General features: G+C 39.3%; 9 protein-coding genes, 1 long non-coding RNA gene, 1 other non-coding gene and 1 pseudogene across 14 annotated transcripts; 8 read left to right on the top strand and 4 right to left on the bottom strand.

Annotated features, from left to right (window-relative positions):
- Window positions 1-9,502: 9,502 nt before the first annotated feature.
- Window positions 9,503-12,907, bottom strand: LOC103420529 ((+)-neomenthol dehydrogenase-like). The gene is made up of 4 exons (XM_008358588.4): window positions 12,473-12,907; window positions 11,311-11,569; window positions 11,001-11,195; window positions 9,503-10,291 (listed from the first exon to the last, which is right to left on the bottom strand). The coding sequence occupies exons 1-4, from the start codon at window positions 12,571-12,573 to the stop codon at window positions 9,896-9,898; spliced, it is 951 nt and encodes a 316-aa protein (XP_008356810.1). The 5' UTR covers window positions 12,574-12,907; the 3' UTR covers window positions 9,503-9,895.
- An 18,010-nt stretch (window positions 12,908-30,917) lies between these two features.
- LOC114823083 (uncharacterized) lies at window positions 30,918-32,459 on the top strand. The gene is made up of 3 exons (XR_011582348.1): window positions 30,918-31,059; window positions 31,175-31,466; window positions 31,597-32,459. It is a non-coding gene; the product is annotated as an uncharacterized lncRNA (long non-coding RNA).
- Window positions 32,460-33,469: 1,010 nt separating this feature from the next.
- LOC103438661 (uncharacterized) lies at window positions 33,470-36,140 on the top strand. Of its 2 annotated transcripts, none has more exons than XM_008377199.4 (4): window positions 33,470-33,609; window positions 34,154-35,006; window positions 35,354-35,503; window positions 35,612-36,140. In XM_008377199.4, exons 2-4 carry the CDS (start codon window positions 34,158-34,160, stop codon window positions 35,831-35,833), a joined length of 1,221 nt encoding a protein of 406 aa, XP_008375421.1. In that variant the 5' UTR covers window positions 33,470-33,609; window positions 34,154-34,157; the 3' UTR covers window positions 35,834-36,140. The 2 variants fall into 2 exon arrangements, with proteins under 2 accessions (XP_008375421.1, XP_008375422.1); XM_008377200.4 differs by having other exon boundaries at window positions 33,473-33,609; window positions 34,151-35,006.
- Window positions 36,141-52,147: 16,007 nt separating this feature from the next.
- On the top strand, window positions 52,148-54,939 carry LOC103438663 (uncharacterized). Its single transcript, XM_008377204.4, has 5 exons — window positions 52,148-52,370; window positions 52,685-53,532; window positions 53,671-53,823; window positions 54,213-54,491; window positions 54,577-54,939. Exons 2-4 carry the CDS (start codon window positions 52,690-52,692, stop codon window positions 54,447-54,449), a joined length of 1,233 nt encoding a protein of 410 aa, XP_008375426.1. The 5' UTR covers window positions 52,148-52,370; window positions 52,685-52,689; the 3' UTR covers window positions 54,450-54,491; window positions 54,577-54,939.
- Window positions 54,940-55,541: 602 nt separating this feature from the next.
- On the top strand, window positions 55,542-58,370 carry LOC103438662 (calcium-dependent mitochondrial ATP-magnesium/phosphate carrier protein 2). 2 transcript variants are annotated; one of them, XM_008377201.4, is made up of 4 exons: window positions 55,542-56,467; window positions 56,808-57,596; window positions 57,720-57,810; window positions 57,959-58,370. In XM_008377201.4, exons 1-4 carry the CDS (start codon window positions 56,002-56,004, stop codon window positions 58,146-58,148), a joined length of 1,536 nt encoding a protein of 511 aa, XP_008375423.1. In that variant the 5' UTR covers window positions 55,542-56,001; the 3' UTR covers window positions 58,149-58,370. The 2 variants fall into 2 exon arrangements, with proteins under 2 accessions (XP_008375423.1, XP_008375425.1); XM_008377203.4 differs by having other exon boundaries at window positions 55,584-56,467; window positions 56,794-57,596.
- Window positions 58,371-63,943: 5,573 nt separating this feature from the next.
- On the top strand, window positions 63,944-64,025 carry TRNAS-AGA (transfer RNA serine (anticodon AGA)). The gene has a single exon. It is a non-coding gene; the product is annotated as a tRNA-Ser (tRNA).
- Window positions 64,016-65,926, top strand: LOC103438664 (pentatricopeptide repeat-containing protein At5g61800). Its single transcript, XM_008377205.4, has one exon. The coding sequence runs from the start codon at window positions 64,129-64,131 to the stop codon at window positions 65,719-65,721; it is 1,593 nt and encodes a 530-aa protein (XP_008375427.1). The 5' UTR covers window positions 64,016-64,128; the 3' UTR covers window positions 65,722-65,926.
- A 1,192-nt stretch (window positions 65,927-67,118) lies between these two features.
- LOC103438665 (uncharacterized) lies at window positions 67,119-68,046 on the top strand. The gene is made up of 2 exons (XM_008377206.4): window positions 67,119-67,245; window positions 67,333-68,046. The coding sequence occupies exons 1-2, from the start codon at window positions 67,228-67,230 to the stop codon at window positions 67,765-67,767; spliced, it is 453 nt and encodes a 150-aa protein (XP_008375428.2). The 5' UTR covers window positions 67,119-67,227; the 3' UTR covers window positions 67,768-68,046.
- A 7,518-nt stretch (window positions 68,047-75,564) lies between these two features.
- LOC103438755 (pentatricopeptide repeat-containing protein At1g08070, chloroplastic-like) lies at window positions 75,565-76,944 on the bottom strand. Its single transcript, XM_008377300.4, has one exon. The coding sequence runs from the start codon at window positions 76,942-76,944 to the stop codon at window positions 75,565-75,567; it is 1,380 nt and encodes a 459-aa protein (XP_008375522.3).
- A 1,010-nt stretch (window positions 76,945-77,954) lies between these two features.
- On the top strand, window positions 77,955-81,349 carry LOC103438666 (calnexin homolog). Its single transcript, XM_029098044.2, has 6 exons — window positions 77,955-78,349; window positions 78,448-78,517; window positions 79,384-80,513; window positions 80,622-80,693; window positions 80,780-80,893; window positions 80,984-81,349. The coding sequence occupies exons 1-6, from the start codon at window positions 78,155-78,157 to the stop codon at window positions 81,137-81,139; spliced, it is 1,737 nt and encodes a 578-aa protein (XP_028953877.1). The 5' UTR covers window positions 77,955-78,154; the 3' UTR covers window positions 81,140-81,349.
- Window positions 81,350-84,206: 2,857 nt separating this feature from the next.
- Window positions 84,207-91,159, bottom strand: LOC103438667 (ribonuclease TUDOR 2). 2 transcript variants are annotated; one of them, XM_008377208.4, is made up of 17 exons: window positions 90,664-91,159; window positions 90,013-90,198; window positions 89,735-89,809; window positions 89,520-89,633; window positions 89,323-89,433; window positions 88,983-89,189; window positions 88,651-88,869; window positions 88,469-88,576; window positions 88,091-88,261; window positions 87,796-87,993; window positions 87,332-87,697; window positions 86,999-87,229; window positions 86,738-86,923; window positions 86,581-86,661; window positions 85,919-86,113; window positions 84,956-85,333; window positions 84,207-84,695 (listed from the first exon to the last, which is right to left on the bottom strand). In XM_008377208.4, the coding sequence occupies exons 2-17, from the start codon at window positions 90,166-90,168 to the stop codon at window positions 84,504-84,506; spliced, it is 2,988 nt and encodes a 995-aa protein (XP_008375430.1). In that variant the 5' UTR covers window positions 90,169-90,198; window positions 90,664-91,159; the 3' UTR covers window positions 84,207-84,503. The 2 variants fall into 2 exon arrangements, with proteins under 2 accessions (XP_008375430.1, XP_070680113.1); XM_070824012.1 differs by having other exon boundaries at window positions 90,013-90,481; window positions 90,664-90,842.
- Window positions 91,160-93,454: 2,295 nt separating this feature from the next.
- LOC103438756 (uncharacterized) lies at window positions 93,455-106,479 on the bottom strand (annotated as a pseudogene).
- Window positions 106,480-120,793: the final 14,314 nt, after the last annotated feature.

Below are 120,793 nucleotides of genomic sequence, written 5' to 3'. Positions count from 1 at the left end.
ATGCCTCCTATTCTTTGGACCTAACAACTTTCATAACAAATATATATGAAGAAGGAGTTTTGGGCTACCACTTAGAATGGAAATGCCTCAACCGGAGACTTGGGGGACTCCTACCATATGCTACTGCACCTTGATACTCGGAAGTCTCATGACCACTCAGTGACTTGGATTTTTCAAGTCTCCAAACGAGAAGTTTTCCTCACTTGGGAAATTAAGGGAGCACTACCTCAACCTATATGCTTCACTCACAAAGCTTCAACATACAAGTTTCAACAAAAGGAAAAATTCAAAGAACTTAGTGAAGAAGGCCTTGGTGTATTTAACACAATACATTGAAATGAAGCAAAGCTTGTTTATTGATATCTCCGATAAGTTACAAATATGTACATATACATGAATCAAAATAAACAAACAAGAGGGAGCCTTCACAAAGGTTGCTCATGAGAAGTCTCAGCAGTCGGCAGAGCCCCAGAAAGATGAGGCACCAGAGAGTGATTATTTGGAGCCTCAGTATTAGGCAAAACCCCAGAAGGAGGAGGCACCGAAGGTTGATCATTTGGAGCTTCATTACGCGGTACAGCCCCAGAAGACAAAGGCAATAAATGCCTTTGGAACAAACCCATAAACCTTTGATGATCAAGTAAAATCTGACCATCAGATTCCTGCAGCTGGTCGAGCTTCCTCTTCATGTTTGTAGTATAGTCATGTGCGAGCCTGTGCAACTGTTTATTCTCATGCTTGAGCCCTCTAATCTCCTGTTTGAGACTTATCACTTCAGCCGCCAATGATTCAACTTGACGGGTTCGAGCAAATAGGCGTTGGGCCATATTAGACACTAAACCTGCACACTGAACACTGAGAGCCAGAGAATCCTTAACTGCCAACTCATCAGACCGTTTGGAAAGTAGTATGTTATCTTTGAGAGTGAGAAGGTTCCTGGCCACCACCGCAGAGGTCATATCATTCTTCATCACAGAGTCCCCAACGGTAAGAGAACCAGTAGGAGATAAGAATGATGGGCGCCATATGTTGTCTTGAGAAGGCATTGCTGCCTCTTCACCAAAGTTCAAGTCAAAACGACGGTCGGATAGGCCAGACATTCTCAGAAATGATGAAGGAGAAATGAGGTGTAATAAATCTCTGAAGTAAGGGGAGAATTCCTACAAGCAATAACTCTCTGAATGTACTTCTTACACACAATTGGTGCCCCTATAAAAGAAAGGGCAACATGGTCGTTGGTTCAAAAATCGAAGAGGCACCACTCTTCGGATTTCGAAGAGGCACAGCTCCTCGGGTACCGCAGATAACTTTGCCAAAGATCTCTGACAAAGCTTAGACACATAAATTTTGAAGATCCAGCTACCCTACTATTACCCACAAGGGTAAAGGAACAGCACCACTGCTTGATAACTAGAAAGTCCCAATGTGTGTCAACCTCCGTGCTCCATGGCAAGGCAGACTAGCAAAAATGCCCAACCTTTACTCACATTCGAGAAAACACTCCCAACAAAATTGCTAGCTCAAAAATTGAAGAGGAACCACTCTCCGAATCTTGAGAGCCAGACTTCCAACATGATTACTTTCTCAAAAATCGAAAAGACATTGCTCTCCGAATCTCGAGAGTAAGACTCCCAACATGATTGCTTTCTCAAAAATCGAAGAGGCACCGTTATCTGAATCCCGAGAGCCAGATCCCCGACAGGATTGCTTGTTCGAAAACCGAAAAGGCACCACTCACCGAACTTCGAGAGTCAGATTTCCGTGGATAAAGCTTGTCTACAATCTTCACACGCAACATCAGCTTTCCAGATACTACAGACCACTTTTTCAAAGGACTCTGACAAAGTTAAAATATGTGAAGCTTGCAGCTCCCACTACATTGCTATGACCAAGAAGGGTAAAGGAATAGCATTATTACTTGCTAAAAAATCGAAGAGACACCGCCCTCCAAATCTCGAGAGCTAGACTCCCAACAGGATTACTTTCTTAAAAATCGAAGGGGCACTGCTCTCCGAATCTCAAGAGCCAGACTCCCAACAGGATTGCTTTCTCAAAAATCGAAGAGGTACCGCTCTCTGAATCTCGAGAGCCAGATCCCCGACAAGATTGCTTGTTCGAAAATCGAAGAGGCATCGTTATCCGAACTTCGAGAGCCAGATTTCCTTGGATAAAGCTTGTCTGCAATCTTCACACGCAACATTAACTTTCCAGATACAACATACCACTTTTTCAAAGTGCTCTGTCAAAGTTAAAACACGTGAAGCTTGCAGCTCCCATTATATTGCTACGACCAAGAAGGGTAAAGGAATTGCATTACTACTTGTTGTTAGGGAGACTCCTATATATGTCGACCTCCATCCTCCACGGACAGGCAGACCTGCAAAAATACTCAACCATTCCTCATATCTGAGAGGGCACTCCCAACGAAGTCTCTCAAAATACTCAGCTTCTTTTCCTCCCGATAATACCTCTGCAAACAAGCCACACCAGAGCAAAAGTATCTCATATCATCAGGGTTAAAAGCAAGAGTATCCCATATCATGCTTTTTCCCTGTCTTTTCCTTTGCCCTTGTCCTTACCTGTAAGACAAGGAGAAAGAGAACAATCAGTCAGCACTTGGAATCAAGCTTCCAGTCAGGAACTGACTGCCTGGAACCCCTTGCCTGATTACTTACCTGGCATTGCTCTCGGGTACTCATCTTCAACATTTTATGCTTCCAGAGAAGATACCACATCTGCCTGAGGAACAGATATGGTAAGTGAGAATGATACAAGGAAGCATGTGGAGACAAGCGTAACAGAACACGTGCCGATACATCCACTACTTTGTCAACAACAAAAGTATCTCATATCATCAGGGTCGAACGTACTCTAGATTTGATGGACTTGTTTTGACCCTCAAATTCTTGAGTCGGCCTTATACTCTAGAGGAAACCAGAAAACCCTCCAGCCCAATTAAAAAATAAGCCTTTGAAAAGTTACTTCTTCAAAAGCAAAAGTATCTCATATCATATCTTCTCCATTTGCTTCTCCTTATCCTTGGTGCTATTTACGACACAAGGAGAATGAGAACAATCAACCGGAAGCCGAAGTCGAACCTCCGATCCAGGTTGCTTGCTCGGAAGTCTGATTGCTTACCTTATCTGTTACCTCTTTCGGCAAATCTCCTAGCTCGGCGACTTGGGGGACTCCTACTATAGGATTTTGTATAGCACTTGACCAAGCCTGAAATTACAAGTAAGCTTCAAGTGAAATTGATACATTACCTTGTGCATCTTCATCGGTTAAAGATACCAACCCTGGATGGAGGAAAAGTACTTCCAGAGAAGATGCCACATCTACGTATGAAACAGATAAGGCAAGTGAAAATGATACCATACTTCGGTACTTAGAAGTTTCATGATTACTCAATGGCTTGGATCTTGCAAGTTCCCAACCGAGGAGCTTCCCTCACTCGGGAACTTAGGGGAGCACTGTTTGTCCCATACTTGACCAATCCCGAAACTAATGAGCACCGGTCAACGTTATACCGTTAAGGACCCATAAGAGTTTCCCTCAAACCAGGAGGCCAATCACAGCGCGACACGTGTCGACATCAGAAGCCAATCATAGCGTGTCAACATCAGAAGCCTATCACAACACGGCACGTGTCAATGTCAGAATGAAACTAGAAACTCTATTCTATAAATAGAGATCATTTTCTCACAATATTTCCTAATATCATTTGTACTAAATCATTCACTAGTACTCACTAAAGGAGAGCTTGAACCTATGTACTTGTGTAAACCCTTCACAATTAATGAGAACTCCTCTACTCCGTGGACGTAGCCAATCTGGGTGAACCACGTACATCTTGTGTTTGCTTCCATGTCCCTATCCATTTACATACTTATCCACACTAGTGACCGGAGCAATCTAGCGAAGGTCACAAACTTAACACTTTCTGTTGTACCAAAGTCTCCGCTGACTTTGTGCATCAACATAACTAATTATCATAAAGTTTGGCTAAAATTTTTATCTTTAGATTAGACGCATGTTTTGAAACATTTTTTTAAAATGATTACTCTTATACATTATTGAAAAGAGTTCTGTTGGTTTGTTTTTAAATTAGACGCATGTTTTGGGACTACGTTTGAAATAGTTAAAACTTTTGAACGTTAGATTGAAAATATTTAATAACATTGCTTATAACTAAAAATGTTTACAACAAAAGTAGTCCAAACTTGTTCTTATTGTTCTAACTCAAGTGCACCATTTTATTGTAATTCAATATTTGTTGAGGTAACACGAAAGGATTTTATTGAAAGATTTAAACATTCATCCAATCATCAAGCAGAGCATCACGGATTAAATTTGGAGACTCCTCGAACCAACAAGAATCAAATGGCATGTTTATTTTCATCATATGGAAACAAGAATTCTATTTTTTTTTTTTTAGAACAATGAACATTATTGTTCTAAACCAAATATGTAGTTTTTCTTTTGTGGTATTGTTGACCCTAAAAACTACCAAGCCTACGTGGCGCGCAGGCCGAGTAATCTATGAGCTAACTACGTCCTTCGGTTGTGTGCAGGGCGTGTCAACTCGTCGGCCGAGCTCGGCCGAAGAGTAAAATATGTTGATGTCGCGTTGGGTGCGTTGCTGACTTCTGAATCTTGCGACTGCGGCCGAGGAAGGAACACTCTCGGCCTTCGAGTTCTAGAGCCTGAAGATAAAGCTGCTAGTTCTGCGAAGTTCAATATCAAATTCGGCTCTCAGGGTGCCGAATATAGTAAGTAACCTGGTAACACCCCACTTTGCCGAGAAGGCTAATGAGATGACCTCGACCAATAAGGATTCAGAAATCCTTCTCGACCGAGACTTAGATAGATAATCAATCGCCCTTGACGCAATGCTGTTTATGCTAACTGAAAATGCTGCGAGATCGGCTAATTCTATGGCGACGGTGCTGTTTATGCCAACTGAAGCTGATTCTACGGCGACAGTGTTGTTTATGCCAACTGAAGATATCACCGGTTGCCTTCACAAAGTTGTTGAGAGAGTTTACGCAGGGCAGTTTTGTGTGTTGAATTGGAGGTCCCTGATGCGTTGCTCATGTTTCTGTATTTATAGCATATTTTTACCTATGCACGGCCTAATAAGTAAGTAGAGTTCATCTGCAACTCAAACTAATACAACTGATCTGTGCCATAGGCTAAGGCCTATCCCCCATTATTAGGCTTGGTATCACATCACCATAAATAAACAAGTTTATTTCCATAAAATAAACAAGTTTATATCCATGCAATCACTTCACCAATCAAATCCATCATGTATATCTCCCCTGATGAAGATCACATGCATGCATGATGATTCCTTCATAAGCTTAAACTCTCAAAAACAATTGATAAAATTCATCATCATATCCCAAAAAAAACCCCACGTGCTTCAACCCTATCCATGAATTCAACGTCCATTTGAACTGCAACACCCACTCCTTTATATCAAAAACAGGACCCTGGTTTTAATAATAATTAGCCACGTAGGAGACTACATACACTTGGAGTCTGATATGGTAAGCCAATTCAAATGTCTCCGTGCAATCCTTTGAAGACAAATCAAATCATCTTTTTTAAAACAACCAACTGGATGTATCAAAAATTAGGTTTTAACTATCCTAGTTAATATTAAGAGATAATATTATGATTAAAATAATATTACTTCTCAATAATAACTAAAAATCATTTCAACTACTTTATCATCTAACGATTTAATATCTGCTTATTCAACGGCCTCGATTGCTCAGGCAGATAATGTAAAATCGGGTCGAAACAGGTATACGATAACACAACCATATATCGTAATGGCATGTTTATTTTCGTCATATGGCAACATATATTTTTAGTTTAAGACATACAGAAGAAAGTTAGAAATTGGGGAAATGAATGAGAATGAGATTTAATTCCATGTAGAAATAAAATAGTAAGATTGATAAATTAGCGCTAAACACAAAGTAGAAATAAAATAGTAAGATAAATTTTATTGCCCATTAGGTCGACTTTACATAAGTACTCTATGTAACAATTTTGGTAACAAAACATTTTATTAAGAAACATTGAAAATTCAAAAGGTTATTTGAACCACATCTATGCACCACATGTTTATAAAAGATTAAGAGCTAGTTTGGAAGTGCTTTTAAAATGATTGAAATCACTTTTAAAGAAGATTTTAGGTTCGAAAAACACTTAAAGCTTTCTTACAAGAAACACTAGTTATGTGTTTTTTGTTGGAAGCACTTCAAGTGATTTTCCACGATTCACTTGTATTTTACTAAGGATTGGTTCCAAAAATATTTCCATCAAAAATACTTTCAACCATTTTAAAAGTACTTTCAAACGAACCTTGAATATCACCAACATAAAATAAACGGGCAAAAACATCAAGATTGCTAACAAATTGTTGCCAAACTATTTTTTCTTTTAGGAAAAACATAAAAACAGTTATTGAAATAGAAATTTCACAATCCAATAGATAGTTTTTCAATTAAAAAAAAAGAAAAAAAATGAGAACTAAAAAACACCAGTTCCAATCCAAGAGAAATAAAGGCCTCACTGAGACTTAGATCTTAAATTCCCAGAAAGTAATACCTATGGAACGTTAAATAGAGTAGCCAATGAGCCAATCGCCATAGCTTTGTCTTGTGCTTATCAGCCCCATAATCGTTGGTGAGGTTGATACCCATTAAATTGCAGAGAATTCTGGTTTGGAAGGTAAAGGTGTTGATGATCCTGTGGTGGAAGGATTGTTGGGAATGGTTCCTCTTTAAACAATCCGTCAGAACCTGTAAGTTAAAACATAGTTAGGGAACTCAAAAAATGGTGATCATATGAGATTCAAGATAAAAAATTTAAATGCATATATGTCTACTTACCCATGGCATTTGTGTTGGAAAAGAGGTTGTACCCATCACAGCTGTAATATCCATTATGGTTAGAATTTAAGTAAGATTGATGATTAGGGTTTTGAGGAGGATAAACTATGTAAGATTGATGGTTAGGGTTTTGAGGAGGATAAACTAGGTAAGATTGATGATTAGGGTTTTGAGGATGAGGATTATCATATGAGTTTTTAGGAGGATACTCGTTGGGGTTTTGAAGAGCAAGATCTACTCCATCATAATCAAGCCCATTGTCTTCTGTTGCAACTTCATCATTTGGTTGTTTCTAAACTTGATTAACATGAGCACTTGATTGGTTTGAAGCTTTAAATTTCTTAGCCTTGTTAGCCTTCATATATACCCTACACAAAACCCAGTCGTCAAGTTGCAAGAGAGAAAATATTAAGTCAAAATTAAGTGTTGGGAGGAACACAAAACTCTTTTGAGTGGTCTTCTCGACACTTCAAAAATGTCACCCTGCACTTCTTTCTATGTAAATTATCTCTTGTATTTCGGGTGCATGATGAATTTAGGGTGACAAACAACTCTTTCTATTTTTGTTGAAGAAATAGTAGTAAAAATCGATCGATCTGTATTTCATACCCTCATGTTATTTCTGTCTGCCTTCCTGGGAGGAGCTTTGACGTTAAACTCATGCATCAGCCAATTAGTCTTCTTAACCCTGGGAGACTTGCCCTCGTAGAAAACTAGTGATGTCTTAAAACCAACTTCAACATTTTTAGACTTGACATCTTTTTTAACCCCAGTAGCTTTCCAATATCCATTCCTGCTGCTCGATCTGGACGTGTCCCTTTTCGATACGTTTTATCACTTGGTGTAAAAAAGTACCGATGTTATCTTCTTCCCCATCAAGCTTGTATTTTGCTGCGCATGATCAACAAAATTGAACAAGCTTACAAATCGTAAAAACAATAGAACTCTATGGAATTACATGCCTAATTTCAACAAAAAAATAATTAATAGAGAAAAGGTTATTGTGTCTATCAAATCCAATATGTGCAAAATCAATGATATTAATTAAACTCTATAATATTGAACCCTAAATTCAAGATATTGTAACAAATAGCAAGCACTGTGCGGTACCATGCTGTTTTGTTCCTACTTTCGAATAAAAAACAGTAGTTTGGATTTCATCAAGCCCTGCTCTCGATTGTATATTTCACAAGGCCACTAGGCGAGCCTAGTGTTGTGTTTCCATGCCCACTCGACCACTCGACCACTGTTCTTTCTCTCATTCTTTGATACAATACAAACAACGGCGGGAAGAAATTCGAACGTAAAATTTTGGTGCAAGAATAAATGATGTTAATCACTTGAGCTACAAACGTTATCAACCATGATTCTCTCTCTCGAAATTTCTTCTAGGGTTTCTACAATAGTACAATGAGATATTGCTTTGCTATATTTCTTCTAGGGTTTCTACATAGTACAAATATATATATATATATATATATGTAATTTTTTCAAGAGTCTCCTAACCCTAGAACCGGCCATGATAACATTCTTCTCAAACAGTCTCATCTGATTCTACATACTCCAAGAAGCAAAAACGCATAAAAAACACATGCAGATACAAATAATTGCATGTAATATAGGTTAATCCGGAAATTCTGACTGCATCCACACACATACAATATATGATACTGTAAAACAAACACAAATACATTAATTTAAACTGAAAACGAAATAGTTATCAAGGATTAAAACAGACTTGTAGTGTATAATTAGGGCCGAATTTGTACAGTTCAACTTCATTAATAATATTCGGAGGCAGCGGTAGATTCGCAATTTTCCTCCTCAAGTAGTAACCCACAAGTTCTTCATCCAAGGGTTTGAGCCGGCACCCCGGTGGGATTAGTTGAAGAAAGAATCGTAACTGCCACTGTGTCCGCCGTGGAGATCACTGCCCTTCTTAATCACAAAAACAGCTCTGCCACTTCTTATACTTTGATTATTCTCCATTGGTAGTTTGAGACTTGAAAGAAATCATACATGGTGAATTAAACCGGGAAAGAATGACGGACAGTGAACGATCATAAGTGAGGTACAATGCGGAATGGATGTCTATTATTTGTGTGAGGTACAATGCCGTATGGATGTATATTATTTTTACATGACAGCATTCAAAACTACTTTAATCTACAGAAGAAGAGGTTCAGAAATTGATGCAAGCGGGTAATCTCACTGCCTAACCAATATGCACAATCTAGTATGGAGTATATGGACTTTGACATGATGAGAATCTAGGTATCGTCATGCATGTCATTCTTTTATGTCGTGATTCATGAAATCCTGGTGCATAACGAGAATGGTGAGCGAAATTGCACTCAAAGGAAGTAAACACAAAAAATAAGAGATCTCCGACAAAAGGGTTGCAACTTAGCTAACGTTGTGCTAAGCTTCTTTGCTGGATAGGCATACAATCTTTTTATTTCTGGTACTTAAATAACACAGAAATGCTTCACTCGCACCATCAAAATTAAAGTGCTCTTGTAAGCAAGGATTTAGAAACATAGTAGAGCACAAATGTGTTATTTCCCAACATGATACCAAAAATTCTTCAATGACACTACGAAAATCACTTGCATTGATGGGTAAATGAAAGAAACATTTGGCATAACAGTCACCGCCCAACTGAATCTAGTCTTAATCCCAGTAACTAAACAAGATTGGGAACAAAAAGTGCTTTAAAAATCTCAGCTTAGAGATGATACAGAAGCACGTGGCGTACCCTTGTTGACATCAAATTCGTTGTAAAATCCATCCTATCCGCCTACATCCCTACCGTATGTTGCCAGCTCTCTTCTTCAAGTATTCGCTCAAGGCATATTGCAGTTGCAGTTCAGAAACGTCGATTACAATAGAATTTGCACCGTCATTATAGCTTTAGTGGATACGAAGTCCGTAACGAAGCAATTTAACTGTTGCGCAAACTGTCAGTCTTTAGACAGACTACCTTAGAAGCTTATCTCACGTCTTTCAGCGAAAAACTTCCCCGTTATTGCCAGGTCTGGAAGCAAGGCAAGCCAAACTGCAGTGTCAGCTCCTTCTTCGGCTGATATATTCCCAGCATAACCTGTCATAGCAGTCTTCACCCAACCTGGGCAGTAGCAGTTGATATAAATTTTCTGGCCTTCTGGTCTGTCAGAGAGCATCTTCGCCACCAGCCTGGTGTAAGTGTTGACTGCAAGTTTTGATACTGAGTAGTCGGTGAACGTTTTAGGCCACCCACCTGATTCCCAAGTGCCATCTTGTACTTGTTGTAGAAAACTGGACACTGTTTGATCAATCAGTTCCTCAGTGACTCTGTCCAAATTGCTAAATTTCTCTCTCAAAATCACATCATCAATTTTCTGTCAGGTAAAAATGATTAGATCGACAAAAAGCAAAGCTGTGCATGTGCATATGGTTGGGAAAGATTAACAAGTTTTGATACATTCTCAAAAGATAGCAACGAATGATATCATGCAATGGAGGTTCATATCATATTAATGATTTTCCCTCTGGGAGAAATCAGAGTCGGATAAGAAAACCCTACGACAGCCTGATGGCTAGCAAGCTCTCAGAAATGCTTCATGATCTAGCAGCTAGACAGTTACTTTACTGACCTGTCCTGTCACCAAACCCACCTCATATCATGCACCCACGGTTTCTCAACAGTGTTCCTCCAACCCGGTAGCATAACCTGGGTGAACCATAAGCCCTCCTAGAAATTTGATCATTGGGACAAATTATAAGGGCAGGTCCTCAAACTTTTGGTCAAAAGGGCTCCTGACACTCTGCTAGCACTCAGACAAGCACAAACCCTCTTCTTAACTTCTATAACCTATATGGGTTATTTTGAAATCCATCAACTTTCGGCCTTTCAGAAAACACAACTGGTCAGTTATTTCTTCTTAAGCATGCAAGCAAAGATCTCACTAACTTAAAAAAAAATGATTTAGTTATCCCTGAGCACAACTTTCTCCAATTCCCCCACTCGAGACATTCATGGACATATATAAAAAAGGATGAATTTTTACGAATACAAAAGAAAAGAAGAAAAGAAACAAATTCACTTACATTCCGCCTGCCATTTATTCTACCCAATCTTGAGCTCACATTAACAATACGAGCTCCAGCAGCTGAAGGTTTCATCAAGGGGATCATTGCTTGAATCATGTTTTTGGTGCCATAATAATTTGTAGTAATAACCTGAGAGGCATACTCGACAGTATTATCAGAACCCTGATTGAAATTAACAGCTGCATTGTTTATCTGCAAAATCGAAAGGGGGTGAAATAATTGCACAAAATTAGAACCCATGCGGCAAATGGCAAAGTATAGCTGGGAATTGAATGAAACAAATAATATCCAAAATCTGATCACTCACCAGAATATCCAACCCACCGTAGTTTTCTTTCAACCAGTCACAAAACTCAATGATGGACGCCATGTCTAGCACATCGAGCTGATGGCAAAACACATTGAGACCACCTTCTTGGAAGACCTTAGCTGCTTCAAGCCCCACACTGTGGTCTCTGGATGTGAGTATAACAGTAACTCCATGTGCCGCAAGCTGCTTCGAAAGCTCAAACCCAATCCCCCTGTTACCCCCAGTCACCACCGCAACAGTCTCTGCTGACCACCACCTATATAAACATACATGCATTCCCAAATGCAAAAATCACAACTGGGTTTTCGTTTCGTTGTGCTTAACTCATGAGTGTGAAAACAAAGATGATGACAGCTAAAGTCTATGATAAGATCATGCATTCCAAAATTCACAAAATCACAACAGATAACTCGTAACAGCTAGAGTCTATGATAAGATCATGCATTCCCAAATAACAATCACAACTGGGTTTTTTCTCTCTTTACTGTGTTTAATTCATGAATATGAAGAAATTGCAAAACTAAAAAAACATCATAACATCTGGAGTTTATGATAAGATCATGCATTCCCAATGCACAAATAACAACTGGGTTTTTTTCCGGTTTCTAGCGTTTAATTCATGAGAGTGAAAAAGTTGCAAAACTAACAAAGATTATAACATCTAGAGTCTATGATAAGATCATGCATTCCCAAATGCACAAATTACTACAGGGGTTTTCCGTCTTCTTGCGTATATTTCATGAGCATGAAAAACCTGCATAACTAACAAAGATTATAACAGCTAGAGTCTTGTTAACATCATGTACTCCCAAATGCACAAATCACAACTGGGTTTTCTTACTTTTTTGTGTTCAATTCACCAATGAAGAAATTGAAAACTTGCAAAGATCATAACATCCAAACATCCAATGCACAAATCTCAACTGGGGTTTTTTTTTTTTTTTTTTGTTCAATTCACAAACATAAAGAAATTGCAAAACTTGCAAAGATCATAACATCCAATGTACGAATCACAACAACTAGGTCTTTTGTTCTGTTCTGTTTCCAATTCACAAACACGAAGAAATTGCAAACTAACAAGATAATACAACAGCTAGAGTGATCATCCCAAAAATGGAAATCTGAGCAAAACTAACAAGCGAGTGAGAGAAAAACCAACCGCTGGTGATCGGAATAAGGAATGGTTCTGAGGAGGGAGATTTCTTGGCGTCTCTTTTCTCTTCTTTCTTTGGCTCTTTCAGTTTTTTCAGATTTTCCCATGTCTGCTCTGCGTCTTGAGGAGAGAGAGAGCTTTGGTTAATTTAGCGACGTTGGAAGTTGGAACAGTTTTATCACAGCCGCCGTGGCCCTAGGAGCGACAGGGCTCCGTCACTTGACACGTTGTTGGTTTCGGTCAAGTGCCTGGCCCGATGTTTCTACCTCAAAACTCCGCCCTAATTTCGGATCCTCTCTCTCCTCCTAACCATTGCTTCCTCTGCAATCTGCAGTGGACTTCATGAACTTGCTCTGTGCTGGCCCGACCCAATGGCTTGCAGCCGGATTGGGCTGGTTTGAGGTTTGAAGTTTGGGAATTTAAACTAATTTATTTCCTAAAAAGGCCCGTGGATGTTGAATTGTGTGGAAAAAGGCCTATGGATGTCGATTTTAGCGTGATAGCCTGTGAAATGGGAGGATGTGTGATTTGGGCAAAAAGGCCCGAGGATGTGTGATTAGGCAAAGTGGTCCCGTAGATGATGAATTGGGCAAAATGACCCATGAAATGTGAAGGAATGATTACATGGGCACAAAGACCCAGTGTTTCCGGGAGAAAAGCTTCATGTGTGGGCTGCGAGAATGAGTTATCAAAGTGATAAATACGTGTGACATGTATATTGGCCAGGTATATTACAATTCCTTCCAGACTGCTAGTTATTGGTTTGGATGGAAAGAAAGTCCTAGGAAAAATATTTGTTTGGTCAATGATGATTATGTGATGGTTTGAAATTTTATTATTTATGAAAGTTATGGTGATTTATTGAATTGGAATGCAATCATAAACTGAGATTATGATTTGCCCATTAGAAATGGAATGGTGGAAAGACCATGAAGATTTCTTCATTGATCATTGGAGGACATGAATAAAATTATGGAATGAGACTTTGAGTTCGTTCAATATAAAGGATTTTACAGCTATGTTTTTTGTTTGATGAAAAGAATTTAAGGACAAAGTTTGTAATTACAAATTTGATTGGTTTGGTTGCCATAGTCATGAGTTGGTCATTGTTGGATTTGATATCGCGAACAAAACTGATGAAATGCACATATTCTCATGGCTATGTGATTAATAAGGTTTAATTTCATTGACCATTAGAGTCGTGGTACATAAATTTATCTCCTTTGGTTGATGGAATGTGAATAGTGCTCTAGAAGTGTGAGTCACTAATTTATTTGATCTATGGCTACACTTCGAAGCAATTTAAAAGAGAAACAATTGAAGGAAATATTTAAAAGGCTTTTAAATTTACTATGGGTAATTTAGTTAAATTATGGATATGAATGAAATCACAGAAAGACATTTTGATTTCGTTCAATGTTAACGGTATTGCGGATTTGGTTTTAAACTTCTTTCCATCACCCAATGAGCGTGATTGTAAATTTCAATGATTTTGGTTGGAATTTTTTATATTTGATTTGCCAATTATAAAGGTTTGTCTTGAAAATTTGATATTTACTTAGCCACTGATGATTATGGCTTGAAATTTTGATATTTATTTGGCCAAAGATAGTTATGGTTGGAATTTATGATATTTGTTTTTGCCAATATTGAGTATGGCAAAAATTTTCTGATGTTGGTATCGGATGTGTGTGTGGTTAGAAATTTGGAGGAAGAACCGTTGTAACGACGACAAATAACCAGTGATGGTACGTAGTTTACCAATAATTGTGGTTATTATGCTAGTATTTATCTAGTTAGTGGTAGAGGGGGTTTAAAATCTGGTATTATTTAGCCAATGGTAAATGTGGCTTGATGTTTGACATTATTTTTGCCAATATGTATAGCTAGAAATTCTGATAATTATTCTACCAATGAGGGTGGTAGGAAATATGAGTATAGTTGATTGCTTCATGGAATTATTTATTTTTCGGAGTTTGGATTAAATCATAGATTGAGACTATGTTTTTTATTCACTATAAAAGGAATGGTGAGAATAGGTCTAACTTCTTTTCGTAATTCAAATGTTGAAATCTCGAGGACGAGATTTATTTTAACGGGGAGTGAATGTAATACCCTGAAAATTTAAATATATGAATATATGGAGAAAATCGAAAATAAATCGATTTATGGTTATGAAAATTTAATTGAGGAATTTTAAAATTTTGTTACCGGAAATTATTATAATTTACGTAATTGTATTATTGAGATTTTATATTATTTTTCAAGAATTTATATTAATTTATTTGAATTTAGTTTTAAATTAAACTAGTCAGAAGTTTGAAGTTTGGAAATTTATTTCCTAAAATCCGTAGACCTTTCGAGGTCACAATTTATAGGTTTGAATAGAACTCGATCTCACGAATGCGTAGGCACAAATTGTTCATGAAACAGAATTATAAATGTTGACTTATATTAGGATTCCTATAATTGTGGGATTCCTACTGTAATTGGTTTCCTAGTTTAGGATGTAATTATTCTTCCCTTATTCTTTCCCATATCTGTATAGGGTTGTATATATACCTTGTTTTGATATGAAATAAAATATCATTGAAAAGCATTCTTTCTTCTTGGCACCAGAGCCGAGTTAGAAAAAAAAAAAACCGAACCCTAATTTTTTCCTGCCGTGTACCTGATCCATTGCAGCGAGCAACCTTAGGGTTGTTGCTGCCCGTTCCCTGACTGATTGCAGTGAACACCAGAGAAGGTGTTGCTGCTCTGACCGATTGCAGCGAGCACCAGATAGGGTGTTGCTGCCCTGTTGTTTTGTCCAACGTGATCTAGGTCCCATCACCGCTGCTGTTTTTTTTTTCCTCTGCCTAGTTTGTGTCAGTCAACACCGAAGCAACAGAGAGATGGCTGAAGAAAAGGGGGCTGGTTCACAGATTGTTTCAGCGGCTGCTCCAATTATGGTGCAGTCAGAGAATTCAAGCTTTAATATTGGTATGGTTTTGGATGAAAAGAACTATGATTTATGGGCTCCTCTCATTCAAATTCATATTGCTGGAAGGAAGAGGATGGGATATCTTCGTGGGTCTATCAAGGCACCTAGCGAAGATGATCCTAAATATGATGATTGGTTTTCTGAAGATCAAAAAATTAAGAGTTGGCTTTTGTCTTCCATGAAGCCCGAGATTATGAAACGGTACATTCGGTTGTCTACATCGAAGGAGATTTGGGACTCCTTGAAGGCTGCCTACTTTGATGAGAATGACGAGGCTAGAATTTATTCGTTGAATCAGAAGGCATCCCGTCTGTGTCAGAATGGCCGACCCTTAGCTACCTATTTTGGGGAGCTTACTGAGATCTTCCAAGAATTGGATCACTTTAATAAAGTATCCATGGAGTGTGAGAATGACATCAAAGTGTTTCAGAAATCCACTGAGAGACAACGGGTCTATGTGTTTCTTGGTGGTCTTGATGATGGGTTTGATCAGGTGCGTGGAGAAGTGCTGCGGAAGGATCCCCCACTTGGCCTGCAGGCTTCTTATGCCTATGTTCGTCGAGAAGCCGATCGAAAGGAAGCAATGAAGACAGAGGTTGATAAGGGGGAGTCTGCTGCCATGGCAGCAAGGGCCCGTGGATCATCTAGTGGGTCGAATCGAGAAGGGGTACAAAACCGGCCTGGATCAACTCGGCCAAACCAGACAAGCCGGGATCGTCCACAAGGTAAGTGCCCACACTGTGGCCTGACGGGACACTCCAAGAGTCGTTGTTTTGAGCTGATTGGATATCCCGAGAATTGGGATAAGACCTGGGATCCTCGGTGCAACAAATCTCGAGCCTCCATTGTAGAAACCAAGAATGATTCGGATCAGATAGCGAACAAGGCATCTGCCATGATAGCTGCGGCAGGAAATGATGGTAAGGCACTCAGTACTTCTACTTCTGTTATGAATAATACATGGATAATTGATTCCGGAGCTACTGAACATATGACTTGTGATTCTAGACAGGTTCCATCACTAAAAACATCCACACAAACCGAGGTCAATGTTGCTAATGGTAATGCCGTCCCTGTTATTGGGGAAGGCGTTGTTTCCCTTTCTGATACCATGAAACTTGACACTGTTCTTATGGTTCCCTCTCTAAATTATAATTTGTTGTCCGTTGCTCAAATAACCCTTGCCTTACATTGTTTGGTTATTTTTTGGCCATATTTTTGTGTTTTTAAGGACATCCGGACGCGGAAGACGATTGGTTATGGTATTAGAAGAGGGAAACTTTATTACTTGGAGTTGACCACCAGTAGTTCTAGCTTGCTGACTCAAGCTCTTTCCGTTGATGATTCTCAAGGGGTTACTAATAAAGTGTCAGACATCTGGATGTGGCACCGGCGACTTGGGCATGCTTCCTTTGGTTATCTGCATAAGTTATTTCCTAGTTTGTTTGTCAAGACTGATGTTTCTCAGTTTAAGTGTGATGTTTGTGAAATGGCTAAGAGCCATCGAACCTCTTTTCCTCCCAGTTTAAATAAAAGTACTGTTCCTTTTATGATTGTGCATTCTGATGTATGGGGACCGTCAAAAGTAGCCACTCTTGGTGGTGCTCATTGGTTTGTTACTTTTATTGATGATTGTACCCGCATGACTTGGGTTATTTTGTTAAAGTCAAAGAGTGAAGTTAGTTCGGTCTTCCAACGGTTTCATAAAATGATTGCTGTACAATACAACAGGAATATCCAGGTTCTTCGCAGTGACAATGGGGGAGAATATGTTAATATGGAACTTCGTTCATTCTTAGAGTTGCACGGTATTGTTCATCAGACCACGTGTCCGTATACTCCTCAACAGATGGGGTTACAGAAAGGAAAAATCGACACTTGTTAGAAATGGTTCGTGCTTCCCTACTTGCGGCACATCTGCCGCTCCATTATTGGGGAGAGGCACTTACGTCTGCAACCTATCTTATTAATCACCTTCCATCTCGGACTCTCGACTTCCATACGCCATTTTAGGCTCTCACATCTCAGACTAGCAGCCCCCCGACTCCCAATCTTCCCCCACGGGTCATCGGATGTGTTGCGTTTGTTCACCTCCATCCCCCTCAACGGAAGACTAAACTTGAACCTAGAGCTCTTCGTTGTGTTTTTTTGGGGTATGCTACTACCCAGAAAGGGTATCGTTGTTATCATCCTTCGAGTAAAAAGATGTTTATTACTCAGGATGTGAGTTTTCACGAGAATGAAATGTTCTTTGGTTCCTCCCCGTCCTCACTTCAGGGGGAGTACTGCAATGATGAAGTTCTGACTCGCGATGATAGGGATGTGTTGAGCTTGGAGTACACGGCTTCTGGGGAAGGGCAGCAGCCCACGGCACCTGGGAAAGGGCAGCAGCCCGTGTTTTCTGGGTTTAGTCCTACCGAGCAGCCTACTGAGGAGCAGCCAACACGTCAGGAAGAGGAACAGCCCACGGGTCTCACGGGTATTGAGTTGGAAGATGAGATGCAGCCGCCCAATTGCAGTGAAACAGAGCAGCAATTACAGCATGTGTCACGAGATACTACTTCTCATAACCAATCGTCTTCTACACCGGATGCACCTCCACTTCGTCGCCTTCCAGAGCGTATTAATAGAGGTATTCCCAAACCCACTTATGAGGCAGATCCTGAGTGTAAACACAAGTATTCCATGAGTGAGCCAAACTCTGATTCCAGAGTGAGATACCCATTAAACCATTATGTGTCTACCTGTCACTTGTCAGAATCAAATAAGTCATTTGTATATCAATTATCTACTGTATCTATTCCTAACAGTGTGCAGGAGGCTTTAGCAGATTCCCGCTAGAAAGATGCAATGAACGAAGAATTGAGATCGTTGAAGAAGAATGCTACCTGGGACATAATAGACTTGCCAGCCGGAAAGAAAACAGTGGGATGCAAATGGGTTTATACAGTAAAATATAAAGCCGACGGAACGGTAGATCGATTTAAAGCAAGATTGGTGGCAAAGGGGTATACACAGAAATATGGCATTGATTACACTGATACATTCGCACCAGTGGCAAAGATCAATACAGTTCGTGTTCTACTGTCCTTAGCAGCAAATCTGGATTGGCCTTTGCAACAGTTCGACGTAAAAAATGCTTTCCTCCATGGAGATCTGACTGAGGAGATTTACATGGATCTTCCACCAGGGTGCAGTGATTCGGACAGACGGAAACAAAAGGTATGTAGGCTCAAGAAATCACTGTATGGATTAAAGCAGTCTCCTCGAGCCTGGTTTGGTAGATTTACCAAGTCCATGAGGGCATTTGGGTATATACAGAGTAATTGGGATCACACGTTGTTTCTGAAACACCAGAACGGAAAGGTTACGGCTCTAATCGTGTATGTGGATGATATGGTGGTTACTGGTGATGATCCTGTTGAGCAAGCAGCCTTGAAAAGTTATTTGTCCACAGAGTTTGAAATGAAAGATCTTGGTCCTTTGAAATATTTTCTTGGGATTGAAGTATCAAGATGCAAGTTCGGGATATTTCTATCACAAAGGAAGTATGTTCTTGACCTGTTGGAAGAAACCGGTATGACAGCATGTAAGCCGGTGTCTACTCCTTTGGCCGAAGGAATGAAGTTGGGTATAGATCAGAACCAAGTACCGGTTGATAAAGGGAGGTATCAAAGGTTAGTAGGAAGATTAATGTACTTGGCTCACACTAGGCCTGATCTTGCTCATGCCTTAAGTGTGATTAGTCAATATATGCACAATCCAGGAGAACAACATATGAGTGCAGTTATGAGAATATTGAGTTACTTAAAGGGAAGCCCTGGTAAAGGAATTTTATTTCGGAAAAATGAGCATTTCAGAATTGAGTGCTATACCGATGCTGATTGGGCAGGATCGACGGATGATAGACGCTCGACATCTGGGTATTTCACCTTTGTTGGGGGAAATCTAGTAACGTGGAGAAGCAAGAAGCAGAATGTCGTATCAAGGTCAAGCGCAGAAGCCGAATTTAGAGGCATGGCACTCGGTATTTGTGAACTCTTGTGGCTTAAGTTTCTGTTGCAAGATGTAGGGGTTAAACAAGATCTACCTATGAAGTTATTCTGTGACAATAAAGCGGCACGGGATATTGCTCATAATCCTGTGCAACATGATCGGACCAAGCATGTAGAGGTTGATCGGTTCTTTATTAAAGAGAAGCTAGATAGTAAAGTAATTGAGGTTCCTCCCATAGGAACGGACGACCAAGTAGCAGATATTCTCACGAAGGCGGTTTCTAGTAACAAGTTCTCCAGATTTCTAGACAAGTTGGGCATGTGCAACATCTATGCACCAACTTGAGGGGGAGTGTTGACTTATATTAGGATTCCTATAATTGTGGGATTCCTACTGTAATTGGTTTCCTAGTTTAGGATGTAATTATTCTTCCCTTATTCTTTCCCATATCTGTATAGGGTTGTATATATACCTTGTTTTGATATGAAATAAAATATCATTGAAAAGCATTCTTTCTTCTATAATGAATAAGTTATTAACATTTAAAGTTAGGGATATTTTTGTAATTTAAACCTTCTTTAGAAGGCTCCAGATTTTCTGGAGCCATGTGATATGCCACATGTGTGGCTGGGATGAAAGGAAAAGAAAAGGAAAGAGTGAGATGGACGGCTGGGATAAGAATGAGAGAAGAGAAAGGAGAGAGAGGAGGAATGGGACCGGCCAATCAGAAAGAGAGGAAATGAGAGGAAATGAGGGAGAAGAAAAAGAGGAACCCGACCCCTTTTCTGACTCGCAACCCGACCCGACGGGTTCCATGGCCTCCGACGCCATTTCCGGTGATTTTCCGGCAAATTGAAGCCACTCACCACCTAGAACAATATTCCACAATCCTCCCCCTTCCAATTCCAACCAAAAATCGAAAGTATTGGTCTTGGTTTCGTGGGAAAAAGCACCGGTGGGTGCGGTGATAACCCGACGGTGATTCACAGTTTTTTGCAACCCTCCCCATTGATCCTCACCATCAAAATAGCTCCCTTGAGCTCAGGAACAATGCCCAATCATTGGTTGGAGCGTTGGAGTCGATTTGAGGACGAATCAAGGAACACCCCTTTCTAGGGTTCCATTCTTGGCAAATTGAGGCTTTTCTAGGCCAAATTGGTCTTGGTCACAGGTATGAAAGTTGCTCCAATCATTGAGATCTATATTTCTGTAAAATTTGGTAATTTTTTTAAATAGTTGAATTTTCCGGCAAGTCGGGGCGGCCCACCGCCACATGCGGTGGCGCATGGCCAATGGGCTGGCGCTACCTTTTATGCAAATTTAAATATTTTAAATCCGTAATTGGTAACCATTTGATGTGATTCGATTGTGAAAACTAATGTTGAATATTTCCGATTCTAGAATATTTTCGGAAATGGCTATAAGAATGGATTTAAACGGAATTATGAACTACAAAATGTTTGATCCCGCTAAGGGGTACGTAGATAGTCTAACAAGAGTTAGATGCAACCTTAATAATCGAGATTTAATCTTTAGTTGGGAATTTGATTTAAGAGAAGAAATTGGTGATAAATTATAAAAATTTAATCGTTAATTTTGGTTATAATTTTTGTGAGGGATTATGAAAATTAAATAAAGAATCGTGATTATTGGTAGTAATGTAAACAAGAGTTTAATTTGGGCCTATCCTCGGAATTATTTCTCGGAAAATATATATTTTGAGGGTGGGGCGTTACAACTAGAGTATGAATCTGGAGCCTTCAGTGATTACTATAAAAATCTTGGCATCCTACATAAGACCATTGCACCATACTCCCTAGAAATGAATGGTAAACCTAAAAGAAAAAATCGAACACTTTGTGAACTCACAGTAGTTGTGCTACTAAACTCAGGCAGTGCATCATTTTGGTGGGGTGAAATCTTGTAAACTGTTTGTTATGTGCTTAATAAAGTACTATCTTCAAAAACCAAAATCTCACGTATGAAATTTGGAAGAACAAAAAGCCAAATGTGTTGTACTTAAGAACTTGGGGCTACTTAGCTTTTGTACGTAAACCTGACTTTAAAAGATTAAAGTTGGCTATTAGAGCTTTTGGATGTGTTTTCATTGGTTATGTATACAATATTAAAACATATAGGTTTTATGATTTAAACAGTCATGTTATTATTGAATCTAATGATGCTGATTTAGTTGAGAATATGTTTCCTTTTAAATCAAGAAATAGTAGGGGTTCAACCTCTACTAAATGGAGCCTATCTGGTACAAGTGAACAAGCATTCACAAATTCGGTTGAAACTGATTTCCAACCAAGAAAAAGTAAAGGAACCAAAGTAGCCAAGGACTTTGGAACTGATTTTCATGCCTATGCACTGGAGGAAGATCCCAAAACACTCCAAGAAGCTTTGACTTACTTGGATGCAAAATCATGGCAAGAAGCCGTAAATGATGAGATGGATTCACTTGAATCAAACAGAACTTGGCACTTGGCTGATCTTCCTCCTGGATGCAAGACAATTGCATGCAAATGGGTGCTGAAGAAGAAGCTTAAATCCGACGGTGCAATTGACAAATTCAAGGCCAGGTTAGTAGCTAAAGGTTTTAGATATAGAAAACCTTGATTTATTTGATACATTTTCGCCAGTCACTAGAATAACTTCAATTCGAGTTATGTTTACATTAGCTGCCATACATGATCTAATTGCATATCAAATGAATGTTAAAACTGCATTTTTAAATGGTGATTTAGAAGAAGAAACTTACATGGATCAACCTGATGTTCCTGGACAAGAAAATACAGTATGTAAATTAGACAAGTCATTTTATAGTCTAAAACAAGCACCTAAACAAAGGCATGCTAAATTTGATAGCTTACCAATCACTAATTGTTTCAAGATTTAATGAAAGTGACAAATGCATGTATGTTAGGACTGAAAATAACTTGTGCACTGTTAGTTGCTTATATTTTGATGACATGCTAATATTTGGTTCCAATATCCATGTAGTAAATAATGTTAAAACCTTGCTATGTGACAATTTTAACATGAAGGATTTGAGTGGGGCAAGTCTCATCCTTGGTATAAAAATTACCAAGACCGAGAAAGGGTTTTCTCTTGATTAGTCACATTACAGAGAGAAAATTCTAAAGAAATTCAATTATTATGAGTGCAAACCAGCAAGTACTCCATATGATCGTAGTGTTTAGTTGTTCAAGAACACTAGTGACTGTGTTAGACAAATTGAGTATATAAGCATCATTGGTAACCTTCGTTACGCTATTGATTGCACTAGGCCAGACATAGCTTATGTTGTTGGAGTATTGTGTAGGTTTACAGCAGTCCTAGTATGAACACTAGATTGTTGTCGATGTGGTAATGAGATACCTAAAGAGGACCACTAACTATGGTTTATTTTATGAAAAGTTTCCCGTTGTCCTTGAAGGATACAACGACGTTGATTGGAGTACACTTTCAGAAGACTCAAAAGCCACGAGTGGCTATATCTTCAATAAAGCTGGAGCTGCAGTTTTGTGGAAGTCTAAGAAACAAACCATACTTGCTCAATCAACAATGGAGTCTGAAATGATTACTCTAGCAACAGTTAGTGAAGAAGCAAGTTGGTTGAAAGATCTTTTATCTGACATTTCTTTGTGGGAGAAACTTATTCCTGCTGTTCTCATTCACTGTGATTGTATAGCAGCCATTTCAAAAGTTTAGCACTGGTATTACAACGGTAAGAGACAACAAATACGTCGTAAACATAGTACAATTAGAGGGTTTCTCTCAGCTAGAGCTGTTAGAGTGGATCATGTATACGGGAGAACTGAAGACAACATTGCTAATCCTTTGACGAAAGGATTAGCTCGAGATAAAGTTTGGAAAACGTCCAAAGGAATGGGGTTAAAGCCCTTGGAGAGTTGAGTCACTTGTGATGAGAACCTAACCTATAGACTGAAGATCCCAAGAAATAGGTGCAATAGGTAACAACAAGTGATGGAGTGATACGAAGTCATGCAATAGTTCTTATTGAGGAAGTTTTAATTTCGTGTGAAGTCATGACAACCTGTAGCATGTTTATAGGATGAGTTTTCAAACTCTTAATGATAGTTATATTCTTTTCGAGTGGGATATCAAGCTATAGGGATATATTTGAGAGCTTCACCTTTGTGATGGTGAAGGTGAGGCCGCCTAGTATATAGTTTTAGGGGAAAATTCTAGCACTGTCATTAAACTGGGATACAAGCACCAGGCCAACTGGTGCTCGCTTCGAACATCATCCAAGAAGGGTTGTGTGTGCTTTGCTATCAAAGATAGAGTTCAAGACCAAGTGTTACTCTTGATGTTCTGAAGTAATGTCACTATGTAATGGTTCGAGTTGTATCAACACCTTTACTGATGCACAACTCTATTATATGTTACTTAAAGAACGAGTTTGTTTTCAAATAACCAAGTGGGGAGTGTTGGGATAATGTGTTTATTTAAAAAAGAAAAACTTAGCTTTAATGTTTTAGTTTTGAGGAAGATGTTGGCTTTCTAATTTTTAGGAGAAAATATTTGCTTCATCAGCTAAGATATTATTTCAAGTGGGAGACTTATTCTTCCTCAACTATTTTGATTTGTTCCTGATTTGGTGGCCTGATTCTTGGCCACTTATCACTCAACTTTCCAACGTTAAAACTCCAAGTTTTTTGGCTATATATTAGGGTTTTACGTTAGTGTTGCACACAGAAAAAAACTAAGAAACATTTCTTGCGAATACTTGAGTTTTCTAAGTAACAAAGAGGGTGATTGTTTTCGGATCTTCCTTTTTGCAAGGTAGGGTCTAGATAGAGGGAATTATCCTGGGGATAGTGAGACATTGAATTTGCATGCACAACTTGAGCAGAACCGCGAAACGTCTTAAAAAAAGCAACGTTGTTGCAAGACACTAGCATTCCTTTGGTTCACTTGTAATTTTGTTCCTTATATAGGTTACTACTCCAACCGTTACCAAATGAGTTTTTAAGTTTAGTTAAAAATTAAAAAATAAATACTAGTTGAAGATTATTAAGTGAAAGAGACCTCTTTAAAATTTAAACTATGATGCCAACAATCCCTTCTGGATTGGATCGACTTTTATGACATTTTCCTAGAAACAACGTTGCCCCCAAGATATTATAAACATATATGGTAATTGACTTTTGCAGTTTTGTAATCAAAATTCAAAAGCTAAACGCAACTAGTTTAATTTCGGGTCGTAATTTATTGTTGGAAATTATATATTATAATATGAAATATTTTAATATATAATTTTAATAATTGAATGAAAAATAGTGTTAACCAATTTCTTAGAAAGGTTATGTTGTTTAGGTGTATTCTCTTGATAAGTGATGTATACTTATAGATGAAAAGTTATATCTCCTTAACAAAAAGTACTTGGGTTCTATATAAACTCATGAAACCATTATCATTAAATATAGAAAAATAGAGTTAATTGTTACTCTCTTGAGAAATAGGGTTTCCCCAACTTTGTTTCTCAAATGATTCGTGTGTCAAATTCCGAGTCGTGTCTTGAGAGTACGGAATATATAAAGTCCGCTAGAGTTCGAAGATTGAAGTGCTTTGACTTCGGATTATAGATTGTTGAATCCTGGGAGATGGACGCCTATTGAACTACAAGCACAAGAGTAGGGGCGAAATTCTATCTTTAGGACATTGCATTTATGCAAGCCTGTTGACCCTAGAAACTACAAAGCCTACGTGGCGCGCAGGCCGAGTAATCTATAAGCTAACTACGTCCTTCGATGATTGCGGGGCGTGCCAACTCGTCGGCCGAGCTCGGCCGAGGAGTAAATTTTTTGATGTTGCGTTGGGTGCGCGGCTGACTTCTGCGTCTTGCGATTGCGGCCGAGAAAGGAACACGTCTCGGCCTCTTGGGCTCTCGAACCTGAAGACAAGGTTACTATTCTTACGAAGTTCAATATCAAATTCGGCTTTCAATGTGCCGAATGTAATAACTGTAACACCTTACTTTGCCGAGAAGGCTGATGAGATGACCTCGACCAATAAGGATTCAGAAATCCTTCTCGACCGAGACTTGGATAGGTAATCAACTGTCCTCGCCGCAGTGCTGTTGATGCCAACGGAAGATGCTGCGAGAACGGCTGATTCTACGGTGACAGAGCTATCTATGCCGACTTAAGATATCACCGGTTGCTTTCACAGTGTTGTTGATGCCAACGGAAGATGTGTCAGCGAAAAGAGAAAATAAAAAATCTCAAAGTTGTTGAGAGAGTTTGCGCAGGGCAGTTTTGTGTGTTGAATTGGAGGGGGCTTGAATGGTGCGCAACCCTCCCTACTTATAGTGAAAGTTACACCCGTCCGCTTGATACTCTTGGAGAGTCCTAATTGGACTCTGTCTTGTGGAGTTGCATCTGGTTGTACATTTGTCTTATATCCTTTAGCCAAGGATCATATCCCTTATGCCAATAAGCTTCCCGCCTTGAAATATGCCAATAATATGCATGTATGGCTGACCAACGCCAATCATGCGGCTGATTAAATCCAAATTGGCATCCTTATCTTTATGCATGCGCAAAAATCCATACCAATCCATAACCATTCGCCAATAATCAGTAATGCATTAGGATTCTAATGCCCCACCATCCTACGAATAAATTGGGGTTTTAGATAAAAACTAGGTTTAATAAATTATGATTAAAATCCCAACATTATCTCAATCATAATTTATTTCAACCACTTTGTCGTTCAACGGCCTAAAACCCTGCTCATCCGACGGCCTTGATTGCTCGGGCCGATATTGTAAAAATGGGTCCAAACAAAGCCTCAATCTCCAAGTTTGTCAGTTATTCTAACTTTCACTCTAGTAGTTTATATTAATCTCATATATAATTGATGTTGTGAATTTCTTTATGATTATTATCATTGGAATTATATTGCTATTTTTCATATTTTCTAATATTGCTCCAACATTCTAAAGATAGAAATTTACTTATGCAATAATTAGTAAATATGAATGTGAAGAAGATGTTAAGAACATTGAAAGTAATAACCCTAAACCCTAAGTCAAAGACACTACGGATTTATATGGAAAAAAGGCATGTCTTGGAGGGACTGATTTTTATTTGCTTATTGATATATAACATAATCTTTGATGTTGGCGTTCAAATTGTATTGTTAAATGCATGATACAATTCAAATATTCATCTATATATGCACATGAGCAATGTTTGCTTGTTGATTCAATCTGTGACTTTAAAAGTCTTGGACAACATGTGGTGTTATATTTGATGTGAAGCCTAGAATTGATGCAATTAAGACTTCAATCTCTGATTTAGTCTTGATGATTGGGTTGGATGATGTTGTGGTATTATCCATGTGGAGCGGTGTCAATAAACCGCTTGTTTCTTTTTGAAAAGATGAAATTTAAAATTATAACTTTCTGGGCAATGCATCACTTGATGAAAAGACATGAGCAGTTTGTTTGGGTGATTTAGATCACTGGTATGTATATGCATGCTTACGTCTATATGTGTTTGCAAGTTATCTTAAAAGCATGAATTGCATGACTTGTGTGATATGTCTTATGGATAAATTTCTTAATTTCAAAGATTAATATTAATTTTCTACATGCCTGGGCGTTCATTCCCATTCGACCAAATGTGAGTTATATATGTGGATTGATTTATTCATACGACCATGATGCATCTCAATAACTGGGCATATATTTATGTGATTAAAGTATTCTTCTTGAGTATTTATAAGGATTGCAACCCTTATGGTCGTGTACGTAAGAATGAGTTTACTATTTGGGCAGAATCAATAACAATTTGTGAGATATCCATTCAAAACCGTGTTAGGTGTTGACTCTTTCTTTCAAAAAGAGGTGTCGGTTAAGGCAAAGGCAAGGGATATAAAAAAATAAAATAAAAAAAATTGCTTTATCTGCAATGCTAAAACGATGCTAGATTTGGTTTTGCCAAAGATCGTAGCAGTTTCTGGAAAATTTCTTTTGCAGAAAAGAATTACATCTATATAATCCCTATGCGAAGCTCTTTCTTCGGGAAAGAAAATAAATTCCTTATGTCAGTATATAATGCCAAAAGAACTTGTGGATGTAAGAAGGATCGAAGGCAATGACAGAGAAACTTAAACGGTTAGTTTTGTTTCTCTATTAATTACCCGATCATGATGCAATCTTTAATGTTGTGGCTTGGCATCTACAAACATAAGAACCTGGAAGTCTGATACGACGTTAAGGTTGTATGCTCTGCAAACTCATTTAATTGAGTTAACATCTATAGAATGATGAGTACTTCCTGAAAGAGGAGTAACGTGTAAAGGCAACTACAAAAAATGAGTTTTACTCAGAAGCCATGGTAGTCATGGATAAAACCAAAGCTAATTCCTTTGCAAAGAATTATACACTGAAAGTGTGGGGGTCTTCGTAAAAGGAATGATGAGGCACTGAAATTGATGCTTATTGAGTAAGCATACATAATTGAATTAGACAAGATGATGCTTATTAAGTAAGCATATAAATCGAATGTACATAGCCATTGGGTTGTGTTATTCATAGTTAAGAGCATCCATATGTACTAGATGAATTCAATAATACTAACTAATTGAATCTTTGACAATGTGAAGGCAAAGTACATAGGTGAAAATACATGCATTTAAATAAAGAAATCCTCAAATGAAAGTACATTACAATCCGGATAGGAAGCATATTGGCTTCAAAATGTTGTATGGGATAATCTTATGCATGTATTATGATGGTTTGCGAATAAGGCAAAGAACAAATTAGGAGTAATTTGCATGTAAGAGAGATAATATTCTCTTATTATGAATGAGTTTTAAGGTGTGAAGAGGTTAGAGACCTTCTTTCAAATACCTTAAATGTGGGGGAAGTCTATTTCCTAGCAAATTACATAGTAATTAAGTCCTAATATAATTTTGAGGACTTGACATTTCAAACAATGTCAAACAACTACTCTCATATGAAATACAATTTCATAAGATGGATTGTGCACACTATTAAAGATAGTCAACCTAGTAGTGGATCCCATTATTAAAGGTTAGACTAGAGAGTAAGTTGATCATCGAGGGGAAGCCAACATAACTAATGAATCAGCCGGGCGGAAACCTAACTTAGTTGATTGGAGATCCCATGGTCTAAGTTCCATAGGCAAACTAGTTGGGCATGATTCAAAGAAGTTAACACACTACATACCTCATTCCTATGATAGAAGAAGTGTGTTGTCTGCTGAAGTTTTAGGTTGTATATTTATACTTAATGACAGTGATATCTTATAAATAAGAGGAATAGAGCAGACTATTCTTAATCAGTGGTCACCTATGTGAGAGTAGAAGTGGGTCGCTTCTATGAGTATGAGATTGCTAAATTCTCTAAAGCTCTCATGAATCCGGGATTTGTTCAGGACCAAAATGAACACAACCGTATGAACCAGAATATATTAGGATTAGTGATGTGTGTTGCTTATTGTCTTGGTTTACTGCTGCGGTGAACAGTTCAAGATCTTCTACATCCACTGCGTCACCAAGTAAACCCGATAAGTATTCACTAGGGTAGGTTCAAGTCCAAAAGACACCTCTCCCGATGCATCTCTTGTCCACCTGTACTCTCAAATTCTTCCTGATTTTTCATTCATGTGGGGGATTGTTGGAAATTATATATTATAATATGAAATATTGTAATATATAATTTTAATAATTGAATGAAAAATAGTGTTAACCAATTTCTTAGAAAGGTTATGTTGTTTAGGTGTATTCTCTTGATAAGTGATGTATACTTATAGATGAAAAGTTATATCTCCTTAACAAAAAGTACTTGGGTTCTATATAAACTCATGAAACCATTATCATTAAATATAGAAAAATAGAGTTAATTGTTACTCTCTTGAGAAATAGGGCTTCCCCAACTTTGTTTCTCAAATGATTCGTGTGTCAAATTCCGAGTCGTGTCTTGAGAGTACGGAATATATAAAGTTCGCCAGAGTTCGAAGATTGAAGTGCTTTGACTTCGGATTATAGATTGTTGAATCCTGGGAGATGGACGCCTATTGAACTACAAGCACAATAGTAAGGGCGAAATTCTATCTTTAGGACATTGCATTTATGCAAGCCTCAATCTCCAAGTTTGTCAGTTATTCTAACTTTCACTCTAGTAGTTTATATTAATCTCATATATAATTGATGTTGTGAATTTCTTTATGATTATTATCATTGGAATTATATTGCTATTTTCATATTTTCTAATATTGCTCCAACATTTGTGTGATGGGTTATTTCCAAGCATTTGTACCATGGAGTCAATATCCATCTTAAACATTTTGATCAACCAGAAGGCTATGAACAATTTAAAACCTCTTGATTCTAACAACTAATTATATTGTTTTTGTCAAACTACTTACATTCCAATTCATAGATGTATATGACGTTTTATCGTAGTGACGAAAAACTATTTATTTCACTAACGTTATCGTTTGTAACAAAATTTCATAGGTATGTGGATCTTAGATCTATAAAAGGAAGTAATTTAGACAAAAGGGAAGAAACTTGGACAAAAAAAAAGAAATTGACTTGAACAAATCTTTCTTGTCCACAACCTCAAATCATCGAAATAATACTTAATTGACATCCCGCACATAAGCCCGGCACCATTCACCCCTCACTATAACCGCGTCGAGTTGCAATTTTTATTCTGAAATGTTTGAATTGTCGATCCAAATTAATAATCTTAAGATTAAACTAAATGCAGTCATATTTTCTTAGTTTTTAAGGTTCTTAATTAGTATCGTCATGGCCGAGGCCAATTATTAATTTAGGATAGTGATATTTTCACTTAATTTTTGCTTCACGGACACCTTTGTTAGTTTTTGTCCATTAATTTTCTTTAATCCATTCTCACACAATGAGCATTTTACCCAACGGCGTTATAGGACATCACCTTTACTGGGATACAAGCACAAGGCGAATGGTGCTGGCTTCGAACATCATCCAAGAAGGTTTGTGTGTGCTTTGCTATCAGAGGTAGAGTTCAGGACCAAGTGTTACTCTTGTTGTTCTGAAGTAATGTCACTATGTAATGATTTAAGTCGTATCAACACCTTTATTGATGCACAAATCTATTATATGTTACTTAAAAACGAGTTTGTTTTCAAATAAACAAGTGGGGAGTGTTGGGATATTGTGTTTATTTAAAAAAAAAAAAAAAAAAAAAACTTAGCTTTAATGTTTCAGTTTTGAGGAAGATGTTGGCTTCCTAATTTTTAGGAGAAAATATTTGCTTCATCAGCTAAGATATTGTTTCAAGTGGGAGACCTATTCTTCCTCAACTATTTTGATTTGTTCCTGATTTGGTGGCCTGATTCTTGGCCACTTATCACTCAACTTTCCAACGTTAAAACTAAGGGTGGGCAAACGGATACTAGACTCACGGGGCGGGTCAGGTCCATGTGGTTCGGGGTGGATACGGAACGGGTCTGAAAATTGTAGAACACAAACAGGACGGGGCGGGTCCAAAAGTCCCAAGAAACAGGGCCCCGCCGGAACCATTTCTCCCAATCCCACTCAGTTTCCCGGTCCAAAAGTCCAAGTACTACATTTGTTTTGTGTAGTACACCAGTACTTGTAGTACTTTTGTTTTCTTTCTTTCTTTATATTTGTTTTATTTTTTTCACTCATTTCACTTTTGTTTTTTCTTCACTCAGACCCTCTTCTTCTCCATCCCAAAAGACCCACGACCCATACTCCATTAAGGACAAGAAGATTGGAGCAAGCTGCCGGCCGACAAGAAGAAGATCGAGTACTCAATCGAGAGACTGCCATCCAGTGGTTGGACGACAACCAGTTGTCAGATGCCAATGAGTTCGAAGACAAATGGAGTTGGAGAGCATCTGCAACCCAATCACAAGGTGAACCTGGTAGCTGTTGGCGATGGTGCCGGCTAATTGATGATGATGCTCTTCCAGTGCCAGCGACCCAGGTCCCAAGATCGACGAGGTCGACTAAGTTTCTGCTGCAAGGGTTTTTATTGGGATTATTTAGGTTTTGTGAACTTGAAATTTTATGTTTTATTTGGGACTTGAAATTATATTCAATGATTTTTTTTTTTTTTTTCCCCTATTTGCAGGACCTTTTGGTCAAAGAGAAGGAAGAGGAAAGCACAGGGGAATTGATTGAAATTGCTTGGATTCAGAAACCCTAGGATCCGGCCCGTTTCAAAAGGGCTAGGTTAGGTCTGAATTTCATTTTGAAAAATCCAAAACCCATCCCGCCCCGTTATATTTACGAACGGGTCCGTCCGATTCCTTCAATTTTGGGTCCGACTCGGCCCGCGCCCACCCCTAGTTAAAAAGTTTTTGGCTTTTTACGTTAGTGTTTCACACAGAAAAAACTAAGAAACATTTGCTGCGAATACTTGGGTTTTCTAAGTAACAAAGAGGGTGAATGTTTTCTGATCTTCCTTTTTGCAAGGGAGGGTCTAGACAGAGGGAATTCTATGCTGTTTTATCCTGAGGATGGCGAGGCATTGAATTTGCATGCACAACTTAGGCAGAACCTGAAACGTCTTAAAGAAAGCGACATTGTCGCAAGACACATGCATTCCTTTGGTTTGCTGGTAATATTGTTCCTTGTATAGATTACTACTCCAACAGTTACCAAATGAGTTTTCAAGTTTGGTTAAAAATTAAAAAATGAGTAATTAAAAAATAAATACTAGTTGAAGATTATCAAGTGAAAGAGACCTCTTTAAAATTTAAACTATGATGCCTACAATCCCTTCTAGATTGGTTCGACTTTTATGAAATTTTCATAGAAACAACGTTGCCCCCAAGATATTATAAATATATATGGTAGTTGACTTTTGTAGTTTTGTAATCAAAATTCAAAAGCTACACGCAACTAGTTCCCTTTCGGGTGTAATTTGTTTGATGGGTTATTTCCATGCATTTGTACCATGGAATCAATATCGATCTTAAACATTTTGATCAATCAGAAGGCTATGAACAATTTAAAACCTCTTGATTCTAACAACCAACTTTGTTGTTTTTGTCAAACTACTTACATTTCAATTCATAGATGCATATGATGCTTTATCGCAATGACGGAAAACAATCATACATATGCATCATGGCGTCGATAGATCCCCGTCCCTATTTACTAACGTTATCATTTGTAACAAAATTTCATAGATATGTGGATCTTAGACCTATGAATGATAAACTTAAAAGGAAGTAATTTAGACAAAAGGGAAGAAACTTGGACAAAAAGAAAGAAAATTGACTTGAACAAATATTTCTTTTCCATAACCTCAAATATCATCGAAATAATCTTAATCGACATCCCGCACAAAAGCCCGGCTTCATTCACCCCTCACAATAGCCGCGTCAAGTTGCAATCTTTTATTCTGAAAGGTTTGAATTGCCGATCCAAATTTAAGGTTCTTAATTAGTATCGTCATGGCTGAGGCCAATTATTAATCTAGGATAGTGATATTTACAGTCATTTTTGCCTCACACACATCTTTGTTAGTTTTTGTCCTTTCATTTTCTTCAATTCATTCTCACACAACGACCTTTTTACCCAATAGCGTTACAGGACGTAACATTGGCCAATGAGGAGATTAGGTGGCAATTGAATAACTCGCTTTGGATGTGTGGGGATGGTTCCTACTTAATCTCATGACTGAAAATTAAGAGATGTGAGTGAGAGGTAAAAACGGGTGTGTGGATAGCACCACCCTTACTCTAACCATTTTGTCCCTCTTTGGCTTGGGCAGAAAGAAAACTATCTAACTCTCTGACTTTTCTGAAGTTACACCATTTACGACTATTCGCTTTTCTGAAGGGACAGAAACGCCTGCGATATAACCCTTCCTCAGTATCTATGGATCGAATTCAATGCTTTTGGCGATGACCAGTGAAAAGTACACGTACACATTGACCAGTTTTATTTTCAATATTTATGTTTGACATGGTTACATATATGTGTGTATATATAGGATGGGTAGGTGTTGGATTTATATCTACCACGGCGCTTGTCTTCAACTCAGACTCTTGCTGCTGACCACCAAAAGAAGAAACTCATACTCTTGCGGTGGCTGAGAGCCTGATAGCTTCCTCTTCCAGACTTCCATTTCGGAGTACGCTGTCTACTTTTAATCTTTTAATTCTCTCATGCTTTCATTTTTATGGGGTTTTTAGATTCAGTTAAGGTGGAACAGTTTACCAATTACACTAAGTCTTGGGTTTTTCTTGTTTAGGTCTTTTCTTGTTCGTTAAGTTGAGGAAAGTTGTACTTATCAACAATGCTATTTAATTGGACAAATAAAATTGACTTCATAAAACTGAGCTCTGTCATTAATCCCCATGTTAGAACATGATATTATTTTAGCGTATAAATGTCGTAATTTGAACCGTTTTATCATCATCTAAGGATCATATTTAGAAGAAAAAAAATTCATGATTTGAGTTGAAGATCGTTTAGTCATCTATATATATATGTGTCGAATATAGAGAATAAACTGTTCCGATTATGATATGTATATGATAAAAGGGGGTCACGTTCGCATGGAAGGAAGACTTTCGTCCTAACATAAAGAGGAAAGTATTGTCCATAAGAGATCCATTAAGCTTTGTTGTGTGAGTATTTGGTTTAACTAGAGGTTACTATCTTGTTATTAGCAGGAAAATGGCACGTTGTTCCCAAGGTTGGGTATTTTTGTTAGCCGTGCTAGTATTGGCATTGAGCACTCCATGTTCACAAGCATATCTGAAACACAAGAAATTTAAGACCAAGACTGACGTTTACCTCTCCCCTAAGTTTGTATTGGAACCAGGAGTAAGTTCCAACAAATACTTCTACAACATTCAATTCCCAAAAGGTCACATTGGCCTAAAGAGTTTCAATGCTGAAGTAGTTGATGCAGAAGGGAGATCCACTCCTCTAAATGAAACCTACCTCCATCACTGGGTTGTATTAAGATATTACGCTCGCAAAAGTTACGTGGAGCCAAAGCAGCAGTCTCCCTATCAGCTCTCGGAATCAGATGTTATTTGGGTGGAGAACAGTGGCGCGTGCCAGCCTGGTTCTCTTGGACAATATTACGGGCTAGGGTCCGAAACACGGAAGACAGCCACACATGTTCCAGGCCGTTATGCAATTGAAGTTGGGGATGGTAAAGGACTTCCTGATGGGTTTGAAGAGAGATGGATGCTCAACGTGCATGCAATTGATACAAGAGGAGTGGAAGATAACTTGGGTTGCACGGAGTGCAGGTGTGATTTGTATAACGTGTCTAGGGATCCAAGTGGCCAACCTCTGCCGGCTGGGTACACCGGGGGTTTGTTGTGTTGCACTGATGGTGCAAAGTGCAGACTGAAACGAGGGTTTGATGGTGAAAAGAAAAACCACTACTTGAGATATACTGTGAAGTGGGTTGACTGGTCTGAGTTTCTTCTGCCTGCCAAGATTTATATCTTTGATGCCACTGATATCATGAATTCTTCGGCACCTGCTGCAGCTAAACACAATTGCCAGGTAATTAATTAATGAACTTAAAAAAAAATTATGCATAACATCCTATGATATGTCGTTATATATACGACAATTTGTTCTCTTGTCAAATATAGTTTGTCTCTATATTGTTTATGTTGCTAAATTTATCAAGGAATTAACGTTAGATATGTTGTTAGACTGTGAATTTGGTCTTTATTATGCTGATTAAGTGTTAATTTGTGCTAGTATGTGTGGTTCATATTTGCAATCTGACAGCATATGTAAGTCTAGTAACAAAAAGTTAGCATGTTCGTTGCATTTTTTTTTATGGTTATACTTCATTTACGATCCAATATCTATATATATATATATATATATATGTTGTACAGGTCGAATATGATGTTGCAAAGTCTTGCAATGCAACTGGTGTTTGCTTAGACAACAAATGGGCAAAGATTTCAATTCCAACTGGTGGTTATGTCATCTATGGTGTAGCTCATCAGCACAAAGGGGGGCTTGGTTCAACACTCTATGGACAGGTGCTTTTAATTTGGTTGTTAATCAAATTAATAATTAGACAGTGTCATTAACTAATCAGTTAACTAATATTCTTGTTAATTATTAATTTGTGATGGTGATTAATTTAGGACGGAAGGGTTTTGTGTTCGTCCACACCAATTTATGGAAATGGAACGAAAGCAGGAAATGAGGCCGGTTATATTGTAGGAATGACGACTTGTTACCCTTGGCCAGGCTCAGTCAAGATAAAAAATGCGGAGCCTCTGACTCTAGTTTCTACTTACAACAGCACTCAGATGCACAGCGGAGTCATGGGTCTCTTCTACATTTTGGTTGCAGAAACACTTTGACTACCATACGCTATGGATCACTCTGTTTATTATCAATAGATGAGTGTAAATGTTGAGATTTGTGTTTATCTATTACATCTCGAAATTTAAACTCATCTAACATCATAAATATGATGGTGAACAAAAATATTCCCATAATGGGTATATATACGTACGAGTTACGTAGGGCATCTTGATTATACCTTCTCTTTTTGTATTTAACAATTTGATCTTTGTACGATCATGTTCATGTGTTTGGTGAATGTGTGATGAATAAAAGCTTGATCGAGCTTAATAAATTGAAAGATTGGCATAAATATTCATGTGATTGTTCAGGCTTCAATTGTTTTCACTAAGTTTTTAACTTTTTATGTTGTACTGAAGCAAAACTTTTCATTTCTGTTCATACATTATTTGTAATTCTAATCAATTAGGGGGCTTCAATCAAAGAAATTTCGAATTCAAAATAAAAAATTTGTTGTGTCATCCATAAGAGTGGCACACAAGCAACCTCGTCGTTGTCGCTGCCGTAGTAGTCCAAGGCATCCTGGTCGCTTTAGAAGCCGTTGTCGTATTCCATGAACTCGACGTCGTTGGCGTTGTGCATATCGTCCTCGGAGTCCATCACCGTCCGACCACAAAACCCTAACGGCGGTCGGAGGTGGAGGAGAGTTTATGGGTTGGTGAGAGAAAACAATGGGAAAAGTCGATGTCAAAACCGGATGAGAAAATTGGAGAATTGTATTCACCTCTTGAAAAACGTGGAATGAACTCATGATTCATTATCTCTAAATTTGTAAATACTGGTATTTGTGGCATGTGGTAGTTATTTGGTATTTGAGATACCAAAATTGACTTTTGACATTCTACGAGTAAAGATTATCAGATTGTAGATGAGGTGGTTAAAAATATTTATTCATGTGTACTTTGTTTGTTAAATTTGATTACTACTTCTCATCGATCATATTGTTGGAGTAGTGTCAACAAATATCAAAATTATATATGTTATATCAAAGTATTGTAGCAGTAGTTATAACGACAAATTTATCTAAAACAAATAGCAACATAACTAACAAGTAAAGTTATTAAAAAAAACTCACAAACTTAGAGATTAAGGTAATGTTTTGTCCCAATGACAGAATTTCGCTCATAACAATGAACAGTTTGTTGCAAAGTCTTGATTACGAATATATAACTCCAATTTGAAACAACAAAACAAAACCAATTGCACCGATTGACGGTAAAAACTACCAATTTTTCAATCAATTAATATTAAATAATTTACAACACCATTTCTTATATAATATAAAAATAAAAAGTAAGGTCCTTGCCTAGAAAAAAAAAATGTAAATCACACAAAAATACCTTAGCCCTTCTGAACAAGGTCCGAAAGTGTTTATTTACTATAGTCCAAATTTTTGTGATATGAAATTATTTTGTTGTCGATGGAGGGATCTTTTTAGGTTCGGCTTGTTTTGTACTTATCATACTTAGTCAAGGTTTATGGGGACTTTTTGAAAGTACCAAGGACGTCATTCTAAGCGGGACTCTCTAAATAATTGGATCCTCTATAGACTCTCTGCTACCTCGTATTTTTTACACAATATTTTGTAGTATATTACGAGAATTGACAAACTATGAAGTGGTAGAGAGTTTATAGAGAGCCGCTTTTGAGAGAGTCCCCTTAGTATTTCTCAATTATGTGATGTGTTACCAATAATTAATACAAAATAAACACGTTAATCAATTTAATAATGCAATATCATACTATGAAAGATTTAACAATATTATTTTATTTGAAAATGATATAACTTAGGAATTTAAATTTTGAGGGTCAGCAAAATTGCACCCTAACTTAAAATCATCATATTTATTACTGTTGAATGAGTTTAAAATTTGAATGAGGTAAACAAAAATGCAACCTAACTTGAAACCATTCCATGGTTTTGGGTTGACCCAATGTATTCATTAACTAGAATCCAACCCTTTTGCATGCCAAGACATGGGTTGGTCTCCACAATAAATATGCCGGGATACTTCATATGCCAAAATAAGGATTTGGATGAGCTATAATTATTATAACTTTAAAGGAACTGTTTGGGTTAAAACTTAAATTTTGGGCTTGGGGGAAAGTTGGCCCAAAAAGAGAAGGAAAAGCCCGAAGTTGGCCCAAAAAGAGAAGGAAAAGCCCGAAGTTAGCCCAAAACCAGAAAACAAGGAAGGCTTTTTCCCGACTAGGTGCAGGCCAAGTGGTGTAGACCAGCCAGCTATACAGCCCAAAAAGTACTTTTAGATGGCAATACAAGTAAAATAGCTGATGATTCACTACCCTTCAAATTGCATTCGGGCAAGATTGTTGCTACAGGATGCCAAGCCAAGGTGTCTATAAAATGAGCAAGAGAGGTCAGAATCAAGGACACTCAAACAAACAAATACAAGCACAAACTCTGCTCAAAGCCAGATTTGCCTTCAAAACGAAGCTGTAGTCAGCCCAAGCCTTCATCCCTTTCGGGATAAACCTTTTGTAATAGCTCTGCTACCCTGCTCAACTCTTGCTGTAGTATCGATTCCTCCTGTAAACTCACCTCTCTACCCTTTTTCTAAGCCTTCAAACCTCTTGCAAGACGATCAGCCTTGCCCGACCCTCTTTGTTTTTGTTTGTGCATTCATTAGCCTAGCAATATGTTGTATACTACAAGTTATATCCAAGTTATTTATAGTAATATGGCTATCAAAAGATTCTCTCAGTGCTTAGATCCAATTTGAATATGTCTCCACAGTTCAAGTCAGATTTAAGTGCTAAGCCCTCGGGCATATAAGATTTGATCACCCTAAAAGTCCTTGGCCTCAAGGCATAAAAAAGAACCTGATGTGGACTTAACCCATCCACTACAAGCTTTGATAACAAGAAGTCCGAAGTTACTTGGGGCGCAAGTAATTGACCTGTCACTTAGTTTTATTGCTGTGATATTATGATTACCATATAACGTTCGGGGATGGGATGAATTCTGATGGGAAGCCTCAAGGCCTACATCTAAGGCCCCACAAAGGCACCTATTTGGATTCATCCTGTTTCTCAGGCAAGAACATTGAGAATGGAAGGGGTTTAATGAGAAGCCTCAAGGCCTATTCAAGGCCCTGCAAAGGCACCTATTTGGATCCATTCTGCTCTTCAAGTTCGGGTAATCAGAAGTATGATGGTTATAAGATCTACATAACCAAGAAAATGAACCTTATATGTTCTGTTGATGCACAAAACCGGATGGTCTTGGAACAACGTAAATCCGACCGTGAATCTGCAAGAAATGTAAATGACACAAGAGTTATCGTGGTTCACCCCAAGGTTTGGGCTACGTCCACACTGATTGTATTATATTTCTCTGTTGAAGAGGGAGAGAGAGAGCTTAGAGCTTAGGGGGTGTGAGGAAGCTTTGAGAGGGGGTGAGAGGCTTCAGAAATGGCCTCTGAGAGTGAGAGTGAGGCCTCTTCCTAATTGTGAGGGTGATGGGTCCTTTTATAGAATAAGGACTCCTCACTTATTACATATTTGCCCCTTCCTTTATCCCATAATTACATTTAAGTCCCCTGAGTATTTGTACGAGATCTAAATACGAGGCCCTAAATATGGTATAAACAGTAATCCCCTAAGTCTTCAGTCAAGAGAGTCTTTTGGCTGGAGACTTGAAATTCAGTCCATGTGTGGGCCGAAGTAACTAGATGGCGTCTGGTGCTGACACTCGACATGAGGCGGTGCCCAATCTGAAATGATGCTCAACTAGAAGTAGCACATGTTGCGAGGTTGCTCGGCTTGTGGCTTATATTGCCTTGGTTGGCTCGGCTTGTGGCGCTTGAAGGTGAGGGGGTCCCTTTTATAGAATAAGGGCTCGCTCCTCAATACATAAATGATGGGCTAGAGTTGATGTTTGCAGCAAGGCGGTTGCTCAGCTGGCGGCGTTGCTCTCTAATGAAGGTAAGGGAGTCCCTTTTATAGAATAAGGGCTCGCTCCTTAATACATAAATAATGGGCTAAGTCCCCCAAATATTTTTCATGAGGCCCAATTGAGGCCCAATATATGGTACATAATGTAGTCCCCCAAGTCTTCGGTCAATAGAGTCTGTTGGCTGGAGACTTCAAATTGAATCCATGTATGGGCCGAAGTGGCGGTTGTTCGGAGGCGGTATTTGTATACCCTGCACTGAAGCTTTGTAGGTGAAGCTTTGCAAGTGAAGCTTTGAAGCTAGAGCTCTGTAAATGAAGCTTTCGAAGCTGGAGCTTTTGTAAATGAAGCTTTTGAATCTAGAGCTTTGTAAATGAAGTCTTTGAAGCTAGAGCTCTTGTAAATGAAGCTTTTGAAGCTAGAGCTCTGTAAATGAAGCTTTCGAAGCTGGAGCTTTTGTAAATGAAGCTTTTGAATCTAGAGCTCTGTAAATGAAGTCTTTGAAGCTAGAGCTCTTGTAAATGAAGCTTTTGAAGCTGATTGACATGAGTGATGCTCATGAATGTTTATGTTGATTGCCATGAATGATGCTCATGGATGTTGTCATGAGTGATGCTCATGAATGTTAACATGAGTGATGCTCATGAATGTTGACATGAATGATGGTTATGAATGTTTATGTATGATTATCATGAGTGATGCTCATGAATGTTTATGTATGAATGACATGAGTAATGCTCATGTATAATTTGGAGTACTTGGCGTACTTTTGATCACCTGGTTGGAGCTATTTTGGGTTTATGGGTTTTCGCCCTCTACACAACATTCCAGCCCATTTACTTTGGGCTTTGCCGTTTTTTTTTTTTTTTTTTTTTTTTTTTTTTGGGTTTATACATATTACCCTCTGATGGGGTTTATACATATTACCCTCTGATGGGGTATTTATTCCTTGTTTTTTGCAGTGTTTTTCTGCTGCATTTTCTTTGTTTTCTCTTTTCTGCTTTGTTCCCCATTGCTTTTCTGCTTTTCTGCTTTTCTTCTCTTTTTTAGCTTTGCTATGTGCTCCCGAGGGAGCCTTCCTTTTTCTCTTCTCTTTTTGTGTTGCCCACCATGTGTTCCCCATGATTCTCCCTTTTTCTTTTATGTTCCCTCCTTGATCTCTCCACTTCCAGACATACTCACTTGCTTTTGCTTTTACTTTCCCTTTTCTTTCTCTTTTCCTTTTGCTTTGTCCGCCACTGCCTTTCTCTTTCGGCCTGGTTTCTGCTGTTTGAACACAAGCTGGTGTACTCCAGCTGTAAAAAATGTAAATAACGTAAAGAACGTGGCCTCCCACTCCATTTCTTTGTCCTCAGAACCCCACCTCAATGACCATTTGCTATCGTGGTCAAAAGCATGTTCAGATTCACGTGTTCTGTTACTGGGCACTTCAGGTTTAAACTCCACGGGCAAACTTAAGTACTGGGCAAATTTCAGGTTCCCGTTGATAATGATTTCTTATCTGAACAAGATCCATTGCAGCTAAAACCCGAAAAGATATTGATCTTTCCATTTTTCTTTTTCTTTTTGCTTTGAGACGGGGTTCTCAGCGAAGTACTCGAAGTTCCTGCCTGCTCTTTGGTTGCTTGTGCTTCTGACCACCTCTATTTTCTTCCTTTGCGCCATCAACCAAATCAGTAGAAGGCCTATCCTCCACTGTTGACCCAACCCCAAACCCAGGCTCAGCGCTAGACTCCTGCTGCTTCTCAAATCGTCATTAATAGCAGACCATTGACCTCCGCATACCACTGACCTCCGCAAACCACTGACCTCCGGTCCCGGCCACCTGGCACTTGCGCTGGAGCTTCCTAGCGACGACGTCAGCGACGTCTTACATGCTGGAGCCTCATGGCAACGTCTTACATGCTTGCGCTGGAAAGTTTGACAGGGCTCGGGATAGATCTGAGGTCATCGCGGGGTGGGAATCAATCCAGTTTGTCGGAATGAGAGAGATCAGGGAGATCTTTATGCCTGCTCTCAGCTTTATTGTGACCGAGGGAAAGATCGTCTCCTGGGTCAAATCTGAGGGCGACGTCCTCTCCAAAGGCGAGAGCATCGTTGTCTTCGAGTCTGACAAAGCCGATATAGACGCAGAGACATTCTACGACGGGATTCTCACCGCAATCGTCGTCGGGGAAGCGAGACCACCCAGAGTTAGTTGGAGGCTTTTAGGTTTTGTAGATGTGTCGCGAGGACCACGATGCTCACTGGAGCAATTGGGTATGGCGGTTTTAACATCGAAACCTTTTTGGAAATTGGTTGATGTTTCGCAATGGGTTTCCGGGTTCGGGTTAAGGGATTGGATCAGCTGAGAAAGCTCAGGTCTTTGAGCTTTGCTTTTGGATTCAGGGAAGATATTTTGGCGATGGAGATTTGGTAGGACTGTTGGAACTTGGAACTGTGTAATTATAGAGAGATAGAGAAATGGGACTGGGCTTTTGGTTTGGTGTTTCTTTTTTGTTTTGGTTCCTAGGTTTTGCAGATCCACAGTGGAGATGAAAAATTGAGAGGGAACCGACACAACTTTTCGTATCGTTTCCCACAGACGGCGCCAAATGTTGATGCACAAAACCGGATGGTCTTGGAACAACGTAAATCCGACCGTGAATCTGCAAGAAATGTAAATGACACAAGAGTTATCGTGGTTCACCCCAAGGTTTGGGCTACGTCCACACTGATTGTATTATATTTCTCTGTTGAAGAGGGAGAGAGAGAGCTTAGAGCTTAGGGGGTGTGAGGAAGCTTTGAGAGGGGGTGAGAGGCTTCAGAAATGGCCTCTGAGAGTGAGAGTGAGGCCTCTTCCTAATTGTGAGGGTGAGGGGTCCTTTTATAGAATAAGGACTCCTCACTTATTACATATTTGCCCCTTCCTTTATCCCATAATTACATTTAAGTCCCCTGAGTATTTGTACGAGATCTAAATACGAGGCCCTAAATATGGTATAAACATGTTCAAATACTAAGTTAGTTATTTATGGGAAGCCTCAAGGCCTATACCTAAGGCCCCACAAAGGCACCTGTCAATAACTAACATAGTCTGTCGAATATATAATTAAACTCAAACATCCGTTCTACATCTGCCATACTGAAGATGGCAGTAGCACGCCTGAACACTTATAAGTTAATCTTGATCGTGAGCCTCAAGGCCTACACCTAAGGCCTCACGAAGGCACCTTTCAAAGTTAACTATGTCCTTCTCTTTCAGCCTTGCCCGACAAGCCCGCCAGTAAAGCAGGAGCCCGACAGAAAAGCATCAACCGGCCCCAAACCTATCGGGGAGCTGTGTGCTCGTCGGACAGGAAGCATTCCCCACGGGAAATTTCCACAACGAACATAGTTTTGGCACGCCCGGTGGGATCACTCTTTTGTGTAAATCTTGCATGCCCAGTAAGAAAAGCCATACACTTTGTGAAAAGAAAACGAAGAGCGATTCTTCTCAACTTTGCCACCAATGACAGACCAATCAGGCAATCCTTCTTCCCATCAGGACGGGTGGTCCTAGAAAGCCCATCCTCATCCGGAAAGTCAGAAGGAAAATGAACCCATGAGGAATTACAGGCCACTATGATACAAGTGTTGAGGAGCATGGAAAAGATCTCTTTGGAGACAAATGGGGAGGTCAGTAGACTATGTACCTTGACAGGTAATTTACAGAGAATGCTCGATCTGGAGTTCTCCACTCCAAAAAGCGCTCAAGGAAGTGGGGTGAGCCAGGGTACCATCAGAAGTGAGCCAGTTATTCCCCTATTTCCACTATTGGAGGAAGAAACAGATAGAGGAAAGAAAAAAGCAGTTCCTGAAGGAAGTCAACCCGTGATAGAGCCGGTCCTGGAAAAAGAGTTTCCTAGCTTCCCGTTGTTAACATTTAACAACAGGAAGCAAAGCGAGCAAGAGAGGACAAAGTATGGGATGCCCATAATAACAGGAGAGTCAAGCCAAAAAGAAAGCTCTGCAGCTCCGGACAAACCTCTTCCTTATAGGCCACCACCGTTGGCCCATAAAGGAGGGGGAACCAACTGGAGAAAGCCTGAGTCGAAGAAAGAAGCATTCATTGGCAATGACCGAAGCCCGAAGGACGAGTCCGCCCTTATTTTCCAGAATAATATAGCTAGTCAACAACTGAGAGATGAGTTGGTCGAATTGAGGAGGGCAGTAGTCCAAAATGCTCAACCCTGAGCTCGCCCAACGTTCAGGATTACTTATCAAAAGCCTTATCCTGAATACATCGATGAATATAATCCATTTCCTCCCAACTTCAAGATGCCCGCATTCCCAACATTCACGGGTGAGGACAGCAGTATGTCCTCTAGAGATCACATTTTCAAGTTCTCTAATCACTGGGTGGCGTATGAAGACAACCCGAACTACAAGTTAAGGTTGTTTGGGAATTCATTGGCGGGGCTTGCATCCCAGTGGTATCCTCTATTACCCCCTAACTCTATTGCCAACTGGGGGCAAATGGAGATGGCTTTCCATGAATAATTTTACAGAATAGAACCAGAAATGACTATTAATGATCTAGTTGAAGTCAAACAGTACGAGCATGAGTCCACAGAGGACTTCATGATGAGGTTCAGGAAAGCAAGGATGAGGTGCCAATTCCCTGTTAGCCAAGCTCAGCTCATATCGATTGCTCAAAGAGCTCTGAAATTGCCTTTGAGAAAGAGGTTTTATGATACACAATTTAATGAGCTACAGGAGTTAGTCATTGCTGCCACAAGATATGAAAGGCTGCTGCTAGAAGAACAACAAGTGAAGCATACGTCCAAAATTCCTCCTTTCTACAAAAACAAAGCTACAATTCATCATGTGAAGGTGGGAGAACTTGAGCCAGAGCAAGAGGACGATTATGATAGAGAGGAGATCGAGGTGTGTGCTGCTGAGATGACTACGCCTTTCAAACCCCTGACGGTAAAAGGATTAGTTCAGCCTGTCAAGGACCAGAAGATCGTGATGAACGATGGAGGCTTTGTCCCGATGAAACCTCCCAAATATCAGAGCTATTCATTTGATCTGGCCAAAGCGCCTGAGATCTATGAGGAGCTGGTGTGGGCAAGAGTGATTGTACCTGACAGTACGAAGAAGATGCCCAAACCAGAAGAGTTGAGGGGAAAAAAATATTGCAAGTTACACTATACCTTCAACCATTCTATAACTAATTGTGTCCAGTTCAAAGACTGGGTACAGGACCTTATAGTGAAGGGAAAGTTGTTACTTGACAAGCCACAAGCCAGTATGATGGTTGATACAAATCCTTTCCCAGAAGCTCCTATCAACGCGATCCAGCTGATTTAGATGAAGAAGCCAGTGTCATCGACGGGTACAACAAAGAGGAAAGGTGGATCTCGGGTCATCGCAACATTCTCGCTCAAATAAAGAAGAAAGTAAACAAGGGGGCAAAGAGTTGCTCGAAAAAAGTTTGGATAGGGCCAAAAGACAAGTACATGTTCATTCCAATATGAAAAAGTTACAAGTGATCATCCTAATCTAATAATTTTACATCTTCACTCAGGGTGATTATTTGGGAGTGATATGTCTGCATAATTGTAAAAATCCGATTAGGTTCGGCCAAGATGGTGTGGCTATTTGCAAGCTGAGATCTAGAATGCTCCAACTCCGAGTTTGTCTTCTTCACTTCTTCGATTTGATTTTCGAGGGTGTCCAGAAGAGTTGCTTGCTCAGCCTTGAGAATAACCAATTGTTCTTCTAGTTTTTGGATTTCAGCAGTCACCACTCCAATTCTTTCTTTCGTTAATGAACCATCATTCATCAACTTGTCTACCTGAGCAGAAGTGCTTGATTCCTTCTCCTGAAAACATCTTACTCGATTGGCTTGTCTTTCTGCCCTCTTATGTTGATCCCGTAGAGCCCTCAGATTTTCAAAAAGGAGAAGAATGAATCATGTTGGGTTTTTGACAGTTGGCCGGCTTTGAAAAACTCATTTGTAACCTTTTCCAGATCATGAAGGGCCTTAAGGCTAAATGAAGCGGAGAAATCCTTCTTTGCCCATTCTTGGAAAACTCGCTTCTGCTCTGAGAAACCTGAAGGAGAAGAATGCTTCGAGGATTTCAGCTTTGTCTCAAGCTGCCCGAATTTTTCAAACAGTTCGGGCAACTTAGCAGTTTTTGAAGCCAGCGAAACAGGAGGGGGACTTTGCACTCCAGTTTTCTCTAATGAAGCAGCGCCTACTGATGGGGCAGTTCTTAGCTCTCCGGCCTTCTCCATGCCAGGATGAATCATCTCAGCACTCCCAATAGCCAAATGAGGTTGGGGGAGCTTTGGTTTACGAACCAAATGAGGAGGAGAAGTTTCTTCAGGAACATGCTGCAAAGACCAAAAGAAAATCATATTGTTAAAAAGACAATTTAGAATGAAGGAAAGTTTGGGGGGGGGAGAAATGTACCTGACTAAAGCTTGGAGTCTCACAAGGAAGAGTACTGATTCCTGCTTGAGGGGAAGATTCCCTACCACTGACAGGGGAAGAAGAAATTGCGCCTACACCTTCACTAATACCCTGGAAGCACACAGGAAGGGCAGTAATGGTTAACAAGCAGATAGTAAGAGTTACAGGAAGGAAATATCTCCTTACCAAAGTTCGACCCTGAGGGGATGAAGGAGGTTTATCAAGGGTAACTGTCGGGCAGGCAAATACCTGCAGAGTAGTTGCTTCTAAAGTGACAGGAATCTCAGGGACTATGGGTTCGTCACTTACTCTTGTTGCCATTGATGGATTTTGTATTGAAGGAGGCTGAGGAAGAGATAAACAGAAGTGAATATCGAAACAATGTGTGGAATTCACTGTAAGGGTGGTTACTCACCAAATCACTATCTTCATCCACGAAGTGCAACATCACTCCCGTGGATGGATCAAATTGAGAAGGTGGAGTTGCCTCCAAGACAGAAGGAGAAATCAAAGGAGAACCTTGACTAGGCAAGGGGGCAGATACCCCGACCTGGATAAAGGCAGAAGAAAGAAAAAGATCAAAGCATTACTCCCAAAAATCATAAAGTTACTTAATGTTTAAGAAATGGATTATACCTCTTAAGGATCAACCCGGGAGGGGGAGAGGTTTGTTTCTTGAGCAAGTGATGAAGAGACCTCGGGTGAATGGAGCTTTTTGTGTCTTACAGCCTGACCCAAGTAACCATGCTTAGGGTTTTTATGAAAGCAGGAAAAACTATGCGAACATAAAAGTAGACTGTACCTCAAGTTCTTTAAGGGTGAGGTTTCTCAATTCTTCAGCCTTTTTATACATTGCAGCTCATAAGGGTTCATCCTTGGAGGCGATGGTTGGTTTCTTTGATGTTTGAGGTCCTATGTTCAAGAAAGACATGTGTAACTAGATAAAGAATAAGGATGACAGCCTAACTGAAGGGAACACAGCTCACTTGAAGATTTTTGCTTCTTTCTGCCCGCCTCAACAATTGGAGCAGGTGGGTCTGAAGACTTGATAGTTTGGACGGTTCTGGTTCTCTTACTCTTTCTAGTAGGAGTAGGAATTCGTCGTTTAGTCTTGGGGGAGATGCATGATTAGAATTTGAGTTCTCAATCACAACTGTTTTCCTTTGCTTGGACACTTGGATGGTAGCTTCAGGCGCTTCTTTTTCAGCTCCTGAATCTTCTGAAACTTCCCCACCTTCTTCAGCTTCTCGCCTCTCGGCCTCTGCCGCAACTCCATGAAGAACTGCTGCATCAGCCGAGTCATCCTCAGACTCAGTAGGAACTGATTCCACATCCACTTGGGCTGCAGGGTTAAGAAAGGAAAAGTTAAAAGAGTTTAAGGGAAGGATTATATATCAAGATAAGAAGAAAAAGATACCTATCAGAAGAACTCGATTCTTCTCTTGAATCATCTCCTTCCAATTTTCAAGTTCGCCCGAACTAGGGTATGATTTAAGAGAAAGTTGACCAAACAAGCGATCATGAGTTTCTCTCAAGTTTCCTCCATATTTCTTGGTCCATTTGCCTTCCCACCAAGAAGAGAAGAGTGAAGTACATTCAAAATTGAGGATGATGGACTTTCGGGCAGCCTGACTCATAACTTCAAGACTGCGTCGGGCAGCTCTAAAGGTCGCCTCAGAGGGAGATGCTAAACGAAAGGAAGTGCCACAATGAACGGAGTCAAATAATGGGATAGGGATGGCTTGCCTAAAGCCTAATTGCCTGCTGCAAAAATTGGGATGATACACCTCCAGCCCTCGATCATACCGATTGCCCCGAACTCCCCAAACCATATCTCTTGATTGAATGCAACTAATAAATTTTTCCCTACAAGAAGAAGTGGCATCTTCCCCAGGAGCATCTTGAAAGGCTTGGTCAGAGAACCAAGGATATCTTCTCAATACTGATGCACCCCATTCCAGGTCTGATCGAGTCCTACAAACCTTAAAGAAATAAAAACAGGCGAAAGTGGAGTGATCAGTAGGAGCAGCTTCGGCTAGGATTCGAGCAGGGGCTACACCTTCTGGGAACTCTAAGTTGGCAGCCCGAAACTTTGGAAAATACCATTGGAGCCATGTTTGTATCATCCATATGGGTCCATTCAGGTTAGTCTCAAATGGCTCACCTTGAGTCATTTCGAAAAGAAGATGGTAAAGATGAGAAAGAAGGAATGGACCTGTTGCCACATCGTCGAAGTTATGAAGAGCTTCCACCAAGGGGATCCATTCAACCTTCATCCCTTTAGATTTGTTGGGGAAGATGTGTTTGTTGAGCCAGTACAGAAGGAAGTACATGTGCTCTTGATCTCTATCAGCACGGGAAGAACTTGCTCTAAAGTTTTCTTTTACAAAAGGGATGAATCCCTTGAACGAGGTCTCATAACTCTTGAAGGTTGCAGAGTTATATTCCAGGGAGAGGAAGGATGCGGATAAACCTGAGCTTTCAGCAATCGAGGGGAGAGCCCAGTCTTGAATAACGTCTACTATCCTGCCCGATGGCCTTAGCCCGAAGACTTGAGCCATATCTAGAATAGTCGGAGACATGGGACCTATGCGAAAGTCAAAAGCGTTTGTGCCCGAGTTCCAGAAAAGAAGAGAGGAAACAAGCAGTTTGGGCTTAGGAATAATGGTGGTTTTTTAGAGCATTATCAACTCATAAATGCCATTGTTCATCCATTTCTTCTTGAAAATTGGCTCTAGTTCGTCAATCCATTGGACCCAAGCCGGATCGTTCATCAATGGAAAGCCTCGGCGATATGACGACCACTTAGATGAGGAAATGCCCGACTTAGCCAAATAGGGATTGGGAGAGAACCAATTATCCTTGGGCATATTGTCCTCTATCACTGCAGGGACCCGAGAAATCCATGCAAGACCCAACGATTGTACTCCATGAACTTCAAAGAAAAGTTCATAATACAAACCTGCCCGAGGGCAATGCAGGCCGTTGAGTAAACGGCGCAAAGTGGCGATACCTTCGCCAGATTCATATGATAAATGGATTTGGCTGGATCCTGATGCCATTTTTGATGAAGTTTGAAAGGAAGAAGCGGCTGGAGGGTTAGGAAGTTTTCGACCACGGAGATGAGAAGAATGCAGGAGATTCAGGAAATGATGGGCTTAAACCAAAGAGAGGCGGTGGTTGCTTTTGAAAAAATGTGCAAATCCCGAGAATGAAAAACGTGGGTATTAATAGGGACCTATTCAATCAATATTGGCGCCTGGAATTCCAATCTGAATATTGATTGAAGGGGGCACTGTTTGGGTTAAAACTTAAATTTTGGGCTTGGGGGAAAGTTGGCCCAAAAAGAGAAGGAAAAGCCCGAAGTTAGCCCAAAACCAGAAAACAGGGAAGGCTTTTTCCCGACTAGGTGCAGGTCAAGTGGTGTAGACCAGCCAGCTATACAGCCCAAAAAGTACTTTTAGATGGCAGTACAAGTAAAATAGCTGATGATTCACTACCCTTCAAATTGCATTCGGGCAAGATTGTTGCTACAGGATGCCAAGCCAAGGTGTCTATAAAATGAACATGAGAGGTCAGAATCAAGGACACTCAAACAAACAAATACAAGCACAAACTCTGCTCAAAGCCAGATTTGCCTTCAAAACGAAGCTGTAGTCAACCCAAGCCTTCATCCCTTTCGGGATAAACCTTTTGTAATAGCTCTGCTACCCTGCTCAACTCTTGCTGTAGTATCGATTCCTCCTGTAAACTCACATCACTACCCTTTTTCTAAGCCTTCAAACCTCTTGCAAGACGATCAGCCTTGCCCGACAAGGTTAAACCTTGCCCGACCCTCTTTGTTTTTGTCTGTGCATTCATTAGCCTAGCAATATGTTGTATACTACAAGTTATATCCAAGTTATTTCTAGTAATATGGCTATCAAAAGATTCTCTCAGTGCTTAGATCCGATTTGAATATGTCTCCACAGTTCAAGTCAGATCTAAGTGCTAAGCCTTCGGGCATATAAGATTTGATCACCCTAAAAGTCCTTGGCCTCAAGGCATAAAAAAGAACCTAATGTGGACTTAACTCATCCACTACAAGCTTTGATAACAAGAAGTCCGAAGTTACTTGGGGCGTAAGTAATTGACCTGTCACTTAGTTTTATTGCTGTGATATTATGATTACCATACAACGTCCGGGGACGGGATGAATTCTGATGGGAAGCCTCAAGACCTACATTTAAAGCCCCACAAAGGCACCTATTTGGATTCATCCTGTTTCTCGGGCAAGAACATTGAGAATGGAAGGGGTTCTAATGGGAAGCCTCAAGGCCTATTCAAGGCCCCGCAAAGGCATCTATTTGGATCCATTCTGCTCTTCAAGTTCGGGTAATCAGAAGTATGATGGTTATAAGATCTACATAACCAAGAAAAGGAACCTTATATGTTCAAATACTAAGTTAGTTATTTATGGGAAGCCTCAAGGCCTATACCTAAGGCCCCACAAAGGCACCTGTCAATAACTAACATAGTCTTTCAAATATATAATTAAACTCAAACATCTGTTCTACATCTGCCATATTGAAGATGGCAGTGACACGCCTGAACACTTATAAGTTACTCTTGATCGTGAGCCTCAAGGCCTACACCTAAGGCCTCACGAAGGCACCTTTCAAAGTTAACTATGTCCTTCTCTTTCAGCCTTGCCCGACAAGCCCGCCAGTAAAGCAGGAGCCCAACAGAAAAGCATCAACCGGCGCCAAACCTCTCGGGGAGCTATGTGCTCGTCGGACAGGAAGCATTCCCCACGGGAAATTTCCACCACGAACAGGAACTCTTCTGTTTGTAGTCATTAAATTTATCTAACAGCCCAAGATAATTGATCAATAGGATCCTCTCTATTAGCTCAGGAGAGGATCCAAATCCCCAAAATAAGGATAAGAACTAGTGATCTAGCCATGCTGGAACTTGGACCTCCATCCAAAACTAAGCAAATGATAAACACCACACACCCTAAATAAAAAGATGGTCAAACTTTCATAATTAATTCCTATGCGTCATGGCAGAGGGAAGAAACCATATTTTAAAGGAATCCAAAGCTAAGCAAATGATAAACACCACACACCCTAAATAAAAAGATGGTCAAACTTTCATAATTAATTCCTATGCGTCATGGCAGAGGGAAGAAACCATATTTTAAAGGAATCCAAAACTAAGCAAATGATAAACACCACATACCCTAAATAAAAAGATGGTCAAACTTTCATAATTAATTCCTATGCGTCATGGCAGAAGGAAGAAACCATATTTTAAAGGAAGTTTTAACGAAAAGTTCACGTTACTGTTCATTTTAACGAAAAATACATTTTTATACTAAAAAGTCAAATATAATATTGTTCACTTTATCCTTTATTTTATCATTATCGTTAAAACTCGAAATTTTCAAACATTTTTTATTAGTTTTTCTTATTTTAAATGATGAGTTATGAACAAAAAATAAGCACATTTATTAATGTTTAAATAATAAACTAATCATTAATTTCTTTGTTTTTTAGTGGCTGATAAGTAAATTTCACTTTAAATAATTAAAAAAAATCAACTATTAACTCAAATATAAAAATGTGGTTTCCCTGATGTTACCATTTTTGGTATTATTTCCGCTCTGTATTATATCTGGTGTGAAAGGAAAATATGATAATGGCAAAAGAGAGAATCCTAGCTAGATTCTCTTTGTGAGGATTTCTCTAATTACATCCATTTATCGTACATTATGCGATTAGTTTTTTTCAGATACTTTCAATTTTAAATAAAAAAAATTACAATAATTTCTGACCGTACGATATATGATGAATAAATATGATTTAAGGATTTTTAAAATCCTCAGGATCTCCTAGATGGCAAAGGTGCCACATAAACGAGCGACTACAGAAGTAACACGACACGCCGTAGATATCACGACACGTCATCGCTTCCGTAATATGTCCTGCAGGAGACGACAGGTAACACGGTGAGTCAACACACTCGCGTTTTCAGCACCCTCTCAAGTTCTCTCTCTCTAAAATCTGTAGAGTTTGAACGGCCGGCCGCACGCTCGCCCATACACTCATTATCCACAATATAAAAGTAACGTCTGATTTGAATCAGACGGATCGAAAGTCTCCAACTTGTTATCTCAGACTCGTCTTTCCTTCTGGTACTCTCTTCAGCCTTTCCTCTTTATGTTTCGTATACGTTTGTTGATTTGTAGATTAACCCCTATGAAAAATTCGCATGGAAATTCCATAATCTGTTCACGAATGCGCGAATTCAATAGAGAAAAATTAAAGAAAAATTAAAGTCTCCAACTTTTTGTACAGTGTTTTGATTGGAGTGTGAAAATTTGTATAGTCTATAATTTTAAATTTGAAAATTTGTTTTTGGATCGCTAATAACATTGCTTTCGTTATGATTTGGAGCGTGGAATTTGAGTTTTGAGTTTGTGTGTGAGTATTTCGGTTGTTTTGGCAGAAAAAATGGCAAGCTGTTTTGAGGGTTGGGTGGTTTTGTTGGCTATGGTAGTATTGACATTAAGCACACCATGCTCACATGCTCTTAGGATTGTCAAAACTAAGACAAGAACTAGTGTTTTTGTCTCCCCTAAGTTTGTGTTGGGACCTGGATCGGTTGCAGACAAGTATTACTACGATATCGACTTCCCGAAAGGTCATATTGCAATCAAGAGCTTCACTGCTGAAGTAATTGACGAGGAAGGGAATCCGAATCCCCTTCACGAAACTTATCTCCATCATTGGGTTGTCGAGGGGTATTATGGCCGCGTAGGTTCTGTGGAGCCGGAGGGGACTCGTGTTGAGGAGCTTCAAAGGTCGGATTTTATTCTTGTGAGAAACAGTGGAGTGTGCCAGAGGACTCTCGGACAGTACTTTGGACTTGGGTCCGAAACACGGAAGACAGATACACATGTTCCGGATCCTTTTGGAATTGAAGTTGGGAATCCAGCAGTGATTCCTGCTGGCTATGAGGAGAGATGGATGCTCAATGTGCACGCCATTGACACACGGGGAGCGGAGAATGGGTTGGGATGCATCGAGTGCAGGTGTGATCTTTATAATGTGTCAACGGATTCTAGGGGCCAGCCTTTGAGGCCAGGGTACGTAGGAGGTTTGTTTTGTTGTTATGATGGTGTTCAGTGCAGAGTAAAACAAGGCTTTAATGGTGTCAAGAGAAACCTCTACTTAAGATATACTGTGAAGTGGGTTGATTGGTCTGATTCGATCGTGCCTGTCAAGATTTTTATCTTTGATGTCACTGATCAAATGAATCATTCAACCGGACATGCTATTGAACATGAGTGCCGGGTTAGTGAGTTTCACCTCATCGTATATGTTGTAATAGTATTCGCTCGAATGACGATAATGCATCAATATTCTGCCGTTTGCAGTTTTTATGAACTCAGTTTCTTTTTATGATTGAGGCTATATATTTCTTTTGTGCAGGTTGAATATAATGTCGAAGAGTCTTGCAGTGCAACCAGTGATGGGTGCTTTGACAGCCAATCGTCATTGGCTACTATGACGACTGGTGGTTATGTCGTCTATGGTGTAGCTCATCAGCACACGGGGGGGATTGGTTCAACTCTATATGGAGAGGTGATCTTTTCTTCCACTCTTAGCAATTTGGTTTCTTCGAACCTTAAAATAATTTCTTTCGGCATATGGTAGAACTCAAAAACCTTTGAGAATTCCTGTAAGCAGTATATACCGGCTTGCATACATTACCCTTTAATATATTTGCAACCAGACTGCAACAATCTGCATCTTCCCCCACCTTGCATTTGCAAGTATGTGACCTTCATACTGTATATAGGATTTAGCTTTAATCACTGCATTATGATCTCTTCCTGCACCCTTTTTATAAAGTCAAGAGTTTCCGTCGTATGTCAGGCTAAATTGCACTCTTCCTTGTCTCTCTTTCTTGTTGAGCTCACACATGTATTGAAAGTATGTTTAAGTAATGTGCTTGTTTGTGATTATTTTAGGACGGACGGGTTCTGTGTTCGTCAATACCTATTTATGGAAAAGGGAAGGAAGCTGGAGATGAGGCTGGTTATATTGTAGGAATGTCCAGTTGTTATCCTCGACCGGGCTCAATCAGAATAAACGATGGCGAGACTCTGACTCTAGTTTCTAATTACAGCAGCACTCAGACGCACACCGGAGTTATGGGTCTCTTCTACATTTTGGTTGCTGACTACCTTCCAAATTCCTCTGCTTAGCTTCGACGCTGCACTTTGAGCGATGTACCGTTGAACATTAAGGTTTGCGAATCTAAATAAGGCGTCTGGATTCTTTATCGCCTAAAATCAAATTCGTTAATGTACTGACATGGTTTTGTTCTTGCAGATTTCAAGTTGTATAAGCTAAAGCTGATCACGTCCTTCATCAATGGCGTTATGAACTGTTACGTTCAGGTTATGTAAAGCGTCTTGGTTCTACGTCTCACCCGGCACTGTGATATGTAGGCATAACAAAGCCAATGTACCCGTTGGTATAGCAATAATTTGAACTTCATCTTCAAGTGTTTGTTAAACGTGGTTAACTTTGAAGCTCAATTCAGTCTGTTCAATACATAGAGCTTTCCCACCCTTTATTTGTGTATTGTGGTAAGATCGATGACCTTGTCAAGTAAATGGGTTTGGGTTTGGAAGCATGGCATCAAACTAAGACTTCCTATTTTGGCAAGGAATAAGAATAATGTATGGCGTATATGACTTTTTAGTCTAGCAGCACTCGATTCTTATTTTAATCTAATCTTAAGCGTATATGACTATCGGGCGGGTTGAACTCGGCTTTCATCGTGTTAGAAGAAATATGAACTCAACCCGACCCCTGAATTCGGGTTTACCCAATATACACTGCAACTTGGTTTACAAATACTATTTCACTGAAAAAAATAACTTAATCCAACAAGAACTAAAATTCGGGTCTCAATCTCAAATACAAGATTAAATTTCAGTTCATAAACATTTAAATCATTATTGATCCACGACTTCAAACAAAAAAATATATTGTTCTAAAGTTTGAATCAATTAAAACATACTAGTCAAAATTCAAAATATGTACGTTGTTTCTTACTTGCTCCAAAATTGGTTCGACAAGCAAATGAGACAATATATTAGTAAATTTAGTTCGGGTTAGAACTCGATATGAGTCAAACCGAACAATGGTTCCTAACCCAATCCTAATAAAAATCGAGTTGAGGTTGGTCTGATTTGGATGAGTTTTATGTAACTTAATCCAGTCGATCAAGGTAAAAGATCGGATTAATTTCGAACTGATCCAACCCAAGTTTGCACCACTCAACATTTGACGAAAAATTATAAAAACGAAAAAGGCAAGTGAAGGAGTGAAGGGCGACCAAACACGAGGAAGAATATCCACTTCCATTCCAGAGCGATCCTTCTCGTATTTATATACGGCAGATATTATATATGTATATATACCCACGGCTGTTATATTCTGTGTTACCGTTCCTTAATTACCGTTAAATTCAATCCAAAAATCCAATCTTCAATCCACCCAATCTCTCACATTGAAGAAGAGGATGAGGTCCCATCTCTCCCAACCCTCATTTCCTCTATTATGTTTCTATCTTTGCTGAATGGTGATGGCTGAAGAATTTATGATCGAACAACCCAAAACCCACCAACCCATTTGCCCAAAATCCGCAAATCTCATACCTTTATTGTGGGTTGTGATCGATTTGATCCGCCATTGAAGAAGCTCGAAGAACATTGAAGAAGAAGGGGAAAGAAGAATTGGGTTCTTATGTCAGGGGCAAAGCCGGCCGCGGCAGAGCATGTCGGCTTCGCCAACGTGGATGCGAACAAGTCCACTGCCACCGCCAAAGCCGAAGGATGTTGCAATCCGGTCAAGAAAAGCGGACCCATTTCGATGGATCACGTTCTTCTAGCCTTGCGCGAGACCAAGGAGGACAGGGACGTCCGAATTCGAAGCCTTTTCAATTTCTTCGATGCTGAGGATCTTGGGTATTTGGATTATTCTCAGATCGAGGCCGGATTGTCGGCCCTTCAGATTCCGCCTGAATACAAGTACGCCAATGATCTTCTGAAGGTCTGTGATGCTAACAGGGATGGAAGGGTCGATTATCTTGAGTTCCGGCGGTACATGGATGACAAGGAGCTCGAGCTCTACCGCATTTTTCAGGCCATTGATGTTGAACACAACGGCTGCATTCTGCCGGAGGAGCTTTGGGATGCCCTTGTCAAGGCTGGTATGCCCAACTATACTTTCTTTTGTTTCGAAATTGGGAAAATTCGTTAACTTTTACATGCTAGTTCATAGTTTCGCCTGTAGATTGAGGAGGATTGGTTTCTTGCTTTGAGGCATCGTTTATAGTATTTCTCTGATTGTAATATAATTTCCACTAGGGAGCATTTTTACCATCATGTTCTACGTTGAGCTTGATGGGAATGTAGAGCTATGACTGTAGTATTATTTCCCAAAACTGTTCAGGAGAAAACGAAAGCGAGAGGGTTTCCTTTTCCGTAGACTTTAATTGGGAAGATTTTTTATTTTCCATCTTATAAGCCCTGGCAGTTTTTAATTTGTAGGGATTGAAATGGATGATGAGGAACTTGCGCGTTTTGTGGAGCATGTTGATAAGGATAACAATGGAATTATAACTTTTGAAGAATGGAGAGATTTTCTACTACTTTATCCGCATGAAGCAACAATTGAGAATATATATCATCACTGGGAAAGGGTGTTTCTTGTGGATATTGGAGAGCAGGCTGTTATTCCAGAAGGAATTGGTAGGCATGTTCATAGAAGCAGATACTTTATTGCAGGGGCTGTAGCTGGAGCCGCTTCTCGGACTGCCACTGCTCCTCTTGATCGCTTGAAAGTGGTTTTGCAAGTTCAGACATCTCGTGCTTCTGTAGTACCAGCTATCAAGAAGATATTGAAGGATGACGGTATTCTGGGGTTTTTCCGAGGTAACGGAATAAATGTTGTGAAGGTAGCACCTGAAAGTGCCATCAAGTTCTATACTTATGAAATGTTAAAGAAGGTCATTGGAGATAATATGGGGGCAGACGAGTCTGATATTGGTACTGCTGGTAGACTTTTGGCTGGTGGTATGGCAGGTGCAGTGGCACAAACTTCTATCTATCCCTTGGATCTTGTGAAAACTCGGTTACAGACTTGCACTTCAGAAGCTGGAAAGAGTCCTCAGTTGAGGACATTAACTAAAGAAATATGGATTCATGAGGGACCTCGGGCCTTCTATAAAGGTCTGTTTCCGTCACTTCTTGGCATTGTCCCCTACGCTGGCATCGACCTTGCAGCCTATGAGACCTTAAAAGATATGTCAAAGACATATTTTCTTCACGATAATAGCGGTACAGTTCTCTGGTTTTTTTTTTTTTTTGGTTTTTAATTCTCCTTTCCTTATCCTTTTCATCTCGATAACGCTCTTTCTACCATTTAGTGAATTGCCTTTTAAAATCTTCACATTTTTCCAGAACCTGGTCCTCTTATCCAGCTGGGATGTGGGACAATATCTGGAGCTCTAGGAGCAACATGTGTTTATCCATTGCAGGTTATCCGAACAAGGTACCATTTCATGGCTGAAGTCTTCCACTACTGTGGTTGTTTATTTTTATTGAAGAGTGCACATCCAAGCTACTTGAATTTTTCACTTCTAAACTTTTGCTATTCCGGTGAATTTTCTGTTGGGTTTAATATATTTATTGCTTTCCAGATTGCAAGCTCAACGTTCTAATACAGCTACTGCATATAAGGGAATGTCTGATGTATTCTGGAGAACCATTCAACACGAAGGCTATAGAGGTTTCTACAAGGGATTGTTTCCAAATCTTCTCAAAGTTGTTCCAGCTGCAAGCATTACATATATGGTATATGAAGCCATGAAAAAGAAACTAGATCTGTAGCGAGTTGGTAACTACATTGATCTTTGTAGTTAGAAATTGTAACGGTGTTGATGATGAAGAAAAAGGAAATGAGATTACTAGTTAAGTAGAGGATATGATTGTTATAAGACAGATGGTATCCCCACTTCAGGATATGGGGCACAGGATTTTCAATTTTGTAGTCAGAAAATTTGTTTTCCCGGATTTATCATAACTTTCAATTGAGAAACAAGGTTACAGGCACATTTGGAATTTGATGGCAAAGGTGATAGGTATTATCTTCTTCCTTTTTTCTGTGTTTATTAAGACTGTATCTTTCTCTTTCTTTGGAAACGTTTGCTTGTTAGACTATCTCATTAATGAACACGGGAAGTTTTTAAGTTTCTATTTTCCCCATCTGTTAAATTATTGCCTACAGCCATCAAGATTTTTTGTGCGATATACAGCAAGATTTTGGCGGAACTAGATGATATTTTCTCTACTAATCCATGTGGTGAAAATTACATGAGTTTCATATCTGACCTGTAGATATTTCAGCCATAATATCTAGTTGCCTCTGTACGTACCTCTGCATGATGCATCTATAGGATAAGCATGCTGTTGTTTTAATCTTCTACTACATGTCCTTTTAATTTGTGCCTATACGTGCTGTGTGCGAAGACCATTCTATTGCTGTGCTTGCTTGCGGTCATTTTGTTGCGTGTAATATCTGCTTCAGTTTGGAATAGCGACCACTTGGGATTGTTGCCTTGAAAACATATTTTTGAAACATCATGTTTAGGTAAATTGTAAAATTCATATTTTGTGATCTCAACATCTTAGATGTCTGTTCTTTCGGTTAGCTGTTTAACTGTTGCACCGTAAAGTTGTAATGTGCTTGATCATGGATGTAATATCATAACTAGATGGCGTAACATACGATGTTTAACACATCGTGCGTTAGAATGAGTATTGTCCCGTCATTTCGTAACTTCATCCTGTTCTCTTGTTGCTAACCTGTGCTGGATATGCTCTAGTTTGTAACTAAAATTCTTGGCTGCTTGCTTTGGCCTTGTATGTTCTTTAGGTAGTTGCATTTTAGCATGTAAACATTAATATCTATTCGTTTGGTGATCGACATTGCATGATGTAACATGTCAAGTGCAAGGTGTTTCTTGCTGTTATGCTACAATTTGAGTTTGTGATCTGTGAACTCTAATGCCTCTATCGCCCGTGATCGATATTCGGTTGCTTGCATTTCCAGTTCCAACTGGCCGTTTTTTTGCGCCCAGGAGTCGTACAAACTCAAGCACGTCTATGAGTGCAAACTGGCATTGCTAGCTCCCAGTAGTAGCAGCATAAAATTGTTGAGAATGAGTCTCACATTGATGGGAGGATGAACCATTAGCTTATAAGAAGTTGGGCTACTCCTCATATAGCCAATTGGTTTTATACTTTCTTCATGGTATCAGATTAGGTAGCTCCACGTGTGAAGGCAAATGGTCACACACGCTTCACTTCATCCTGTTGTGTTGTCTACGTATTAGGGTTGAAAATTTGCCACACGTGAGGAAGTGTGTTGAGAATGAGTCTCACATTGACAGGAGGAGGGACCTTGCATGGGCTAATAAGATGTTGGGGCTACTTTTTATATTGTCAATTGGTTTTATGATAGAACCTCAACTTTCTTCAATAATTAGATGCTGGTGGTTGTAACTTGTAAGATTCTGTGCAGAAGCAACTCATACGAATGCGAAAAGCTCCTCAACACCCGAGATGACACCAGGTGGTATCCCAAGTCATTCATGAGTTGTCATGTCACATTTATTACTTAATATTTTAACAATCTTACATGGCTTCGTTTGCGTGATTGAACATTGGAACACTGACCCGCCTACATGGCATCCCAGATGAGCAGATCAAAGATAAAGAACAAAATGCAAACAGGAGTTTTATTTAATCCTTAGGACAAGCTTAAAGTGCAGTAATTCTTTCCAAATTGATATATTGAACTGCAATAAAAGCTATATAAATTTGAGCCATGGAAGTAACAAAGACCACAACTGAAGTGAAGAAACTGCCAAACATTTTGAAAAACACTTTCAAAATTACATGGCATGCTTGTTTACTCTACTATTACATAAAGAGTTGACATGTTAAAAAAAAAAAAAGGGTAAAATAAATAAGGGTTGCAATTATGACGCTCATTTTTTAGCCATTTGCACTCCAAACTTAATACATTATTGTTTTCTCTTTATTGACGGGCGGAGTGCAAGAGGCTACAAAAAGAGTGTTAAAATCGCTAGCCGAAAACGAACCCGGAAGAAAGGCTTTGCCTCCCCTTTGCCTCTTTGACTTGCCTTTTGTCCGTCCCTTCACATCCCATCAAGGGAGGAAGAGGGTGGGACTGATCAAGCATGTAGAAGAAGTTCTTCTACTCACATTCTTCACCATCTTCTTCCTCTTCTTCCTCCACATTTTCGTGTGCGTTTTTGCCACAGATAGAGAGAGAGAGAGAGTGTGTGTGTGTGTGTGATGTTATCTGTAGGTCCTGTCCAAGTGTATATATAATTTGTATTGTATGAAGCTCTGAACAAGGCAGGTGGCTTCGGCGGTGGCATCCAGAATTTTACAAGTTAAAAGGAGAAAAAGAGGAAAGCAAAGAAGACAAAGGAAACAGATCATCAACAGAAAGAATCACATCTGTAATGGTCCCCCTAAGCATTATTCTCTAATCGGGTAAGTGTGCTCATCTTTTGCTTAGAATATTATCATTCTTCCTCTGATATCCATCAATCACAACATTAGTCTTTCAACACTAGTGAGAGAATCTTTTGTATGGATTATCGCTCGTAATAAAAATTGAGTTTTATTCACCAAATGACATGTTGAATTTGATCTGGACGGCTCACAACAAAGCTGAGGTCATTGGTGGAACCGGGTCGTAAATTGCACATTAATTAATGGGGTACATTTTGAATAAAATATAATACAAGTTAAAAATATGAATATCAAATAGGAGAAAAATCAAAAAAGTATTTCAGAAGCGGTTACGGAATCACTGCCAAGGTGCTCGTCATTTTGATGTCACACAATTCGAGAAAAGTTGTATCAAACGAATCATAATGTGCCACGTATTACGTATTGAATAAAATACTATGCAAGATGTACAATTCATACGATTGTAGAATAATCGAAAAAAAATATTTTGGAACTTACCATGGAATCCTTGAACCGTGCTCATAAAGAAACGACTATAAAATGTCAATTACGAGTTGAAATCAAATAGGAGAATTTCACAAATGTTACATTGGGTATGGTGCTTGTCATGTTATATGATATACAAGTTTCATGATTTTTTGCTTGATTGCACCTCCTTGGCCAATTACTATGTTCATAACACTGATTTGGTATATTGAACGTACCATGTTGAAGGTATTGCATTTTTTATTACGTACCAATGACGAAATATGTTTTTGCATTTGTAAAATATTATTTATTAGGGTAAATTACAAAAAACTACCTTAATTATTGGTCTTACGACACTATCATACCTCATATTTCAAAATTGACAATATCATACCTCATCTTTAGAATTTGGTCCATTGTTATACCTTCCGTTACTTGGCCGTGAATTTTTCAGTTAAGTGCTGACATGACTTGATTCGGAGCCCACTTTCTATTAAAAAATTATTAAAAACTAAAATAAAAATTTTAATATTTTTTAAATATTCAAATAATAAAGAAAAGTAAAAAAAAAAATCTTTTTTTTCTTTTTCTTTTCTCTCTCTCTTCTTCTTCTTCTTTTTCTTCTGCTGGTTGGGTGGGTGGGGGAGGGGGTTGGGACGGATGAACTGGGTTTTTTTTTTCCTTTCTTCTTCTTTCTGGGTTGCAGGTTGGCTTGTGGGGGGGGGGGAGGGACGAACTAGGTTTCGTCTTTTTTTCCTTTTTTTTTTCTCTCTCTCTCTTCTTCTTCTTCTTCTTCTTCTTCTTCTGTAGGTTAGGTTGGGGGGGGGGGGAGATGGACGAACTGGGTTTCCTTCTTCTTCTTTTTTTTCCCTCTCTCTTCTTCTTCTTCTTCTTCTTCATCTTCTTCTTCTTCTTCTTATTCTTCCTTCTTCTTCCTTCTTCTTCCTTCTTCTTCCTTCTTCTTCCTTCTTCTTCCTTCTTCTTCTGCAGGTTGGGGGTGGTGGATTTGGGTTGCAAGTGTGGGAGGGATCCGGGTTTTAGGAGCGGGGGTGGGGGGTGATGAGATCTTGCGAGGGGGGGAGGGTTGGTGCGGTGATGATATTTTTGGGGGGTGTGACGGGATCTGGGCGGGGGGGGGGGAGAGGGTTGGTGCGGTGATGATATTTTTGGGGGGTGTGACGGGATCTGAGCCGGGGGGGGGGGTGTTAGGGGGAAGGGATGGATGAACTGAATTTCCTTTTCTTTTTTTCCTTTTTTCTTCTTCTTCTTTATGGGTTGCAGGTTGGCTTGGGGGGGGGGGGAGAGATGAACTTGTTTCCTTTTTTTTTTCTCTCCCTCTGCTCTTCTTTTTCTTCTTATGCAGGTTGGGTTGGGGGGGGGGCGACAGACGAACTGGGTTTCCTTTTTTTTTTTTTACCTTCTCTCTCTTCTTCTTCTTCTTCTTCTGCAGGTTGGGGGTGGTGGATTTGGGTTGCAGGTGTGGGAGGGATTGGGGTTTTGGGGGTTGGTGGGGTGATGGGATCTTGGAATCTTTGGGGGGGGGGGGGGGTTGATGGGCTTTCAAATTTTATTTTATTTTTGTTGAAGATTAAGCATTAAGCATGTAGGGGGAGAAGAGAGAGAGGGGGAAGGGACGAGCTAAGGGTTTTTTTTTTTTTTTAACTTTTCTGTATTATTTTAATATTTAAAAAATATTAAATTTTTTTTTTTTAGTTTTTAATCATTTTTATTAACTTTTTAATAGAAAGTGGATCCCGAATCAAGCCACGTCAACATTTAACTGAAAAATTCACGGCCAAGTAACAGAAGGTATAACATTGGACCAAATTCATAAGATGAGTTTTAAAAGATAATTCATAAGATGAGTTTTAAAAGATGAGGTATGAAAGTATCGTGACACCAATAGTTAAGGTAGTTTTTTGTCATTTACCCTATTTATTAATTTTAAATTCATACTCTACCTATGCACTAGTGGATATATGAGATTTAAAAATCCAAACGACAAATACCCGTCGCCAAATCGTAAAAAACACAATCACAAGCGAACAATTAAGACTTTAATCTTACTTTACACACTGCTTTTGTGCTATGTGCAATAATTGAGGACATTTGACTTATTCTTAATTCCAAAGTGTAATTGTGTAGACCTTTTATTTAAGTAATAAAAATCCCTAATAAATTCATCATAAAAAAATAGAAATTGGGAAGATGATGCTTGAGCTCATGTTGTTCATCATTTTGCATATGCCTATTGGAACCCACCAATTACCTTCAATTTTAAGTCACTTGGAGCTTGAGCCCATGTATCCATTAGTTTACTTATATTTAATTTATTAGTGTGATCACTATGATACAAGAAATACTTTCATACAACGAAAATATCATTGTAATGATATTTCAAATCAATTATGTACTATGATATGAGAAAGTTTTTTATGTAACGAGAATGTCACTCTAACAGTATCTCAAATCAATCACGTACTAACTAACCATTCTTTTTCATTGTCTATTGATTCATTTTGAGCTAAGGTTGGACTAGACCAACTCCAAGGCCCGAGATTGTACGTTTTCAAATGGCCTCGGCTGTTTTTTGTAGTCTTATAAATAATAATTTATATATTTGTTTTCGATTTCGTTGAACAAAAGAGGTGGACGTGCCGGAGTGGTTATCGGGCATGACTAGAAATCATGTGGGCTCTGCCCGCGCAGGTTCGAATCCTGCCGTCCACGTTTTTTAATTAAATAAATATTTTACCGCCGTCTCCTTCTTTGTTTTGTTCTTCGATTCTCCGACCTTCAAAAACAGAATGAGAGCCAGAGTGAATCGAAGTGAATGAACGCCGCCAATGCCACCACCATCGTCGCCGCAATCAAACACTGCAAAACCCCAAAACAGCTCCTCCAGCTCCATGCCCACACCATCACCAACCCCTCTCTCACTCCACCCGGTTTGATCATCCCCACCCTCCTCCACGCCTTCATCTATCTCCTCCCGCCCTCCTCCGCCCCCTCTGCAACCGCTTCGCTCAGATATGCCGTCGCTCTCTTCAACCGCATCCAAAACCCATCGACCTTCTCCTTCAACAACATCATCAGAGCCCACACCGCCCTCTCCTCCCCTCTCTCCGCTCTCCGCTTCTTCGCCCGCATGCGCCACCTCTCTCTCCCTCCTGACTTCCACACCTTCCCTTTCGCCCTCAAGGCCTGTGCCCATCTCGGGTTTTGTGCATTCTCCGTCTCCCAAGCCCTTCACTCGCAATCCCTCAAGTTCGGGTTCGCCTCTCATTTGTTCGTTTCCAATACCCTCATCCATGTTTACTCAATCTGCCATAATTTGAGCCACGCGTGCAAGGTGTTCGACGAAAGTTCCCACAGGGATGTTGTCTCCTACAATGCCTTGCTCGATGCCTTTGTTAAGGCCGGTGAGATTTCGAGAGCACGCCAACTGTTTGAAGAAATGCCTGTCCGAGACTCCGTCTCGTGGGGTACTGTTTTGGCGGGGTGTGCTCAGATGGATCGGTGCGAGGAAGTGCTTGAATTGTTTGATCAGATGCTTCGTATACGAATTAGGCCTGATGATGTCTCTTTGGTTTCTGCTCTTTCTGCTTGTGCGCAGCTGGGTAATTTGGAACGAGGGAAAATGATCCACGATTACATAAAACGAAACAGGATTCGACTGAGTTCCTACTTCCTAACAGCATTAGTGGACTTTTATGCAAAATGTGGGTGCATTGAGACCGCCATGGAGATATTCGAATCGAATGCAGATAAGAATGTGTTCACATGGAATGCCATGCTTGTCGGGCTTGCAATGCACGGCCACGGCAAGCTGACACTCGCTTTCTTCTCCAGAATGACGGAGGCTGGACTTAAACCAGATGGGGTGAGCTTCTTAGGAGTTTTAGTAGGGTGCAGCCATGCGGGTTTTGTAAGCGAAGCTCGAAAGCTCTTCAACAAAATGGAAGCAGTCTACGGGGTCCCTCAAGAGCTCAAGCATTACGGGTGCATGGCTGATCTGCTTGGGAGGGCAGGTCTTATCAAGGAAGCCATGGAGATGATTGCGAAGATGCCGATGGGGGGCGATGTGTTCGTATGGGGTGGATTGCTTGGAGGCTGCAGAATCCACGGCGATGTTGAAATGGCGAAGAAAGCAGCGGAGCAGGTGATGGAGTTGGACCCTGAAGATGGTGGAGTGTATTCGATCATGGCGAATGTTTATGCGACGGCAGGGAAATGGGACGATGTTGTAAATGTTAGAAAGTCTATCAAAGATGCTAAGAGGGTGAAGAAGATCAGCGGTTGTAGTTTGATTCGATTGGAGGGAGTCACTCATGAGTTCATTGCTGGGGATTGCTTGCATCCTAAGACAGAGGCTATATATCTGGTTTTGAATGGTCTTCAGAAACATCAGTTCGAAGCCTGTTAACCAAAACAAATTTTTATTCCTTATTTTCACAAATCTTAAAAAGAAGTTGAAATTTTGGGTGTATCCAGCTAATGACATTGTGTGGTTGGTTATGGATCGCCGTTGGCAGTTGCCTAATTGACTTAGATATTAACTTTTATGCAACAAAATGTTATCGTAGGATATCTCAAACTAATGACAATAAGTGATGGTTAAAGATGCACTATTGACAATGCTTGGTTGACGTAAAATATTAACTTTCATACAACATGAATGACATTGTAGCTATCTCAAGTCAATGACAATGTGTAATGTGTAATGTGTTTGTGGTGCACCGCGTAAAAGTGCCTGATTCATGCAAGATACTAACTTTCATATCCCTTCAATATTATTGTAGCATATCTCAAGTTAATGATAGTGCGGGATTAGTTTCAAGCACATGACTGATGGTACCGCATTGACTTAAGGACTCGTTTACTAATCTGTGATTAGATTGAGAGATGAATTAAGGAAGAAATAAAAAAAGGTGGAATTAGAATCGTATTCATGTTAAAGTTGTTTAATAAAACTATCAGAAATCAGGATAGAAATGACATTATCAATATTTTCTTCCCTTCTGATTTTGGTCCTGAAACTTGCATAATCCCAGATGCCAAGAAACCTGCATAATCTTCCCTTGACAGAGAGAAGCAGAGATGCAGGTCAAAGGAAGGAGATAAAAGGTATTTTAGGTAGAAAAAGTTGATTCTAGATGGAGTTGCTTTCAAGAGTGAGTACCATTTTGCGAGTCTTAACGAAATATTTTTGGTACTATTTATTTTTAACATTAACAATATTTTTATTCTAAAAAATCACTCTGGTACTATTTACTTACAACACATTTTTATCCTTTCGATTAAAACTCAAGATTTTTAAGTCATTTTCATTTGTTTTTCTTACTACCTATTGTTCATTTATCCGATTTCGAGAAAATCATTTAATCTGATTTCCTATTTTAAGCGGGCCCCACTTATACTAGCATTCTCAAGTGTTTCCTTCGTATTTCATTCCTCAAAGTGTTTCCCACGTATACTGTTAGTAAACACTTAAATCGTTTGGAATGTGTCCAATTCCTATTCCCTCATTCTATTCTCTTGCATGAAGAGATTTTTTAATATGATCGAAACATAATATAATATAAATAATAAGATCTATGTGCTAAAAAATTAATATACCATCCGCATGTTACAATGAAAAATTTATCCTTGCGTAAACGCGCCAAGTATCCGCAGTGACATGTTATGTGGGGAAGTTTTTACTGTTAAGTAAAAATAAATGATATTTAAGTAAGTTTTGTTTCAGAAAAGTAAAAGAAAAAATTGACGTGGCAGCTTCAGGAGGGTTCTTCTGACATTTGCTTCTATATTGCGATACGTGGTTCTAGAACTCTCTGCCCTGAGTGCCCTCTCTTGTCAGTATCCATCTTATATGCAAGGAAAATCCAGCAGCAGTTGGTTCAAGTGAAAATATCGATTTCTGCAGAAGATCATGGCTTTCAGATCAATGGTAAAATCTTCTTCTTTTTGTTCAACTTTTGTTTTTGTTTTTTGCTTTTTTTAAGGATTTACTTACGAAGATCATCAAATGCTGCAGAATCCCTGGAAACAAATGTCCACCGCCTTACGCGGATACGCCACCTCGACTTCCCCGAAGATGAAACCCTACTCCCCGGCTGCCGGTGCCACCGAAAAGCCCCAACAGAGCAACTTCAAGAGGTTTATGAGGGGCGACTTCGTGCCGGTCTACGTCGTGCTCGGGATGATAGCGGTGTCGGTGGGGCTGGGGCTCCATACCGCCAAGCAGCACCTGAAGCACAACCCCCACGTCTACGTGAAGAAGGAACGGAGAGAGACGCTGCCGGAGGTGATGGAGCCGGAGCGCGTGGTGGCGGAGTCTGACAAGTTCGTTAAAAATTCGTTTTTCAGGAAGGTGGCGCATGTTCAGGAGTTTGACGACTACAATCACGCCGTTAAGGATCCGATCCGGAAAGATGTTTTCGCTCATAAACCCGACCCACCCCGTTCGTGAGCCGAGACTGTCAAGGACGTCGGAGTAGACCCTGTCCTTGCCCAACCCAACGCTTAGTTATCTTTTTTTTTTCTTTTGTTTTTTTTTTTTTTACTCTCTGGTTTTTTACTTGAGTGAATTTCTTGTACTTATCTTTTTTGCTTCTATGTTTTTATTGTAACTGTAGCGTACTGATGATGTTTGTTACTGTAACTCAGTACTTTGAAAAGTTATCAAACAAGATTTCCGATTGTAATTTTGTAAAACGAAAACTGAAATAATTATCAAACTGTTATAAAATCGACGGTGTGTGCAGTGATAAATAAACAAGACACAAAATTTACGAGGTTCCTCTACAGTCAGTGTGACTGGAGCAATGATGCTTTCATTATAATCTGGAGTAATTGTGTTTTCATTATAATCTGAAATAATAAGAGTACAAAGATAATTTTCTCTATTATCTCCTCTCATCTTCCTTTATGTTCTCTCTTCCTCTTCCTTCTTCTCTTTTCTTTCTTTCTTTTCCTTCCTTTCTCTCCCGTGAGTCCCTCACATTCATCACCTTTTTTTTTTGTTCCATAAGACTTGCTTTTATAGAAGTAAATCACAAGCAACATAGTGAAAGGCTTACTATATGCATGTGGGCATACATACCCACTATTTACAACACTCCTCCTTGGATGCCCACATAAGTCTTCGATTAACTTGTTAAAATCTTGAATTGTTTTTTTATGCTTCTCCTGACTAGTATCTCCCCCAGATTTCAACTTTTTTAGGCTAATCATTTATATTATACTTCAGTCCCTTAGCGAGCAGAGTTGTCAAAAAATGTGTTTTACTTGTTGTTAACTTTCCACATACTTGTTCTTGAACTGGGCTGAAGGGCTTTCTGCTAGATTTGCATCAAATGTCTGAATTTACTCCTTTTATCTGGAGCGGAATTTGATTCAAGGGTGGTGGACACTTAATCTTGAATCAGACTTGTGATTTCTTTAAGGACTTTCAAGGCTTGATCTTGAATGAAATTAGACCATGATGAGCTTCATGTGGCAAGTGATCTTCAGCTTTGTCTGGGATGAATCAGCACATGTTTGTTGCGCTTGTCTCCACATGTTTCAATATATCATTTTCACTTGCCTTACTTGTTCCCCTTGCATTAGTGGTATTTTCCCTGCTTTTCCCCCATGCAAGTGTGGCATCTTCTCTTCTAGGATTTGTCCACTGATGCAAGAGTGGAATGCAACCCTTGCATTTGGATGGTTCATCACTTCTTGGTGACTGGAGACCCAGCTCCAACAACAGTTGAAGATGGCTACTCGAGAGTAATATTAGGTAAGCAATCAGGAAAGGTTCCAGGCAGTCTGTTCCTTATCGGGAGTTTGAGTGGAGGTTCCGACATATTGCTTTCTTTATCCTTGTCTTTTCCGGTAAGAACAAGGACAAAGGAAAGGACAGAGAAATTGCATGATATGAGATACTCTTGCTCTTGTCCCTGATGATATGAGGTACTCTTGCTCTGACATGACTTGTTTTGAAAAGGTATTCTCGCAGAGAAAGGAAATTGAGTATGTTGAGAGGTTTGGTTACATATGCATTTTCGGCAATGAGAGAGAGTTAGGCGTTTTGGATATATGCCTTGCCCTAGACTATAAAGATCGACCTATATAGGGATTTTCCCAATAGCAGGTAGTGGTGATGTGCCTTTACTTTTGTTAGCAATTGTGGTGTAATTAGAACAGTAAGATTTACGCGTTTTTAATTTTGTCAGAGATCTTTGACAAAGTTGCACGCGATATCTGAAAAAGCTGATATTGCGTCTGAAAAATGCCAACGAACTTTATTCAGGAAAATTTGGTTTTTGGAATTCGGAGAGCGGTGCCTCTTCGATCTCTAAACAAGTGGCTATGTTGTCTATTCTTTTATAGAGACATCCATTGTGTACAAGAGTATGCTCAGAAAGTTGCTGTCTGTAGAAATTTTCTCCTTCTTGCACTTCTGAGATTTTATTTGACCTCATTTTTTCCTTCATTAATTATGAAAATGGCTTGCCCATCTAACATTTGCTTAGATTTGAGTCTTAGGAGTGATACAAACGAGCAGCATCAGGATAACATATGGCGTCCGTCTTTCTTATCTTCTAATGGTCCTCTTACAGTTGGGGACTCTGTGATGAAGAATAACATAACCGCTGTTGTGGTAGCTAGGAATATTCTCACTCCAAAGGATAACAGAATCCTTTCAAAACGGTCTGATGAGTCGACCATTCAAGACTCATTGGCTCTCAGTGTTCAGTGTGCAGGCTCTGTATCCAATATGGGCCAACGCCTACTTGCTCAAACTCGCCAAGTTGAATCATTGATGGTTGAGGTGGCAAGTCTTAAACAAGATATCAAAGGGCTCAAGCACAAGAATAGAGTGTTACATGTGCTTGCAAATAATTACTCTACGAGCATGAAAAGAAAGCTCGACCAACTGCAAGAATCCGAAATTCGGATTCAAAGTGATCACCAGAGGTTCGTTGCTAGATTCCAAAAGCAACTGATGTCTTCCCCTTATGGTGTTTTGCCAAGTACTGGGGTGCCACATGATCAATCTTCAGTGCCTCTCCCTTCTGGGGTACTTCTGAGTACTGAGGCTTCACATGAGCAACATTTGTAAAGGCTCAATCTCATTTGTTTGTTTTAACTCGTGTATGTACATATCTGTAATTTCTCGGAGATATTAATAGATAAGCTTTATTTCATTCAATGTATTGTGCTAAATACAATAAAGCATATACTTCACTAAGATGTGATACTTCTAGACCAAATATCAATTTATCTTTATCTTCACGAAGATAAATGATCATTCTTAGTGTCAACATCATTTGAGTATTTAACTCACAATCTTCAATCCATATAGTTCTTTAATATCATAAACATCATGGATAAGATTCGTGTTGACATATTGTTTGATCTGCAGCTCGAGATAATATTTCTCTCAACACTTTATAATATTTCTTGACTCTTCAGGAGTTTTAATTTAATAATATCAAGAGATTTTAGTATGTTGCAATAATATCATAATGATAGTACTCACTAAGGCAATTTATATCATCCATTGGTATTGAGTACATAATTTATGCTTTACCCTTCGGGGGCTTACTTTAAGCAATTTGAATCCTTCAGGGATTTTCTACACTTCATGACATATTTTTCTTTGGAATTTATACAGAGCAATTTGCTCTCATGTATACTTGAGGGATTTATTTATGGAGATATGATGTGGGTGACTCACAACCCTTCGTATATAATTCTTCATTCATATAAACTCGTTTACAAGAGTATAATTAGTAACCTTGTGTCATATCATGTAAGTGTATTTCACTATATTACAAATACCCAATGTAACCTCCTTGGTTCAACATCTTTTGGCTATTTGTATTATATTCAAGTATATAGGTCTATTTTTCTAATGGAATTGCCTTTCTTCATTTTGGCCAATAATTTTGTTTACAAAAAAGAACGAGACTCAATATCAACACAGCTCATTGATGAATTTAGTAGCTACTTATAAAAACCAAAATTACCATTGGTTATCATCAATCTATGATCCCATATTCTCATGTTCATGCGCATGCATAAAAGCTTTTCATTTCCTTTGGATATCCATTGTCTCTTCAAGGGCATTACACTATTTCTTCCAGGATAGTCGTAATTTAGAGAATGCGGATCATAACCTTCTTTTAAGTGTTATAGAACTTGGATTTTAATCTCCACTTCTGGGAGTTGAGTCATTAGAACCTATATGTCTATCATGCTCCATGCATGAGACATCAACATTCCCATGTCTGTGGATTGTCCTTTTTGGGACGTGTATCCACGCGGCGACTGTCATACTTCTGGCATGCAACAATTATGTTTCGAGAATGCAATAGTTCAGTAGTGCCATATTCTTCTTCTTTCGAATGGCTGAACCTTTTTAGTCTGAGAGTTTGCCACGCTTCAGGCGTGCAACAGATAACTCATTTACTACCTCATTATTTTTGTCTAACAGGGACATTAATTCTTGTAGGCACATTTGCAGCAAATATATGTGATTTCATTACTTTCTTGCATCATTAAATGCATTTGACATTTGATTGATATATCGTTGCATCATTCAATTATTCTTACTTCATTTTCATGTTAATTGCTTCGTGAATCAAAATAAGACAAATTCTCTTCATTCTTCAAGAACGGTCTTTTCTCATCATTCTTCTTGAATGATATTTTCTCATCGTTCTTCTGGAATGATATTTTTCTCCCCCTAACGGCGGGAAAATTGTCTTATCAAAATGACAGTCCGCAAACCATGCGGTAAACATATCCCCAGTCAAGGGTTTCAAATATCATAAGGAATAAACATATAATGTGTGTTCATCTAAGTATTCAAAAAGTCTTTTACAATTTATCAAAAAAAAAAAATTATCTATTTTCTGCTTAAGTAAGAGTTGGGAGCTAGGCGGGCTGAACGAACACTTAGTTGGTTTAGGTGGATACCTAAGCAGATCTAAGCTCCATTTCTTATTTTCAAACGCATATAAATTAATTAATATGGTGACCAATTGCCTAGCGCCTAAACAGAGTCTAGATGGTGCTAAGGGAAAATTTTTAGAACAGTACATCAAACCTAAATTTCTTTGTTTAATTATTGGTACGGTAAAAGTCTAAGGACTCGTTTGGATGTGCTTTTAAAATGACTGAAAGCACTTTTAGAGAAAATATTTTTTGATTCCAAAAGCACTTAAAATGCTTTCTGCAAGAAGCACCAGTTATGTGCTTCTTCCAGGAAGCACTTTAAGTGCTTTTCAAGAATTTATTTACATTTTTACTAATGATTGGTGCCAAAAATATTTTCACCAAAAGTACTTTCAGTCATTTTAAAAGCACATTCAAACGAGCTCTAATATATGAGTGAGAAAAGTCTAATATATCAGCGCCCTCTTATTGTTGCGTTGTGTTTGGGCCTACAAACTTGATGAAAGCCAGTTGAGATAGGCAAACGCAATCGCCGGCCCATTCCTAACTCTTCCTCCTTTTGTATCCCAAAATGCCCCCTCTACCTCTAGGGTTTGCTGAGTTTTCCTCACCCTCCGCCCTCCGCCCTTCACCTGCTATTTATGCAGGCATCTCACAATCTGAAACCACCGCATCAACCCTAAAAAATGGAGGCAGACACGGCGGTGGAAGTAGGCCTCTCCCTGATAAAGCAACTGGCCTCATGCAACAAAAGCAGCCGGGACAGAGCCCTCAGGGTCCTGCTCAAAACCTGGCTGCCGGCGCAACTCAACCTCCAAAAACTCGTAAATGTATAATGTTTGGCTGGTGCCTAAATACGAGTTGTACTGAGAAATATCAATTTTTGGTAACTAGTTTCAACCGAACTTAATAGTGAATTATGTAAAATAGCATGTACCCATGTAAAAACTGGCAATTTTGTTTTCATGTGCAGAGCGCGAGTAATCAATTTCATCCGCTTAATAAAGGCTTCTGCTAAACCATTTTGAGTATGGACATAAGGAACTTCTGGTCCTTATTTAATAGTCTGTAGACTGAGACTCTTATGGCTTTTATTACAATTAAGTTATGGCACTTCGACTCTTCAAACTTAAGGTACTCATTAAGGAATTTCATGTCTTGATCTTGACGATCAAGGGACTTCATGCCCGATCTTTTTGCATGATGGAACTTCAGGTCCAATCATTTTTATATGTTGAGGATTAAGAAACTGTAGGTTCTGATCTGATCAAGGAACTTCAAGTCCTGTATATACTCATCGTAACAAAAGATAAGTACAATAAATAAATTAAAGCAATAGGCGGTAATTCCAGCCATAATGGATCAATTGCATTTAAGTAAATAAAGCTTGTGACAATGACTTTAATTAAGCACCATTCACATAAATCAAAACTTAAAGCAGTAGGCGGTAAAACCTTCCATGGTAAATAAATTACTTTAAAGTAAATAAAACTTGTGACAAGGGTTTTGATTCAACACCATTCTCATAAATATCAAAGCTTTAAAGCAAAGGGTAATAATTCTACCCATTGTAAATAAATTGCTTTAAATAAATAGAACTTGTGACATGGGCTTTAATCCAACACTATTCACATAAATGTGCCAAAACAGAAAATGCAATGATTAAGTTCTCATCTTTTGCTTTTTCATTTTCTTGGTCTGCCACTTCTTTTGTTTGATTCCTTTTATTTTTATTTTTATTTCACAGTTCTGAAGTCATTTTGGTTACTCAGTAAATAATAATAACAATAAGTTCCAATTGGTGTTCCTCCTCCGGTGAGTTTCGAAAAAGTCGAAACGGTTCTCATAAGTTGAGTCAAGAGCGTCTGCAACTTATGAGAAGATCAAACCGTTAGATTTAGTTCAAATTTTAGTATGATATGGATAAGAGGATACCAAACAACTTTTGTGAAGAAACAATTTTGATTTGAACTACAGAAATGGAGTTGTGGTACTCATAAGGTGGTTGTCCAGTTTTCTGTGGAAATTGGAAACTGGTTTGGTATTTCAGACATCTGCGACGATCGCACCGTTAAAGTTTTCTGAAATTTTGATATGTTGTAGATACTGAGTGGATGAACAACTTTCAAGAAGAAAGTATTTCAATCCGATGTTTGCACGTTGGAGTTCTGAGGCTGTTTACATGGTTGTTAGATTCTCTACGAATTTTTTGAGTTTGTACTCTTTTGCTTCTGCAAAGGATGATATACAGTCATACAACAATATATATATTTGCTTCAAGAAAATCAGTAGTACAAAGATTTTAAGATGAAATGAAAAGATTTTCTTATCTGTGAGATTTCAGGCGACAGAGGTGAACATGATTTGTGGCGTTGTGCTTTCCACTGACACGAGAGCTTCTCGTGATGATAACGTGTTATAAAATCGACGATGTGTCCAATAGAATAAATAAACAAGATACAAAATTTACGAGGTTCCTCTACAGTCAGTGTGACTAGAGTACGTCATCGGGGCAGCAATGATGCTTTCATTATAATCTGAAATAATAAGAGTATAAAAAAAACTCCCTCTATTATCTCTTCTCCTCTTCCTCTTCCTTCCTCTCTTTTCCTTCTTTCTTTTCCTTCCTCTCTCTCCCGTGAGTCCCTCACTCACATTCATCTCCTTTTTTTTTTTTGTGTGTTCCATAAGACTTGCCTTTATAGAAGCAAATCACAAGCTACAAAGTGAAAGGCTTACTATATGCATGTGGGCATACATACCCACTATTTACAACACAAACGGAATTTTAGAGTATCAAATTCTAATGTAAAGCAATCTTACAACTGTATTTAGTGCGCAATAATGCAATTTCAACTACAACTTATGGGAGCCACCCACTTAATACTACGGTCTAGTGATATTTTTTTTCACTTGTAAGTGAGAGGTCTCGATTCTCACTAAAGGTGAATTTTTAAATCACACTAGCTCATTGTGAGGTTAAGCCCATCTTTACTGGTAAATTCAACTGTAACTTACTGGTAAGTTACCCTTGAGGTTATCTCAAGTGGTGAATTTGAACACCCATGAACCTTATCCCAGGGTTTTAATCCCATCGTGGTCGTTGATCTTCTTCCGGCGGCGCCTCTCAGCCATCAAATCTTTAGTAGGCAACCCTTACTTCTTTCCCTAATGATCCTGGATTACACAGTGGAATTCGCATTCGAGCAACTACCGCCATTCTTGGCACTGTCATCTACCTTGAACTAATCATCAATACCTCAAATCTTTCTGTTCGGTTGCCAACTTTCCAATAAGAATTGTGCACCATCCAAACTCCCTAATCAAATCTTTCTGATCGTATGACTTTGTTCATTCCTCTAAGCGTCTCGTATATCGAATCAATTTGACAATGTGAACAATCTGCGACAATGAATTCATGAACAAGACCGTCTACTTCTATAAGAGAGCAACCCGGCTGCTTCTGGGCACCCTGAAGAGGCGTAGCCTTCCTCATCGTGCTCACTTCATGCCACCTTGATGCCGAAGCATATAGATTCGATAACAAAACGCGAGACTCAAACTTTCTTGGTTCTAATTCCTCGATCTTTTTGGCTACAAACTCTGCCAATTCTATGTTTCCATAAGTCCTACATGCAAAAAGCAGAGATCGCCATATAACCACATCAGGTTGGATTGGCATAGCTCCGATGAACTTCTCTGCTTCATTTAACAGATTAGCTCGACCAAGAAGATCCACCATGCATCCGTAGTGTTCAATGCGAGGAGTGAGGTTATATATTCCAGCCATGGCTCTGAAATAATGAAAACCTTTATCCACAAACCCGCCATGACCGCATGCTGACAAGATGCCGAGGAATGAGACCTCGTTCGGCCTGACATCACTCGCTTCCATTTGTGAAAACACTTCCAGTGCTCCGACAGAGTCCCCGTTCATAGCAAGACCAGTTATCATGGCAGTCCATGTAAATACATCTCTGTTGCTCATGTCATGGAAAATTTCAAGAGCCCGTTTAATGTCTCCGCACTTTGAATACATGTCAATCAAGGCATTCTTCACGGAGATGTTGGTGTAAAAGCCGATTCTTTCGCAGTATGTATGCACCCATCTTCCATGGCCTAATGCACCCGAACGCCCGCACGCTGATATCACACAAGCAACCATTACTGCGTCTGCTTCAACTCCATCTAATTGCATTTCCCTAAACAATTCAATCGCATCCTTGAACAAACGTGACTGAGTATAACCAGCGATCATAGAAGTCCAACACACCACATTTTTGTTCCTAATTCTATCGAAAACCTTTCGAGCATCATCCATGCGCCCACATTTCGCATACATGTCAATCAAAGACGAACCCAAGAAGACGTCCAAAGCAAACCCACTTGCCAACACTAACCCATGAATTTGCCTCCCCAAATGAAGACAACGCATCTTCCCACAAGCAGTGAGAGCACTGACCAACGTCACATTATCGGGCCTTGTAAATGCAAGCATTTCGTCGAACATCTGGAGTGCGTCCCAGTTCCGATTGCTTTGGACATACCCAGAAACAATGCTGTTCCAAGACACCACGTCGCGAACCGAAACAGGAAGCAAGTCGAAGACTTTACGGGCACAGTGAAGCATTCCACACGCGGAGTACATCGAAACGAGGCCGTTTTGAACGAAGACGTCGGTTTCGAGCCCTAGCGCCATGGCCAAACAGTGAAGCTCTTGGCCTTTGTGGGGAAGACTGAGACGACCGCATGCTTTGAAGAGGAAAGGGAAGGAGTAGTTATCCGGCAGCACATGGGGAAAACGACGTCGCACGAGATTGTAGTGAAAGACCGCTTCTTGCGGGGAGGAGCTGTGGGAGAAGGCCTTGAAGATGAAGTTGCAGGCGAAGATATTTGGGTTTTGAATCTGGGAGAAGATGGCGCGGGAAAATTCGAGGTGGCGGCGGGAGAGGGAGCGGAGGAGGAGCCTGCTGGAGACGACGGAGTCGGTGGCGAAGACGCCGGAAGTAACGGCGTGGGAGAGGAGTTGGTAGAACTGTCTGGGGTCGAGGTCTCCGTTGCAAATTTCTAACAGAGACGGCCGTTTTAGTTTTGGTTTTGGTGCGAGGATTCGAAGTGACATTGCGGCATTGCAGGTTCGTTGCCCGCCACTAACCAAACAAAACAAACGAATACTACCGAGTGAGCGAAGCAAGTGATAAAGCGCTTATAAGAGCAAGTGCTTTTTAGAGAAGCAAGTCACCTTGTGTTCATATTTGATGTTCCTTATCTTTACTATGTCTACTTATTAGGAGATTTTATCGAGCTGAATTTAAAATTATAAATTGGCCACATTACATGGCTAGATGCTACTTATTACATCAATTATTATAATGAGCAATCATTTACATGTAATTATCAAATCATATGATTAGTTAAAATAGTTGAAAAATGCAATCTATTTGATTTTTATTGATAAACAAAAAGAAAATGATCTTGAATCTCTTACAATTGTTTTAATAAAAAAAACATTACTCGTATTATTACCCTAATTAATTACCATATTATCACTTCAAACAAAAATATTCATGCATTACGTAATTTTTAATATATTAATATTTATCTTCTCAAAATCAAAAGACGTCCAAACTCTTTAAAAGATAGAGACCTAAAAAAGCAATAGTGAAATTTCATCGTACAATAAAACCAAAAAAGAACAGAGAATTTTCAAATTAGTCGGGTCAACACTCATCTGGACTTTTGACCCGGCCCAGTCACGAGAAAGAACAGAACCGAAAGGTTGGTCGAAACTCGCAAGGGACGCAACGATGCGTCAAGTTTTTGACGTGGCGGGATCTCATTGGTCCATTGAACGTGGCACGTGATCTGATTGGCCGAAGCAAGTCGAAGGCAGTGTTGTGCAGATCTATATGTACAAGTCTCAGAACTCTTTCCCAGAGAGGGCGGACTTGTCTAAGAACTTCGACGAGAGAGAGAGAGATACAGAGGAGAAAGAGAGTTTTAGAGAGAGAAAGATGGTTAGGGTTCGCGGTGGTGTTCTTCCGGTGCTGCTGATGCTGGTAGCTTGCTTTGCATTTCAGCAGCTATCTGCTTCCGACGATACGGTAATTCGAATCGTCTCATTTGTAATTGCAATTTCATGCTTTCAATCTCAGATTTGAATCCCAAGTTCTTACCATTTTCGATTCATTTGTGAATTTAGGTATTTTACGATTCGTTTGATGACACATTCGAAGGCCGATGGATCGTTTCTAGCAAAGAAGAGTACCAAGGTCCGTTCTTTCTCTCTTTCTAATTTAAGAGAAAAAAGATGATATCTTATATGTGTGAATGTTTGTATTTGTTTGTAGTTATTGGATCGGTGTATGATCGATCCATCGATCTGAATGATATTAATGGTTTCCATGTATGTTGAACTTGAATAATTGCGTTAACGTAGATGTGGGTTATGTCAGTTGACCAGGGCAGTGTGCCTTTTGCCGCTTTGCATTCGTGTTTGAGTTCCCCTTGCACCTGATGTCGGATCACCCTCCCCCTTAGATTATGGTAGTTTAGAATGTTGTTTTGTAGACTGTTAAGCTAATAGATTTGAGTGGAGTTAAACAACGATACAAATGTTTCGATGCGAAAATTGCACCATTTGATTCCTCTAGATGTATTCAGTGATGAGTCTGTTTTAATGGAATTATTCATTGTGTGCAATGCCGTGGCCGCTTTGCACTTGTGTCTGAGTTCCCCTTGCACTCGAGCTTGAACCCCCCTCCCTCTGTAGGTTATGGTAGTTTAGAATGTTGTATTGTAAACTGTTAAGCTAATAGATTTAAGTGGAGTTAAACAACAATACAAATGTTTTGAAGCGAAAATTGCACCTTTTGATTCCTCTAGATTTATAATGAGATAGTTAGCAGTGATGGGTCTGTATGTTTTAATCGAAATATTCATTGTGTGCTTGGGTCTTGTTCTTGGGGCATCGTATAGTTTTTGTGAATCATAGTGGCCTGGAATCATAACAGAAATAAAGAATTTTATGTCCCTTGCTTATCTAATTTATAAATTTTGGCTCGTCGATCATGATTTGGGTGCATTTCTTGCTGTATTTTGAGTTGCAAACTTATGGTGATGTCTAATCTGGGTTTAGGTGTGTGGAGTCACTCAAAGAGCGAGGGACATGAGGATTACGGACTTCTTGTGAGTGAGCCTGCCAAGAAGTACGCAATAGTGAAGGAGCTTGAGAAGCCTGAGAGTCTGAATGATGGAACTATTGTCCTCCAATTTGAGACTCGTCTCCAGAACGGGCTTGAATGTGGTGGTGCCTATCTGAAATACCTTCGACCTCAGGAGGCTGGTTGGGAACCTAAGATATTTGACAATGAGTCTCCTTATTCGATCATGTTTGGACCTGACAAATGTGGGCTCACAAACAAGGTTCACTTCATTTTCAAGCACAAGAACCCCAAGAGCGGAGAGTACGTTGAACACCATTTGACGACTCCACCCTCTGTTCCAGTTGACAAACTTACTCATGTGTACACTGCCATTCTTAAACCCAATAACGAGTTGGTAATTCTGGTTGATGGGGAAGAGAAGAAGAAGGCGAATTTCCTATCGGCTGATGATTTCATGCCACCTCTTATTCCTACCAAGACAATCCCTGATCCAGAGGATAAGAAGCCTGAGGATTGGGATGAGAGAGCCAAGATTCAAGACCCAAATGCTGTAAAGCCAGAGGACTGGGATGAGGATGCCCCAATGGAAATTGTAGATGAAGAAGCAGAAAAACCTGAAGGATGGTTGGATGATGAGCCTGAGGAGATAGATGATCCTGATTCCACGAAACCAGAAGACTGGGATGATGAGGAGGATGGTGAATGGGAAGCCCCAAGGATCGAGAACCCAAAGTGTGTGACCGCCCCTGGTTGTGGTGAATGGAAGAAGCCAATGAAGAGGAACCCAGCTTACAAGGGAAAATGGCATGCCCCACTTATCGATAACCCCAGTTACAAGGGTGTCTGGAAGCCTCAGGAGATTCCAAACCCCAGCTACTTTGAAGCTGACAAACCCAACTTTGAGCCTATCGCAGCTGTCGGCATTGAGATCTGGACGATGCAAGATGGTATATTGTTTGACAACATTTTGATAGCGAAGGACGAGAAAGTTGCACAAACATACAGAGAGACCGGTTGGAAACCAAAATTTGAAGTTGAGAAAGAGAAGTCGAAGGAAGAGGAAGATGTTCAAGGCACAGATGGGTTCCTTGCCACCGTCCAGGTAAATGTTTCGCTTTGCAACTTATCAATTCTATACAGCTGTCTTTATGGAATTTATTTGACGGTTACTTGGTACAGTTGCTGATAATCGTATTTTTATTTCCTGCAGAAGAAAATATTTGACCTCCTATACACAGTCGCAGATCTTCCCTTCTTGAGTTCCCACAAGCCTAAGATCGTTGTAAGTCATAAGTCTTTCGTTTATTATCCCTTTCGAGGGTGATTTTCCTGAACGCAATCTAAAATCCAAGCTTGTTTGGTGCGCAGGATCTCATCGAGAAGGCAGAGGAACAACCAAATCTCACCGTTGGCATCCTTGTCGCGATTGTGGTGATCATCTTCACTGTCTTTGTCAAGCTACTCTTCGGCGGAAAGAAACCTGTGAGTGCTGAAGCTCCTCAAAAAGACCAAAAGAAGTAGTTGTAGCTACTGATGTTGCTTGTTGCTAAATGTTGCTTTCTCTTTGTGCAGGCAAGAGTTGAGAAGAAAACCACCGGAGCCACTGCCGCTTCAAGCAGTGCAGCCGCAAAGGAAGACGAAAAGGAGAAGGAAGGTACTTCATCTGAGAGTGAGAAGGAAGGAGCCGCTGCTCCTCGCAGAAGGTCGACGACCAGGCGTGAAAACTGAGGCGGAGAAGAGGGAGGAAGCTACCGATGACGATCACTTCCATTATCTTCGAATTTTGAGCCTAGTTTTGTTTTTGTAGGTTATTCTTGACCGTTGGCAATATTTTTCTTTTTCTTATTTGTTTGTGTTTTTTAGCCTTTTGTGTTGAAACAGTTAAAGGCATCAGGTGTGTAAATGACGCATTAATTAAGCTGTGATAGTTCCTTTCAAGTTTCCAATGACCAAAACAAACAATTGCTTTTACAGCATGATCCTTTTCTTTTTTGAGCAATATTCTAATCTAATATAGTAAAATTGGTTTAGTGTTTTGGCCAAATTTAGATATGTTCAAAATTGACCATTTGGAAGTGGTCCATTTATTAAACACAACTAAATAAATTGAAAAAAAAAAAAGAACCAAAAACATGAGTGGTTTCGGGAAAGTTTCGTCCCCAAACGTATAAAGAGTAGGATTCTCTCATATGCAAATCTATCTCTCTTCTAATCTCTTTTTATTTAAACGGTCATAATTAAAGCATGTCAACATTTAATACTGTCATTTTTATAAAGAGAAAAAAAAGAGGAAAGTAAAAGGAGGGAAAATTTTGTTAAATGTCCTATGTTATTGATTTCGGTGTACAAGAGGTAGCACAAGTAGTGACATAATTAGGATTTTATTTTCCATTGATAAAAATGTTCTCATATTAATTACTAGTATACATTCAATTACGATTGTCCAAATTAGTAGTTTTCACAACGGTTTATTTGAGTTTGATTTTTCAGATATACAATAGGAATGATCGGGTTGATTGAATTTTATAAAGGGAACTTTAACGAAAAGCTCCAGGTACTGTTCATTTTAATGAAAAACTACATTTTTACATTAAAAAGTCAATCCTGATACTATTCACTTTACATTAAACAATTAAACTCTTGAGTTAAGACGCAAATTTTCCGGTTAATTGTGTGAGTTTGATTCTAATTTAGAAGAAGTAAACCCAAAGTTTCAGGTCTAATATTGTGGAAGACCTTAAGCAAAAAAGTTGTTGATGGTGCACTCTCCTCTTAGCCATCAACCTTAACCCACATGTTTTTTTTCCTCTATTTAATCATGCTATTTATATTTATAAATCCATTTGTCTTGGTCTTATTTTGCAGTAGAATATCTGATGCAAGCCCTAATTACTTGCAAGAATATCAACTATTTATGGTATTTTCTATTTTTTTTTAATTTCTTTAGGATCGAGTGATATCTAGTGAATCCTTATCATGTAAGGTTTCTCAATGTTTTCGGGAACCTTCTGCTGAAATAACTCACGTTTTCTCAATGTGGAGGAGCATCTTTTGTTGACATACTAACCCCTCAAACTGAAGAAACTCAAAACCTAAATGAATTCAATGAGACTACAATCTTATAATATTATAATAAATTTAACACGTGGCAACCACATCAGCATAAATATAGCAGTCACATCAGCATTTAACAGACCAATGGATGGAAAATCTAACGGATGTATTATTTTGAAATAAAATAATACGTGAGGTATGAAAGTGAAATGTTTTAAAGATGTTGTATGAAATTGTAATAGACCTCAAACCTGAAAGGCTACTATGTAATTTACCCTTAATCATGCTATTTATATTTATAAATCCATATGTCTTGGTCTTATTTTGTAGTAGAATATCTGATGCAAGCCCTAATTACTTGCAAGAATATCAACTATTTATGGTATTTTCTATTTTTTTTTATTTCTTTAGGGTCGAGTAATATCTAGTGAATTCTTATTATGTAAGGTTTCTCCTCAATGTTTTCGGGAACCTTCTGCTGAAATAACTCACGTTTTCTCAATTCGGAGGAGCATCTTTTGTTGATATATTGACCCCTCAAACTGAAGAAACTCAAAAACCTAAATGAATTCAATGAGACTAAATCTCACGTTTGGGTGGGTCTTGTGAGTTATTCCTTACAAAACTTCAGCTGCGAATGGAAAATTAAAGGGAGGAAGGGGAATAATTATCTCCCCTCCTATGTATCTTCCCTCTCATCTCCTCCTTATTGTGTAACGTATATGAGAGTTGTTGAACAAATTGATGAGAAGGACAATACAATTCAAGAATTTCCTTCGACTTTCCCAGCAGCTCTGAAACCTTCAAGATAACTGCCAAGTTCTACTACAGCGTCAAAATCAACCCGAGACGTGAACCATACTTGGTAGTTGGTATGTAGGAGGGTAAATAGTGGTGTGGGGCCGAGTGGAGAAGACAGAGAATTGTTAAACAAAAGCGATAAAAAATAAATAAAATAAAGCTCATTAAACATGTGACACAACTTCAAATCATTAGATTTCTTTTGAATCGTTTATATTAAAAGAAGGGACGAGAAGGGAAAGAATCCAAGTCTAATAAACCTGCTAACTTATGCTGCACATTTGACTTTGATGGTATATGCAGAAGTCTGCAAAGCCGATTAAAACCTTGCGAGTAACAAATTTTATAAAACATAAAATTGTTGAGTTTTTAAAGATCTTCTGCTTGCGAAGGAAGTTGTTAAAAAATTTGAGTGCCAATAGAGCCATCCCGTCATCTGTATACACATAATAACCAAACTTGAAGTCAGAATCATGGATAATCTGTTTGCTCTGCATAAAAGCTTTTAGCTGAGATTTGTATAACACATTACTTTGGTATCTGAGATCTCTGAGATTGTCCTCCTCAATCATTTTCGTGGCTATGTGATTCTGTGAAAATTTTTCGTTAAATTAAAGAAATCGCCAGTTCAAGCAGAGGGTTTCTCAATTTAACGGATAGTTTTCACAGAAGAACCAAAATGATTAACGGTAGACAATTTCAATAATCAAAATAAGGAGTGGGATGTAATATCCACACATTTTTTTTACTTCTCTCACATACTTTTAATTTTTGACCGTCGGATTTGATAAATTGAAAAAGATCAAAGCACATAAATTAACAAGAGGTGTGGAAGTAGTAAAAAAAAGATGTGTGGATAGTACACTCCTAAGGAGTTATGTTAATCTCAATAATCATTTTTGCTAAAAAGCCTTTAGGAAATCATCTTTAGAACATAAAGTATGGAAATTTATGCCCGATATATAAATAAATGAAAAACACTAATTAAATGTTGAGCTTTCTGATCGACATACAAAATTGTCTAATTAAACGTTTACCTTATTCGAATTTTGTTAAAAAAAAAAAAAAAAAACACGTTCCCTCTCATCTAAAAAATACAGACAATCCGAAGACCGAAAACAAAACTTAACTGCAACACAAAGTTCCTTTTTTCTTCTTTCTTTTCCTCTCTTGCTCTAAACAGCATATGATATATGCCCACAACTGTAACTGAGCGTCCGTCAGTATTACTGTATATTCATCGCTTGCCAGCAGCTGCGGCTTTCCTGACGGGAGGAACGTCCTCATCGTCGGACTGGATGTCTCCGTAGCGCCACATCCCCCGCCTATCGGTCCTCGCTTCTTCCTGGAACTTTTCCAAGTTCTCAATAGCCGTCTTCCTCTCCTTGGTTTCACGTTTCTTCATTTTCTCTAGCCTTGCAAGTCCTTCCTGAAAATTCCACAAATTTGAACAAAGAAGATTCAGCAAGACATAAATAAAGTTTGAAAGATTTGGAACAGGCAATATATACTAATATATGATGAGGGTTCTGTTTGTTTGATTTGGAACAGACTAATAAATCCTTCCTTTGATTTCGAGCAAAACGGTGGTATGTGTATCATGGGTAGGATTGTAAAGGGCAGTAGAAAAGAATTTAAAAGATGAGATTTAAAGCTACCATAATTAGGAAAAAGGGTTACAACTCAAACCTGAAGCATGGCGGCGTTCACACTGATCTCAGCATCCACAGCAACAAGAGTTACAAGAAGCACTGGTCCAGTTCCCTGGCCCTTAACTTTTCCCCCTGAAAGATCCCTTTCCTCAATCATGGCCCTAAATTCATTGGCACTGTTTAATGTGTGCTCACTTAGATACTCTGCTGCTTCTTGACCAAAGTCCTCCTCCAAGGCCGGGACTTTGACGTATGCAAGGCTGCATAATTGAGCAAGACCGGGTGCAGAGGAAACTGATGGGTCAAGAGGCCGTATCTGGCTGTAAGGAACAACCTCTTGATTACCATAATCCATATAGAACACTTCAAACTTGTCTTTAGGGGATTCCACAGCTCCTCGAGGTGCATTGACAATCTTTGCATGAAGACATACACATATTAAAAAATTTGAAAATTTTGAAGACTGAATAGAAGAACATTCAGTGTACAAATCACATAATCAGATGCAATGTAGTGCAAGGAAAATGTAAACTATCATGCTACTTTTGAACGTTGGTGAAACTTACTATATCAAAACTAGCAATTGTAAAACAAGAATAAAGATTTCACAGAAAAAGAAATTCATTTCATTTGCATCATATAGTTCACTTCCTGTCAAATGTGTGTGTAACACCAACAGACTTGCCTTCTATGAATATAGAGAAACCTATAATTTAATGCCAGATGATAAGAATATCACTTTTCCTGGAAACAAAAGACTTGAGGTAAATATAGTGTTCATCAAGGGAATATGATTATCAACTGGCTATGTTTTTATCATCCGGCCACTCTTTTTCTTGGAAAAATTGCTAGCAGAAGTATATAAATAACACATTAACAATTTATTTTAAATAGGGAAGGGATGAAAGGGAAAAAATGTATGCTAATGCACTGAAATAACTCAAGATTAAAAATTTATTACAATCGGAAAATAAAACTGATGTTTAGGGTTGTAACTCACCATTGCTCTGTTCCAAGAATTATCTGCACTAAACTGAGCAAGGACAATGTCACCCTTCTTAGGATTATAAGCACCAATTACGGGAGCTTCTTGAAGATTCAAAGATGCAAGCTGTTGCTGAATAGAGGCAATTTTCTGATCCCCAACTGTCTGAACATAAAATTTACCACTTCCCAAAACCTCTGTCACCGCTACCTGAAAGTAAGGCATAAGATAGATGTTACTTAGGGGTGGTTTGGGAGTGAGGTGCTTAAAAAAAAAACACCCATGAAAAAAAAGCTGTTAGGGTTTTAGGTGTTTGGTAAACTGAAAAAAAAAGAAGCTTATTTTGGAAGCTGCTGTGAGAATAAGCTGAAATCAAAGGAAAAAGCTGAAGCTGCTATTTGCAGCTTTGGAAAACTGGTTTTTTTTCAAAGCACACAGAGCTATAGTGCTCCTTTAATGAAAAGACCCACTATCAGACTGTTTTTTTTTCCAAAAGCACTTTTACAAAAAAGTTTACCATACACTCTGCTGATTTATTTCACAGCCGCTTATTCTCACAGCACAGCCGCTTATTCTCACAGCAGTTTTTTTTCAAAGCAAAACAATACCAAACCAGCCCTTAACATTTTACAACACGTAGAATGGGCAATAATAAAATGCAATTGCATTCCAAGTACCTTTAGCACTTCTTTCTGTTTGGTGTTGTCGACAGCTGAACCATTGGGAACCTCCTCTCCTTCAACGTAGTTCTCCCAAATCTGCAAAAAGAGAATGTAAATTAACATAGTTAACAGGAAGACAGCTGTAATAATGTAGGTATGTTGCTTCACATACTTTCAGTTTCTGCCTTTTTGCAGATTCCTCAGCTTTTTCAAGAAGGTGCCCATCAGGGATTTCACCGCCAAAGGAATTCTGATATTTTGCAAGGCCAGCTTCAACGAGGGCAACCGCCACATTGGTCTTTGACTCCCATAAAGATCCCAAGAAGGTCCCAGTTCTATCAACAGTCTCGACTTCAATCTGTAAAAGACATAATTTCATCAAAGCAAGAACATAACTAAGCGGCAACAAGAATTTAATGTTAAATGGGATTACCTCAACATCTCTCTGCATAATTCTTCGTCTCATGAATGCAATTGCTTCTTCTGAATATGGCTCCTCACGCCCGGGACATCTGACACCAGAGAATGCGAAGGCAATGCTGCATGTTTCCTTGGGAATCAGTAATTTAAAACGATGCCCACTGAGGACATATTCCACAACGGCAGGAATTTTCCTCCTTTTCTGTAAGAATGGAAAGAAGTCCCTGGCTTTCTTTGCTGATGCCTGTTAGAGACAACATCAGTTAAGGAAGGAGTGAAATTACATACCGATTGTTAGACATATCAATTGAGGAAGGAATGAGTGACATATTATTTTATTACTCACCACTGTCAAGTCTGTAATGTGCATGACTGGAGATTCCTTGGCAGAATGTAATCCTTTCTTTCCAGCAGTAGCACGTGCTTCTGCTGACATAAGGGCATCATAATAGTTTGATCTCTCCTCAAAATCTCGATGTTTAATAACAGTGCCAAAGCCACGTGAAACCACCAACTCAGCAACATTCACACCAGCCTGCTGGCTGGCAGTCGCAGATGAAGCAGGTGCTGGGGTGTCATCACCCTCAGCCTTAGTAGGAGATGCAAGCAAAACTGTTCCAAAATCCATTACCCTGGAATCGGCAGGTCCAGAAGTAGCCGCAGCTCCCTCTCCGGGGCTGACCTTCCTTGAATACTCCATTTGAACATTTACCTACAAAACATGCCAAATGGAAATATTAAAATTTATTTGGAACTAAGACAGAGACTTCTATCATGAAGAAAACATTGAATCAAAACTAGATCTCATACTTGACGTCCAATGAGGCGTGTTCTCAGGAACTCTTTGGCTTCACGAGCATATGGAGCCGGCTTTTCTTCTCTACGAGGATTGCCCATTTTCGGACACCTAATACTTGAAAGATTAACTCGCCTCTCTGCCAGTGGACTGCCAAATGGAACAGAATCATCAGCGACAATCACACAGTCCCCACTTACAACCTCCACAACCTGGAAGAAAGAAAAATCAATTACATGAGTACATATAACAGGACAAATCATAATGTTGTGATAAACATACATAACCATAACTTTCATTACATACTACCTTTCCTGTGAAATTCTGGTTATGAATTGCTTTTGAATTTGTAGGTGGGGCTGTGTAGTTTGTCCAAATCCTCAACTTGCTTTTCTTTGCTTGAAGCTCTGCAGTCTTCAGCCGCCGCTTCACATCGTCTTCCAGTGTGCTTGCACTCCATTCAACGTATTTGGCATAACCCTAAACAAAAGGTTCGAAGATTGTCAGTACACCCTAAATATGAGTCTCAGGGAGGGTATAAGAGATTTACAATCTGACAATAAAGCATGCAATAAGCTGCACGGAAAGATTGAAAGCATGCCATAAATATTTCAACAGTTGGGGATAAGAAAACATTAGTCATCAATAATGTTAAATTTGAAGTCACTGCACAGTTTAAGCTCTTACATTTTCAACAAGCTCCAGGGCCAAGTCTTTCGCCGAGTCCCCATCAGGGTAATATACTGACCCAATCAAATTACTGAACTTGTCATTGCCTTCCAGAACGATGCGGACCTATAAATCGACCACGTTATTGATAAAATTGTAATAACAATGTCCAAGATAACCTGCAATAGAAAGTTGCTTACATCTCTATGCAACACACGAATTTCTGTAAAATGTTTAGCTTCTAATGCAAATGGATCAGCGGCAACTTCAACAGATGATGCTGTTGAAGCTAGAATCCTTTGAGCAGAAGTTAGAGGGGCTCGAGGTTCAGAAGAAACATCCCCATTTGTTTTATCGGAAGTTGTTTCTGGTTCAGCAACTATGTCTGATGTTATAGGTCTCCTTCCCACCGATGGGGCCTAATTGGAATAGAGAAATTATGTTATATATACATGTTATTACTTTCAGAACAAAAATCAGATATGAACAAAATCTTATGCATGCATGTCCAGATTGAAGAAAGAAAACATACCTGAATTCCTGCAACGAATACTTGGACAAACTGAAAATCCGGAAGCAAGTAGGCCCTAACTGTGCTTCCATCCCGAACCTGCTCGACAATACATTCCATTGGCCTGCCCTTATTTTCAGCCAACAGACTCACGGCATCTAAGTTGCCAGAATTCCCGATAGCAGAGGGAGGTAGATTCCTTTTGGATGCTTCACCAGCACCAGGAACCTGTAATTATGAACAAAATAATCATGTTTCATGTCATCAAATACATAACAAGTTTGAAGTCAACTTTCAACATGCTGCAACATGTTAGATGTACAATATAAGAAAAAAGGAGGGAAAGAATTTAAGTACAAACCTTGCTATGAAGACCAAGGCCCTCGGTCCTAGCTTGCTCTTGGAGACGTAGCAGCTCTGCAATGTAAGGACTTGCTTCTGCTTTCTGTGGACCTTGCTTACCCTCCTTGACCTGCACAAACAGGATTCAGCTTACAGCCATTAGAAATAAACATTAAATAAAAAATCAGCAACCAATAGAAATGAAAAGATAACGACCTTTGCCCAGCCTTCAGCAACAACCAGCATCGCAAGATTCTTGTCACCAAGGAAAACCGAGCCGAATTCACGCCCTATCTGTTGTACAACATAGTCCACTCTGAAAGCCACCTCCTGTTTGGAAAATATAATGAGGTGGATGCATCATGGACATTATTATCAAAGATGACTAGTATGGAGATAATAAAGCACAAGCAAGCATTTAAAATAAGCACCTTTCCTATGCAGAGTTTCCTCAGAAACTCCCTGCTGCCCCATGCAAATGGCTCATCCTGGCCATCTCTACGAGCCTAGCAATAAAAAACATCACAACAGCAAAAGCCATTCAGAAATGTAAGCGATCAATAGCAAAAAATTGAGCTAAAACAGAACCATCATCTGTAATTATAAGTCTCAAATGAACGAAAAGACCAAGAATTTACAACAATTCAATGCAAACGCCAAATTAAAAATACTTAGGTGGATGAAACACAAGGGATGTTAATCGTTTTACCAGTTTTGGAGCCATAAGGGATGACAGAGTGATGGTTCTTTCCGGTGGGGGTCCGGTCTTGTTGGCTGTGAGGGCCATGACAACCAAGGAGTCCCCTGAAGGCACAGCCTTCACTCTCCCTCTGTACCATCCTGTGGAAGCTGTTGATGATGCCATCTCAACAGCCTTCTATAGTTTGACAGAGATCTACACCACGACATTCCCAAAAAGACACATCAACAAAAAACCAATTAAATTTCAAACAACACAACCCAATTAAACTTCAAAAAAGCCACAACCCAATTAAATTTTAATCACCAAATCACAATTAACACTAAATATCTCTCCAACCCAGCATGCAAAGCTACAATCTTTACAAACACCACCAACCAAAACCGCATCAGAACGACACCATTCAGATCCAAATTCCATACCAACAACGACGTGCATCAGTACGACAACGACACATCCAATACGACATGGTCAAAAACTGCAGAATTAACCATTCGGATCACAAGATCTATCAATCATCGCAGATTGCAAAAACCAAACAGTTTTCAGCCAAATTCATCTCAATTACGCGTAATGCAAACAATAACAATCCGATTAAATGATCCGAGACAAAACTTTCAACCCAGAGAGATCTAGGAACGCAATAGATAGAGAGATTACCAAGCTGGATCGGATCAGGCTATTCGGATCTATCCGCACCGACGAGGTTTATCCGATCCCTAGGTTCGTCGAAACAGCGTCGTCGAGCGGCGGAATCAAAAGCGAGAGCGAAACGGAAAGAGAGACAGATTTCGCAGGCTATCAGACGCGTTGCATATATAGACGATGTAGAGCTCTGCATCCAGCAATTCGTTTATATTTATACCCCGAGTTTTGGCTCGAAATTACCCAACATACCATGGTGGTCTTAAATTCTTAGCTTGGATATCCTTTCCATATCGGGATTATTTCAGAAAATTAGTTATTTTTAGATGGGGAGTTATGAAATTACCAGTCTGTCCGGTGACCCAAAATCCATCCGGATGAGGTTCTAATCCCAAAAGGATTTTGACACGGATTAGGACAACTTACCGGCCAACACTTTTATGATGCCATATTTTTGGCATGTCTTAGATTTCCTCTCTCCACGGAGTTTAATTTTAACCGATTACTCAATAAAAAACATCACCAACTCTTATATTTATCCTCAACAAACACTAATAATAATATAAGGCCAAAAATACAAAAAGGCAAAGCACTAACAGGCAATTACAAGAATTTTATTCTGGTTTTCTTTATTACATCATATGGAAATGAATGATAACTTTGATTTGTTTAAAGAATAAATTCTGACACATTATATGGATTAAATATTTCCAGACGTCTTTGTACTTGTATATATATTTTCTCATTGAGAGAAGAATACAACGCAACTAGACAAACCTAAAATTTATTTGATTTCATTTCTTTTTGAGAGATAATGGTCGTTTATGTATTAACTTTACGTGACTTTAACCTTTTTATCATGTAACTGATTACTTTTAGATATGTCATCTATCTCACTTTAATTCACTCTGACACACTCCAAGAACAGTTACTTCAACTGACTAGTATTCGTTAATTATTTTCCTCCCAATTTATATGATCAACAACGTCATTTGTCCCACTTTAAACCTCTATATTACACTTTGAAAAAAGTAAATTCAATTGAGCTCAATCAATTTATATGATCAACAATGTCATCCTGATTTGTTTGATTAATAAACATTGACATAGTATCCTGCTTTTTCTCGATAGCTACACGAAGAATCCCAAAGATCTAAGAATTCCTTCTTTTTTTTTAAACGATAACGATTGCATCTGTATTAAATTGACATAACTTAAGATGTCTATATCCAATAACGGACTGCTGTTAAATTTGCGATGTGTCCCGCTTCAATCTTCTATGCCAAATCGCGTAAGTTGTTAATGCAACAGAAAAATTTGACATAATCATTCAAATGAGGACCAAATTAAACCACATGTAAAAGATATAATCATTGTTGTAAATAATCATAAAAAATGTAGATAGACGACCTAAACTTTTCTAAACAGAGATGATTTCCACAATCTTTTTAACATCGTGCCACGCTCATGTTGCTTTATCACCTCTGATTATCTTTTGGAGGAAGATTATATTCACACATCTTAAATTACTTCATTCACATTTTTTTAATTTTTTTAATATTTTTCTATCAAGTGTTAGTAGTGTGTATAAAATATTAAAAAAATTAAAATAATATGAGAAAAGTAATTTAAAGTGTGTGAATATAATCTCTCATCTTTTGATTAGTTCGATCCAAATACGAGAGGGAATTAAGTGCAAAATTCATTTCTTTATTTTTTTTGGTTGAACGAATTCATTTCTCTTTTCGAAACATTTTCCTCTTGTAATTACATTGAAAGTTGTTGTACCAACAAGTACAAATCTTTCTTTCAACAAATCCAAGAAAAAATAGGGTATTATCTTTGCAAATGAAAGTTGTACTTTTACTTCTACTTTTGTACCATGAAAAAATCGAACCCCCTTTTTACCACTTTTTAATCCTGCAGGCCTAACAAAATTCCATACCCATTTAATTCAGATTTAATTCTGTAAGATGATATCTCCACACTCTTTTTTATTTTTCAAATATTTTTTTGATTTTTGAATATCGGATTTATTGAATTAAAAAAGATCAAAGAACATAAATTATTAAAGAATGTGTGAGAAGTAAAAAAGAGTATGTAGATAGCATACCTCTTTCTTCCGGAAAATCGCAAAGTGTTTAAAAATTAATTTACAATTAATTAATTAAAAAAAGTCTGCCTAATCACAGGCACACTGACGTAGACTCACTGTACCAACTTTTTTACCACTCTGGGTTAAATAAAATCTGGCGAACTAGATACGGGGGAAGAAGGAAATTTTTTACTGCGGCGGTAAAAGACAGTTGATGACAGCGGCGCCGGTACTTTTTCCAGTGGTGGCCTTCTGCTGCTGCTGCCATTTCCGCAACTGAGACTTGTTTGCTTTAAAGCAACAAGTAGCAACACGTGCAAATCGGCAAACTTCATTTCTGACACTTCTAATTTCTTTCTTTTTTTGCCTTTTTTTTGGTTGTTGCATATGGGGGTCATATTTTTGGCTTAATTTTGATTAGGGTCTAATTCCAAAATTAGGAAGCTGTTAAGTTTTCCAAGAATTCAAAAAAGATACCCTTCTGTTATTGTGTGAACAAAAAGCAAGGTAGAACTTTTCATTATTGTTATTATGATATGTAATGTGACCCATAATTGAAAAGGTTCTTCAAGAGTTAAGAGGAAATGGGAAGGGACAATTTTTAGCTTTTTGGTATTTGTTTTCGGGAAGTATGCACAAATTAAATCGGTTACAGATTTATATTAAAAAGTAAAGCTGAAGAAACGCTGAAAATTAGCTATACCAAACACACAAGTTTTCTTTTTATTTATGAGGAATCACATTTTAAATGCAAAAGGGTTATCAAAGAACAACTTACAACTTACGTGTACCTCATTAGTACACTGCAACTACTGCATCTTATACCAGATATATATTCATGTAAAGATATCTTACACGTGACATTGTGTCGATAACCAACCGAGACGTCATAGTAACGATCCAAAAAGGTCCATCGTGCATGCAAGTCCTTCCCCTCAAATATATAGGCTGGTAGGCCCTAAAATACACTGATATTGGATTATACACATCAACCCAGCTTTATGAAACATTTTTTTTTTCTTCCCATCATATGAGTTAATGGAAGTTCATGCAGCTTTGGGCGGATCCGGAATTGTGTCATTCGGTCCAAGATTATCAATCGGAGGTCGCTTTCTTCAAGTGGTCACAAATTGGTATGCCATTGTCAATGCTAGAGCCTACACAAAAAAATGTTACCAATAATTAATGTTGCATCGCAAATGATGCATTTGAAGTTGGGACCCCAAAATACAAAATAACAGGAAACACTCACAATGTGATCGCGATGAGGCGGAGCGTAAATGCCTATGGTCATTGCTGTTCTTCTACTGCAGTCACTGCGAGGAGGACCCAATATATTGGTAAATCTTGCCGGAACAACAATTACAGGCATCCCTACTAGGTTCCCCATACAGATTCTCTCCCAATCGACTGCATTGCCAATGAAGGCATCAACAGAGAAACTATCTCACTTCCCGAATCAGTCTTCCCCGTGCCCTCTGTGCCTAGAAACAATCATTGAGTATTATGCAGAGGCTAATTATCTCAAATCTAGAAAGTGCTATTCGTAGTGTTGTAATAAAGTTTAACGATTAGAATTACACTAGAATGACCTTAAGCACAACAACTCTAGTCATGACATGTAGACAAAATACCTAAACGTAGTCAACTGCTGGAAATATGCATGCACGACGCAGTTCAGGAGACCATTGGCTTGAGATTCATAATCATCATACTTCCTGGACCGTTGCCACTCATCAAAGTGAGACAACATATCCACATCCATCGTAAAATTTACAATGCATTGTACAAAGTCAACAATGTAGTTGAGTTTGAAAGGGACCATATTAATGCTTTTTGATTCAAGAACATGAATAACCTAAAGACACCATCAAACAATTTTACACAATGATCAAGTGATATGAGTTAATCAAAACTCAATGATACAATTTAGAATTGGACCACGAACCTTCATGTCAACATCATTAACATATCCGACAGTAAGCCTTGTTATGTCCACCGAGAAAGGATCCTCGAAGGGATGTCTCTTGATGAGAGGTCATTCGGGTCCTTTCCTTTAATAGCATCCAAAACAATCGCACAATCTGCAGCACTTCTATAGACAGGACCAAGCTTGTCTTGATAAACAAATTTAAAATCAGATTTATTACTCGGTTTAATTCTGTAACCTGCCAAAGGACGAAAGATAAGGTTCTGAATATATTATTAACTACTTCAAATTTAAGAAGAAAAACTTGATCAAATGTTTTATGATTGTTGCATACCAAGCTTTCTAATAAGCTCATGATGCGGGTTCGACCAACAGAGGCAAATATTGCACACAAAGCTGCCACGCCACAATGAGCTGCAGGTAAAGTCATGGAAGCAACTGTTTCAGATCCAATCGCAAATGGCACCATACCTGTAAAAGGTTTTTGTTTAAAGCAACATATTCCAAAAACGTTTCCTCAAAACTTTCCCAACTTTTTCAGTTTATGTTTACAAACAAGAGCACCCTTGGATGCTTCTTAAATAAGCTCATATTATTAAAAACAAAATTGCAAGGAACAAATGAAGGGGATGAAAAATCGGAGCAGCTCGCAATTTGAAACGTATATGCTTAGGTGCAAGCAGCAGGACCAGATGATGAACCCGTTGTGAATTCCTCAATATTCCACTTGTTTTTTGTCCTACCACCAAACCAGATGTCATCGTATGCTAGCGTTCTAGTAACAAGCTTTGCAACAAGAATTGCTCCAGCAGACTTCAACCTATGCAAAACATAGCCAGAAATAAACAAGTAAAATGCCACTTAACCAAACTTAATTTGCATGCGATTCATTTTGAATGTTTGAGCACCTCTTGAACACCCAGGTTTCGATGTCAAGAACTTTATCTTTGAAAGTTTTAGAACGCCACGTCGTTTTGTAGTGGGGAACTGAGATTATATCCTTCAGTCCATAAGGAATCCCGTGGAGAGGACCTAAAGAAGAAATCAATATGTAATTATGGTTAACCGCAATAATATTGTTGTCAAATTATCAGAGAGACAGCCCGAGGGCTTCACTTCCAAGAACACCGATATTGTCCCCAACTTCGTAATTACCCCTGTACAATTTGTTAGGCATGATGTTTTGTCACAAAAGGCCTCAGTATTAGTTGGAGTGGGGTTTGGATATTTACACTCTTCTTTTCTCAGAGATACGGCTTCAACAATTGCTACTTGGAACTTTGAGATTATTCAACATGATTTTTCCAAACTAAACATCGAATTTCAAAGGGCAGAAAAAGTGACAATTTGCAATTGAAGTATTCAGAAAAACAATCATACCCAAGTAAACTCCTCGAGCAAGCAATTCATCGGCTTCTTTTGCTTGTTGGTTTGCTAATTCTCTAATATAGGTAACCACAGCCTCAAGAACAGGATTGTACCTGGTGTTTTCCTTCAACAATGTATCAATATACAAAGGTCTAGAGTATTTCAATAAACATAAGAAGCTTAGTTTCTTAGAGCTCAGTACTCTTATTACCTCTTCAATCTTTGTATAAAAATTTGAGTAAGCTCCAGAGACGTAATTTTCTTCAACTTTATTAGCTTTCCAAATTCAAGCACATGATAGATGTTCATAATTCAAGATATATATCATACATATTGTGTAATTGTGTGTGTGTATGTGTGAGAGAGAGAGAGAGGCAGAAGCAAAAAGGAACAACTATTCAGATATATGGTCCTTGATCTCGTAGAAAGACAAGTGCAAAACAATATAAATGCGATCAAGAACACAAAATTTAGCACACAGATGCAATGACACAATGTTTACTCAAATTCACACAACGATAGCTACAAGTGCAAAACAATAGGAATGCGATCATGAACACAAAACTAAACATCACACACACACACACACACACCCGCAATAAGGATTTGACATGATTCACTCAATTTTGTAGCAACAACTATAAGTGCAAGACAATATAAACACGATAGAGAACACAAAAGATTACAATGAAAACAACAACACAAGAATTTAATATCGTTCACTCAAATTCTAACAACTACAATCAAGTGCAAAATGATATAAACGCGATCGAGAACACAACTTAAGCCATCAAACACAACTAGTACTAGATGAAAGAATAAATGCAAACCCATATGAACACAAAAGAAAAGTAAACAATGGCACGCGATGACACAATAATTTAACGCGGTTCACTCATTTCATATCAAGAGCTACAAGAAATCAAACTTAATTACTCATGAAGGCAATTTCTTCTTCACTTTGTGGTCTTTGAATGCCGGATAGGGAAGGATAATTGAACTTTGAGCTCAAGAGCTGTGATCTCTCATTGCCCTAATCCGGAACGAAAACCAAAGCACAAGGGTCCTATAATCCTCCATTGACATATCCAACTAGCTTTCTGTCTGCTATGATTGTGGGGATGTTGAACTCTTTTGCACCCTTCACAATCTCCAGCATCTAAATTAAGCACATAATAATACAAAATTACATTAAATTAGGCATGTTAAAAAACACAGATTGTGAATTTACTAAAGTACCTTTTCATCGTTGAAGAAGTTGGCATCAAATAAATCAAAGACCCTTCTGAAGAATGAAATGTCACTGATTTTTTCAAGGATTCATTCTTGTTCTTCTCACTGTCCTGATTAAATCAATAACAGAATATTTGTGCACTTCAAAAAATTTCACTGAATTAAAAATAAACGGACGGAAAAATTATTATTACCTGAGCAATTAGGGAAATGATCTTTAACTTTTCCATGCATTATTTGACACACCCCGTCCCGAAGGAGGGCGTGCTGGCCGTCACGTGAGAGTGACGTAACCATTTACACAGTTCGGAAGCTTTAAAAAAAAAATTCCAATTACTAAGATAACACACCCGAGGGTGAGTCCTACTTTTGTGAATTCTGTCAGAACACCGTTGGATTCCTCGTGGCCACCAAAGCTCTGCTAACTTGAACCTGGAGGGGCGCAAAACAAAATTGAGTGGGTCAGTAAAACAAAGTTTTTCGAAGACTTTTCATTTAAAACATTTATAACCCCTCACCGTAAAACCTGTATACTTTCCCAGAAAATAGCATATATATAAACATATATATATAAGCAAAAATCTCAAATCTCAAACCTTTAACACTTTTCAGAAATATATATATATATATATATATAACCATATGAAATCTCAAAGCTTGAATCCCAAATCTTTAACATTTTTCGAGAAAAACATGCCATGCCATAAATCAAAATATAAATCAGGTGAAATAAGGAATCAATCGGAGACCCTGCAGTTGGTCCTATACGATTAATTCAATAGCTCAATATCTCACTAAGCCGGAGTCACCACAGTGACCTATACGGCCCTACTCTGCACATCACTCGGAACTACGTAAGGTAGTCTATACGATGAAAGGTGTAAAATACGCTCTAGTGCTTCTCTCATCATATCATCAGCGCGCATATCTAAGGTCACCCACCAGTCGGAACCCCTCTAATGGTCTGTACGACTGGCATGTCGGAACCCTCACATGGTCTGTACGACATCCACCTACTTGGATCCAAGGCGAGCGTGCGGTGTGGTGAATAATATAAGCACTAACACCTAGGGTGCAGATTATGAGCTCAAACATCTCAACAACAACAATTCAATGAATAAACGAACTCACCTGACTTACCTGTGCCTCCACAGCACCATGCAACATGTATGCATCATATATCAATCATATAACTCATATGAAATTCACATTTTCCAAATAATTCTATGCATGGCATTTTCAAAACATAATTTCGCATAAAAGCATTTTTTCTGGGAAAAACAATAGTATATAGGTAATACGAAAACAAAACTGCCCACTCACCTGGAGTTCGCCCACAACTCCCTAGCACCGTACATCAAGGCGTCATGACGATTAGCGCCTAGAACAACAATCAAATCCAACCTCAGAAATTCTGCCGATAGAATACATAACTTATATAAGACACGTCACTACGTAGTTCGATCCGGATGATCTGCAATTCAGATTTCAAATCCGTAACTTCCAGAGGTCCACAATATACCTCTAGGACAACATCCTAAAATTTCATTACCATCCAACGGTCGGATCTTCGTCAATTTCCAAAACTAAGTGACGGTTAACATTCTATTTTATGAACTTACAACTTCAATTCCAGAAGATCCGTAAATCGGATTCCCAATCCGTAAGTTCCTATAATCCTCAAATATTACGTATTACAACGTATCAAAGTTTGGTGACGATCCAACGGTCGGATCGTCAATTCACATTTTCACCTAACCACGAATCGTAACCAACCTAGGTTCAATTATTCAATTTACGTCCATCAATTATCAAAACAGAACCTAGAACCTTAATCACAAGCTAATAATGACATTGGCGGGCCATTGGCCACGCGCCGCCGCGCGGGCCGCCGCGGGTGGCGGTTGGCCGCCCCCGGCTCGCCGGAAAATTCAACTATTTCCAAAAATTACCAAAATTTGCAGATTTGAAGATCTCAATGAGTAGAACAACTTTCATACCTGAGACCAAGGCCAATTTGGCCTGGAAGTGCTTCAATTTCACCAAAACCGTGAAGAACCCTAGAATTTGGGTGTTTCCAATTCGACCTTCAAACTTGTTCCAACGCCTCAATTACCTCTTGGGCTTTGTTCTAGGTCCTAAAGGAATGCTAAAGGTGTTAGTAATTGAAAGAAAACATTTCAAAATTTGGAGAATTTAAACAAAAGGGTCGCGGCACCCGTAGGGGTGTTCTTCGCGAAATCACAACGAAATTCAATGATTCTTGGGGTGAAACGTAAAGAGGGAAGACCTAGATGATGATTAGGAGTGGTACCTTGACTCAATTCGTCGGAAATTTGGACGAAATCCATCGAATTTGGGCGTGGGCACCGCCGGGTCGAAACGACCCACGGGTTCTCCCCAACCCATTTCCTCTTTTCCTCCGCTTCTCACCCTCTCTCCCTTCCTCCTTTCCCTGTTCCGATTGGTCAGTTTCTTCCCCTCTCTGCCTCTGATTCGCTCTCTCTCCTTCTTCTCCGATTGGGCAGTTTTTGCCCAATCTCTCTTCCTCTTTTCTGTTTTCTGGTTCTTCCCACGCACACACCCACACAAAACTTTCATTTTTCTCATCCCAGCCATCCATTTCAAAATCCTTTAATCTGGGCCATCCAAATTTTAATAAAAGAATTTCTATATTTTACTAAAATTATAAATCCTTAAAATTCCAAATTTCAAACGTTAATAACTTCTTCGATATAACTCCAAATCACGAACCGTCTGCGCCCACACGTCCGTAACGACGAGTACTATGAGGATATGTCAAGAAAACAAATCTTAGATGGCACGACACAACGATTAACCTCGAATGATGTGCGTGCCTCGAAGGGCATTTTTGTAAAATCCTTTATTAAAACTTTAAAAATTCTTAAAATTAGGGACGGGCTGTCACAATCTACCCACCTTACAGAAATTTCGTCCTCGAAATTTACACAATCTTTACAATCCGTCAATATCCATGAAACAGCCCGAAACACATCTCTCTCATTCGATTCTTTGATTTCTAAGTAGCTTCTTCCACTGAAAGATTCCTCCATAAACTTTCACCAAACTCATAGTCTTATTTCTCAGTACATCATCTTTCTAATACAAGATAGGCACTGGCTCCTCATCATACGTCAAATCCATATTGACTTCCAAAGGTTGAGAAGGTATCACTCGTGAAGGATATGAGGTTTAATGTCGAAGTATCGAAACATAAAACATATCATGCCCTTTCATCGGCTCTGGAGGCAACTCAGCCCGTACGTAACTTCACTGACTCGTTCAATGATCACAGATGGTCTGACGTATCTAGGACTTACTTGTTTTTCTTTTTTAAAACGAATCATACTTTTCCAAGGTGATAATTTCAAAATCATTCGATCACCTACATATACATCCGGTCAGTGGCATGTTTGTCGGCTAAGCTCTTCAGCCGATCCTGGCCCACTTCCAGGTTAGACTTAATTACTTGAATATTCCGAATAGTCTCATCCACTAACTCAGGGCCTTGAATACTATCCGTCCCCAATTCTAACAATTTCGAAACACAAGACATAGCTTTACACGGCCTTATGGCGTTACTCTAGGGAACAAACTGAAGGGACCAACATACCCAAGAAGTTTAACAGATCCCAAATCTCTTTTTCCATAAAACAAACAAATAAATGTTGCGCTTGTCTGGAAAGGTTGGTGTTCTCATACTGAAGTAACATACGTTGACGTCACCAGCCGATCAATTATTATTCAAATTCCAACCTAACTATTTTGTATACGAGGAAGCTTGTCCACGAAATCCATAGTAATATTCTCCCATTTCCACCGTGGAATGGGAAATGACTACATTATTCCAAAAGACTTATTTCTTTCTGCTTTAACCTGATGACTGATGATACGCCTACTAACATACTTCGCCATTCCTCTTTTCATACCCGTCAATAGTACATGAACGAATGGTATGATAAATCTTAGTACTTTTGGGATGCATTGTAGAAGTGGAATAATGTACATCGTCAAAATTGCTTTCTTTAATTCCACACCATTAGGCATAAACACTTTGTTCTTTTGCGTAGGCTTGCCATCTGATTCTCTAACTCTAAGGTCCTTCTTTTTCCCGTTATTCCTTGCTTTAAATAAATTCTTGAATTTCTTCGTCAAACGCTCGAGTATCGAGTACGATCTACCAAATGGGTCCAACTTAGAAATTAGCAAGTAAGGCTTCTTCTCGATTTTTGATACTCAACTTTACTCCAGTAGATTTCAAATCCACAAGAAGATGAACATAGCAAGCGTACCAAGCATTAATTCTCACTGGGGTCTTCCTACTAAATGCATCAGCCACAACATTAGCTTGACCACCCTCGTCACACAATCATAATCACTAAGCAACTCATTCCACCTTTGTTGCCTAAGATTAAGATGCCTCTGAATAAACAGATATTGGGTACTCTTTTGATTTGTAACAATCATGCACTTTTCTTCCCATAAAGACAATGTCTCCAAATTCTCAAAGCAAAGATGATAGCTGCTAATTCCAAATTATAATTAGGGTAATTCATCTTATGAGATCCCAATGGCCATGAAGCATAGGCAATCATCCTACCATGTTGCATCAACACGCATCCAAGTACATTCAAAGAAGTATTATTATAGACCACATAATTACCACTATCGTCTGGGAGTGCGAAAATAGATGCATGAGTGAGGGAATACTTTACTTGCTGAAGCTCTACTCACAATTTTTTTTTTTTTTTATCCCACTCAAACTTAACCTCTTTTCTCATCAATCTCGCCAAGGGCGAAGCAATAATTAAAATCTTGGACGAACTATCGATAATATCCTGCTAATCCGAGAAAACTCTGAACCTCAGTCACAGTTCGCAATTGTTCCAAATTCTCAATCGTTGCTACTCTTTTAAGAATCCATTTGAATACCTTAAGTAGATATAATTAATTTATCCAACATTAGCATTTGCTAAACTTAGCATACATCAACGTTCCCTCAATCTTTGCAACACCAACTTTAAATATCTAGCATGCACTGCTCTAATCTTATCAATCTCGTCAATGGCAAACAATAACAACCCGGTCCAGATATCACTGGAATACTTCCTTCAGCAAACTCATAAAAGTAGCAGGTGCATTCATCACTCCGTATGGCCTCCCAACTTGAAATGACCATAACGAGTCCTGGATTCAGTCTTATGAACATCCCCACTGTTAATCTTCAACTAATATCATTCAGACCTCAAGTCAATCTCAGAAAGTACCCAGGCGCCTCAGAGCTGATCAAATAATCATCAATACACAACAATGGATAACAGCTCTCAATCGTTACCCGATTCAATTACATAATATCAATGCCTAGCCTTAATGTCCATTTTCTTCCTCACAAATAACCCGGAGCTTTTCCAATGTGATATAATAAGTTGAATGGAACTTTTAACTCAACCTGAACCAATCTCTAACATAGGATTTGTACCTAAAAACAATTCAATAATAAAACCCACATCTCTGCCTGGCGGCAATCTAGGTAAGGCATCTGGGAATACACCAAGAAAATGTCTAACCATCTTTACATCTTCCATACTATTAGGATCAACATCATTTAGCACCATATGAACTCAATATCTTGGCAGCCTTTTGATAACAATCTTCTTTGCTCTCTCAACAGGAATAATGGCATAACTCACTCCACTTTACTTACCCCCAAAAGTAACCTCTGGTCATCCAGGTCAACAAAAATTAACTGATTCCCCATAGCAATCTAGCTTGACACAATTATACATTTCCTCTACCAGAGTCATCTTGTCTCAGAAATCTGGGATCACTAGTAAATCTATCACTTCGCCTCTGACCAGTGGCAGTAAAACTTAAGCTGGGAAAATTAGCTCTAATTTCACTTCCTTTGAAGCTCTGAGTCATCCGAGGTCTTTGATATGACGAATCTTTAACTTTATCGTCTTATTCTGATTCTCATTCCTTTCTTATTCCTCTTTACTCTCGCTGATCATATTCTCAAAGTCTTCAAAGCCCAACAGCATCCCGTAAACTCTTGGTAAAAAGTACAATGGATAGTGATCGCCAAAGAACGCAACTTCTTCTTATCATCCAGCCAAAAACGACATAACACCTCGACCGAATTAACAACATCATCAGAATGGAAATAAGGCAAGTCTGTAAGCTTTCTATAATATTCATCCGTCGTCATTTTCCTCGTCTCACATTTGCAATTTCTTGTTTACTACCATCACAATATGCCGGGGGAATGAACTTTTCTTAAACAATTCTTTAAACAACTTCCAAACAGTTGTCCTTCCGATATTGTCGGATAACATTCCTATCTCCATCAAAATGCAGATTCATCACTCAAAAACTAGGTAATCATCTCGACCTACCTATCGGGAGGAAAATTCCCTTAACCTTGCATAATCTGAAACGCCTTTTCCCAATTGATTAAGCCATCAATCTGCTCCCTTAGGTCCTTCATATCCCTAAGGGATTCAAATTTAACTTATAACCAGTCTCAAAAGGTCCCTTTAGATAATAGACTGAATCACAATGGCAATAGTTTCCCCCCAAACTACTATATCAGGGAAATTAGGCTCATCCGAACTACGTGGCTCGCTACGAGGCGGTATAGTTCTGACAGAAGACACTAGGAAATTATCAAGATGTCCAGAATTGCAACCTAGGCTCTGATACCAACTGACACACCCCGTCCCGAAGGAGGGCGTGCTGGCCGTCACGTGAGAGTGACGTAACCATTTACACAGTTCGGAAGCTTTAAAAAAAAAATTCCAATTACTAAGATAACACACCCGAGGGTGAGTCCTACTTTTGTGAATTCTGTCAGAACACCGTTGGATTCCTCGTGGCCACCAAAGCTCTGCTAACTTGAACCTGGAGGGGCGCAAAACAAAATTGAGTGGGTCAGTAAAACAAAGTTTTTCGAAGACTTTTCATTTAAAACATTTATAACCCCTCACCGTAAAACCTGTATACTTTCCCAGAAAATAGCATATATATAAACATATATATATAAGCAAAAATCTCAAATCTCAAACCTTTAACACTTTTCAGAAATATATATATATATATATATATATATATAACCATATGAAATCTCAAAGCTTGAATCCCAAATCTTTAACATTTTTCGAGAAAAACATGCCATGCCATAAATCAAAATATAAATCAGGTGAAATAAGGAATCAATCGGAGACCCTGCAGTTGGTCCTATACGATTAATTCAATAGCTCAATATCTCACTAAGCCGGAGTCACCACAGTGACCTATACGGCCCTACTCTGCACATCACTCGGAACTACGTAAGGTAGTCTATACGATGAAAGGTGTAAAATACGCTCTAGTGCTTCTCTCATCATATCATCAGCGCGCATATCTAAGGTCACCCACCAGTCGGAACCCCTCTAATGGTCTGTACGACTGGCATGTCGGAACCCTCACATGGTCTGTACGACATCCACCTACTTGGATCCAAGGCGAGCGTGCGGTGTGGTGAATAATATAAGCACTAACACCTAGGGTGCAGATTATGAGCTCAAACATCTCAACAACAACAATTCAATGAATAAACGAACTCACCTGACTTACCTGTGCCTCCACAGCACCATGCAACATGTATGCATCATATATCAATCATATAACTCATATGAAATTCACATTTTCCAAATAATTCTATGCATGGCATTTTCAAAACATAATTTCGCATAAAAGCATTTTTTCTGGGAAAAACAATAGTATATAGGTAATACGAAAACAAAACTGCCCACTCACCTGGAGTTCGCCCACAACTCCCTAGCACCGTACATCAAGGCGTCATGACGATTAGCGCCTAGAACAACAATCAAATCCAACCTCAGAAATTCTGCCGATAGAATACATAACTTATATAAGACACGTCACTACGTAGTTCGATCCGGATGATCTGCAATTCAGATTTCAAATCCGTAACTTCCAGAGGTCCACAATATACCTCTAGGACAACATCCTAAAATTTCATTACCATCCAACGGTCGGATCTTCGTCAATTTCCAAAACTAAGTGACGGTTAACATTCTATTTTATGAACTTACAACTTCAATTCCAGAAGATCCGTAAATCGGATTCCCAATCCGTAAGTTCCTATAATCCTCAAATATTACGTATTACAACGTATCAAAGTTTGGTGACGATCCAACGGTCGGATCGTCAATTCACATTTTCACCTAACCACGAATCGTAACCAACCTAGGTTCAATTATTCAATTTACGTCCATCAATTATCAAAACAGAACCTAGAACCTTAATCACAAGCTAATAATGACATTGGCGGGCCATTGGCCACGCGCCGCCGCGCGGGCCGCCGCGGGTGGCGGTTGGCCGCCCCCGGCTCGCCGGAAAATTCAACTATTTCCAAAAATTACCAAAATTTGCATATTTGAAGATCTCAATGAGTAGAACAACTTTCATACCTGAGACCAAGGCCAATTTGGCCTGGAAGTGCTTCAATTTCACCAAAACCGTGAAGAACCCTAGAATTTGGGTGTTTCCAATTCGACCTTCAAACTTGTTCCAACGCCTCAATTACCTCTTGGGCTTTGTTCTAGGTCCTAAAGGAATGCTAAAGGTGTTAGTAATTGAAAGAAAACATTTCAAAATTTGGAGAATTTAAACAAAAGGGTCGCGGCACCCGTAGGGGTGTTCTTCGCGAAATCACAACGAAATTCAATGATTCTTGGGGTGAAACGTAAAGAGGGAAGACCTAGATGATGATTAGGAGTGGTACCTTGACTCAATTCGTCGGAAATTTGGACGAAATCCATCGAATTTGGGCGTGGGCACCGCCGGGTCGAAACGACCCACGGGTTCTCCCCAACCCATTTCCTCTTTTCCTCCGCTTCTCACCCTCTCTCCCTTCCTCCTTTCCCTGTTCCGATTGGTCAGTTTCTTCCCCTCTCTGCCTCTGATTCGCTCTCTCTCCTTCTTCTCCGATTGGGCAGTTTTTGCCCAATCTCTCTTCCTCTTTTCTGTTTTCTGGTTCTTCCCACGCACACACCCACACAAAACTTTCATTTTTCTCATCCCAGCCATCCATTTCAAAATCCTTTAATCTGGGCCATCCAAATTTTAATAAAAGAATTTCTATATTTTACTAAAATTATAAATCCTTAAAATTCCAAATTTCAAACGTTAATAACTTCTTCGATATAACTCCAAATCACGAACCGTCTGCGCCCACACGTCCGTAACGACGAGTACTATGAGGATATGTCAAGAAAACAAATCTTAGATGGCACGACACAACGATTAACCTCGAATGATGTGCGTGCCTCGAAGGGCATTTTTGTAAAATCCTTTATTAAAACTTTAAAAATTCTTAAAATTAGGGACGGGCTGTCACATTATTAGGGTAAATTTATTTTCCCTTTGGCCAAAGAACTTCATTACTTAAATATAATGTCCAGATCATGGTATAAAATATCGATGATATCGGAAATATCGGTAGTCCAAAAACATGGAAATTTCGATGGAAATATCGGGATATTATCGATATCGATAAAAATTGAATAAAAACCATGGAAATTGTAAGAAAAACTTGGAAATTTTTATTGAAACTTTGGAGAATGTTTATTTAGTCAATTATCTATTAGTTTATCAAAAAAATTAGAAAGAAATGCATTACATAATGGATTTAACTGATTTAAGTTGATTATACATCGAGCTGGCAAACACTGTGAGTGTAGAAAATATGTAGTAATTAATGAAAAAAAAAGATTAAACACACCATAATCATTTATATATAATGATTTACTACAATATTTTACACTTTATACATTGCATGGTAAGATACATGAGTGATTTAGTACCACATAAAGTTCCTATGAGGTTCAAAATTTTCACTATCTTCATCATCTCTATGTGTAGAGTAAGTTTATTGTGAAGAGTATTCATCAAATGATAAATCCCCAAAATAGTTTTGCATGTAATTGTTAACATGCCACTCATATAAATATAAATATTTTAGCATATTATCACTAAAAAATAAGTGATATATGATGGTTACGGTGTTGGAGTAAAATAGGATGGTTCAAATCCCCTTTGTGTTTTTTTTTCCTCCATTTTTTTCCCTTTTTTTCTTCTTTTTCTTTTTTTTTTCCTTCCTTTACATTGATATTTTCGATATTTTAGCGATATTACACCGATATTTTGATAAAATATTGCTGAAGTGTGAGCGAAATTATCGACATCGATATTTTCCGATATTATCGTCGATATTGTCGATATTTATACGATATGTACATGGATATATTCCGAAATATCCGTGATTCAAAAAAACCGAAATATCCTCGATATTTCGTCGATATTATTGATATTTTAGACTATGATCCAGATAATTACTTCATGTAAAAGTTAATTTTGTATTTTTCACTTTTCATTCTGCAAGTAGCAGAAACAACAGTACTAACACAGAGAGTGGGAGAGAGAGTTGCCATATTTGAAAGCTTGGAGGAGAGGGGGAGAGAGAGACCGCATGAGATGGTCGTGGCATACATGCATTGGGCAACAAGGAGTTTACATAGGGAGGGTTTCCGACTGGTGAAGAGCAATTAATTGAATGTTTCACCATTTTTTTTTTGTGAATTTCTTTTTTTTTTTTTAAATTTAATGGGAGAGGGTAATTTTGGTATTTTCAAATGCTTCACCTATTTGGCTTCTCACTTTATATATAAAAGACTAGCCTCTTACCACACGCGTAGACTAGCCTCTTGCCTTTGACACTTTTGATTTTTTATTAGAAAAAACAAAAAACAAAAAAACAAATAATAATATATTTAAAAATGAAAATAAAGTTAGGGTTTTTTTTTTTTTTTTTTGTGAATTTCTTATTTTATTTGAAAATTTAATGGGAGAGGGTAATTTGGGATTATGAATGTTTCACTATTTTTGCTTTCTCCCTTTATATATATAGAAGATTGGAGAAATGAGGCGATATTTATAGGGGTTTGGCCGGCCCCTATTTGGAGAAAAGGGGTCTGGCCACTTATGATGATTTTTGGATGTAATTGTAAGATATTATGTCAAAATAATATCTTACAATCAATTAGGAAATTAATTTAGGTAATTAATCCAATTTTGAATGAATAATTGAAGGTTACCTTGTGGGGAGGATTTGATAAGGATGGATGAAATAGGTTTTGAATAAATACCTATTTTAATCACTTTTGACCTTGATTGAGTCGTGATTGTCCGCTGCTTGTGCGAAAGAGTTCAGGTGTCCCCTCGAGGGTAATTTTGTCTTTTTTACCCAAGAATCCACGTGTCGTCTCCATATTTTTCTCGATTATTTTTGGCTCCACAAATGCCTCCACACCTGTTGGGCTGCTCGCAGGAAAGGGCAGCAGGTGTAGAGATCTTGTTGCTTTAGGAAACATAGGATTGTTTCTTATTTTGATGTAGATTCCCTTTTTAATTGGAAATTAGATCATTCTAGGAAAGAGAAATAAATTACTTCCAAAGTCTATTTAAGTCTACCTTAAGTAGATTATTAAATCAACTTTAGAGAGTAATATATTATACCGTACAAGAGAGAGAGAGAGCGCTAGAGGATATTTGTTCCCTCTCCCCTAGCAATCTTCTACAATTGCCCGTGCAAATGACCGTCTTTCGTTACTTTCTTCGTCTTCACGCCGCTCCAAGGTAATAAAAAAAATATTCCTTGTCTTCGTAATTTTTAGAAGCCTCGAGACTTGAAAATTGACTTGACGGGGTCAAGAATGTGTGAGAAAGTGGCTGAAAAGCCACAGTACAGTTGCTGTCGTAGGGTGGCTTTGGTGCAATAGTGGCTCAGCTCGGGCTGAGGGCTGGCAGCGTGGGCGCCTGGCTTAGGTGCCACGGTTTGGGCCTTTGTGCCTGGGCTGCATGGAAAAATGGGGTAAGCGCGGGGAGGGAGAGTAGCATGCCCCTGGGCTTGGCCTGCTTAATTGGACCAATGACTGTTTTTTTTTTTTTTTTTTTTTTTGTGGCTGGGCTTGGGCCTGTGCCTGGGGGGAAAGAAAGAAAGGTCAAGAGCTTTGTTAAGCCGTGAGGCCTGCTGTGCTGTGTCTTCCTTTTTTTTTTCAAGCAGCCGTCTAACGAATTTTCTTCGCGTCTTTGTATAATTTCTTTAAGCATGTCTTCCTCAAGCCACAAGAATGATGATGGTGCATTGCCATTGTATCGTCAAGACGAGTCTTTGAGCAAGGTTGCTTACTTCAAAATTAGCTCTGATGACTTGTTTAAAGACTTCCTTGAGGCATGTAGACACGTCATTCTGTCAAGAGTGCATGTGAAGCGTGTCAAGGATGGTAGCAGCCATAAGCCATGTAGTGGGGCTCAGAGAGCCATAAAGTTCCACCTTTACTACTTTGTATTGGGGTTCATTTTTCCTATGTCGCGTTTCTTCCAAAAAGTGCTTTGTTCCATGAGATGTGCCCCTGCTCAATGTTCTCCAAATGCAGTCCGCGTGATAATGGGTTTCTTCAATCTAAGCCAATTCTTTGACTTAGATCAAACTGTTGGTACTTCTTTGACATAGGCCACATCGAGGAAGTTGGTTAGCTACGATCTCTCCATAAGCTTTTTGACCATTCGAGCAAGGGAGATCACGATTGGGCTAAGGAGACTTTGGAGATGAGTGGAGAATGGCAGTTTAATTCTTTCCCTGAGTTGCGTGTTCCGACGGTTTTCATCTCCGATAAGTAGGCTGCTTTGTACTTTCGCTAAGCTGCTTTCTGATTTATTGATTGTGTCCTTCTATTCTTATGGATTTGGAATTTGGCTCAACTCCTAAGACTTTTCCAGACATGAAGAAAGTGCATATCGCTCTGGGTATCCCTTATAAGTACCATGAGTGGCGTTGGCTGCTTAGTCATCTTCATTGGGAGAAATGTGGGTTGCCTCCGAGATAGAAGATAAAGCGAATCAAGGCTAAGGCATTGGCTCGCCCGATCGTCGTTGTGGAGCCCACTGCAAATGAAGGTGGGAAAATAAGACCTTCCCCGACTGCTCAAGAGATGCTGAATGAGAAAAAGCCAAAGACTTTTTCCATTGCTCGCGAGGTTCACCGGCTGCCCTAGGTTTGTGATTGACTTGACTTCTTCCAAGGATAAGAAAGATGAAGCTGCTAGATCCGTGCTAGTGACGTGTCTCGCTCCAAAGGTAGATAGTTCGATTACTAATAAGATCGTTCATCGTATAAGTTTCGTCGTGCCCCTAGTGCCAAAATTTGTACCAAAACGTCCGTCTAGGGCTAAGTTTGGTTCACCTTTGGAGAGGCCTGCTACTTTGAAGAGTGACAAGGTGCCCTTGCCTGCTAAAGTGGCGCTAAAACTCGTTCCCTCTGCTGTTGAGACCGGTTCATCTGCTGAGAAGAAGGATGCTACTCGTGCGGGCAATTGTGAGAAATCTACCAAGTTTGTTTCTAGGGAAGCTGCCGAGATTTATACGCTCTTGAGACCAGATCTGCTCGAAGACATGAATGTGTGTGCCAGGTTTGTTAATGGCATCAAAGGGGTTGTTGGCCCAAGTTCCTTTGCGAAGCATACGACTGAGTATATGAGGACTACTCTACTGGCTATAATGTAGAAAACGACGATTCTAGTAGTCGAGTCTATGTTCCTTGATCAAAAGGATAACAAGGCTGCCAATGAGGTGACAATAATTGTGGTAGCCGAAACTTATTCTTTGGTTGAGAAAGTTAAGAAGTTGGAATCTGAGCTTGCTGCCTTGAAAGGGTCTAATATCTCTGCCCCCACTTTTCTGCAGCTTGAGACCGTTCGCCAATAGATCGTGGATTTGAATACTAGGCTTGACGCAATCTAAGTAAAGTATGAAAGTGCAAAGAAGGAGATCAGGTGTTACATACCTCAGATTTAAGATCTTGAGCGTGCCATCTCTAAGTTTCATTTCGCTGTTTACGCAAAGGATGAAGAACCAATTGCTCCTTACAACCAAGTAATCCACTTCAAGAAGGTCGTTGATAGGCTTGAGCCTCAAGTGTTGGAACTCCAAGGTGCTTTGAAGACCAATGACAGTATGACGAAGGAAATGGAAGAGTTGCAGTGCATCTGTGCTGGTCTACTCGAAGAGAATGAGCAATTGAATGGTGAGAAGGCTAGGTTCAAGACTTTGCTTACTCAGAGTTAAGCCAATTTCTACAAGCTGGGATATGTAGACCATCTCTTTGGGCGGCCGTTTGACTTTAAGTTTTCTGGTAAGGACTTCGAGACCTTCTCTATTTCTTCGAAAAACTTACTCGCATTTACTTTTGAGGCTTCCATTGGTGAAGTAGTTAGAGAAGATGATGCCTAGGATGGAGCAACCGAGGATGAAACGCCAGATGGTGCCGCTGCTAAGGGTGCTGCGACTGCTGAAGGTGTGGCAATCGAGTAGTCGTGGAGTGTCCAAGCTGCTGAGAAGTAGTCTTCTAAATAGTCTTTAGGATTTTCTTTGTTTTCCTTGTTGCTTTTGCTTGAACTCATTCCGTCTTTACTAGTCGTTTATCAATTTTGCCAAGAAAAGTTAATAAATTTGCTTCCTTCGCTTTTCTCCATCTTCGCTACTTTTGCTCATGCCTTAACTTTTAGACTTTATAGACCAGTGGCAGACGTGCTACTTTTCTATAATCAGATTGGCCCGTATAGCCTATGCATCCATAAATGTTGGCGTAGAACTGTGCAAAGTTATTAGGCATAGGGTCGGCAGTCGGACATCTTACTTACAAAAACAGACGTGTCTAAGTGACCACTTGGCTGTTAACTTTGGTTTTCTCCAATTCCGTAGGTTGTGTAACAAGTATCACAACACTTTATGACTTGGTGTAGGTTGTTCGGCGCTTTGGCAAAATTGAAGCCCATCGACTGCATAGCATGTTGGCAATAGATGAAGCTTCGTATATGCGCGCTAACTTGTTTAACCGTTCATATAAACGTGAGGTTGTATAAGTTTAGCGCTGCTTTATTGTTCGAAAGGCAAGCCGTAAACAATCTTCTAGAAACCGTAGGCTACCTTAGTACACTCGGTAGCAGCTTTAGGGTTCCAGGGCAGCCATCTATAGGCGTACTGCATAATGTGCCCCATCCGTCTCTAAAGCCCGGTTCCTCACAGATTAGGCAAAGAGTCCCAAAATCCTTCAATTAGCTAAGCCTTGAAAAAAAAACCATTGTAGCTACTTCTAGGAATCCCAGCGCAAGCCATATGCATCTAGTTATATTAAGGTAGCTTGACTCATCCACGTCTAGATATTTGAAGTGTAGATTTTACCTTTTCGCACTGGAGAACATGGTTGGTCCCTTGGAGGGTGTAATTCCTGCGATGAGTCCCTAAGAAGAGTGCAATCTTCTTTTTGAAGTGCAAGAGAGATCAGTTGTTATAAACATGTAATCGAGCCCAGTTGTAAATTAATTCTAAATTCCTCATTGAAAAACGAGGTGGTGCCTGTTGAGCTGCTTGAGTTCTTCGAGCTTTGTTATAGTGGGAGGTTACACATGGTACTTCCTTATATTGTAGGCATTCCACTACTTTTCGATTTCTTTGTCGTTCATGGTGGCGATGGTGTAATTACCCTTACTGCCTACTCTGCTGATCTTGTACGGACATTCCCGGATGAGATCCATCTTTTTGGAGTCTTCTCTGTAGGCAGTGATAAATGATTCTCTTAGGACTAGATCTCTAGGTTGGAACCGCAGAATCTTGGCCCTTTTATTGTAACTGGAGAGGAATTGCTACTGGTAGGCTGCGATGCGAATAATGGTCTGTTTGCGCTTCTCCTATGCTATATCTAAGAGTGTGGCCATCTCTTTACTGTTTTGCTCAATGCTTGGTAGTAGAGTGATGATACTTGGCACGATGACATTGAGATGAATGATTGCTTCTGAACCAAATACCAAAGAGAAAGGAGTCTCACATTTAGTTCGTCTTTTGGTTGTGCGATATGCCCATAGACACCTGAGAAGTTCGTCTGGCCATTTTCCCTTCTTGTTTGAGAGGGATTTCTTAAGGCAGTCGAGAATCGTCTTGTTGGATGCTTCAGCCTGCCCATTACCTTGAGAATATCTTGGTGTGGACATGTGCTATTTGATGCCATACTTTTGGAAAAACTTCACCAAATCTTTACCCATGAATTACGGGCCGTTATCAGTGACGATGGATTGAGGGATGCCAAATCAACAAATGATATTCTTCCATATGAAGCTCTCTATGTCAGTCTGAGTCATGGTTGTCATGGGCTCTGGTTTTACCCATTTGGTGAAGTAATCGGTTGCCACGATCATCATGCCCTTGCACCCAGTAGTGGGCAGCATTGGCCCTACCAAGTCGATTGCCTACTACATGAACGGCCAAGGACTTCTTTGCGAGTGTAGCTTGCTGGCAGGCAGTGCTGGTACCAGCTTGTAGCGTTGGTAGTGGTCGTACTTTTGTACTAACTCCTTAGCGTATTGATGGTAGTCATAGTCTGAAATATTGATAATATCGACGAAATATCGAGGATATTTCGGTTTTTTCAAATCATGGATATTTCGGAACATATCCATGTACATATCGTACAAATATCGACAATATCAACGATAACATCGAAAAATATCGATGTCGATAATTTCGCTCACACTTCAGCAATATTTTGTCAAAATATCGGTGTAATATCGCTAAAATATCGAAAATATCAATGTAAATGAAGGGAAAAAAAAGAAAAAAAAAAGGGAAAAAAGGGAGGAAAAAAAAACACGAGGGGGATTTGAACCCCTCCCATTTTATTCCTCCAACACCATAACCATCATATATCACTTATGTTTTAGTGATAATATGCTAAAATATTTATATTTATATGAGTGGCATGTTAACAATTACATGCAAAACTATTTTGGGGATTTATCATTTGATGAATACTCTTCATAATAAACTTACTCTACACATAGAGATAATGAAGATAGTGAAAATTTTGAACCTCATAAGAACTTTATGTGGTACTAAATCACTCATGTATCTTACCATGCAATGTATAAAGTGTAAAATATTGTAGTAAATCATTATATATAAATGATTATGGTGTGTTTAATCTTTTTTTCATTAATTACTACATATTTTCTACACTCACAGTGTTTGCCAGCTCGCTGTATAATCAACTTAAATCAGTTAAATCCATCATGTAATGCATTTCCATCTAATTTTTTTTTGATAAACTAATAGATAATTGACTAAATAAACATTCTCCAAAGTTTCAATAAAAATTTCCAAGTTTTTCTTACAATTTCCATGGTTTTTATTCAATTTTTATCAATATCAATAATATCCCGATATTTCCATTGAAATTTCCATGTTTTTGGACTACCGATATTTCTGATATCATCGATATTTTATACCATGATGGTAGTAGCCTGCATTAAGAGCTTTATGTGCTAAAGATCAGCCTCCGGAGTGATTTCCACAAGCGTTTTCGTGGATTGAGCTTAAAACCTTTAGGTCGTCAAGAGGCACTAAGCAACGGAGATATGGTTAGGTGTACGATCTTCAGACAAGAATGCTACTCCACATGTAGTAGCATGATGCCTTTATTTGGAGCTTTCTAGACTCCAACCTTTACATAAGGAGTGTGCCATTGACTAGGTAGTCTATAATAGAACTTTGTCAGTTGGGAGTTGTACTAACCTGTGACACTTTGGCTGCCGGCTTTGCCTATATGCTTAGCTTGTCTAGATACTCCACCGGAATAGAATGTTTGAGTTGGAAGTTGAGGACGGAGCCTAGGCTAGCTAGCGCGTCTGCGTGGGCATTGTCTGCCCGCAGAACTTGAGTGAGAGTGTAAGTCTGAAATACCTCAAGTTGCTTGCGTACCTTCTCTAGGTATTGCATCATCCTCAAATGTTTTGTCGTGTGCTCCTCAGTAGTTTGGTTGGTGATTAACCGGGAATCAGAATTTATTGCGAGCTTTTTCACCGACAAGTCTTTTGCCATTCGGAGTTCTGTTGGTAAGCCATCGTACTCTACTTTATTATTGGATGCTTTGAAGCCTAAAGTAATCGCCTACTCGAGCATTGAACCGTCTGGGGTGACAAGGATCATGCCTACTCCCGAGCCTTTGTAGTTGGATGGGTCATCAACATGCAAATGCCAAAAGTCTCTATTGGAGGGAGCAGGTGCGGCTAAGGTGTGTTCAACTGCTTTTGGGGTGTCGTTGGGCCGATTTGTTGCGTCGCCTAGGCTAGGCATGAATTCTGCTATGAAGTCTGCCAAAGTTTGGGCCTTTATCGTAGTGCGGGGTCGAAAAACTAAACCGTATTGGCCAAGTTCCAACGCCCATTTCATCACTCGTTAAGAAGCGTCTAGACCATGTAGGATCGATCGCAGAGGATACTAAGTCATGACGATGACTGTATGAGCTTGAAAATATGGTCTGAGCTTCCAAGTTGCAACAACTAGCGCCAAAATTAATTTCTCGATCTTTGGATATCTAGTTTCCACATCGAGAAGAGCTTTAAAAGGGTAGAATATTGGTAGTTGGGCCCCCAACTCTTCTCGTATGAAGGCATAGCTCACTGTTACTTCTAAGACTGCCAAGTAGATGTATAAGTCATCTGCTGTTTCCGGCTTGGATAGTAAAAAATGTGATGTGAGATACTTCTTTAGGTCTTGGAAATCTTTTTCGCACTCATCATCCCATTTGTCTTGTCGTGCCCTCTTGATGGCCTTGGAAAAGGGCTTGCATCGATAGGTGGACCGTGAGAGAAAGAGATTAAGGGTGGCTACTCGTTCGGTTAAGCTTTGGATCTCGTTCAAGGTAGTTGGAGATTTCATCTCTAGGATCGCTCAAATTTGCTTGGGATGTGCTTCGATTCCTCGTTGGGTTACTATGTACCATAAGAATCTGCCTGAAGATACTCCAAATGTGTATTTGGCGGGATTGAGCTCAATCTTGTACTTTCTAAGGATATCGAAAGTTTTCGCCAAGTTACCAATGTGGTTTGATCGTTGCTTGCCCTTCACCATGATGTCGTCGACATAGACCTCCATGGTTACTCCAATTTGCTTCTTGAACATCATGTTTACTAACCTTTGGTAGTATGTGCCTTGCTCGATCACGAACGCGGTTTTCTCCTTGTCAGGCTCATACATGGTTATTTGGCTATAGCTAGAGTATGCATCCAAGAAATTGAGCAGCTGGTTCCCATAAGTTGAATATACTAATAAATCAATTTGGGGAAGCGGATAAGGATCATTTAGGTACCGTTTGGTACGCAGACATGACGGAACGGGACAGGACGGGACGGGACGGAACATGATGGAACGGATGATGTAAATATTGAAAAAGATAAGGAGAAATTTTGTCATAAAATGTTATAAATTTGTGTTCCACGGATGTGGAACGGGTTGTTCCAGGGGGAAAAGGTGGAACGAAAAATCAGCCAAATTTCGTCCTATGGGACAACCCGTTCCACAGTTTTTAGGCACACCAAACGTGAAATGGAACGGCTCATCCCGTTCCGTCCCGTCCCATCCCACGTACCAAACGGTACCTTAAGCATGCATTGTTGAGGTCGGTATAGTTTACGAAAACCGTCTATTTGCCCTTTTCTTTCTTCTTTACTAGTACGACATTGGCAAGCCATACTGAGTGTGCTACCTCTTCTATGAATCCGGCCTCCAATAACTTTTCAATTTCTGCTTCGATGATCCTCACTCGTTCGGGTGCAAAATGCCTTTTTTTTTTGGATCACCAGTTTGGCAGTGGGGTCAATGTGTAACTTATGGCAAGCTATCTTGGGGTTGATGCGGGGCATGTTGGAAAGTGAGCATGCGAAGATGTCACGATTTTCCCTAAGGAAAGCCATAAGTTATTCCTTTTCTTTTGGGCTTAGACGTGAGCCGATACTAGCATTCTTCTTCTGCTATTGGGGATTAAGAATGATGTGCTCAGCGTCTTCTTCGGGTTTTCATCCCCTCTCATCTGCTGGCATGTTAACTTGGACACCATATTCTTGATCCAACTACTGTAATTACTATTTGGTAGATTCATCATCCCTTTGGACCTTGGTAGCCTCTAAGGGGGTAAAGGTTTTTTTTTATTCCTTCAGTACTTGCACAGTGCATCGTTAAGATGTGGCCTGGTTAGACTTGATTTCTCCGACTCTTCATCCCGAGATGCGGAATCGAATTTTTTATACTTGACGAAGGTTACAGCGTCCTGCTTGATCAGCCAAGGTCTTCCACGAATCCTATTGTAGGGATACAATTCGCTTATGATCTTGAACGTCTGCTTTGAGACAATTGGCAGTGTTCTCACATCAAGTGTAATGCCACCGATGACAGTCGAGGTGTGCCTGTTGAATTTGGTGAGTACCTCCGCTCGGTGTATGATTATGTTTTCTAGGCCCATCTTCTGAATTACTAAGAGCTGAAGTAGATTGATTGCACTTTCGTTGTTAACCATCATTATGTCGACTATAACATGGGCTAGTTGGTACCACTAGTGCATCGTCGTGTGGGAAGTCAACATCTTCTGCATCCTGCTCGGTGAAACCAACGATGGGTCCAGGTTAGGTGTTGACTGCTTGGACCTGTGAGACTAGTAGAGCCTGCTGGATCTTCTTTTGTTTGGAGTTGTTGGTGGCCCCTAAGTGTTCTGATTCGGCGAAGATGTCATTAATCCGAATCGTCTTGGTTGATGGCTTTTCGTTGACGTCTACGTTCCTTTTAGGCTACGCAGCTGGCTTGTCCAAGTATCTGTCGACCTTGCCTTCTTTCACAAGCTTCTCTAGGTAGTTTTTCCAAGTGTAGCAGTCGTCAGTCGTGTAATCGGGATCTCGATGAAAGGTGCAGCACTTGGTGTGATCCAACTTGGAAGTATCTCCCTTTCATTGTTTCGGCAACTTGAACCATGGCTCGTTCTTGATGTCGCGAAGGATTTGGTGGATCGGGATTGAGAACTTAGAGTAGTTCTTAATCGTCGGGCTTTCTTTGGTTGTGGGTTGATCCTTACGATTGGCGTCTTGCCTGTTTTTGTTGTACTGCTTCCCATCCTCCTTTTTTGAGCCACTGTCAACTCTTTTTTAGGCTGCTTGGGTGCCTTGTTTGCTTGCTGAGCCTCTTCCTAAAGTGCATGTTTTTCTACCATAGCGAAAGAGTCTGCCAGAGTTAAATCTTCTTTCATGATCAACTCTCTAAATAACGGGTAATCTGCTGGGGGTCCTTTTTGGAAGGTTGCACTTGCTATGAGTCGTTGCATCCGACTATCTTTGCATTCTTTACTTTGAACCTTTTCATGTAGTTGCGGAGCGACTTATTTGGATTCTTCTTCACATTGAACAAATGATCGGACTTTTTCTTGATCGAGCGGTAGGATGAGTATTCTTTGGTTAAGACCAAGGAAAAATCATCGAAACTTCGGATGGATCGTGGAGGTAGGGTGTGAAACCAATCTTGCGCCTCACCTTGCAAAGTGATGGCGAATATCTTGCACATAAGGGCATCGTTGTTCCAATAAAGAACCATCGCGCTTCAGTAGTGCTTCAAATGCCTCTCGGATCTTCATCTCCTTTGAAAAATGTGAAGTGTGGCATGCTAAACTTGCGTGGAGGTTCCGCCTACTCGATCTCGTCCGTGAAAAATGACCTGCTCATATTGGTAATGTCTCATCGTAGCACTTCATCGGCGACTTCGTTACGTTAGAAATCACGCAATCGCTCATTTAAGAGTTTCCTTACCTCTTCCTGAATCTATCTTTGTTGAGGTAGTGGAGCTCTCGGCTGCCTCTAGCCTTGACCTGCCAGTCTAAGCTGCTCTTTTACGTGCTCGACTCGTCTATGCCGCGGCGGCGGTGCATATGGTTCGTTCCTAGCAGGCGAGGGAATTCTTCACAAACTGCTGGCTGAACTTAAGTCGGACTAAGTGACTGTTTCTCTCCATCTTTCATGCTGCCTACTCCGATATGAGGTGGATGATGCTCCTTGCGAGCCTAGTCGGGAATGAACACTTCGCTTGAAAGGTTGCTCATGTTGACTATCGGAGTGTGGCCGTAACCGTGAATGCATGCTCATTCATGGACCTAGTCAAGAGTGCACACTCCTCCGTGCACTAAGACGGGAGTATACACTATCTCGGGGACTCAGTCGAGAGTGTACACTGCCCGAACGCTCGGTTCGCGGCTGCTTACCGGGACGCTGCCGGAGAGGTTCTTTATTTACCCTTGTCCTACTTCGGGACACCTCATCTAGGGCATGTTGCATCTCAGTACGTTGTAAGAGCTGATTCACTAAGGTCGTCTGATGTGTGAGGGCATTCGTCAACTCTATGACTTGTCAAGACAAGTGTTGTTCTCCATTTGGGTTGGAAGAGCTTGGAAGGAATGTGTCTCCTTGAGTAATGGAAGTGTGGTAGACTTCGAGCACAAGATTTAAGTTGGGGAATGTCAAATCCGTGGAGAAATGAGGTGAAAATGCCAATGGTTCAATCGTTGGTGTAGAAAATTTGAGCCGAGACGGTTGGACTGGTCTTAGACCAATTTGGGCTACTTAGAAGGTCGCGGGAGTGGGCTGCTCGGCATGTAGTGCACATGGGTGCAAGGCTATAGCTCACCTCAGCAACATGTTAGGCTCGCATTGGGCTTGAGTGGCTCAGGCTGGCTTTCCTTGGGCTTGGGCCTGTGTGGGCTTGAATGGCAATGGCTTGGGCCGTGGTTGTGGCGCCATGGACTTTGCCGAGGGTGGCTGCCGTGGTGCCCCATGAGGGTGGTGCCGCTCCACTCATCGTCATGTTGAGCCTTATGGATCACCGTGGTCCTAATTCTTGAACGTTGGAATTTTCGTTCATTGAGGTTTTCGAATTTCTCGTCATTGTACTATTCTTTTATGTTTATTCGAATAATTTTTACGAAAAAAAATTCTAGGAACAAGAACGTACGAAAAATCTACAAATGAACAAGAAAACGAAAAACCTTGAATACGAGAGTCTTCTAGGAGTGTGTGACTCAAGCTCTCAATGAAAGCACCAATTTGTGGATGCAAATTTCCACATTCTTCTTCTTGGATGAAATTGCACCTGCAAAACAATTAACACATTAGGTCAAGGCTAAGAGCCTCATGCGCCCACAATGAATGGGAGGCTTTGGCCGAAGAACCTTTTATGCTAAAGTTAGAATTTGAAGGAAAAGTGTTTAGAGAAATTTAGAGAATTTTGTAAGAGAGTTGAAATTAGGTTTTTGGAGAAATGAGGTGGTATTTATAAGAGTGTGGCCAACCCCTATTTGGAGAAAAGGGGTTTGGCCACTTATGGCGGTTTTTGGGTGTAATTGCAAGATATTATGTCAAAATAATATCTTGCAATCAATTAGAAAATTAATTAAGAAATTAATCTATTAATTTAGGTAATTAATCATATTTGAATGAATAATTGAAGGTTACCTTGCGGGGAAGATTTAGTGAGGATGGATGAAATAGGTTTTGAATAAATACCTATTTTGATTACTT

Source organism: Malus domestica, chromosome 06 (assembly GCF_042453785.1).
Source record: "Malus domestica chromosome 06, GDT2T_hap1".
NCBI lineage: Eukaryota > Viridiplantae > Streptophyta > Magnoliopsida > Rosales > Rosaceae > Malus > Malus domestica.
Note: the sequence above shows the minus strand (reverse complement) of the source record. Positions and strands in the feature narration are given on the sequence as shown.

Bases quoted from the DNA above. Each gene is read 5' to 3' on its own strand.
- LOC103438661 (XM_008377199.4), top strand. From the start codon at position 34,158: ATGGCACGTTGTTCCCAAGGTTGGGTATTTTTGTTAGCCGTGCTAGTA. The intron at 35,007-35,353 runs GTAATTAATTAA...TATGTTGTACAG, and splicing joins CAGCTAAACACAATTGCCAG to GTCGAATATGATGTTGCAAA. The intron at 35,504-35,611 runs GTGCTTTTAATT...TGATTAATTTAG, and splicing joins GTTCAACACTCTATGGACAG to GACGGAAGGGTTTTGTGTTC.
- LOC103438755 (XM_008377300.4), bottom strand. From the start codon at position 76,944: ATGGCGCTAGGGCTCGAAACCGACGTCTTCGTTCAAAACGGCCTCGTT.
- LOC103420529 (XM_008358588.4), bottom strand. From the start codon at position 12,573: ATGGGAAAATCTGAAAAAACTGAAAGAGCCAAAGAAAGAAGAGAAAAG. The intron at 11,570-12,472 runs GTTGGTTTTTCT...ATGTTTATATAG, and splicing joins CCTTATTCCGATCACCAGCG to GTGGTGGTCAGCAGAGACTG. The intron at 11,196-11,310 runs GTGAGTGATCAG...TCGATTTTGCAG, and splicing joins ACGGTGGGTTGGATATTCTG to ATAAACAATGCAGCTGTTAA.
- LOC103438662 (XM_008377201.4), top strand. From the start codon at position 56,002: ATGTCAGGGGCAAAGCCGGCCGCGGCAGAGCATGTCGGCTTCGCCAAC. The intron at 56,468-56,807 runs GTATGCCCAACT...TTTAATTTGTAG, and splicing joins GGATGCCCTTGTCAAGGCTG to GGATTGAAATGGATGATGAG. The intron at 57,811-57,958 runs GTACCATTTCAT...ATTGCTTTCCAG, and splicing joins TTGCAGGTTATCCGAACAAG to ATTGCAAGCTCAACGTTCTA.
- LOC103438667 (XM_008377208.4), bottom strand. From the start codon at position 90,168: ATGGCATCATCAACAGCTTCCACAGGATGGTACAGAGGGAGAGTGAAG. The intron at 89,810-90,012 runs GTAAAACGATTA...TTTTATTGCTAG, and splicing joins CCCTTATGGCTCCAAAACTG to GCTCGTAGAGATGGCCAGGA. The intron at 88,870-88,982 runs GTATGTTTTCTT...TATTCCAATTAG, and splicing joins TATTCGTTGCAGGAATTCAG to GCCCCATCGGTGGGAAGGAG.
- LOC103438666 (XM_029098044.2), top strand. From the start codon at position 78,155: ATGTACAAGTCTCAGAACTCTTTCCCAGAGAGGGCGGACTTGTCTAAG. The intron at 78,350-78,447 runs GTAATTCGAATC...TTGTGAATTTAG, and splicing joins TATCTGCTTCCGACGATACG to GTATTTTACGATTCGTTTGA. The intron at 80,694-80,779 runs GTAAGTCATAAG...TTTGGTGCGCAG, and splicing joins CCCACAAGCCTAAGATCGTT to GATCTCATCGAGAAGGCAGA.
- LOC103438663 (XM_008377204.4), top strand. From the start codon at position 52,690: ATGGCAAGCTGTTTTGAGGGTTGGGTGGTTTTGTTGGCTATGGTAGTA. The intron at 53,533-53,670 runs GTTAGTGAGTTT...TCTTTTGTGCAG, and splicing joins CTATTGAACATGAGTGCCGG to GTTGAATATAATGTCGAAGA. The intron at 53,824-54,212 runs GTGATCTTTTCT...TGATTATTTTAG, and splicing joins GTTCAACTCTATATGGAGAG to GACGGACGGGTTCTGTGTTC.
- LOC103438664 (XM_008377205.4), top strand. From the start codon at position 64,129: ATGAACGCCGCCAATGCCACCACCATCGTCGCCGCAATCAAACACTGC.